Source organism: Pygocentrus nattereri, chromosome 10 (assembly GCF_015220715.1).
Source record: "Pygocentrus nattereri isolate fPygNat1 chromosome 10, fPygNat1.pri, whole genome shotgun sequence".
Lineage (NCBI taxonomy): Eukaryota > Metazoa > Chordata > Actinopteri > Characiformes > Serrasalmidae > Pygocentrus > Pygocentrus nattereri.
In genome coordinates, this window is record NC_051220.1 from 20,726,708 (window position 1) to 20,848,603 (window position 121,896).

Genomic DNA, 121,896 nt, shown 5'->3' on the forward strand with positions numbered 1-121,896 from the left:
TTGCTGGTCTTTGTTGGTTGTTCTGGTTACTGTGTGTTGTTTCAACCTGCTTATTGTTTATTGTTGGTCTGTCATGTCCCCCCCCCTTGCCAATAATAATAAATGTCGCTTATCTCCGCATATGCATCCGCCTCCTCGCTCCCCATTACACCAGTGTTTCATATTTGGGATTTGTTCTTAGGTAAGAACACAATCTTTTAGCACTCAAAAGCACAAAGGTATGAACAAATATTGGAGAATGTGGCCCATTGTTCCTTCTGGAATCAACCCACACAGCTCAAGAAATGTTACAAAAATAAGCTGTTTTCAAATTTTATGCTCAGTTGCCTTTCTCTAGTCTTAATTTCAGTTTATCTCTGAAAGAGCATTCAAATTTTCAAATTGTGCTCTCTCTTTCACTTCAGTGATCTTGGTTTTACCTTCCATGTCTGCATTGACGTCATGAGGATATCCCATCAGATTGTGTCTGTATACACCTTGGAGCGGATCCTCCATCATTAAAAAATCATCAAAAGGAATTCCCCTTTTTCATTTGGGGGAGCACATAGTGATATCAAAGAGAAATATTAACAGATGACAAAGTGCTTGTGTGTGCTTTGAACACACCACTGCAAAATGAATTTAAGATTCATGTTGGGGTTTGACAAAGGTTGTTCCTGCTTATCAGAGTAATTTGGGTTGACGTTTTCTTTGAAACTAACACAGTGTGCACTAGTGTTAGTGTTGGACATGTTAGAGGGCTGAGATGTGTAAGAATATAAATCTTTAGTCTATTAACGGTGCCCACTGGCATTAATTCAGTTTAATTTCAGAGACTGGTCACTAATTTGCATGAGTTCAGTGAAGAATGAATTAATATTCATTCACTGAAATTAATTCATTACAAAAAGTTTATAGTTTAAGTTTATCCTTTGAATGTTGCCTGTTCTTTTCTGATAAAGTCCAAAGTTACCACAAAACTTTGCCCTCTCTACCAATTCCTTAATTATGAAGGACTGAGGTGTTTTGGATTGGGCAACAAACAACTGTTAAGCAAAGAAAGCATTAGGCCATCCCCCTCCATGCATTTTCTTATACAATCCCTGCAAAGCCCACAATTCACCAGCTAGAGGCCTCCCTCACTCCCAAGAATTCAGCCAGCCTTCATACCCAGCCAAGAAACAACTTCAGGCCAACAGGTCGATGGGATCTTATTTTTCTGCTATAAGAATAAAAGGTTTAGTTAAGCATCTCAGATGGTTTTATTAAAAAAATATATTGATCAGTCATAACATTAAAATCACCTCCCTGTTTCTACATTCATTGTATGTTTTATCAGCTCCACTTACCATATAGATGCACTTTGTAGATCTATGATTACAGCTGGTCCGAATGGATCAGACACAGCAGTGCTATTAACCACTGTCTACTCACTGTCCAGTCTATTAGCCACTCCTACTTTGTTAATCCATACAGATGTATAGTCAGACACAACAGTTCATTGGTTGCTGCCACAGTTTGTGTTGGTCATCCTCTAGTCCTTCATCAGTGGTCATAGGACGCTGCCCACAGGATATTGTTCTTCTTCTTCTTTAAGTGCGCTGGCCAAGGCTATTCTTTTCTTGATGTATGCTGTGCCTCCTCCATCCTTGGTGAGATTTGCGCTTAGATAAGCGAAGATTTCTACTTCTTCCACTTCTTGTCCGCCAGCCTTCAGCTTGTCTTCACTCCTACTGTTGACTTTCATAACTTTGCATTTCTGTCCGTTCAGTTTCAGTCCCACTTTAGCTGCCTTGTCCTTTTGTCGTTTTGCTTTGTAGCTGCTTCATGGTTGAGGAGAGAAGGGCGAGATCGTCTGCGAAATCGAGGTCCTCCAGCATACTCGTGAAGTTCCATCTTATCCCAGTTCTCTCACCCTCCAACGTTTTCCGCATCACCCAGTCTATTACGAGGAGGAACAAAAATCCTGACATACAGCATCCTTGTTTCACTCCGGTGATGACTGGGAACCAGTCTGTCGTCTCGTTGTCAACGATGACGGAGCACTGAAAGTCTTCATAAAGGGCCTTGACCACCTGTATCAATTTCTGAGGGATTCCATAATGGCGCATGATGATCCATAGGCTGTCACATTGTATGGAATCGAAGGCCTTTTCGAAGTCGACAAAATGGACGTACAATGTTGCATTCCACTCATTGCTTTGCTCTAGAATATTCCTAAGGATGAATATCTGGCCTACTGTCCCTCTGCCTGCTCTAAATCCAGCCTACTGTCCCTCTGCCTGCTCTAAATCCAGCCTTTCTGAGCAAAGAATCCACTCCTGCCTGTATCCTGTTGACTATCATCTTGCTGAGAACCTTGCTGACCAAGGGTAGTAGGGTAACCCCTCACCAATTTCCACTTTCCTGAAGGTTGGCCTTTTTCGGAATCTTGCAAATGAGTCCTTTTCTCCATTGTGTTGGAATTTTCTCTTTCTCCCAGATAAGGTCAAAAATCCTTTTCATTTCTTTACTAGTCTGTTCGATGTCTGCTTTAAGCATTTCTGCTGTGATCTGGTCTGCTCCAGACGCTTTTCCATTCCTTAGGTCCTTCACTGCTCTCTTAATTTCCTGGATGGTTGGTGCTTCCACCTGTATATCCAGTTCTTCTATCTCCTCCTCTTCCTCCTGTGGTGGTTCATCCGGCGTGTCTTTGTTGAGAATTTCCTGAAAGTGCTCCTTCCATCTCCTCAATCTGGCTTCTTGGCTCTTCAGCAACTCTCTGTTCTTATCCTTAGCTGTTGGTCTGGTTCCTTGCTTTGTCAACGCCCTCACAATGTTGTGCAGTTCTTTCTGCCTTCCATTTTCTGCTGCTGCATTCTGTGCTCTCTCTGCTTTCTCTGCCATCCATCTTCTCTTATCCTCCCTCACACTCTTCTTTACTTCTCTGTCCTTCTCTCGGTACTCTTCTTTCATTCTACTTTGTATTCTCTCCGAGCGTGTACTGTTAATCCTGTTCTTGATGTTCCTCCTCTCCTCAATAAGTTTCCAGCTGTTATTGCTTATCCATGACTTGTTCTTCCCTTTTCTAAAGCCCAGTATTTCTTCTGCTGACTTAACATACGCATTCTTCTGTGGTTCCCATGCCTCCTCTATATCTTAACTCCCCGTCTTGATCTCTTCCAGCTTGCTCCTTACTGCCTCACAGTATCTCTTCCTTGTTTCTTCGTTTCGTAAACGTTCAACGTCTAATCTCGGCTTGACCTTCTTGTTGTTCCTGTGTGAGTTGAGGCACAGCCTAATACGAGTCCTCACCAGTTGGTGATCGCTGTTGGCATCAGCCCCTCTCTGTGCTCGGGAGTCTTGTACCGATGACCTCCACTGCCCACTGATCAGAAGATGGTCGATTTGGTTCTTCACTTTTCCATCTGCTGACGTCCATGTTGCTTTATGGATGTACTTGTGAGGAAATAATGTTCCTGTGATGACAAGTCCGTTCTGCTGACAGAACTCACAAAGTCTTCCTCCGTTTTCATTCTGTATTCCCAACCCATGTACACCCATTGTCCTTTCATATCCTGTGTTGTCATTTCCAACTTTTCCATTAAAATCGCCCATGATGATAATGATGTCGTTTTTGCTGCACCCATCAACTGTTTCTTGAAGTTCTTGGTAAAAACCATTCTTTCTCCTGGTCTTCCTTCTCATTGTGTGGTGCATATACTTGTATAACAGTCACCCTCCTTTGTCTTGAGTAAAATCTTGCAGTTATGATTCTCTTGTTTATGGGTGTCCATTCCATAAGAATGAAGATCACTGTTTGTCCCGAATTCATCTTCACTCTGCCTGCTCCTGTCCACCTGCACTCGCTTATATCTAGGATATCCAGATTGTATCTTTGCATCTCCTTCGTGATCTGTGCTGCTGCTCCTCCTCTATACATCGTCCTCACATTCCAATGTCCAATGGTGAGAGTAATTTTGGGGCTTGCAAAGAACTTTGTCGGACGCTGAGCTTCCCGTAGGCTTTCACCCATTGTTGGCAGTCCACGCTCCCCCCAGGGTTTGATTCAAGGTGATGTTTGTCGTTTCTGTAACTTGTTGGTTTTTATGGGAGGAGGTAGTTGGCCTCTTGCCCAACCCCCAAGCTTGGAGGGCCAGTGGTTTTCTGTCAGGGTTTTCCTTCCCTTAGATGGACTGCCCTCCCAGGCTAATGAATTCCATCTACTCGAAGCAACTGGTTTTGAGGCGCCAGTGACTCGCCTTCGCCCTTTCTCCTGTTAGTAGAAGCAGTTCCGCCACGAGCAGGCCAGGAGTTGGACATTGGTTGTCAGAAGCTTTATGAGACGCACGTCATGTGGGAGTATTTTGTATGGAGTGGGAGCTTATCCCCACTACCACCCCCGGCTGTGACAACCTTGGAACCACAGGATATTGTTGGCTGGATATTTTTGGTTGGTGGACTATTCTCAGCCCAGCAGCGACACTGAGGTGTTTAAGAACTCCAGCAGCGCTGCTGTGTTTGATTCACTCAGACTAACACAACACACACACTAATACACCACCACCACCACGCTAGTGTTGCTGCAGTGCTGAATGATCTACTAGCCAAATAGTATGTGCTCTGTGGTGGTCCTGTGTGGGTCCTGACCACTGAAAGTTAAATTGGGCTAACAAAGTATGCAGAGAAACAGATGGACTACAGTCTGTAATTGTAGAACAACAAAGTGCACCTATATAGTAAGTCAAGCTGAAAAAATGACCATGAGTAGAAATAAGGAGGTGGTTTTAATGTTATGGCTGATTGGTGTACATATACTGAATGCTCCAAAGGTTTTGATTATACCGTGATGTAAATTTTGTACCACCACAGGGGCTGGGAGGTTTCCTCCATTTTGCATACCGCATTCTTCCTCACTTAGCCTTACTGTGAGCTGCTCACCTGCATGGCCCATGCAACCAGGTTCTGAAGTCACTATTGAGTGGACAGTGGCTAGTGTATTTAGAGGCGTTCCAAATTATTTGGCATAGATATTAGAATTGCCTCTGTGGACCTACTGCTATTTGTGGTTCTCCCTGTTGATTCCCCTCGGGCCAAAGGAATTACTGACACATGACCGAGACAGATATAGATGGGGAATATTCTGACTTGAAACCGACACGTTAACTGTGGCTCTAACACCTGGATTGCTTTCAGGAATGTCTGTGGCTGCTAGACCTGGCCCACAGCTGAGGGACTGAAGCTGGCAATCCCAGATACTGATATGTGAGAGCCAGTGGTTTACTAAGGGTCTGTAGCAAAAGCCTCAATATTTGAGCTGACAGTTTAATGTGTTTTTTGTTAATTAAGAACAACTCGATTCAGCAATTTGATTCAGGCACCTCTAAGAATTGTTCTAATGAAAAAAACTGAATCAGATTCAATACTTCAGTAATGTTTATTACAACAAGTAGGATTCCAAAGGTACATGCTATAAGTAGGCTAAATTACCTGAACACAGACTATAATTGCAATGTAAACAAGGTGTGTGTGGGTGGGTGTCTATGCATGTGCAACAGATTAATCTAAATGTTAACAACCGTCAGATATATGACATGGAAATCTACTATTTTCCCCTCAAAATATCAGTTGATTGATATGATGTAGCCACACAGTGGTTTTCAATGTTGGAGTCACAAGCTAATTTGAGGAAGGAGGGCTGTTAGGGAGGTTGGAAGCTTGTGGCTGTCAATAGAAGGCTTATATTTGGATCACACATTTCTGATAAAGATTTTTCCTAAAATCCTTCCAGTCACTGTAATATGACTGTAATAGAGCCTGCTCTGCTGCTCTGGGTATAAAGGATGTTGACGTGCTGGTACTCCACCTGTTGAGGTCAGCGGAGTACCCAGTTTAGTTTGTCTGTGAGTTCACGTTCAGTATAGCAAGTGTGTGATGTATTTGTTCAAATAAAGAGCTTTGTTTGGCTGTTTGCAGCATCTCCTGATTCATTCATTAATGTCATTTCTACAATAGGATGCTTTAGAAGGGCAATGCACATTGAGATAAAGCAATAAACACCATAATTGAATAGTAGCACTTTTAGTTAACTTCATTACCTGCTATGTGATTATTAACTAACTACACTATAGAGAATTCACATATAGGCTTGTAAATTAAAACAAAATAGCTGTTGATTAGTTTCTGATTAGCAGTGCCTCAGTGGTTTGTAAATCTCTTGTGCTGCGTTTCCTCCGTGAGTCGTGCCTAAAGCTAGCTTGTAAATGCTGCTTGAGCCACTCAAGTGCTAAAAAGCTGAAGCCTGAGAAAAATATCACATGAATTTGTTTAAAAAAGTAAATTTTCTTGTATTTGTTCATAGCTTTTAATGCAAATGATTCACTTTTCAATATGTCTCTTTTACAATCGATGCAGTTGCATTGAAAGAAATCACAAATGATGCATCGATAAAATGAATAAATCGTTACACCGCTGGTCCATAGTGTCTTGATCCCAGCAGCTTTCATAGAAGAATTCACCTATAATGTACTGTCTCATACTGACCACATGTCGATTTTATGAAGACCACATTTCTCCACACTGAAAGAATTATACACATTGTTTGTGGTGTGGTGGATGGCTCTGGTATCACACTGTGGTCTAATTAAGGTTTTATGAATTCAATATTAAAAAAAAACAAAACACCGTAGTGTCTTGGGTTCTTGGGTTCTTTCTTGGATGAGCAAGATTGTTTGTGTACTTTAGTGACAAGAATAAAGGAGTTCCTCTGTTGTAACAGGCTCTCATACTGGGTCATGGAGGTCATTTCTAAGGTTTTCAGGTTCATCAAGGGGCAGCCACTAGGGTCTTGTCACTCTGGGGCATTTAACTTGTGAATGTCTGTGCAGTGGATACGTGGTCAGTCTCCCATTTATATACAGCCAGTGTGGCCCCTTCACATGTTGAACTTGGTGGTGCTACCAGATGTTCTCTCAGCTTCATTCAGGGTGAGTCTTGTTCTTTATCATTTTGTTTGAATTTGTCGTTCACTATGTTACACGACACCTCTGGCAGTCAGCTGGAACAAAACCTAACAATAGCTAGAAGAGTTCACTGCATAATGATGTTATGCAATTTCATATGTAATTATGAGCTGCTGGTGCACAAGCTAAAAAGCTTATATACAGATGAAGTAAGAAGCTGGCATCTGAACAATCACAGACTGAAATGGTCTAAAAGACTAAATCACTTCTCCATTAATACTCAGTGTTAGGCTTTGATTTGTATTTACTGAATGATTCACTGTAAAACTGAAAAAAAAGAATATGTTATTTGAATGTCTCACCTGCTTCAAATGTCTGTGTTTTTGCTAGATCTACCTTAAGTAGTATTAAAGCCAGCATGGGAAAGTGGATGTGTGGCACCAATATCGTAATGCTAACGCAACACAGGAACACTGAGGCACTGGTGGAACTTTCATTGCAGTGGAAATTTGGTGAGCAAAATCTATTTTAAGGTGAAGCTTTCTGCATAAAACACTTCTGTGTTATGAAACTTTTATTATTATCTGACAAAAATATATGAAATAACAGCATCACAGGGGTAGGTGACTGAAAGTTCTTGTGCTTCTTCAGCAGTCCACTTCTGAGTGTACTCTAGACAAACTCAAAGTCCTTACAGGAAAGTCAGGTCAGTCTGCAGCCAGCGTTGCAATGCCGCTGGGCAGTTATTTCCAGCCATACCAGACTCCTGTCTCCTATGTTTGAATGGGCAGAGACCAAAATACTCAAAACTATACTTTATTCTATTGACATGGTTGCTTTTTCTATAGAATCTACAAGGTACTATGTGTAAAACTGATTCACCTTTTATATTTGGCTGAGCTGTTTTGTGTGTATGTGCTGAATTTTAAAAACAAGAAAGACTGGTGGCGCCTAGGAGTATATAATGCTAATTCATCTAATCTGTTAACACAAGCAGACACAGGATTATACACCCACATCAGAAGCTGGGCATTGTTTTGAGTATTAGAGGAATTAGCTAACATTATGGCCTCATGAGACGGTATAGTTTGAGCTATTTTGCTTATAGAAGAAATAACATGCTGTCTTTTTAAAATTACCATTATAACAACATCACGCCTTTGTGACAGCAGTAAAAAGGGCAAAAAGCATGGGCTTAACAAGAGAACATTGAATCATAATCTGTGTCATGGAAGACATTTCCACACATAAAGGCCATAAAAGATTGTACAAACAGGGTTAAGTGAGCCAAATCCACAAGTTTTTCAGAGTTAGGCTTGGTGGTTAAGACATGGTTGAGGTCATTTACATAGCTTGCAGTCTCTGTCAACAAGTGTATGCATGACAGACTATGAAAGGATATCAATCAGAAGGTATTTTTCATGAAGTGTCTCTTTGAATAGTGAAAATGAATTCGTATAATGCTTTTAGGTGATATATATATGTGTGTATATGCATGCGTATGTGTCCATACAGCATTGCGTTCTCACAGTGTAAGGATGTACAGAAACACCTGTGTATATTTTCAGGCGTGAAGTAAGCTTGACTTTCTTCTATCTCTTAAAGATGAAAGCCTTAAGGTCAAAGCTAGTATGGACGTTTGGAGTCCCATTTTATCTGTACCTTTAACTCATTTTTTTGAACTCCAGTTTTTGAAACTCCATGTTTTGTTCATTTTTCACTTTCCTTTGTCTTTTTTCTTCCTTACGCTTTTATGATGATCTTTGTGGAAATATCTCATTTAGTCATTTTAGCTGCAAATGAGTACGGCATTTGCAAAGCAGCTGGGGTGTGTTTGAGTAGTTGCTTATGTGAATGTTAGTGTCTCTGAATAATAACATTTTTGAAGAAATAATAATAAAATAACAATAAAAGTAATTACTATGAACTTTTACAACATTCCCAAAATGTGAAAATAATAAACATATCAACTAGATTCAAGATGATTTCATTTGCCAAGACATTATTTTTACAGTGTACCATCTTAAAGCTGAGTAAGAATTTGAATCCATTGTTTTTAATGGAGGTACATACACTGACACTGACACTCCACATCAATGTGTGCTGGCGCTCCATGACTTTGAGCACTATTCAATTTCTCTTACATTAAATTAAACTCATATTGGGACCAAAGAAAGCCACAAAAGATTATTCAAAAATGTATATAGTCCTAGCCTTTTTCACTGCCTTTTACTGTCCTAGCCTTTTTCAGCTTGAATCTTTCAGTTCAAAAGCAGGCAGTTTGTGAAGAATGCTTTATTTAATTTAATTTATACAAATACAGCGTAAAAACAAACTTACACCCAACATTTATAGCAGCATTACAGCATTATGTAGCAGCGCTCTGCAACGTAACGTTGCACTGCACTGTGAGGTGCAAGGCTTTGCGCCTGGTGTACGCTGGTCATTACTGAGTCAGGAGAAAAAAAACATGCTGCAAGTCACCCTGCAAAGCCTGCAATAATAATGTAAAAGTCTGAGGTGTCAGTCAGATTTTGTGGACGTTTTTCAGACATATGGGCTTACGCATTAAAGTCACACGCACAGGCTCTAAAAGAAAGTCCAGCTCAATATTTAGGTTTCAAATGTACAACATTAGACTGTTGAAGATATGATGGCAACAGCAGATAATTCACTCACATCCACTGAAGAGTTTTTGAATACTCCTTCAACACGCTCACAATCCTCAGATTCATCTGCTCAGGGAAGGGGTCCTAAGCACAATCAACGTTACAAAATGTTCTTCTACAAAATGCATCCAATTATACATTTCCACCAGAGAGGTGGATCTTACATAGGGTAGCTTTCTTTCTTTTATTTCTTCTTATTTACTACAAAAATGTGTTCTTTCCCTCACCCTTTATTAACACAGTCATGCTTAGGCTGCAATGACACCTTGAATTTTACACGTATTCCTGTTAGTGAGACACAGAGTGTTGCATCTTTGGATAAATTAAGATTACATGCTTGAATATACTTGAATAACTTGTTTCATCACTGTCTTTGCATGCTATGCTTCTCAGATCACCAAAGCACCAAAGTCAGGTACAGTTGCAAATGACAGATGGGCTAAATATAGCAAGATTCATATTTTCATTTCCATGTTACAACAATGAACGCTTCAGTAACAAGCATCACTCACATATTCTGTCATGGTGATCACGGTATGCTGTACACAACCACGTATACATCTTTGGTTAGAGTGTAATCAAGTCTGGCTATGCTACGTAGAGTGTTACATCACGTGCACAGAGAAGCGGTAGGACATGAGGGAGACTCCCTGCTATTTTCTATGTGGGACTCCTTATTGATGGTAACTAATGAGAGCATGTGCTACTTGGCATTAAAGTGTGGGTCACTCAAAGTGGACAAACATGCTATTTATGGAAATCCATTTACCAGGGAAAAAAAAGTTCTGTAAACTTTCACTCTAATACAAGTTATTTTCAAAGAATGGATGAGGATCCACTTTCCTTTTTTGATGTCTGACGTTTTGTTTATTCCTTAGTTTTGTTACTGCAGAGAGCATGGCCCTTTTCACTATCTGGCCTTCAGCACCAGAGTCAGAGGAGGATTTAGATGTTTAGCTAAAGTTAGATTTGGCTTGTTCATTCACCTCACATGAGTGCTTATTTATTTCCATCTCAGGTCGCCAATGAAATCCCACTTGGCATTTTATAGCTATCAGACCTCTATTTCATAGCACATTCCAAGTCTCCTTTGCAAACCTTTTACCTGTAGAATTGTAAAGCCAAGGCAAAAACATTTAACTGCTTTTGAAATAAGACATTTCACTGTCTTGAAAAGCCTAATTGTTTATACAAGTGAGTTTCAGCTCAGACAAAGCAAAACGGCACCAGTGCTGGTTGGCATTAAGAGATTTGCTGCATTAAGTAATTAGATGAGGTGGCACGTATGGCTGCGGTGCTTGAAATGAGCCCATAGTTGAATTCATAATGTAATTTCACATTCTGCCACTGTGGCTGGTTGTCATAGAGAAAGTACAACAACTTGCAACAGCACTGTACATGTTCTGATGAGAAAAGGCTGAGAATCAACATCAATCTTAATATGCAAACATATCTGCACAGTGAAAAATATTTACAGAGCAATACATTAACAGAGCCACTTTAGGGTCTTAGAGATGATATGACGTTTGCTTCTGGCCTTCTTGTGATCAACAACAGAGCTCATAAGGAGAACAAGTCAAAGTATAAGAATGGGAGTGATGGTTGGGGTGGCAGAATGCAAACACTAAATGTTTGGCTAAGCAAGATGGATTCAGACGCTGTAAGTATGCTCTTTAAATGGATCTAAAAGAGCTCCTAATGATGTGGTGTGAACCTACTGTAACCAGTTAGGCATGAAAAACATTTTGCCTCATGAATATTTGTTTAGGGTTCTTTGCAGAATGAAAAACTACAATCATACCAATAGTATTTAAAGAACTTTAGAATGCACGTTCCTCACTGTAGCACTGGCGCAGTGGCTACTTACTTTGCGTCCATAAACATAACAATGAAACAATGAAGCACTGAGCATGTGAAAGGACTACGACAGGTACCCTCCCATCTCTGCTCTATCTGAAAGCAATCCTTACTACTTAGGCTGAAGTATTGAACTTCTACTGGCAGCATTGTATAAGCTGCTTCCTTTACTCTTTGCTTTGTATTTTCAAGTAAATTAAATGAAATAAGGTACTAGTCACAATGTAGTTGAGTGTTGCTATGTATGAATACTCTGGATCCAAGATCGGATTTTAACAGTGGGGAAAACCTCAGGACCTTCTAGGAGATCGCTGAAATAGACATTAAATATCTGTATTTTTTATTATTGCAGTAATACTCTTGTTTTATTGTTCAGTTCTGGTTGGAAACAAAAGGGTTTCATTCTTGAAATGGCCAAAAAAAATTGGAAAATTATCCAATTAGGATTTATTTGTTTGTGGTATCTAGGTAGAGCAAGCTCTCCCATTGTTTAGGACTTCATGAGCTGAACTGAAGGCCAACTGTGATTAGATCAGATTAACTGCTAACATTAATATGAAGTAATAGTGAAGTCACTGTTGCGTGATGGACTGGCGATCTATCCAGGGTGGGGTGTTTCCTGCCTTCCACCTAATGAGAGCTGGGATAGGCTCCAGCACCCCGTGTGATCCAGGAGGATAAGCTGCTTAGATGATCAGTGAGTAGTGAAATCAACCAATCACGTTTCGTTTTCAGTTGTTAGAAAAACAAAAACAGCGATGGCAGCTCTATTTCCAGGGCTCAGTGAAATGGATGCTTGCAAGGTAAAACACATGGTAACATATTTATGATATATAAATAAAATCTGGAATGTCTTTTATAAGCTTGACCTGTCTGCGTATTATCTGGAATGTGAATCACCCTTGGCTTAGTTGTTTACATACTACTGGACTCTTAAAGGGGTGCTAGCAGAAATGAGCATTATCATAGCAGTGTTATTTTGTTCCTTATTTTTGATGGGCTTTCAAGGCGTGAACTGAAGGCCTAGCTCTAATAGTCACTTTTTTCCCTTTGACTGTAACATGAGGTCTTAAAGCTGTCAAAGGCTACAAATGCAGCTGTTAGTATTTATTGGCATTCTACCATGCTCCCACACTGATGGGCTATGTGTAATCATTACATAAGTATTAAGCCTGATTTAAAATATGCTGAAAAGATGTTAGGCCTGTCCTTTATGTCCATATACAGTGTTTTATGTACAATTTCAGCAACATGCATGCTTCAGTCACCAGCTGACTTTTTACAACAGCTAGACTTAAGATTAAAAAATTTGAAACATGAATGTATAACACCCATTCATTATTTCTGTGACAGATCATAAATTGGAATATAAATAGAGTGGTGGTGAAATTTAATAGAAAGATTGTATTTCAGAGTTTTATGAACATAAAGGAAATAATTCAAAGAATAGATAAAAACCCTCATATATCTCCTCTATCTAGTACTGACTTGGACAAGACAGACAAACGATACACAGAATTGCTGATTCATTGTTACATAGCAACAGAGACTTGGACTGGTTCACAAACATCACTGGTTAGTTCCACAATGATGGAAGTAGCCAATTCCAGTTCCTTAATCATACAATGCCTGGTATGACAGTTTGGAGACTGGCATAAGCAAGTATTTATCACAATTACAACAACCTTCTCAAGGAACAATCAACCTCCCATTGTCATGATGTTCAGGAACAGAAGAAACAGCGCCCAAACACAGCACAACCTTCACAGGGACACAAAAGGCAAAGTAATATATTCCTAAATCTATATTATAAAAATGTATAAAAAATATATTTGCTTACAGGAGATAATCTATACCCATTTAGCGCATAGTATAGCAAACTAAACCAAACTACACTTTCTTTATTCTCCAGGTGCAGAGGTGACAGTCAGGTCTACAGGTGGTAGTCTAGAGCAATCATGAAGATAAACTCTCTGACTCAGCAGTCCTGCTTGGTGCAAAGAGGCTCCAAGGTAACGTTCCAGCACAAACAAACCCCAAAAAGGTCTGGAAAAACTGGAATCTACAGGTATGTCCATTTAAGGCCTGATGGCTCTGCTTACCCAACACTAAACATATGGTGCCAACTGAAACATGGATGAATATGCATATCTGATAAGACAAAGTTATGAAAAACTGCTGTCAAAGTTGTCAACGGTATCAGCTATAGCAAGGAGGTCAGATCGGATTAAAGCTGCGGACAGGGAACTGGCACGAGCCAAGATTAATGAGTTAATGACGAAAAGACGATCAGTGGATTTTGGGATCAGCTTCCACCTGAAGGCTCTGGCTTGGACTACACCATGCATGTTTGCTGCAAAGTTAAAATGGGTGCAGAGCTAGCATGAATGCTAACCATTTAGCTAATGTTGATATGAAGCTAGCGTGGTTTAGTGGCAGAATGGGTACTGGAGAACAGGGCATCATAATGAGGACAGGGAGACACTCAGCAGTTTGGCTGGCAGACAAAATGAAGAGGAGGAGGGAAGGGATAAAGGCCACACGTGGGGGGCTTAGTGTGGCGGTTTGTGCTGTGTCAAACTCCCCGGACACTTCAAACACTGTCCCCAATTACACCTCAAGTTACTAACTGTTACGCTCACTCGGAAGCCTGTTGAGCAGACGGTTTTATTAGCACGTTTTTCAGGATGAAACATGTATTCATATGCACTCCTAAACTACTGAACTGAAGGTTTAATGCTGGAATGTAAGTTACAAGCTCTGGTTATGGCTCTCTTTGTCACTATTTAAAACATTAGAAACAGAGCAAGCAAGATGATGCCATGACAACACCTTTAATTATCCAGCCCAGTCCTAATGTATCTAATGTGTGGCTTTATTACATGAGGGGATTTCACATTAGGAAACACTGTAGTCGGTCACAGGGAAATCTCATTTAACCACCCATAGGAGGCGACATGAACGCACAGTGTCCTGGTGTGTACTACGGAATGACATCATGTTACAGGTAAGTTATTTTGGAATTAGTGACAGTGCTTTCCTGAAGGTAAAAAGCTTGGGTAACTTGTAGCAGAATCAGAATAGGCTGTCTATAGCAAGGACCATGTACAGGAGATTTTCTTCATAAAACGCATGGAATTCTGAATAATTTAACTTACTTAATAACAGACCAAATAAATAAATAACTGTAATTGCTATAATTAGATACACTCCACATTAAAATTATTCTATACAGTACCAAAACAAGGTTCCATGACTTGCAAGTCATTAAACTAGTAGATCCCTTTTTGGGATGTATTCTTTAAAGAACCAAACACTACTTGTTTTTATCATATCACAGTAAAGAATCATTTAACCATACAAAGAACAATTTATGGATCAAATTACCTTCGAAATGAAAACTTCTTCTCCAATATTAAGACAATGTAAAGAACAGCTGATGTTTTCAAATAGTTTAAAATAAAACAGATTAAAAAAAAAGATTCATTTGTCAAAGTTTTAAGAAGAGATCAAATCTTATGGAATGCAGTCCATAAGCACATGAATAACTGCAGTATGAAGCGAAGGCTTGTATAAACACAAGCAGTCATAGATACATGAATAACTTCAGTATGAACAAAATCTTGTGACTGAAAGATGATTTGTGCCATATGCCCTGAACAAACAGCTAAGAGAAACCATTCAAGCAATGTGGAGCAGAACAAAGAAATGCAGTGAGCAACACAAAAGACGGCTAAAGCTTTATATACACATTTGCTACCTGCCATTACTTGTGCTTGTTATCTTAAGTGTGCTCACCCCTGTGGTTTATCACGTCAGACTTATTAAATCTTTTCGATTATAGAGGGCAGCTTTGAAGAACTCTATCCTGTGAAGCATCACCCCTATTATAGCACAGGTGATAAAATAGGGGAGGCAGGAAGGTTTCATTCACAACAAAGACTAATCGTATTGCTACACTCAGCAGGGTGGGGGGAACTAAAAGTGAAAAAGTGATAGAGGCGGGGCAGGAGGGGGGGCTATTGTATGCACATTTTGGTCTTTTAAAAAGTTTTTGGCATCATTTCAAAACTTCACTTGTGCTTTGCATTGTGTTAAGAGTTCATGATCAATGGCACAAAAAAATTATCCAAAATTATTTGGAAAAAAAAATATTTTTACAATGGCTTTTTTCCCCTTTTCCAGTAAAGATCTCAGTTTGGCGATCTGAGGTTTTGTTTTCCGACAGTGACAATATAGGTCTCACTTTATTTGGATAGTCCACTACAGCCCCCTATAGGTTATCTACAGATGTTCAAATTGTTAACAAGCTAGCTGTTGAAACTCAGTTGATTCTAAACAGTGGTGAGGTTAGGGTTAAAATCTGGACCAGGGTTAGGATTAGGGCCAGGGTGAGGATTGGGTTTAGCGTTTTGGGTTGAGGTAAAGGAGAGGGTTAGGATTAGAGCCAGGTTTAGAGTTACAGTCTATTTAGTAGATATTTAGTTGAACGTGGCTTGAAAGTAAATTAGGTATCTAGAGCATCTAAAGTGGACTAACCAAATAAAGTGTTACCACAACATATTTACCCTATGCCAAATTCCATAGTTATTTGGAAATTATTAGCTGGCTCACCAGGGGGAAGTCGTGGGCTGGAGGTCAGGGAGCTGGCGCTGTGACCGGAAGGTTGCCAGTCCGATCCCCAGGGCCGACAGTCCATGACTGAGGTGTCCTTGAGCAAGACACCTAAACCCCCAACTGCTCCCGTGGATAGGGCTGCCCACCGCTCCGGGCAAGTGTGCTCACTGCCCCCTAGTGTGTGTGTGTTCACTAGAGTGTATGTGGTGTTTCACTTCACGGATGGGTTAAATGCGGAGGTGGAATTTCCCCGGTTGTGGGATCAAAAAAGTATCACTTAACTTATTTATTGTAATAAGCCTCGAGTTCAACTGGAGTATAGTCAAGATTGCACACCTGTCCTATAGTTAGACATTCAACCAGTAAAGTCCAAGATTTTGTCCAGAATTTTGCCAACAATAACACACTGCACAGTATGTTAAAAACATGTACTTGTTGTTAAAATGAAAGTTATGTTTAACCTTCATTTTTGCACGGTTCGGTTGATATATTGGTCATTTAATGGTGGGAACATCACTTTGCATTAATAGCTTTAAATAATAATAATTATACACTTATGTTAAACAACACGTGTGCAGCCCTGTTACATTTTCGATGCACACACATTATTTGATATAAGTGCATAATTAATGCTATTTAAAGTAATTTAATGATGTAAATGAATGTTTTCATTATTAAAGGGGAATTCCACCAATTTTCCAAAATTTCTGTGTAATTCAAAGGTTAAATGTAAGCAAGTCATTCAGAGAGGTTTGATGTGAAAGCTCCATTCTACACAAACTTCCCACAGTGGTGGTGATAGGATTCCAGATGCCTGAGATGCTTAAAGCCTCTCTACCTCACAGAAATTGCTTTACATTTTGATCACATTTTTTAAGCTCTTCATGGTGGAGACGTACACGCAGTGCAGGGTGTTGTAAGGCAAAAAAGTCCCAAAATATTTTGGGGGGATTTGTCACTATTTTGTCATTATCAGAAACTCAGAAGACACGTGTAGGTTAACTGGCTGTTCTGGCTAGTAAATAAAGTGGCTATATTGATGCTCTCTCTTGACTTTACATCTCAACTAAGTGGTTGGTTAGTATAGTGGTTAACACCTCTGCCTTCAACACTGTAGACTAGGGTTCAATCTCCCACCTGGATAAGCACCCTACACTATACCAATAAGAGTCCTTGGGCAAGACTCCCAACACTACCTTCGCCTACTTGTGTAAAATGATCAAATTGTAAGTCGCTTTGGATAAGAGCGTCAGCCAAATGCCATAAATGTAAACTACTGAATTCTGCAGATATTTCTGAGAATTGGTGGAATTCCCCTTTAAAGGGCATTTTTAATAATCTGCTGATATATTCTGGTGGATTAAATTCAAGTGGGGCATAAAAAGTCTTTATTGGTGGAATGGCAAGTGATAAAGGACAGGAGCGATCTATTCTATGCCAAATTGATCCATCTCATCCTACAGCAAGATTCCAGTTGAATTTATAATTCATTAAGCTATATATAGACTCACTGTGTGGCACTGTTGAGCCACTTGTGTATCTTAAGAGCCGGCGTGCTGTGTTGTCCCAGCCAAAGCTACCACTCCACCACGTTTAATAATACTTGCAAAGCTTTATAATCCTGATTATCGTGAGCAAAGGCAGTGGTGGGTGCCTCTCGCCTTGAACTTTAAAGTTGAAGTAAAACAAGAGGAGGGGAGTGAAATATGAGTGATTAACGTTTTTTTCTGTACGCAAAGGGAGTGGTAAAGTTGGGCTTGAGTAAACGAAAGCAGGGTTGGAGCAGGGCCTGCACAGTGTACACTTGCTGAAGCTCAGCTGAGGAGAGACTGACTGTCTTCGTGCTGCCCTTCTCCACACAGCCATGCGGCGACTTAACCCTAATCGCGTCTAATCATATCTGCTCTTCGGGCTTTCCAGTAATTGCGCCGAAATGTGAGTGAAATACGAATCGACTGTAGGAAATGTAACATTAAAAGAGAGAGAGAGAGAGAGGGGAAAGCGAGATAAACGAGTGGTGGAGCTGCGCAGCTTCTGTTTGTGGAGGGATAATCATTCCCGCGTGAGGAGCGAGAAAAGCGAGGTGAGGAGCGACTGGAGGAGGAAAAAGATCTACTTTACCTGGAGCCTATGTGGAGAAACGGAGGAGTCCCTCTCTGCGTTATGAGACGCTGAAGGCGGAGGGGGCTACACACAACATTACAATGCGTTTCTTAAGGAGAGCTCTTATGAACGACATCCACATGGAACAATTCACATGGGACAAGTCCTTACGTCCGCGACGGGGGATAAAAAGTGAGGGAACCCATGCCGGATGAGTGGGTGGGGGTGGGAGAAAACTTCAGCAAGAGACGCGGAGAGAAAGTGAGTGAGAGAGAGAGAGAGAGAGAGAGAGAGAGAAGAGGGGGAAAAAAAGAAAAAGTGCAGCGAACGGGCTCTCATTATTTTCCACCCACTACCCACTCAACTCCATCGACAGATGACCCAGAGCCGTGTTTAAACATATAAAAGAGCGACTGCTGCCGGCATGGTGCACTAGAGCTGGGGGACAGTGCTGCAGCCCTACCTGGGAGGGCGAAGTGTGTACTAGTCTGCGCTGCGTTAGTGTTAGATTCAGTGAAGGCACCAGGGAGGCCAGGCAGGAGCCGGGACAGACGGGTGCTGAGGACGAAACCAGGTAATTTGGCTCCTTTCGCCACGATTGCGAGCCTTGCTTTGCGCTGGAGGGCTGGTGCGTAAAGTGCGCAAAGGCGCGCAGAGTTCTCGTCGGGACATTTTCGCGCTGCTGTTGCTATTGAGTCCTTGCACGGAAAAACTTCATATAGCCTATACATCGATTTGGCGTGTTTGTGAGCGTGGTGGGGCATTCTGTTGATGCGGTGTAATAAAAACAATGTAAAGCGAAATAGTAAACCAGATCACTGACAATCCTTAAAAGGGTGGGATGGTTCATATATGGCTTTCGCTGGAGGGGCTCTGTTATTGCTGGGTTAGAAGTTGTTGTTATTGGTCTACATTTATTCCGACAACATGTCACCTATACTCCACGTGGGTCATCCACGTGCAGACGCTTACTTTTTGTATTGGTAAAATGCTTCTTTCTTGTTCTTTCTACTTTATACCGGCCCCTTTTTGCATGTCACAGCTTCATGCCAGGCAGAGACTAGGAAAAAGAGCCATAGCCAGGGCGTAACTTAAATGTCTCTCATTCCTTTTGCTATATCGTGGCACTGCAAAAGAAAAAGAAAAAAAAGCCGAGCATTTGTCAGAGGTCATATAGACGTGGCTGCGCTTTAGTTGCTCTGCACTTGTGTAAGTGTCTGGCCTGGAAAACCTCCTGTTGTTTTTATTCAGGGCTAGAGGGCAGTGAGGGGGTCTCGCCTTCGCCCACCCTATCATTATGAGGGCACTGCGCTCCCCTGTCTGCGTGGGACTCCTGCTGGTCATCCTGACTGCTGGCTCGTGCAGGAAAGGCAGCAGAGAGGGCAGTAGTCTCCTGGAACTGCTGATGGACACTGGCAGAGCAACACGGCAACAGTACGCAGACCAGAGCCAGGCCAGCGGTCAGCATCCCCCCAGAAGAAACTATTCCATAGAGACGGGGGAAGTGAACGAAGTGAACAAGTCTTATCAGCATGATCAAATACTGGGTAAGTAGCCTTCCAGCATTTTATAATCGTATGGCATGTTTGTTACACTAAAAAGTGAATGTACTTGATTTCCACTGTGCAGTTCTGTCTTTCAGTTTGCTTTTGGCAGCCATTGTGCTGATGTGTTTCTGTAATGTGGAAATGGGATGTTTGAATCAAGTAAATTCAATGCAGTGCACAACTGGCTTCAGATGTTGTGGGAAGCTTCTCTGGATCTGTTGTTACTGTGGACAGTGTAGACAGAACAGATTTTCATGCTGTAGAGGACTCAGTAACTGTTTTTCTATCTTGTGTACTTCAACTACTGATTTGGCTCTGCATTTTCATACATCAAGTAATAACAATGACTAACTGCTATCAACTTTTTCATTTACGACAGAGGTCTTTCCCAGAGATCTGCGGCAAAAGGAAAAGTTTCTGAAACATTTAACAGGTGAGCATTGTGCAGTAGCTTTATGGTGTGCGGCGCTGTGCTATGTAGTGTTGTGTGCACTTGATCATGCCTTTTGGCTTCTATGTATCAACACCAGTTGGAATTTGTTTCTATTTTTCAGGGCCTCTCTATTTTAGCCCCAAATGCAGCAAACACTTTTATAGACTATATCATAATACCAGGGACTGCACGATACCGGCCTGTAAGTGCCACCGCCCTACATATCATGACACACATTTACCATGAAGGTCTGTGCAGTAGAAGTGTGTGTAATTATGTTGTTTTCATTTGAATTATTTTCAATTTTGTGTTGGGAAGTTCTATTAAATGTATTTGTTTGCTTATGCACAATCTTTCAATGTTCCAGATTATAAAAGATGTGCTCGGCTACTCACAAGGTTAGCAGGCAGTCAGCGGTGCTCCGAGGGATAGACCTTACAGGTAAATTGTTAACTCGAAGCATACAGTGTAATGATGTTATAATTGTTCTGCACTGTCTCATGCTCACGACTTATCTGCAGGCCGCTCATTAGATGCTGTGCTCTCAAAACAGTTCATAAATGTAGCTCTCCAGTCATGTGCATGTAGAAATGGAGTGTGAAGTGGAGTAAAGTGATAAAACTTAAGGGACTTAAGTTCCAGGTCAAAGTTCTGTTGGAAAATGCACACATGTAATAAAGAGAATGTGCCCTCCAGAAGTTTTAAATGGCATCATAACTATCTGTGATTGCATAGTGACCTTGAGCATAAGTGATGCCAGTTTTGCCTCTCATTGTAACACTGAAAAAAATCAGGCTTTGTGTATATTGTGCAGTTTAACTTCTTGAGTGGTTGGATTATTTTTCAATCATTAATTTATAACAGACTTATTATTCAATAACTATGGTGAAACTAAAGAAAGTTATGCAGTTAAGAGAATGAGGGACTGAAGTATGTGTCTGTTTTATTTTTTTAGGATATAAAAGTATAAGTTCTTTGAATTGCCATGCGCTTAATATACAATTTACACGTGGCACAGACATAATCATGCCTATAAAAGACGTCATGCTCCATAAAACAGCACAAAACTAAATATGCCTGTAGATTGTGTAACTAATATATTTGTGCCACACTGTGGTCATTAATGCCAGTAAGAAATACTTTGTTGTTATGTGTGAATCTAAGCTGGTGAAAGTACATCATATGAGTACGTCACAAAGTGTTTGAGACAGGTTACTGACACTCATACTGTTTTTGTACTATATAAATGAGGAAAGAGTTTCTTCTGCAGCCAAAGTTTACTACATGTCAACTGTCCTCTCCCTTTCGCAGAGTTCAACCGCCCTGAAGAAATAAAGAGAACCATGAAAAAAGTGCCTTGGAGAAGAACAGGGAAATCAGATGAACTCAGAAAATCGTATTTGTCATCATTTTTTTTTTTCTCAAACGAAATGGAATAGATTACTACATACAGTATCAGGCCAGTCTTCTTGACCGGCGAAATTAATGTTATCAATGAACTTTTTGATAACTCTTATGGTGCAAGTGAAGACGATGCTTTACAGAGAAGCAAAACAACAAATATCTTGTTGCCAAAAGACTGTGGACAACACAGTCTACTGCAAATGCTTTTATGTCGGTTGATATGCCTTCACTGGTTGTGTTTCCAGTAGTCTTGGTCATTTAGCTCGGTAATAACCATTATTTGCTGAATACAGCTTCTGGTCGGATACTCTTGACAGCCTCATTTACACTCCTCAGAACAACCCCTCAATCCAGTGAGTGAGTTACGAACTGCTTGGTGAATTCTTGCCTTTTTTTTTTCTTCAAGACATTTCTTTTGGCGGAGATTAGTGACGAACAGTGCTGGGCGCAGTTTATTCCATGAAAGACAAGAAAAATCAGCATTCTTCTGAAAATGAATGTCACATAGTATGTAATGTATTTATATATTCAAGCTATTGTTAGTTGCTGTTGTCAAACGTATAAACATCCCAGCTAGAGTGCAATATGTAAATATTGTAAATATCAGAAAATATATGACCTTTAAATAAACGTTTGTTATATAATGTAGAGTGTGTGTTGAGGTATGCTTGTGCTTATCTTAGCTGACATCTGTTACCAAAGGAGTGTGGGAAAATGTTTATTTCTTACTGATGTCATAGCCAGTTGTAATGACAGTGTTTGACTTTAATGCTTATATTTGAATTTGTGGCAAGGACAGCATTGATTTATAGTGAAGCACAGGGACTTCATTTTAACAAGAGATAGCAGTTGATCTTATCTGAAAATCTGACTTTACTATCAAAATGAGTGATTTAAGTGTGACAGATCAGTTTCAGGCTATGCTTAAGCTTATATTTTTGTTTGGATGCGTATCACTTAGACAAATTGCCTTTGAATATGACAGATATATATAATGATGTCGCCGGAGCAACCTGCTGCAATTTGAACCATTCTTTTCGGGGTGTAATTGTAGGCATGAAGTCTGCTCAAGGCTGTGAGACTGCCCCCAAGGGATTTGGAGAGCATGACTAACATAAACTCTCGTTCTCCCTGTCTGATTTTTACTGAATGCACAGTGGATCGTCAAGTATGACTCATCCAAATGAAAATGGCCAAAACCAATAGTGCACACGTGTACTCTGGGCGTTGCTAATATGGTGGCCAATCAGTGGGTCTGTTGCTGGCATTCCACAAGGCAAAAACGTTATTTACGCTTAATGCATTAGTAAATCAGGCAGTTAAAGCAACATTGCTTAACTGAGCAACAGCCACAAGGAAACCTATAGCTTGCATACTCGCCAACCTTTGCTTGCTATGTGGTTTGTGTGTGAATTAGTCTTTCTTTGTGCTACTGTAACACTTTTTCCTGTTTTCTGGTTGATGGATGGCTTACAATTGGCAAGCATTAGGGCTTTAGCCCACAGCACCCACAGATCTATCCTGTGTAATGTGCCCAGGCATGCCATGTAAGCACTCATTCTAAGAAGTTTACAGAATTTCTTCAATCAACAGACACTCATGACAAAAATCTCAAAACAAAGAACATTAAAGGTGAAATTCAAGAGTGCAATTAATTATGAGCTGTATATTCATATGGAGTCACTTCAAAGGGTTGTTGCATGTGAAGATAATAATAACGAATGAATGGCAACGTGGGGTGGGGGGGAGAAGAGGGAAGATTTCTTTGGAGGACAGAACCAGACAAGCAGCTAATGTGTTTAATCGAGGCGTGTAGGCAAAGAGAAGCTCGCTATGATGAAAGTCGTCCTCAGATTGCAGTTTTTACACTGAACGGACCCAAGTTAGGAAATTCCATCCCTTGCTATCAGATCTCTGTCTTTGAATCAGAATCCTATAAAAGTAAATAGCACAAGATAATCAACTTAATGTAACAGCTCCTCAGAGTTCTCGCCATGTCTGGAGTACCATTTATTATCTGAACATAGATGCTACAAATGAGTAGTGTCTACTTGCTAATACTTAAAGTAATGTAGTAAAAATAAATTATAATATGATCTCGTTATGCTTTGGGATATACTGATAATGTAACAATTTATTTAATTTCCAGAGCTATATAACATTGATAGTGTTCTATGTGTGGGAAGTACATGTGCTAGCCGAGGGTATCTGTCAACTGAAACAATCTCTGTCTCTCTCTCTCTATCCTTGGGGAACTCCCACTAGCTTTAGCTGCCAACACTGTGGTTTAGCTGGTCTGACTATTGATTTGGGTGGGAGCCAAATGATGGTAAGAAAGTAAAACAATAAGCACAACCTTTAATATAGGCCATAGGTGAGTGACGGATGACCATTCAAAAAGTAGAACAGAAGGTCAGATTTACATTTCATTGCTGTATGGCAGCCAATTCCTCACCTCATAGTAAAAAGCTGTTTGAAAATGGTGACTTTTATGTTGTTGGATTCATCTGACTGATGGGACCACCCTAACAAAGAATGTCACAAAATCAGGTGCAGAATGCAATAGTCTACTGAATTATATCAGAAACCACAATACCAATTGAATATTTATTTTTCCATGGTGTGCGTACTATAATCAGGTTAACTTGTTTATATTTAATAGAAGTTTACAATGAAAATGTAATGACTGGAATAACTGTTTTTCAGACTTGTTTTCTATGATCCCCCTATTGTTAGCCTGGCAGAATGTCAAAAAGCTGTAAATAAAGATGTAGACGATAGAAAACTCTACACCCCTTGTCACTGGAGACGGCCATCAGTTCTTATGGTCTTTGCCATCTTTGAACTAAATATAATGCTGACAGATCGGTTCGTCCAGCTATAGAATTCCTCAAAAACGATGGCTAAACTCCTCAAAACTGAATTAGCCATGACAAATAATGTATCACATAATTAAGTTTGTGTAGAAAACTGTTTTAAAGTTGCCAAGAGGTATCCAGCAGGATGTGCTAGTGAGCAAATGCAGCTCATAGCTTGTGGGTCTCATATACTTCTCAAAGGCTCAGTTAAAAGCAACACAATAAGCTGTTCAGATTAGATATACAGACATAAGTATATATGTCTGTTAGGGTACAATTCATTAAGCTCTATAAAAGGCAAGCAAGCTGTTTATTACAGATACATGTCTTAAAATTGCGGCGTGTTAGAGAATGGACACATTTCGCTTGAAGCTGGTTGTTGCCTGACTTTCAGTTCATTTCAAGTGAAGCGTGTTTATGGCAGGCATAAAAATGGACAGGTTTGAAAGAACTCACAGTGATGAATTTCACAACAGAAACACTGTGCACATAATCTAATAACGATAAACAAAGCTTTTTTTGGACTTAGCATTGTCATTCCTAAGACGTAAGATGTGCATGTAACGCATGGTGACAAGCAACAGACTTTTTTCTTTTCAACGGTAGAAAAGCTGAGTGAATATCGCTTTTTGCATAAGTCAGAAGTTAGTTGTGATGGAACTTACATGTAGTTATTTTCTTTATCCAACAGATAACGTGCCAGTTACTGCAATTACACAATGTGACGCCATCACGACTAGAGATAATTGGAGAGCAATAATTATAATAATGCATGGCCTTTTGTGTAATATCGATTTGATAATGAACACAATTTACAGATAAAATTAGAAGCCAGTTCACAGTGATCTAAATTTGGTAAGCTATACCTGTCAGGTCTTACTATACTCCAACACAATGACGTTAGTGACTGAGCGCCATTATGCTGGGGACAAACATAATACCAATTTCTAATTACATCCAAAACGTTAATGGGTTAATGTTTAACATTTAACATTATTTCATTTTCTTGACATTTAACATTATTTCATTATTTCATTGGCCTGCATAAACGGTTTCTGCATAAACAGCAACATTATAAAGCACAAAAATTTCATTCTCAGCTCAAGGTCTGTTGCATGGGTGCTGCATTTTCTCACACTGGTTACCAATCCTGTGGAAAACATTAATTCTTCTCAAAGTGACACGAAGCATTCAAAGAACTCCATAAGCTGATTACTGGACTAGACCTTTGAGGAGCACATGATCTGAGAATGTTCAAAGTAACGACTCTTTACAATTAACCACTGAAAACTCTTCAGCCTTCTACGCTGGATGCACCATAAAAGTTAGAAGCGCTACTCTGGTAAAATATAAATTAGTTACACTTGAAACAAACACATAAAAACCTTCTGTAACAGCATCAAGCAAAATTTGACCAAAATGATATTTTGCATCATTTTGCATTGCTAAAGAACCTAAGAAGACCCTTGAAAAACCTCTGCATCAGAGGGCTGAATGTATGAAGATGACGTTACAATGCCCTTTATAACACTTACCATTAAAGGGAATGATAAACTGTGTAGTTTAATTAGGTTAAATACCAAAAGAATTTAATTCAGACATTATATTGGCAGCGCACAGTACATGGAATCTGTCTCTCAGTCAGTCTCCTTCCTTAGCAAGGTTCAAAAATGGATCAAAGACAATAATCTGTTAAGGGGGCAAAAGTATCTGCCCCCATGCTTAGCGTGTGTGCTATAACATAGAATTTAGCTGTAATGAGTCAAAGAATGTTACAGTATGTTTGACTGAGTTCCTGAGTTGACTGCTTGCCTCTTCTTTGAAGATTGCTTTGCTCATTTGTTCATTTGATTTAACATTCCTATTCAATCATATAGAAAAGTGTCTGCACTTCCTGACTCAACAAAAAATGCAGGGTATTAATTTAGCTTTCATTGAATTTGGATCTCTGGAACAAAATAAACAGATTTTATTCATTGAAATGTACTTTGATTAAATCTTGTTTATTGTACATAAATCACCTGCTTAGAACAGCATTTATTTAATACTGAAAAAGTCTAAGCCCAGACAAAATCCTTTAAGATGCTATCACAACACCTAAAATGAGGAATTCATGCCCCAAAACCTATGTTGGTAACTCAGTTAAAGAGTTCCATACCCAGCAGTGGCATAAATATCCTTCACATCATTGGGAATGACTGATCAATACCTAAACCTCTGAACATTGTGCAGACAGTTTCAGTATAAAATAAAGTTTGATTGAGTTTTTTCCTTTTTCTCGGACATTATTTTGTGTTTTATTGTGATCCATACAGGTCATCGCAGATTTTACTAGCGCATTTTGAAATGTGATTATAAACTGACAGAACTTTGCACGTCATTGAAGTGTAATTCCAGTTTTATCTATGAAATGCATACAAAGACTCTACAGTTGTGGTGATGGGATCACCAGAGGTCACAATGTCTGCAATGCAAATATAGCTGTTATAAAACTATGAATTCAAGATTAAGCAGAATTTGAAAAAGCACAGTATTGCCAGCTCAGCAGAAACCATTTATAATTATTTGGCTATTTGAATTAACCTCACTTGCTGCAAGTGTGAATCACTAAAGACAGGAAGTAACTAAAACTCAAATACCTGTTAAGTAACTGCTTATTTTTTGAGGCAATACGTTTGCATGTTTAAGTAAAGTCAACTAGTGAACAGTACTTTCACAGTTTTGTTTGCAAACAAAGAATTCAGCTGATTTTTAAAACAGTGGAAGCTACTAAAAGCAGTACTTGAATCTTCTTGATATCCGTGGTGAGTGAGAATGAAAAGTAATGTCAAATATTTACAAGCCAGCTAAAAATAGTTGAAACAATTTATCAACTGATAAGCAATCATATACAGCAACCACATCTTAGTGGGCAACAGTTGTGGCTAAAGTAGTAGGAATCATACACATTCTGTCAAATGAGTGATTTATGAACCCCACACTGAGCGATTTATGACCCCCTATGATTGACAGGCCAATATGATTGACAATATGTCTGTGTCCCCACCACCAACCCCCAAAGGATTTGTGACAGGATGGGTTGAGGTGTCAGAAGTGGGTGTGAGGAATGTATATATGGTTTTAAGTGCTCTTCCTCTTCTTCTCACTGGTGGTTTGTATGACTAATGCTGAAAATGTCTACCACAACTGTAATCAGATGCCTCTCAGAGTTTCTACAGCAACACCTAATGCCAGTTTTTGTGGTTGTTGCCAACCAAACTTTTGCTCTGAGGAAGAAGTGATACAGTAACACGTTTAGATACAGGTCTTGTAAACACTTGAGTGGTGTTAAGGTTAACCTCTTTGATTCTCTGGCTTATGACGTTTCTGTGGAGGGTCAGGCAGAATCACCGCCTACCCCTAGTGTGTGTTAAAACGGGTCACATCCATACCCCAGCATACAACGACAAGACAGTCTTCAGCATTGAAGTCAACATGTTTGAGGATTTTCTTTCAGCAGACCATCCCGACAACCATGCGCCTCTGTGGTGTAGAAATGATCAAGTGATCGGACACGATCAACACAGTGTCAGACATCAGTTGGCTGGATCAATATGGTGGCGATCTTGGAAGTATGAGTATGACATACCTTTTGGAACCGTTGGAAGTGTTGGTGTCTAGACATCAGATGTTGCCTGCAGGTAATGAAGATGGTGAAACACTCGTCGAAGTTCCTGAATGCTAAACTATATCTGATTCATCCGATGATGTGGATAGTCAAGTATGCACAACAGCACAACACAAACTGAGGGAAACCTGCCTCAGTTGTGATGTGGACCACCCCAGTCAACTTCAACATTCATGCCTGTTCGAGTCAGATATCTTCTTTTTTGAAAAATACTATAAAGCTATAACACAGACATTGTTCACAACTGAGTTAAAACATGCTATCGCAGGGCTTCTAAAGTGGTTTGGAATGCATTTGCCTCTTCTAGAAATTCAAAGATGTGCTGAAACAGTTGTCTGTGAATTACAGTGTGAACCATACATTGTGGAAAAGCTACAGGAAACAAGAGAAAACCTGTTTGATCAAATATCCGAACAGTTTGTTGCCAATGCTGTTGACTATTGGAAAACAGGTTCAAAGACTTGCAGTACTGTTTAAGGCAAATGGGGAATGTGTGTGGACTCCAGTGTCTATCAGACCATATGTTGAAACACCGCGTGAACTACGGATTGACCAATTTGCTGTATAAAAGTAATGATGATTGTGTGGATGATTCAAGCCTCTTTAATAGCATGCATGATGTTGAAACTAAACATTTACAACATTTCAAGAATCAAACAGATATTGTTAAATCAGTGCCAGATGAATTGTGCCACTTGACACAGTTATGTGTTGATTCTAATGAACTAACCTATGTGACCATCAGTAGGTTTTTATCTCTTATAAGATAAACAATACAGTAAAAAAAAGTGCTTTGCCTATGTACATACATATTAGACATTTTTGTGGTAAAACGTTCAACAAAGAAACCAATTAATGTTTGTAAAGTGATTGAAACATTTGTTGAATATTTGGTTAAGAGAAATGTAGATGTGTGTGTGACAATTCAAGATTTCATTGATTCGTTGTGAGTTGTCAATAAAACAGTAAAATAAAACAAAACTTGTCATTATTTCCATTAATGCCATCTATCAACATGTCAGATCTTATGAGGAATGTGTATTGTATGCCAACTAACTCTGGTTGTTTATGTGGTAAAAAGCGTTTGAAACAGGCTGTTTTAGAGCATACAGGATGCATGGTGAGGATGCATACATGCTTCACAAACCCATACGGTGTAATTACAAATGAAACATTGTTATAGTATACAGTATTGACTCGCAATTCCAAGTCGATCTTGTTGATATGAATGCATATTCTAAGGAAAAGGATATACATATATGTTCACATGTATTGACGTATTTAGCGGATTTGGAAGTCACTAACGCATTTGCATCCATGCTAACCGAGGGTCAAAAGTTGCAGACTGACAGGGTAAAGAATTTTTAACAAACATTTTACAAACCTGGTTAAAAAAACTAAATTACACATTTTGCTACAGGTAGTGAACTAAAAGCTAGCATCATAGAATGCTAAAAAGTCTTATGTGGAGATATCTAACAGCTATGAATCCCTAAAGGTACACTGATGTTTTACAAGACATAATGTGCTTGTACAACAAAATATATAAAATAAAAATGAAAGCCTGTTGATGTAACCAAAGAAAATGAATCTATTGTGTTTAAAACATTGTATGGTGTGAAAAACAAACTAGACAAGGAAACTATAGTTAAGTATAAGATTGGCGATCTAAAGTCAGAGGACCATTTACAAAGGGTTATGAGGAGAACTATACATATAAACTTTTTAGCCATATCAGACCACATTCATCGACAACCGCCTGTTTATAGACTGAAAGATTATGATGGTGATATTATACAAGGTAGTTTCTATGAACAAGAGTTGCAAAAAATAAACGTGTCTAGAGATAAAACATTCAAAGTTGAAAAAAATTTAGTTAAAAGAAAGTAAAAAAAAAAAAACTGAAAACCATTAGTGAAATGGTTGGGATGGCTGTCCAAATTCAACAGCTGGGTTCCTGAAAATGATGTAGTCGACATACAAAAACCTTAAAAGACGTATGACTTTGTGAATGTATTCATTACCACAAACGTCAAACATGGGTGACAACGGTTTTTGTATTACGTTGCCATGCAATTCATCTAGGTCTGTATCAAATTTCTAATTATAGAACAAAACTGGGGAAACCAATCGAATTGAAAGGTGAATAGGAAGTGGGGTTGGTAGAGTTTTAGTACACATGGGCATGGAAAACGTTTAATGAAGCTGATGCTACATTTACAACAGTTGATATAAAATTTGGGAAAACCCAAATAACGCTAACTACTGGATATTATAACAACATACCCATGCCGATCGACGAGATTCATTTTCATCCAACATTACATTCTGTATTTCTTGGTCATGAACAAATAAGACATGACGTTTATATTAAGACAAGGCCTGGTATAAGGTTAATATTTGATATAAACTAGCCATCATTTTAGGTCTAAAACCAAGAGTGATACTAGAATCTGCCGTTAAAATGGGCGATCAAGAGGGTGTTCAAAAATCTATGGGAGTTTCTACACATTTTACATTTACACTGACATCATCGATTACCAAACAGTTGGAGACAACTTTGTGCCCCTGTTATGATGTGTACATATATCAGGGAACAACAATGATGTTGTCACTGTTAGATACAACAAGCCACTCTTTGTGTCAACAACTAAGACACACATCACCGACATTGCTATAGAAGTGAAAGCTGATCTGAATCAGAACGTTCATTTTTATGACAAAGTGGTTGCAAAACTCCATTTTAGACCTGTAAAACACCACATCAGGTTTTAATTGGATTCTTTCAACATGCACATCATGGATGTAGCTTATTACCAAAATCAAGCGGGTGGCGTCATGCCCGGCTATGGAGCTGGATTTGGAGGGATTTTTAGAAATGTATTCAGAATGGCGATACCATTGTTCAAGAGGGCGTTTAGTATAGTATATAGTAAACTACATCTAAAAGAAGCTGCTAAACACATTGTAAGCGATATAGTCAGCACTCTGCATTACTCTGCGTAATGTATGGTTGATACATAAAAACAAACAAAACATTTAAACAGTTAATTTTCCATTCTGAAGGCAGCTGCCTAACTAGTCACTGCCTTCAAAGGTGGCTCTCTTGTTGGGCAGCATTTTAACACAAAAGGAACCTTAGTAGGCATCATAACGTTCACTGAGCTCTTCGCATTTTATCTGTTTACTCGCAGTCGCTCGTTAATTTACGCTAACCTCCGACTAAAGGTGGATCATCTCAGTGTAAAAGGACGGCTCTGAATCTGCAGCAGCTGTTTTCCTGCATTGACACTGCTGTGGAAAATTGTATAATAATAATTGTATAATATAATATATGAAGAACAGGCTCCTTTAAGGAGTCAAATCTTTGATTATATACTCGACTCAGCAGCCCAGATAAATATAGATAATAGTGACTATTCGTTTATAAATCATTTCAATCATGTGCCTTCACTGACAAGGATACATGCGATGCTGCCTTCAGATTTGGTCAAAATAAGGCACCTTAGAAGGCAGCTGCCTTATGCTGCCTTCCGAATGGGACAGCACTTGTCTCGGGAGCATGCGAATGCTGCCTACTTAGACAGCTGCCTTCCGATTGGAACACACCATATGAGTCATTTATTTACAAATGTGTTACACCAGTAAACATTAGATGACAGTTTTCAATGTGAAACAAATATTTACAAAACCATGATAAAAAGAACAATATACATGTATGTACAAAAAAAAATATATATATATAACAAAATAAACAAAGCCAACATTAGAAGTCTAACCATTTACTTCTGTCTATAGTGAGAGAGATAAACATGGGGGTTTCAGCACTGCTAGTGGGTGTTTGTGAAACGCCTTTCACAGGAGTAGCATAATCATCATTTTGGTTTTTAACAAAATATTTTTTTGTCTGACATGCTTGTTTGGTATGGTAGAAAGTGGTATATTCAAAAGAGCAAAGGCCTCTAGAAACTCAGCCCACCCCAGAGGTCTACAATCGTCGCTAACCCTATGCGGTGTCCAGAATATGTGACCTGGTAATTGGTTGTTCATTTAAAACAAATTCTCCTGATTCATTCCAACAGTAAGACATTTTATCTAAAACATACCCAACATTCTTCTTGCTTTGAGAGGGTACATTTCTGAGAACATCATTGCTTACATCATATTTGTCATTGGTCTGAACCTGTGTTTCCTTATTATAAACATTATCTGTCGGTGGTAATGACAGTGTTAAAGTGTTGGGCTCCATATCACCCTGTTTAGCAATGGTTAAATATCTTTGTAAAACAGTGTCGTATAGCTTGGCCTTCTCATGGACATCAAGATAATTCCTGCTCAAAATATTTTGCATAGACACAATCAAGTCATTTTCTACAACTTGTCTGAAAGACTCCCGTGGATTATCACTAACTTATCCAACTGGTGTTGTGGTACCAAAAACACTTTTTCAGCATACTCCATGTCTTTGAATTTATTTGGCAGTTATCAAACTTGTTATAAATGGTAGCGCAACACTCAACAATGGAAGAAGAAAACCCCTCTTTTCTGATTAATAGCTTTCTTCTTTCGTGATGCACCAACCTTTTTATGTGCAAAAAAAGTTTATTTCATTCTTCTTCTTCTTTGACATGCAATATTGCATCGGTGTGAGAGGTATAGTCCCATTAAGCACATTGAAAGCTATTTCACAGAGTTTAGATGAGATCATTAGACGCCGTTTGTGAAATAACACGTCTCTGCGCAGGCTTAGCTTTAAATAGAAGTTTAAGAAGTAACAGGTTTCTATATAGTCTGTCTGACAGCTCGACCTATCTGCGTTCTTTTCTGAATGTAAACAACAGGTCTGTTTGAAAGCGGATCCGTTCTGAGACAAAATTCTTCAGGAGTCTTTGCTTTATAATTAATCATGACGTAGCCAAACGGATCTCTTACAGCATTTTGAAAACACTCCATGAAAAACTGTATTACTGTCTACCTAACACACTGACCTGATTGTTGTCTCTAGGATTTTTAAATAATATGAGGTCATTTGTGTCCTACTAGACTTTCCTTGAAAAAACTAATTTTGTATTAGGTAAATGGCACTTAAGTTTCGATGGTGTACATACTATGTACCTTTTCTACCTCATCATTATTGCTAGCATCTTTCATAACATCATCAATAATCAACAAATTATTTCTGTTAAGCGGTAGAAGTGTGCCATCATTTAGTGTTTTTGGTATCCCTTGAACAAAATGATGTTCCTTTTTTTTAGTATTTCATCATAAAGTGGCTGCCAGCAATCATAAATGTAGACTATGGTTTCAATTTTCTTTGAAATGAACTCATCAGTATGTTCAATCAACTGTTTAACAAAATAGGTTTTTCCAGGATTTGATGGACCACTTATTACACATAAAAAAGGATGCTGTAATCTAAAATTAAACCCGTCAACCTCTAGCACCCTGCAGGTGCATGGACATTTATAGTACCCATAAGAAAGTGTTGAAAAGTCGGACAACAAGACCTGCTTGTTGTATACAACTTTAAAGCGTTTCACCACTGACTTGTTTTTCAGTGTGAGGTTCTCTTTATCATTCACGATCCCATCTGCAAGAGCCAGTATGTTTCGACTACTATAGCGATTTACCACATAATGACCTACAAGATCAATCAGCGTGTCGAGTCTGACAAGTTTGGAGTTGTCAGAATTCAGGGTGATACATTTTGCTTTCATGCACATTTTACCGGTTGCTGTACAATAGCCATATGTTTTAGGCCCACTTGAGCAGAACTTTGCAATGTAATTACCACCACCAATCTCAAGTAGTGGCCAAGAGGTTCCCAGTCACCTTCACGAGAAACAAAAATATCACTGTCAGGGTTGCTATACAACAGTCTGTCGCCTAATCTATCAGATTGTACAGTTCTAAACATGTGTGAGCTGTTGTAAAAGCACCGAGAAGCACGTTAATGTCACGAGTTGGACAATAGTCACCATCAGAATAACACCACTGATTCAGCGCAGTAGTGTCTGACATAAATGAAAAGTGCTTAACATCATATCTGTCGCCAAAGATGTGTTGGGAAAACTGTTCAGGGTCTGTCAACAACTCAGACTCTGGCAAGTTTTCCCTCAAAGTCAAAAAATATGTACAAATTGCTTGGCTCCTTCAATTTGATAGGCTGTATGTAACATTCATGTGTAGTGTTTGATAATTCTTCACCGCAATGAACACAACACCCAGAAGCACATCTGTGGGGTTTGGGCTTTATTACACTAACATGATAACGCTGCCCACATTAACAATACCTTGTTAGATCGCATGAGGATCCCATCACTCCTGTAGTCAGCTGTTCTTTCTGTTTCTTATGCTGATTAGAACAGTAGTCAAATTTGCAGTAGCATGAACAGTCATCACAATATTTGACATGTCTGGGTTTCTTATGGCATAAAACATCTTGACACACATCACAGCTGTATTTGCAACCATGGTCTCTGGCACTAGTGTAACCCTTATAACAAAATTCACAAACACATGGAACACCCATGAATGCTTCCAAATTTTTTATCAGGTAATAATGGCCATCAAAGAGATACAGAAACACAGTATTAGCATGTGGTTTATCCTTGGTTTGGTATTTCTAAACTACCCGAATTATTCTTGTGGAATACATCTATTTTAACACCAAACTTGTGTTCAAAATGGACAATGTTGTTAAATCCCACTCTATAGGCGTGTGTAGCCTGCATTTGTCTGTATCTGTTCGGCTGTAGGTTCTAATGTGTTATGGGGAACATCCAGGTTGCAAAACAGAGGTTATCTGAGATGTTTGCTGGGCAGAAAAGATTCAGTCTGTTCTTTGCGATTACCTGATTGTGTGCAAGGTCGCGAACTTTACGTCAGACACCACCACAATTTTTACCCATAGCTATCAAGACAGTCAACACCAAACTAGTATCAGTCTTAATGTTCTTGTTGCTCTGTATAAACCTTTCAATAGCATCTGAAAATCTGTCAACACTGTAACCATCTCTTGACAACAAGACAACATTTACATCTGATGTTAAACTATCACCTGTTAGGGTAAGGTCCATACCACCACCATAACCAGCCAGAACCCTGGAGAACAATACAATGTCTGATAGCATATTGTGTACATAGGTTGTGTATGAGGCCATGTCTGTGGAAGGGGCTTCATGTAAATTACTGGTTTGTGAACTGCCTGGTGCAAGATAACCATTAATGTTTGTGTTGTGTTGTGTGACTGTGTCTTGCGGATCGTTTACGGTCCAGCTGCAATCAATTTTGGTGAATATTTTAACCCTAATCTTCTGTGGATTTTTAAAATCAGATCTGTTAATGCTTTTAAATGAGAAACATTTCTAGCTTGTGTCTTCTGTGCATGCTGTGATATTTGTTCCAACTGCTAACGGTTTTCCTCTAATATTTTCTGAATCTGTTCAGATGGTTTATGAACAGTATTATTTAATCTAGGATTAACAGCAGCTTGTCTAAGTTATTCTATAACGTATTTTGTGTTCTCCTGAGACTGTTGTACCACCAAATGTATAAGCTCTAAGATTTCATTAGAAAGGTAAGAACTGCTTGTTCGTGTTCCTGATTTGGTCTTAAGCCCTCCCCATCTCAGTACTTCCAATATTGTGCTTAGTTCAGTGTTATTTAGTCCAGTAACCATGGTTTCATCCACCTTTTCTGAAAAGTTGTTCTTGTTCCAAGTGTCCAAGAACTCATCAGACCATCCAGTGATGTCCAGATCAGGATCAACAACCCTCTGTACAGCTTCACCATACACCTGTCGGTGCATATCTACAAAAGTTTAAGAAAAATGTTACACACAACTGCTAATGTTGGTTTAATACTGTGAATAGACACCACTTATTTTTCTTACCTACAGAGTTGTGGTCATCATCAAACGTAAGGCAGTTTCCATGCGAAAGCGTCTTGTCATTTATACTCGGACATTACCTTGGACGTTTCCCACGTGAAGCTGGATTATTGTCGGTCACATGGTCCCGTCATGCTTCAAGGCTACTTGTTGAACTGAGCCTAAACGCTGGCGATCTAGATGTGAATTCATCTACCACACCACATGGTTCACACCCCGCAGAAGTACTGGGCACAGCACCAAATCCGGGTGGTGTTAAGAGCCCTGTCGTTTCAACCAAATGGGTTGAACCTACAAACCTACTAGAGAAAATATATGAATTAGTATAAACCCCACAACAACTAACACAAACAAAACTATAACACAACCGCTGACTTACCAAGAGGATTCTCATAATCCGACATATTTGCAGATTCTGTAACAACAGAAATGTATGCATTATTTAGATGAACATCAATAACTACAAATAATGAAAAAATAAATTAAAAATAATGACAGAAACTTACCAAGTTGAGACAATCCCTCTTTGCTTCTAATAGTAAAGATTGTTCCAAGCTCAGATGCACCTAGACCAAGAAAGTCCTTAAAGCAAAAAGTTGAAACACTGTTTGAAATATTTGCAAAACTTATTTACAAGAAATTTGGGTAAAGTCCGTAGAACACACACTTACCAAGAACGTAGGCCATGTTGCTTCCAACTGAAAGGTCGCTGGTGAAAATGTGTTACTTTTGGTTGGCTATATATGCCATTTTCTCAAGACACACCCATGCCATACAATATTGCAATCCTTTGCAATTAAACCTTTAAAATGTGTTACATTTAACATTTTGAGATCACACACTACCAACGGTTAGTCTAAAGATACAGGAAACCTACTCACATAAAACAATTTTGTAAAGCTATCAGACGTCTTTAACACATGGCTAAAGACACACTGTTACACCTTTGATTGTACACATGGCAGAGTGTGACCCCACCAAAGACAGGACACTGCCACCTCAATTCATCCCGTCACAAATCTTTTGGGGGTGGGCGGACACAGACATCTTGTCAATCATATTAGCCTGTCAATCATAGGGGGGTCATGGGTCATAAATCACTCAGTGTGGGGGCCATAAATCATTAATTTGACAGGACGTGTTATACTACTGGCTAATCATATACAGCAACCACATCTCAGTGGGCAATAGGCCCTTAAAATAAACAGTGCTACAAAAGCTAGCATTTGGGAAAACAATGACTTGCATGACCACCATGGGGTCTATTACACCATCAAACAAGTTGCACTTTTTCCCACATGGTATGTTTATGTTGCATGCAGGTGCGTTTTCCAGGCCTCAAATGCACCCTGGCAGGCAAGGAGAAAGAGACACTTGTTACATTTCTTGCATAGCTGGGTGTGGATGACTGACATCTGAGGGGGTGGCTTTATAAAACCCAGACAGGAGCAGTGAGTGCGTCTTTATTTTGGCTTCCTCGCCAGGGCAGGGAGAGCTGCTACTGCAGAGCGCACTGCAGGAACTAAAAACCTGACGAATGTGCAGCTCTACTTGGTCATTCATAAGCAATGATTCACATTTGCGTGCGTTCCTGTGTGCGTGTGCGTGCGCTCTGGCATTTTTAGCTGATTGCCACAGTACACATGACAAGCCAGTTTGGCCAAGGTTTTTTCAAGCACACGTGAGATGGCATAGGTCACAACAAAGAGTGACGAAGTTCAGAAATTCATGGGCACGCGTCAGTCTTGGATATATCTACTAAAATACTGTGAATGATGGATAATCTGTGTTAAAAATCGCTAATAATTAAACACACCAAGACATGTTTCTACAAAACACAAGCAACTTATGGTTTCTCATGTTTTGCTGGTAACAATAAATGTCATGTTATTTTCAAATGTACTAATATCTTTTGTTCCTGGGGTCTATTTGACCCCAGCAATAAAACATCCAGAACTTTAGAAATATCTAAAGTTCGAGTGGGAATACTGTTTTCCCCTCCCCCATGTGGTATGAACCATCAGTGGTTCTCACACTACAGTTACAGTACGATATGGTACGGTACAGTACGGTACGGTCAGATTAGGGCCCTTATACAGTGGGAAGTTTTTGAGGATTATGAAATTGCATGTTACAGTGAACTCAATATCATCCAAAACAAATGTGTGTAAAATGTCGATATTTCTTATGTTTTTTTACAGCTAATACAGCCTGAGGTCAAACTGAGCAGTTTTTGTACTTAACTGCAGAAAATATGTGTTTTGTTAGTGACAGTTCTTAAGGTTTCACACTGATTTTCAGACCATATGGACTAATGCATTGTGTTTTGGAAGAAAAATGTAAAATGTGGGACCCTAAAATAAAATTTTATATTTAAAAAAACAAATTTACGATAAATGTATTACTATCTTTTATCTTACTACCTTGAATATTATTTTCACAAATTTAAAAATCTAGGGGTTAGGGTTTGGGACAGCCCCCTCCCATTAGAAAGTGGTAAGTTTGCATATGCCTAACTTATTCTATCTCAATAAAAGTCTGTGGTTAAAGCAGATCATTACATAATGCTTGTGAAATGGAGTATATCTGATAGATATCAAAAGGATTTGTTTTTTTAAAGAAAGTAACTCAAATTAGTAACGGTCTCATACATTACATTTGTACTTTGGTATTTATGATTAGAGACAATTACATGAGAAATGATATGACTGGGAGTCCTTTTGTAATCTGCTATTGATTAACTATAAAAGTAAAAATCTGTAATTGCCTATAGGTTGGCAGTACTAAAAATAAAGATCATGACAACATATACAAACTCATTTAATCAAAACTAATCAAACCTAAGTAATTCAATAAAGTGTATATATATATATATATATATATATATATATGCTACAATCTTCCATCATCTAAAATCTAGTGTTGTAATTCTACATTTCATAAACTCAAAATACATGTTTAGCAAATGTGTGTATTTAAAACCACACATGCACATGTGCACAGACACATGCAGACATACTCACATGCCAGTACATTTACATAATTTTAAATTCTGTTGAACTATAATGTTACCACAGAGGCATTGGATCTAAATGCATTTGACAGGATGGCGGGCAGGAGACAGGTTTTTCCAGAGATGCCGAAACACAGAGGATTCCTGTCAGCATACTGTGCCAACTGCTGTCAAAAAAGACACAATTTCCCAAGCTTCTGTACTGACCACACTACCGTAACATCAAGTGATAAGAGACTAGACACATATACCGGCTCAATAAATATGATGCAATATCACAAGTGAACATTGTGAGTTGTAACCAAAGAAGACTTCATTAGACTGAGCAATAACCATCATGATCCACTGACAACGTGAAGCACATGATGTACATTGACAAACTCAGAGGAGGAAAAGTGTCATGCTGTAAAAAGGGAAGATTGCCAGAACATTTTTTTTTTATTTGAGGAATGTCTTATTTAGGTCATGATGTTCAAACACAAAGTCCTTTCAAATCACCAAACAATGTGCTGATTATCCTGATTATTTATACAAGACAGTGAGAGGATTTTTTGAAGGTAAAGTGAGTTTATTGCCCTCTTCATAGGTTCAAACAAGTACATAACATCAGAGGACTACTGGACATAGAAACGTATGTCATATTGAGACATTTCTCACTAATTCTTAATTTATACTGATAAATGATCACGTGAGCAATGAGTGGTGTTGTTTTTAAAACGTTCTTTTTGATTTCTTTTAAAATGAAGTGGAAAGATTTCGATTTATCACGATTTTAGGAAATGAGACTGCAACCCTGTCCCTCAAGGCCAAAAATGTGTAATGTAAAATGTAAGAGTGTATTAAAGCCTGAAAATCATGATGAACTGACACTACCGAAACATATTTTCTGTGTTTATTTAACAAGATGTTTTTTGTGTTTTACTATCGTAATTTTATGTGTGCATATACTGATGTCATGTGACTAGATTTGTTTGCCATGTTTCCTAGTCATGTATTGGCTAGTATTTTGGAGTTATGATCAAAATGACCAACTGAAACCGTCCCTATCAAAACATCATGTGATGTTTCAGAGGTGTTATTACTGTACTGGTAGTGACAACATGGAATGTTCAATTATTTATTTAAAATATATTATAAAAGGGTTCTGCTACTGTCAGGACGCCAAGCTTGTAACAATAAAATGACTTTTTCTGGTGCCATACAGAACCATACACAACACATTCTCCATCAATCTGAAGGAACACTTCATCATGCAAAGAACCATTTAGGCAATCATGGTCCTAAATATAACCATTGCTTTTACTAAGGAACCCTTTAAGCATCAGATTTTTAAGAGGGAAGCAAGAGTGCAATATTATCACAGCAGTGCTAAAAACGGTGGGAATGCATGAAAACACTTAAACGTTCGAGCAGGAAGGCTGGTGATGAAACATACACTCTCTGCGAGTGTATAATCATAGTAACCAAACAGAACATCACGAGTTATCTGGCAAAGGTTACATACAGAAACACAGCAGTCCTGCTAGAATAAGCCTGTATGCGCACATCGCTGCTCTGCGTCTCAAACACCTACAGCAACCCTGTAGTCTCACCCCAGGGGTCCTGATTGTTTTACCCGACGTCATATTCCCTCATCTGTCCAAACATCGCCTGATCCAAAATGCTACAAGTTGAACAGTGTACTCCAAACTCGATTCCAAAGAATTTAAACTTTCATCCATGACATTTTATGCAATTTGTTGTCCACATCGGGTGAGATAGGTCCTTTTCGTAGCTTAACGTGACTTGGGTCCTTTAAGACAAACGTTAACAGCAACAGGTCTGGCAGGTGTGCTGGACGTGTCGGAAGTAGATGAAGCGCGAGCTGCTTTACCTGGGCCAGGTGAGAGCAGTGAAAAACTTTCACACACTGAGGCGTCTCCAACCCTGGCAAACAGCCCGTTCTCGGTAAAAGTAAGTAGAAAATCCGCTCCTCTTTCTCCCTCTCATGAATACATTGACTGCACGGCGCGAAATCCAGCCAAGTGTTTGTTTGAGACGGTCTAATAAGACTCGGACTGCCTTCACGGGGAAATCGTAAGCCTGTTCCTCTCACTGCACCACAGGTCCAGAATGAAGCCATAAGCTTAGCAAAGCCAGCGGTTGTCTCTCCATCAAGGAAGGCACGAAGTTTTGGTGGCTGCCGAACAAACAGCACATTCATACCGACACACTGGACTGGGCTACTGTTGCGGACGTGAAATGCAAGACAGCCTAAAATGACACGTTCTGTACCCTTTTCTGATAGAGTCGGTGGTGGTGGTGGTCATAGAAATGCAGTGACGACGTGCCTTCCGAAGACACTGCTCATTTTGGGTGGAGTACGCGTTCTTATGGCGAAGTTTCGAGCAAGATATTTTTCGTATCGTTTGTTCTTCTAATAGAGTGTAATGGCCTGGGTGTTTATATATGTCGTCATGGTACAATCTGGTTAATTGTCCTCTAAGGCGGGGGTTCTCAGCCTTTTCCAACTCAAGGTTCACCTGTTTATCATTTGAAAGCATGAAGGACCACAAAAGCTTTTTTGCTCTAAAAATAATTGAGAAATATTCAACACAGCAGCGATTGGGCATCACAGTATTTGGTGTATGTATAATGGGGTATGATGTGTGTTATTGAACATCAAATACCAACAGATTAGATGAACGTAAGCCTGTTTTATACCTGAAATCAGGAGGAATGATGGCAAATTAGGTGGATGTGATTGAAATGAATTTTATTTCTCTCATTGTTAAGTCAGTGATTTCTTCACTGATTTTTATGATACAGACTCCCATCACTAGCTCTCCCCAATTACTAGCCAGAGTACCACAAGAGGGTGCTTTGCAGCCCACTGGTGGTCCATTAAGGGAAGCTGGGCAAACTCTTCTTTAAAATAAAAAAAAAAAAACTGTTTAATTTGCTTGCTATTACTTAGACCATGCTGCCAATCATGTGACCTGCCTGAAGCCACTAATGAACAACTCTGATTAAGTTTATTAAAACAAATAAACAAGCAAAACAGAGAAAGCGACCTTAAGGGTGTAAAGCAGAGTTTATTGTAAGGATGCACTGCTGCAAGATTTATGGGCTGTTCACTGTGTCCTAGCTCAGCTTTTACACACTGAGAGCACACAGTGCTTTTGTCTCATATAATTTATGTGACATTAGATTCATGATGATTGCACCTAAATCCACAGTGGCATTTTGAAATTCCCTGGATCTCCAGTTTTTTCCATGTGTGAAAAGTATAAAATGCAGCCATGTTACTGTGTGTTGGAGACATGGAACAGGTGAAAACATATTGACCGATAGGAAACAGTGACTGAATCCATGTTAAATCAACCTTGAAGCACCAGGGATAACTACTCTGGATCTACATTCAAATCTGATGTTGATTCCTACTCACTTTCCCATCCTGAATTAATATGGCAATACCACTGAAAGGTTAACAAAAGGTCAGCATAACAGAAATGCAACTTCAATCATTTTTCATCCCGTCACCCTGCTTTATTTACAGCATGGATCATTCCATAAAATAAAATAAAAACAGGCCTAACAACAAAACTTCACACCAGTTTATTTATTCAGATTGAAGAACAATAAACAGGCTTTAAAAAGAACTTTTCAGTATACTCTCAGTAATTTATACTCAGCTGGCACTTTATTAGGTACACCTTGCTAGTAAAAGGTTGGACCCTCTTTTGCCTTCAGAACTGCCTTAATTCTTCGTTTCATACTTTCAACAAGGTGTTGGAAACATTCCTCAGAGATTTTGGTTGGTTATTTGAGTTACTGTTGCCTTTCTATCGTCTCGAACCAGTCTGCCCATTCTCCTCTGACCTCTCACATCAACAAGGCATTTTCGTCCACACAACTGCAGCTCTCTGGATATTTTCTCTTTTTCGGCCCATTCTCTGTAAACCCTAGAGATGGTTGTGTGTGAAAATCCCAGTAGATCAGCAGTTTCTGAAATACTCAGACCAGCCCGTGTGGCACCAACAACCATGCCATGTTCAAAGTCGCTTAAATCACCTTTCTTCTCCATTCTGGTGCTCGGTCTGCACTTCAGCAAGTTGTCTTGACCACCTCTACATGCCTAAATGCATTGAGTTGCACCCATTTGATTGGCTGTTTAGCTATTTGCGTTAACAAGCAACAGTAGTAAGCTGTGAGGAGGGCCTGAAGCGCCAGGAGCGCGAGAGAAATATGATCTCGCGTCTAATATATTCAGTGTCTATTCAGCGTCATTATGGCCAACGTTAGAAACTGGCAGTTTAGTTGACAGCTTAACGGTGATCCAACACAGTACTGACATTGAAATTCCAACCTCGACCAAAGCATGATTTAATAAAAATATCAGTAATGGATCAGTGTCATCCTGCTACCTGGGTTATCAGTGAGATGCGCATGACAGTCCTGTTATGGAGCTGCATATGCAGTAGTCACCGTTTTTAAGCTTCGTCCTCTACGTTAACAATTGCAGGTCCCAACAGACAAAGCCGTTCTGTATGTTTACACTAAAGAAGAATCAGAGCTTACAACCACTTCGCCGTTTTGTCTCGTTTTGATGGATGTGTCAAAGGTGCGGCCGCTCCAGATTAATGTACGCACCTGCTGAAGACGTTAGAAGACTTTTGTATTTTATTTCAATTTTTTTTTTTTTTTTTTTGATAGAACAAGCTTGAACCGTTTCAGCTGCCGTAGTTGCAACGCTTGTGTAGCACAAGTGTTCAACGCACCATTTCTGTTTAAATAAACGTTTTGCTATGTTTTGTCGGCTGAATGCAGCCCTGGCTAGCTAGCTAAGCTAGCTAAATTGGCTAAATATTACTTTGCGAGTATAAACCGTTAACCACCGTTAACTTATCACGTTACTTAAATTCTACGTTACTTTATTTTGCTTGCTACTGCCCTGTCCCAAACACCCAAGCGAAATAAGAACTATTACCAGTTTAACTTGCCTTATTATGGAGATCCAGTAGCGACTTGGGGAGCCTGGCTGACTAAATTCACAAGGAACGAGAAGACGGTACGTTAGGTAGCTAATGCTGCTCGGTTGCTATAAATTAATAGCTAAAGTTGTTTATCGATGTGAATTGCTTACTAACTTACTAAGCGCCATTATTAGAAGTCTAGTGATACATTTTTAGTGTTGTAATTGCGAATATCAGCTGGAAAAAGCTAGAAGTTTTTCTCCGCTGTAGCAGCCGCTAACCGTCATTTGGGTCTCGAGCTGAATTCCGTTGAATTTGAAATGAGTGATTGTGCGTGCGGCGCTCATACCGAATGAACCTCCATATCCCGTCATTAGCTTAAAGCTGGTAAACTCTGCTGAGGAAATCCTTTTAAATGCAGCTTAATATGAGGCATTAGCGTTAGTCACAGTCCTCACCAGCATAAATAATGCCTGTGAATGCGACACTGACCCAGCTGACCAAGCAACTCTGCTGCTCTTGAACATTCGCAGCATGTAGAGCAGTGGTCACCAACCCTCCTCCTGGATATCTGCCTTCCAGCAGATTTCCCTTTCAGCCCAGATCTAACACACTTTCCTCAGCTAATCAAGGATTTGCCAAGAACTCCAGGAGCAGGGTTGGTGACCACTGACTTGCATGCCTGAAAAAGATGGTTCTTCACGGCTCTTCATTAAAAAAAAAACAAAAAAAACATTGGTTCTGTTTAGAAGCATGAGTTCTATATAGAACCATTTCATGCTTAAGTGGCTCTTTGCATGGCGGAGTTGTTCTTTATATTAAGAATGTGTTGTATGTGCGTTCTATACATCACCTTTTTGAAAATGTTTCTATATAGCACCAGGAAGTTTTCTTATATTGTTACAAGCTTAACGTCTTAACAACAGGACCCTTTTAGGTGCTATAAAACCATTTTCAGAAAGGTTCAGTTTAGGACCTATACATCACATTCTCCATCAATCTGAAGAACCATTTCACCATAAAGGAACCATTTGACATTGATTATATATATTTATTTACTTTTTAAATTAATTATTTTTTTACAGAACTCATGGTTCTAAATAGAACCATTGCCTTTACTAAAAAACCCCTGAAGAACCATTTTTTACATGTATAGAGCACTTAAGCTGGCAGATAAACTTAAAATCAATTTCCAACTTAGCACAGTCCAGAACAAGATCAGGAATCAACATTGGGTTTTTAAAAAATATCAGTCTTTTGTAAATTAAGTGGTACATTATCAATGACATGTTAAGCCTTTGTTTGACACCAGAGGTTTCAAAGCAGGTATTTTCTAAACCTCTAGCCAGCTATAATTTTGCATTAAGGCCAACATAAAAATTGACCCGTTTTTACCTTGTTAGTTCAAGTCCCTGCATGGTTCATCAGTTCATATAATTTAAAAGTCAAAATTGTTCATTTTCCGTGATGATCAAGGTATACTGACTTTTGCAGGCCTCTAAAACAACATCTGATTTTTGGTCCGTTGGTGTGTATGAATGGGCAGGGAAAACAGTATTTACAAGTAATCAGTGGTGGGCAGTAACTAAGTAAATATAATTCATTACTGTACTTAAGTAGTTTTTTCGTGTATCTGTACTTTACTTAAATATTTCCATTTTGGGTGACTTTTTAACTTTCACTCCACTACATTTCAAAGTCAAATATCTGACTTTTTCCTCCACTACATTTTGAGAAATCTGTCGTTCCTTTTGGTTTCTGTGTGTATAAAAATGTAACATGTCAAAACAAAAGAAGTGCAAAGCAAGAGCACCAATCAGGGCACAGCGGTCACTTTGTTCTGAGCTTGTTTTGACCTGTTGGTCATACTGACCCAGTGCGAGCACACGGTTCAAGGTCAGTGCCGCAGAGCACTGGGGTTTGGGAGCACATATGTCCACCTAAATGATGGAACTAACCTAACTTTGTGTAAATAGATCACAGTATAGAAATATGTACATGCAGCTGTGACTGGCATGTTTCTTTTTTTCTGAATTCATACAAACACTTTCATTTTATAATAAATTAATTTGTTAGTTTATGTGTATGAACAGTCCTACAGATCAGTATAGTAAAGGAAAACTTATTTGTGATCCTGAGTTTAAAGCCAGTTTTTATTAAACTTATAAAGTAATCTTAAACTGAAACTTTGCTTGTTTGTAAAAGTGATTTCAGAGCCACTCAGTTCTACCTGATGGAAACTGTTTGCCTTCAGTGTTCTGTGCTTAGGATCAATTTAATAGACGTCAGCATCACTAATTAATGACGTTCTATTAAAAGACTGGTTTACCAAGAGAGACGGTGGAGGATTTTCACCTAAAATGAGTTCATGAAGCGAGTCTTGTTACAAAAATGATAACATCAGAGCCATTTGAAGGCAAATACTTTTGTACTTTTACTCAAGTTGAGGTCTAGAGTAAGGACTTCTACTTTTACTGCAGTAATATTTTACCGTGGGTATCTCTACTTTAACCCAAGTACATGATTTGTGCACTTCGTCCACCTCTGCCAGTAATGTCATGTTTCCTACCCGTTTCCTACCCCCTTCCCACCACCCCTCAAAGCTGTCCATTTCAGTGGCCCTCTCTAACCATCTTTGACTCAAATATGTCATGGTAAGGAAGGAAATGTTATGTTTCACATTGACTTTAACGCTATTGAGAGCTTGCAGTTTTGTTGACATGCTGCTAGAAAAGTAATGCTCTCAGTAAAAAATATACCTGAGATACCTGAGAAGGCAGCATATTTGAGGTATCTAAAAATTAAGACAGCCTTCTTGTCAGGAGCATGCATAATATGTTGTAGCATGCTGTCTGTAGAGAGCTCATTAATTTTTGAGACACATCCATTGTTATTGCATTGCTGAGAAAGTAAATTTGTTTGGTCCAAAGACAAGCGAAGTTTGAGTTGTTAATGTAAGTGAACTCTTTTAGAATTTTAAAGCTCAATTAAAGAGTATATGCATGTCGGTGGCTGGTCAGTGATCATTTCTTTTTTACTTTAAGTGGCAAATCGTTTTAAATTTACTTTTGGGGCAGTCATGGGCTGGAGGTTAGGGAACCAGCCATGTGACTGGAAGGTCGCCGGTTCCATCCACAGAGCCGACAGTACATGACTGAGGTGTCCTTGAGCAAGACACCTAACCCCCAACTGCTCCCCGGGTGCTGCAGATTGGGCTGCCCACTGCTCCGGGCAAGTGTGCTCACTGCCACCTAGTGTGTGTGTGTGTGTGTGTGTGTGTGTGTGTGTGTGTGTGATCACTAGAGTGTATGTGGTGTTTCACTTCACAGATGGGTTAAATGTGGAGGTGAAATTTCCCTGTTGTGGGACTAATAAGGGTCACTTAATCTTAATCTTTAAGTAGTGATTACGTTGACTTGATCGACAAAAACAATTAAATTGGCCCCTGTGGGGACAGTAAATGTGTTATCACTCTATGTTGAGGCAGACTTTGTTTTGGCAACTTCTCATGGTTGTCTGGGGCTTACTCTCTACATTCCATCAGTCATGTTTGTGCAAAAGTTGGAAAAAAAATGCGAGGTTAGTTATTTTCCTTAAGTGCTCAGTTAGGGTATGACAGCTTCTCTGAACGAAGCCTTAATGTATATGAATCCAGGTCTTTTGGAAGATGTCTAGTATTTCTGCAAGGAGCAGTCACTTTATAATTCTACAGTAACATCTCAGATGTTGAAGCTGTTTGTCTTGTGTTAAGTAGCCCCCACTGTAGTAACCGCACAGAATTCACCCTCTCAAATTAATCCTGTGTCAAAATTTAAATTGGCCCTTATCATAGCAGATGTTTGTGCTTTCACTCTTCGGATGGAAGCTGCATTTGTAATGTGTCATTATCTCTGGTAAATGTGAATTAAGACATAATTACATTGTCGCAAGCATTTGCATTATACATGCTTGATTTTTTTCATTTTGCTTTGTGACTCACTTATTGACTAATTGCAGACTAATATATCGTGTAGATCTGCGTAAGCAGCAATTATTTGTACAGTAGTAATGACAAAAATTGTATTCTCATTGTTATTCCTTATATGACACCTGCATTCATTAGTCCACCCCTTTGGGCAGGTAGCCCAGTCTGGTGGCAGAGGTTTCTCAGGCTTTTGTGTCAGGGGAAATGGACATATGCATAACACGGCCATTTCCTCTTCAAATGTATCATTTCCAGGTACCGGCTGGCCTAGCTAAAGACCCTTTTCCTTGATGTAATCCAAGGCTCTATTGTGATTAAGGCACTAAGACTAAGGTTTTGCAGTCAGTGTAAGTGGTATTGTTCATCTTAAGAACCAGTGAAATTTTGTCAATATTAAGTGTCATACAGTGGCAAAAAAACACAAACCATTTGACCTTGGCAAAGTTATTAAGGCAGACATTTGTGATTTGATTATTTGCTGAACTAACTCTTTCATTAAAAGCAGTTTTTGAACAACTGCGAGTTGGAATTATGTCTGTCTAGTGTGTGCTTTGCTATTCCTTATTTTTTAATGTCCAGTAGTTATTACACACCTTGACTGTTCGGTATCATCTATATGAAAAGTAGAGAAGAGCTCATTGTTTCCTCAAAAAATGTTTTCCTCTAGTGCTGCCACTGCAGAACAAATATAGTGGAAGTGCTGAGGCCAGTCTGATTGGGTGTATGCACCACCAATTTATATATAATACTATATTAAGATTTACATTTACACAAAGATTTTTAGATGTTTTGTTTAAAATTTTATGAGCATGTTAATGAAAGGTAAATAATACACTAATTATCTGGTTACCATTTTTCATAAAGTTATCTGCCTTGAAATTTTATCTCCACATTTGAAGTACAAATCCTGTGTTTAATTTTATTGCAAATGAATACTTGAGGCACACTGACCATGAATTTCCAACCAAATTGGCAGATTTCTGTCTACTTTCCTGTAGTTTATCTCCGACCTCCACCTTACTTGCTGTCATCCCTCTACCTAACACTATTACATCTGATTCAATCAATCAAGAACTTCTGGGGAAGGTAATTAGCTGGAGCGTCTGTGGCAGATGGACACTGGAACCAGATTCCACACTGTGTAGATCTCCAGACTCAGAGAAATACACGTTTTATTTCAAAGCAAAATAGTTGCAAAAAAAGTGGTCTTAGAAAACATGTACAATGGACAAAAATATTATCGTACTTCTATTTTTCAGTGTAACAAATTACATTAACTATAGAAAATGCTTTTACATTTTAAAGTACATTTCCCTTTAGATCATGTTTCCTTTCTCAGTATTATGCCTTTTGTAGCATACATGTGAATGTCTAAGACTGAGTTTTGATTTTTAAATTCGTGTTATGAATGCAGTGTTCCTTTTTTAATACATGATGCACATAATACAACAAGCTTAAGCCTCTAGGCCCTGAGTAGAGAAAACAAGAGTTTGTTGTAATAAGTGAATTTTTTTTTATTTTATTTTTTTTTTAAATAAAAGCCTATGGTGTACCCTGTTCAGTGTAAACTGATAGCAGGGTAGGAATTAAGGACGGCTTTGTTGACTACTTTTAAAATGTTGAGATGGTTGCTGAGATGGTTACCTAGATGGTTGAACAAACAAAGACCTAAACAAAGTTTACTGCTGGCTTTAACAGGCCCTGAGCGAGAGCAAATTGCATTTCTTTGTACACACAACTACATCTGACTTTGAAGTCAGCATGTATTTAAGTTCAAGTCATGCTATGATGTCATAGTTCTGACACACATTCTTTTACGCAAGATAGTCTGGCACATGAAATAAAGATAAGAGCGAGATGCTATCAGTGGCTATCTTTGGGAAATTTCCCATATTAAAAATAATAAAAGTATATATGGACTGGAATGAGTTACAGGGTCACACCTTTATGAGTGGAACTTATGACTGTGACTATTTACCTTTTGAAAACCTAGAAAGAAGGACAACTGGTTGTTAGTCAGGTGTGACCGTGTGTGGTATGAGGTGAACAGTATTATAGCCTCATGTCCAAGCAGAACACATTAGCACTCCAGGATGACAACTGTAGGGTGTCTTATTTGGGAATTTTTGCTCTTCAGCTCACCCCACAGATTTTCATTGGGGTTTAGATCAGAAATGATTACTGTCAGAAGCTCAATACTGCAGTTATTGAACCATTTTTGTGTGGACTTGGGTGTACGTTTTGGATCCCTGTCCTGCTAGAAGGCCCAGCTACAGCCCAGATTTAACTTTTTGGAAGAGGCAGCCAGATTTCCATTTCAAATCTCCTGGTACTTCATGTAGTCCATGAAGTCCATGATGTCATGTGTCTTAGCAAGGTTTCCAGGGCCTTTAGAGGAAAAACCACACAAATCTTTAACATCGGGGATTTCTGTATAACCATGCTACTTTTGCATCATAAAGGTTTCCTCTAAGCCTAGAGCCTGGTTCTACTCAAAGTTTCAGTGGAGTCTAGTGAATGCCAGATGCTTACGCTTGTAGCATGTCCTGCAAATCTCCAGCTGTGATCTTTGGAGAAAATGTCTCTTAAACCATCCTACATAGCTTTGGTTGTTTTAGTTGTTTTGAGCCGATTTATTAATTATTGATAATTATTGCCATAACAGTGGACATGGGCACTAAGGCATTGCCAGATTTATTAAAGTCAATGCACATTTGTCTCATTTAATTTGCATAATCATTTTCCCCATTTTGAAGAAAGACTAAGACTGCATCCAAAGCTGCTTGATACCATGTATACTACACTCATGAATGGCATTTGTGGTTTTTGATGTACTATTTAGTTTGGTAGTATGTAGTTTTGGAAGCAGCACAAGTACATTTGGCCTCTGTCTCACCCCATATTAATGCTCCAGTGAAACCGGAAGGCATAGACTGCTTAAGAGTTCCTGAGTACTTGTGAAATATAAATGGGAACATGCTCGGAAAACGTTTTGTTGTTGAGAATTTTTAGGGATTGTCTTAACGTCTCTGTACTTTCCTTCCATTGCATGGATTTGTTGAATAAGATCACCAGCACACCTAAATTCATTTAAAGAAAGATTAATTAGCCGAAGGGGGTATTGGATGTGTGTATATGTAGACTATGGTGCCAAAAGTCTGAGACCACCACAACCACAGTTGAATGCTTTTATTTTCCATTCCTTCCTAATTTAATGTAGTTTTTTTTTTAAATTACAAATATTATCAGCATAACAATTTAAGTGAAGAGTAAAATCTTTAAATGTTTACGTGAATTTGAGAATTTCTGTTTTCATCCTTTTTTCTTTAATGATTGTGTTTGGTCAAGTGTGTGCAAAAGCCTCTTATCAGTAAATCGGACAACTGTCGGGTAGATTTGAACATGCGTTTCAATGGAAGGAATAAGACTGAAAAAAAAGATCTGACCAATTTCACAAATTTGCTTTAATTTGAATAGAGAGCTAGAAATGTATCTTCTATATTTTGTCATTGTTTTTTTTTTGTTTGCTTTTTCAAGATACTGAAACTAGTTTATTTTCTGGTTTAATTGGGACCAGACCTTCAATGTGATCTGAGACATTTGATCTCTTGCTCTCGCTTGCTCTTGATCTGTGTGTGTGTGTGTGTGTGTGACAGAAAGCACTTTGGAAGGTGTTTTCGCATAGATTTGGATCATACATGTGTACTTCCACGGTGATTGTAGTCAATGGTCACATGCTGAGAGCACGCCTAAACTTATAAATCAGGTCAGGAAAAAGGAAAACAAATTTTAGGATCTGCTGTTTAAACTTAGCTAGCAGGATACTCTAGAGCTGGCACAAACATTCCTGTACGTAGGAGTAAAAAAGACTGCTCCACAATTTTGCCTTTGTATGCATTTTCTGGAGCAGCAGTGAATGAATTCATTGTAAGTCATTTGCTTGTTCATGTGATAGAACCACATGAACAACAATAAAACAGGATCAGATTGAGGGAAACAGAACTGTGAGCTTTCCTAAGGACTCAGGGTGACATTTTGAAAGCATAACATCACAATCAGTTGGAATTTGAGCTCAAACTTGGCGCAGCCATGCTGCAAAGCAGTTTTATATTTTTTGGGAGGAATTGCACCTTGTCTACTGGCAGAAACCTGGCAAATACTAAATTTCAAGATTGCTGAAGGCAGGGCATACTTGATTTTACTTTTCATTTGAAAATAATATTTATATGACTTCAGCCAGTGATGTTCAACAATATTTGTAGAAACTTTGTTTGAAACAATTTATTGAGAAATATTTGGCAAATACAGTACTAATCTAATCCATTTACTGAGCATTTTATAAACTTACAAACTTGTTTGTTCTAAAGTTATTACAGCAGGGGTCTCAGATTACTGCCCCAACAGCTTTATACAGCCTGAGAAACTGGAATGTGTGTTTGTTCTTGTGTACGTCTATAAAAAAAAAATAACTTGGTTTTGTAGCCTTTACAGAAAAAGCTGTTGAAGTAGTGCTGACTGTTTCTTAAGCCTTCAATGGACAAAAAAATGTGTCTGCCGTGCTGATATATGTAGTTGTTAGCATTTTTTTTTTTTTTTTGTTCTGCAGAAACGTAAATGGTGCTTCTGTAATTTTGCATTTTGCTATTTCTTTAAAGAGGGTTAGTTAGTTTCTGTTTACACATCCCAAAAAAGTCTGCACTTGTGTTGCGTTGAGCCAGAGACGCATTATTATAATAGTAGTTTCGTCATCTTGATATCGGATAGCTTCATCGAACAGTACATTTTATGTCAGTATTGTGAAACCCTAACTTCCCAACTGCCAATTAACTAAGTTAATATTGACAAATGATTGTGTAATGGAAAGCCATGTTTTCCCATCTGGTTTATCTATAAACAAGTTAAATATTATTTAAAATATGCCTATTTAGAATCACTTTAAAGTCAACATGAATTCCAAACTGTGACACATTTCCAAGGGAAACACGATGTTTGGGTCTCTGAGAGAGCTGAATGTTTTCACTTGATGGTGCAGGTGAGTGGAAGGAGGGGAAAACACTTTTATTTATTCATTTTCTGTAAATCTTTCCCCGCCTGCTGGCACACGGTAACACAATCAAAAATAAGACCACATTTTAGAGTTAGAGATGTTGATTTCAGGCTGACTTTAAGATCACCTGGCATTTAAATATTTATCTCTTTTGCTCCAGTGAATGATCTGGATATAAAGCTCAATTACTTCATGATTGATTCATTGGTATTTGTTATAATAGAGCGATGGCCTTGCTATCTCAAGAATTAGAAGGACGATGGTTCTTTTCATCCAACTCATCTGTCTTGTAATTGGCTGAATGAATTTTTGCCATTACTTTGCTCTTCTGTGTAAATGAAGGGCAGCATTGTTCTTTGTCACTGCTTGAACCTAATCTCCTCATAAGCTGGCTAAGCATTGAAAAGGCCCAGGATGCAGGCTGGCACCTTGAATCAGAACACCCTAATTGGTGGCAGCCTTGTGATTACAATTTTGGTATTGAAACGGGTGTCTCCCAGGTGCAATGGAGAATTTTCCTGTTGACATGACTGGTTTAGCGGGAATTCCTAAACTGGAAAAGCTGCATTGAAAGTGACGTTTTGCAAGCACCTCCCTGTGTAAACCACGAACAGGGAACAATTGCCAAAAATAACTTTTGTCTGTGCCATTTGGCTGTTTGATCTTCAAGTTTAAATCTAATGATTCACCCTGAACATTTTAATGAGTCATTGCAAAGTGAAATAAAGATGTAGCTGAAACAAAGAATTGGCCATATTTTGTAGAAGTGAGTGTAAACTTTGTAAAACTTGAAGCGTTTTAGCATTGCTGATTGTAGGGTGATTAAGTAAGTAATGTGGGACAGACAGACAGTTCTATTTTCTTTATTTTGCTTTTGCTACCAGTCAACCTGAAATCTAAGCAGACCTTCATGTACTGGACATATTAAGCATGTACTGAAACATTTTGAAGGACAAAATTCTTGTTTTCCCTCAAATCTTTGGTAGAAATGTAGTCACGTTGGCTCACATCTAAATTGACACCTAGGTTTTGATTACATTGCTGTGCATTAACTTTAAACAGCTTTGGCTGATGGTTATACTGAAGCCTAGATAAATTCTTGTTTTTCCAACTGCTTGATAATTGTAAAAATCGTGGATTATGCCATACTCTATACTACAAATACTTCTCTATTATAATATTTTTCTAAAGGAAAAGAAGCCTTGAAACAACTGTGCCAATTAGCGTGTGTTAGCTTTGGTAACTAGTATGTTGTGACTACATAATGGCAAAACACAAGAGTGAATACGTGCAAATATGCCTTGTTTGCCAGATGTTCAGAGTGCTCAAGAACAGATCTTTGAATTTGAATGCCTCCATGTCATTGTAATATGCACCCTGTAGCTGGCAAATGAACAACTTGACTGAGACTGAGGTATAGTGTTCAGTAGTTATGTTGTGAGTTATGTTTGGTGACGACTGATTTACAGATTTTTTTTTTTAATTTACTTTTTAAAATGACCTTTCCAGTGCTCTCAGAATTGTTTAATACTTTGTGGACAGAACTTCTGGCATTACTAAATGTCTTCAAATGTAAGGATGTAATGATACATAACACCACATCATACCATATCGAGTTTTTCAATGCCACCTTACAAACCATGTGGACCTGAATGTGTGCCTTGTGCTTATGTGTTTAATGTTAAAACCTTGCTTACATGAATAAGCACTAGAGGCATTGTGATACATGTAGGCTATATCGGAATTGAGCTTGACAGATATTCTGCAGTCTGAGTGGCAAAAAAGCTGCATGAAACTTGAATTTTTTCCAGTCGGATTCAAACCACATTTGTGGGTAGTTTTCAGTTTAACTACTAGATCTGTAGATATGTGACTCAGTGTGACCTGTCATATTGGATTTCGTGTAACTTTTGTTGTTTTGAGGTGTGGTGGTTTATGACGTCAGAACGTGCGACAAGAAAGTCAGTGGTGCATGAATCATATATTACAGCTTAAATGTAAAAAACAAACTTTTGTTTTTATAGATAGAAAATTTTTTTTTTATGTTGTAGTTTATGGTGACAGCTTCATTAAAGGGTTAAAGCCTGTCTCTGAATATTACTATTTAATATTCCTGTTGAATATTTCTACTATAGCTTGCTAACAGTCTGTTGACCAGGTCAGACTACACTATTGTCAAGTTCTCTTCATGCTGAAGTTAATAAAAAGTGAAACGCTGTTGTAAAACATAACGTGATCGTTCTGTTAGCTAGATATCGTCATGTAGTTTTGCTAAATTTTCTTAGTATGGCAACCGATGTGGGTATGCGAGCAAATGTGACTACTGTCTGACCACGCTAGTCAGATTAAATTGTAACTTGAACTAAACAGTCTTCAAAGTAAGATGCAATAAACAGATCTGATTTGTCGTGTAGTGTGAAGAAAGCCAAAACCCCTCCAAAAAAAAAAAGAATAAAATCACAATCCGCCAAAAAAAACAAAGTTTATAGTTGATATAAAAAGCCCAGTCATTTTAATGTGTGAGTGTATGCATCACAAGCCCTTTCCTGGCTGCACTTAGATGCCTAGTGTTTTTATTGTTGACCATGAAATATGATAAATGAGATCCCCTTGAAAGAGACAAAGTCGCATATTCACAAATGTTTTCATTTCAATTAAACACACTTTTCAAGTGAAGTTTTTTTAATTAATGCAGTTAGATTAAATGATTTGATAAATTTTTTTTTTTTTTTTTTTTTTTTTTTTCTGGACCTGTTCTAGTATAACCTATAAGTAAATGTTTTACTATTCTTTTCAGATACATGGCTGCATAATTGTAATCTCTACCTGAATTTTTTAATTTTTAAGCTAGCTTATGTCAGAATACTGAAAGAGTTAGGTGTATTTAAAATATTATTCATGACTTATGATGCTTACCCCTCTTATAAAAGGTTAAGTTGGCAGAGAAAGTTGTTCACCTGCTATATGTGAATCCATAGTTGAAATGCACTGTATTGTGAATTATCAACAAGCTACTTTAACATTTCAGGTGTAATTTTTTTTGTTTTGAAATGCAGAGAGATTACTCTGTGTAATACTGTTTTCATTGAGAAAGGGTTATGGTTTTATTTCTTGCTCTGTGGTCAGTTAATTTCTTATGAACACCAGAAATCAGGAGAATATAAATCAATAAAGTTCTTTGCTGAAAGAATTTCAACAAAATATTTCCTGGTCTGCGATAGAAAGCTGCAACCGTGCATCATTGCTGACAAAGAAGAGGGTGGGGGAAGCCTTCAGACGTACGTCCGTGGCATCAGACATAACAGGAGTGATATTTGACTGGAGGCTATTAAAAGAGGGGTACTCCCAAAACAGAACACTTGCATTTTGACTCCACACCCATTATTATTTACTTATTTGTTTTCTTTTTAGTGATCAAAAAGTAATTAGGATAATTAGACATTCCTAAGGATAGCTACTGTCACACCAACCGTGTTTTTCTTCGCTTTTTCTAGTGTATCCAGTAGAGCCTGTAACGCAGATTCACGAATGTAACACCTGTTCAGCAGTTTTGCTTTGCATGTTCCAAGTAGTTAAAGTCTGTCTGTTGGCAAGGAAAGTTAAGTCAAAAAATGATTCCGGACAGTAATGTCATTTGACTTTGCTGCTTATGGATTGTTTTTATCAAGGGATCTCCAAACCTGCCAGTTGAACAAATATTTTTAGGTTAAGTTATCAGTTTATAGCTTTTAGACGTACTTTCTGATGTCATCCTGCCTGTTTCTCAGTCATTAAGAGTGTGAGTGTTTTTTTTTTTCTTCTTTTGTTTACCCTAAGTGTTGCAATTTTGTCCAGTTTCTTTTGCTAGCATAATGCTAATTTTAATTTGAGGAAAATATCTAAATATCTCTTTACTGATGAACGTTGTGACTGATTTAAGTTGCTTTTATTTGTTCTATAAATTAAGGTACAGACCTGTTTTTTTGCCAAGAAGACAAGCTTATCCACTTTTTCTAGCTTGAGGCGTGAACACTGTATGTAGTGTGCCAGACTGCCAGTTGTGGTTGTGTTGTCTTGTACTTGGCACATGCGTGTTTTGTTCTTGATCTCATCTACAGGCAGTTTAAGGCCTCATGAGTTAAATTTCCTGACTTAAAACGTAATGCAGTGTTGTTGATTGTAAAGGCTTTAATTAGAATTGTATTGCTTGCAATTTGAAAATCACACTTTCAAATTGTAACTTTGATTTAAAAACATGTAACCTTTCAGCCCTAGCTATCACCCCTTTCTGAGTACTAATATAGGATTATCTTATCTTTGGGCTATCTTTGGCACAAATTCACTTTTTATTGGATTAGTTCCAAGCTCTGGCTTAAAAGAATACTTTGTCAAAAATCTACTTTTTCACAATTTTCCCCCAGATCAACCAAGGCATGTTTTGTGGCCAAATTTAGCTTCTTTAGTTTTGCATTGCAGCTACAAGGCTAACCTTGCTAACAAACACTAGAAGTCAATAGTCTTTAAATCTTTTCTGGTAATAACTTCTCAACTTCTTTTGACCCACTCAAACCTCACATGGAACGTCACATAGATGTAGTTTAGAGCATGCTATGGCTTCCTGTAAACTATAAAAATGAACACAAATTCAATGCATAGCTGAACATTGTGGGCAACCATTTTAGACAGCAGGTGTTGGACTCAATTCTGGCTCCCCTTCAAGTGAATGCAAGTCATAGGTTTCTTTCTGCTATTAGCTGTCAAAGTTAAAATTTCAAACTGAAGAGAGCGGACTCATTTCACGTATTTATGGAAGAGATTTGGGTGACTGTTGGCTAGGGGTGCAACAATTATTCGACTTGGTCAAAAATTGACGACCAAATTAGTTGGTAACTAATTTAGTAGTCAGTTGGTGACATCATTACACATCTTTCTTGCGCTCTCTAACCCTTTTAAGATTACTGGAAAGTGAACGACAGCATGATGACTGCCTTAAGGCCAAATCAAATGTGTGGAACTAAACTTGTAGTTGTGCTGCTTGTAAAGCTGACCTTAGCTGGGACGGAAGCACATCGTCCCTGCTGGAGCATCTGAAGAGGAAACTCTGTTCACTGGATGAAGAAGATTAACTTCGGTAAGATACCCAGTGTCCCAAACCGCATACTAGCACACTAAGTAGTGTGTAAAAACAGTGCATATAGGTACCATTAGAGGTGCACTCATTAATGTTGTGTGTGTGTGTGTGTGTGTGTGTGTGTGTGTGTGTGTGTGTGTGTGTGAGAAGTGCAGATGTGTATGGTTTGGGACATAGTTGTGCTAACAAGTTCACTAATGTTAATGTTAAACTCCGTCATACTCAGGGTTTGGATAGCTACTGAAAAATTAGTAGTTAATTTTGTAGCTACTTTCCCGAAATGTGTAGCTAGCTTCAATTTAGCTACTGTTCCAGAAAGAGTAGTGGCTACTATTTAGCTACTTTTAGAAAAGTAGTGTGCTACTTTTTTGCTGCTTTCAAAGTGCGATTGTCAGAACATTTGTGAATCTCCACCTGATACACCAAACAGGACCAACTGATTGTGTGAACAAGACACTGCATTTAATCCTGTGCCAGAAAGAAACGTATTGAAAAGCAGAAAATATCCAAAAAAGCTAAGTGTAACCAACAATCAGACTTACCCACCCAAAGGCATGACATCCAACAAAAATTAAGACGAAATGCAAGGTCATTCCAGGCTTTTCCTAAAAAAAATCAACAAAATAACCGAATACAAACCAGAGAACATTGTCAACTGTTGAACTGCTCCAATGTAAACATTTCAGCAAGATTCACTGATCAGGTGTAACATTATGACCACCTCCTTGTTTCTACACTCATTGTCCATTTTATCAGCTCCACTTACTGTATAGGTGCACTTTGTAGTTCTACAACTACAGACTGTAGTCCATCTGATTCTCTGCATACTATGTTAGCCCCCTTTTACCCTGATGTGGTGGTGTGTTAGTGTGTGTTGCATGGTCCGAGTGGATCAGATACAGCAGTGCTGCTCGAGTTTTTAAACACCTCAGTGTCACTGCTGGATTTTGAATAGTCCACCAACCAAAAATATCTAGCCAACAGCGTCCTGTGACCACTGATGAGCTAGAGAATGATCAGCTCATACTGTACAGCAGGAGATGTCGTCTCTGGCTTTACATCTACAGGGTAAACCGACGATGATTCTAATAGAGTGGACAGTAAGTGGACACAGTGTTTTAAAAACTCCAGCACCACTGCTGTGTCTGATCCACTCATACCAGCACAATACACACTAACACACCACCACCACATCAGTGTTACTGCAGTGCTGAGAATGGTTTGCCACCCAAATAGTACCTGCTCTGTGAGGGTCCATGGGGGTCATGACCACTGAAGAACAGGGTAAAAGAGGGCTAACATAGTGTGTAGAGAAACAGATGTTTCTCTATAGTTAGAGTTATGGTTTCTATTATAGTCTGTAATTGTAGAACTACAAAGTGCAACTATACAGTAAATAGAGCTGATAAAATGGACAATGAGTGTAGAAACAAGGAGGTGGTTATAATGTTATGACTGATCAGTGTCTGTACAGACTTGACATTCACAGTCAAAACTTCAGCAACACTTCAGCTTCAAAATCCTCATCGTTGATTTACCTAGATTTCTAGGTAAAATAACAAAATAACTGAAAAATCGTTATAACAGACGGTTCTAATACAGTTTTCACAATAAATTGTCAAACGCTGGTGTTTATGTAGTACTGCTAATTCACCCTTTAACGCTGAAGACTGACGCGCAGGCTGGTGGACACGAAGCAGCGCAGATAATGAAATGGCAAAGAGAAAGAAAACAAACGGCAATTTGGACTTATTTACATTTATAAATCACTGGTTTTCTGAAACACTTAATCTGCAGCAACTCACGAAACTGAAGTCAGTTTCTCTTTCTCCTGTTTCTCGTTCGAATTCTTCCACCTTAAATGGTGCAGCAGGACAATCTGGCACCTCAGGCACCATTTAAGGTGGAACAGGCCAGTTCGAACGAGATGCTGGAGAGTGAGCTGAGCTGAAGATTAAAGCACAGTAAAGTAAGTCTGCGTTTTATATTTTCAGCCTGTGCTACAAGCAAGCAACTATTATTCCCAGCGACCCTGCTCACTGTCCAGATAATGCTTACAGATTTAAACACTGCATCGTCGTCTTGAAGTCGAGGCCACCAGTGTGTTCAAATTCGGCGGACACGCAAGAGTGTTTCCAAACAGGTTTCTGTTCTAAACAAAAGTTTGGCTCCACTTGCTAACAGTTTGAGGTAGTTCTCCACAAACACACAAGGCAGCTGGACGAAGGGTTACCGTTCACTTCAAGCTAAATTTAAAAGCTAATAGCTGCATAAAAGTTATTTAGTAAAGTAGTGATTCATAATCTGAATAATCGATTGTTCGTTTCAGTAATACATCGACTATCAGATTAGTCTTTTGTTGCAGCCCTACTATTGGCTAGTATTTATTAGCAACGGCACTATGGACTACAAATAGAGGTGGGCGATATGGCCAAAGATGTTATCACAATAAACAAAATATCATTCGATATGGATACACATCGCAGTAAATGTCAAATCACTATTTCTTTCAAGTTTGAAGGCTGATATTTGCTGTTTTAAACTAAGCTTTATGGCAAGAACATGACAAACACTCGGCCAGTAATTGAATTTCACAAATCTGTCATGGGAGAGTGGGGAAAAGTGTCTGAGCTGTTTTTATCAGCTGGAAAAGCACGGCTGCAGTTTTTATAATTTTTTTTTTGTTACACCGTGTTACTGCTATCACTCCTACCACATCCATGTTGGAGCATATCACAGTATTCATACACCAGCCACAACACGACTGGGTTTCTCTCTTCTGTTGTAGCATTTTGAGGGGTGAACCGCAACATATCTAACACCAGACAAACTGAATCCTCCTTTTAGATATGTTTAAACTGAAAGTGGTACTTTTTTGTCTTATTTGATCTACACTATCATCAATTTACTGTGTTGTGTGAGGGATGGAGCACTGCTTCAAGTTAACCAGCTGCTAAAGACAGCTAGCCTGGATAGATAATGCTCTCCCCGCTTTCTAATGCCTCACAGCTTCTTCAGTTTACTTTTGTTTAAATCGGGGCTGTAAGTTGCATGAATCCACTTTTTCTTTCACTTTTGCTGTTTGGGAATGTACTAATACTAAAATATGACTGTTTGAGTGCTGTAACACTGCTTTAGTTGAGAGCAGCAGGCATGATTTAAAGCTTGTTAGGATGTACAGAAAGCGGTCACTCACACTTGGTCACTCAAACAGGGAATGTATAATTCCATGCTCCAGCCATGTTTGCCCCTTCCCTCTCTAATCATGTTAAACACAGAAGTGCCCCCTCTCCTGGTGACAGCAGAGCAGTGTTTATTAAAACTCACACGGTAAGCCTTGTATTATTGGAGGAGCCTGTTAGCTGTCATAACCTACTCCAAAGAATATACTCCAAAGAATATACTATAGAGAGCCTGTTAACAACGTCCAAAAATGTCATCTTATTTAAAAAAAAAAAAAGCTCTTGTGGGAAATGAGTGAGTGTAAAAAGTTGCTTATGTTTTACTGACAGGCAATTGAGAACATGAGTGGGTATGTTACCATTTAATGATGATGGAATTGGGAGTAGTCCTTTGTGAGAAAAAGAATGGGAGAGGGTGAGGGAGGATGAGAAAAATGGAAGGTCAAATAAAAGATATACATAGAATACATTTATGTAGTTAGCTATTTTTATGCCATATATCACTCATACAATGTTCTAATGTTCTGTATTAGATGTTGTTTCTGGATTTAGTGTCTCTTTTTTTGTAATTGTCCATACATGAGTTGTAAAAGCCTATTGTCCTTTGGCAATTTGCAACTCATTTGTGTCTGTGTTAGATAAAGGCCCGTTAAGAAAACTGTAGTGAGCTTAACCAGTGATGCTTTTGGTGCAGTACTATGGACAATCCAAGAATAGGCCCAGACATTTGTAATTCACATGATCACCTGGGGGCATGAAGCTGAAGTACTGGCATTAATTTGAAGACTATTTTAGATGAAAACTGGTTCTTGTCCTGCCCCTGCTGCAGGCATGAGAGGTGTATTTCTGCGTGTGATACAGTCATCTTTAATAAGCAGTTACATCATTCTGTAATTGAAGGGTTTTGTTCCAAAATGCATTATAGATCACTTTCAAGAATTTATGTATTTTTTTTTTTTGTTTTGGGGGCCTTTACACATTCAAGAAACAGTCAGTGCTATATTTTTATAATACTACATTTACTAGAAAAATAAACATCTATTTTCTGGTGCGCATCATCTGTTGTTCTTTTAAAAAAAACTTTTTATTTCAAAATGGATGCAGCCTGTTGGAATAATACTCCTCAATTATTGAGCATGAATGTGGAAAGTGCCCACCCTCCATGATGTGGACTGTTTCACCAAATTAGTTCCAAATTCAGTCCCACAAAAAAAAAATTGAGGATTATGTGAAACCCAGTACATTAATTGAGATTATAATAAGCAAAACTTATACAAAATCATTATTTATAGGGTACTTTCTATTGGGAGGTGGCTGTCCCAAACCTCGATCCCTCAATTTCAACTTGTGAAAATCTTTTGTATTTGTTTTCCTTTGTTAAAAGTGAAGTATACTGTGCTGGAGAACAGTTATTGATATTTTGATATTTGAACTCAACAGTAACCCCCCCCACCCATTCACAAACATTGTATGGAGAAATACCATGATATAACAACGTTAGCTAGATTGTTAGTTAGCAAACTGTCGCTACAGTTGCTGCTGTGAAGATAACCAGTTGCTATCACAAACATTGAATGGTACAGAACAATACTATTGGTTCTTAGAAACAGCAAAAAATAAGTAAATGTAATGCACCTATCAATAACGAGCAACCTCCTCATCCATTTTCATACCTCTCAACTCTCAATGTCAGCTTCTTTTTTTGTCAGCTTCTTTTTTTGTCAGCTTCTTTTTTTTGTCAGCTTCTTTTTTTTTTTTTTTTTCCACCTTAAATGTTGCAGCAGTTAATAAATTGAAGTAATAAATGGGGTCACAGAAAGACAGTAGTGCGTCCTGCTATGATGTATGGTTTGGAGACTGTGGCTCTGTCTAAAAGACAGGAGGCTGAGCTGGAGGTGGCGGAGATGAAGATGCTGAGATTTTCATTGGGAGTGATGAGGCTGGACAAGATTAGAAATGAGCAGATCAGAGGGAAAGTGAAGGTGGTGCAGTTTGGAGATAAAGCCAGAGAGGCCAAGTTGAGATGGTTTGGACATGTGTTGAGGATGAATAGTGGATATATTGGTCAAAGAATGTTGGAGATGGAGCTGCCGGGTAGAAGGAGAAGAGGTAGAGAAGGTTTATGGATGTAGTGAAGGTGGACATGGAGATGGTTGGTGTAAAAGTAGAGGAGGCAGTGGATAGGGCAAGATGGAGGCAGATGATCCGCTGTGGCGACCCCTAAAGGGAGCAGCCGAAAGAAGATGATGATATGGGGTCACAGAAAGTAAAAGAATTTTAGTGTGATTTTTAGTCTAAAGTCCAAAATCTGTTATTAACCCTGACATTGCATCAGTTTGGTAACATTGGAATTGTGGAACCCTGAAGTTTTTTTGGAAAACTGAGAAAACCACAGGAGAACTGTTAAGTGTGTGTGTGTGTGTGTGTAAGTTAGTTTCTGTGAGTTTGATAAAGATTTTGAACAAATTGGCATAGTCCAGTGCCTCTTATTTTGATAATGGTTTGAAAAATAACTGCGATAAAAGATGAAACTGTTCGTTTTATTTGTAATCTTCTGATGGTCCCTTAAACTGAAGCAGATACAGGAGAAAGCAGTGATGGAATAAGAGCTAAGTCTTAATCTTTGTCAAATTAAAGAATGTGATACAAGTGCAGTTCAGTAAAGGTTGTGGTTGTATTGTCATCCAGTTTGGCCACAGAACTGTGATTTAAGGTAACAAGAAAGAATGGAGTTGAGACAGTTACATGAATTTTACCATCTAGGAGTTTGTGGCTGCTTAGCTTAGCCCTTTGCCTTCTTCTCTGAAGCCTTTTAGCCTGAGCACGGAATCTGTGGCAAAACTACTGTCTTGCTATGGTTTGTACAAAAAAAAAAAAATCGGTGAACAAAACTTTTTTTTTTTGTAAACTGGCAGAAAAGGACTTTCTACTGTCGCAGGATATGTGTAGAGAATGTGTGGTGAGGAGGATTCCCACTGAGTATTGCCTTCTGCATTTGTCTGACGCTAGATGGTGCTTCTAAGCAAGCCCAAAATGAGTGGAGTCCTAAGCAGCTAATGCAGCTGGATATTGTAAAATCATTCATTTTATATAGTGCACTAATTTTCTGAACACTGAACATTGTACAGTATCTCAATACTGCTGTCATTTTTAAACACTTTTGAACACTTGTTGGACTTTTCTAACAGTGCCTCGTGCATTTGATATCAGTGAGTGCTAACCACTGTACTCAGCCAATGAGTTGATCAGCTTGCTCCCAATGCTAGCATCCTACTACCCAAAACCTCTTTGATTTAAAAGCTTTTTTTTTAAACTGGAATACATCTTTCTACTTTCTACTAAAATTGAAAGAAATGGCCCTCATAGATGGTTAGAAACAAGTTGTCGTTTTTAGCCGTTTAGCTCCATTCACCCTTTTCACTCAGGACTCGCTCATGGGCTCCCTCTAGTGTTTTGCAGTCATGTTTTTGATGTAATGGGAGAAATAGAAAGTTGTCAGGCTCCCCTTAAACTGGCGGTGGCACAGGCTTACATTGGTACTAATTTTAAGCCTTTTATAATTATACATGGAGATTATGTATTTACGTCGGACACTAATTGGTTTATATTCTGAAATTTACAGTGAACAATCCAATTCCATCAAACTTGAAGTCTGAGGCGAAGAAGGCGGCTAAAATCCTCAGGGAATTCACAGAGATTTCAAACAGACAAGGTCCTGACAAGCTTATTCCAGGTAAATGTCCTACGTTTCTATTTGTGTGACTGAGTTAATTTGTAAGAAAATCCACATTCACATGTAGGAACTAAAAATAATATAACGGCTTGCAGCTTCTGAGACAGTATTACCTATACTAACACTATAAAATGCTAACATCAAAACATGGTCTGCTCATGACTGTACTGTGCTCATCAAAATTTGCTCTAGTTTAACCTCACATTTTACTAGAACAATAACAAATTTGTATATACTCCAAAAACTGTGTGTAACATCTAAGATGGTTCTTATGATTACTCTAGTTTCAGTATTTCTGAAGTAATTTATTCATGTTCATGTCTTTACTGTCACTTTCTAATATCTGTTACATATGAGCCCTCTGTGGTGATGGAATTTACTGGCCTACGTGCCTAAATTGCAACCATACCTGGCATAGAAACTCCATTGCTTTGTATTAGGGAAACATTTCTGTTTATTGATGTCAACTGTGTACCTGACTTGTGCCAAGTATTTCTTCATGTTTGTCTTACGTGACTGGGCTCTTGTAGTGTCTTGACTGTAATATAACTATTATGAAACCAAACCTCCGGCTTTTTGTGAGAACACCTAGCACACTCTGTATTCATAAGTAACCAAAATGTGAGGAGAATAAAGCCTGTTTATTTGGGTTTTCACACTTAAATCCCTGATGCATGTTTGTTACTGACATTGTTAGCACTAGTGCAGGTGCTAATGGACAGTTGTAGTTTTGTGTGCCATGTAGACCACTGATGGGAAGCGAAGTGGCTAGGAATTGAACATTGTTCTTGTTGAACAGTGACTAATATGACTGATCTGCTTGGAATCCAGTCATGAATGTTCATCTCTGATTTTGATTTCTTTACAGCCAAATTGGCCAGTGGCTGATATTTGTTTTTGTACAATGGACTGAAAACATTTACAATACTTTATCAGCCATAGGTGCAATATAAATAACCTCACAGCAAGGACGGCCTGGGTTTGGTTCCCCGGCTGGGTAACCAGGGTGCTTTCCCTGTAGTATTTGTATGTTCTCCCTGTTCCAGGTACTCTGATTTCCTCCCACAGGCCAAAGACAGGCACTCAGGCTGATTGGACGTGCTAAATTGTCCTAGGTGTGTGTGTGTGATCTGTATATGTCTGTGTGTTTGCCCAAGATGTGTTCCGCCATCCTCCCAGTGATGACTATAATAGGCTCTGGCACCACCTCAGTGACCAAGAGAGGATAAGAGGTTTAGAAATTGTGTGTGTATGTGTTTGTGCTCTATAATGGGCCAAAAGGGTCAATTTTTTAAAAATCTGAAATAAAACAAATCAGTTGCCTGTTGATATTACGTAAATCAAGTGCTTTATCAAAAGTAAGAGGCAACAGGCTATTTAGTACAATGAGTCATGCATAATTGTGCTTGGTATATTACGTGCATAATACATGTATTACATAGGTGTAGCAACAGAGTTCAAGTAATGCGAGTGCACTTACCCGACCTGTTGTTTAGGTACCTCAAATAATTATTGCAACACGGATTGGCCGCAGTCAAAATAAATTGAGAGTTTGGAATAAAAATCATCTGATTTCAGTTTTGGTCATTTCAGGTTGTGCATTCCTGTGAAATACTAACAGAACACATCTAACTAGCCCTCAGCACCAGGTTCACTTCTGAAAATAAAGGTTTACATAATGGTTCTTTGTTTGAATGTATGGTTCCAAGGGTCACTCCCTCCACTCCCTCCACTCCCTCACTCCCTCCCTCACTCACTCACTCACTCACTCACTCACTCACTCACTCACTCACTCACTCACTCACTCACTCACTCACTCACTCACTCACTCACTCACTCACTCACTCACTCACTCACTCACTCCTTCAAGTTCTTTTGTTAAAAGAAAAACACCATTTGACATTTCCTTTAGGAAACCAAAAGTGGTTCTTCTGTGTCACCACTCCAATGCACCATTTTTAAGGCTGTTGGTTTCATAGTGTTCATTGATACACTCTCATCACTGACCTTCCACAGTTTGATGCTACAGTCTGTAGGCTAGTGGTCATCAACTCTCCTCATATGGATCCAAAATAAACTCCAAATCAAGGAGTAGTGTATGGTAATAATGGTAATAATAATAGTGCCCAAGAAGATAGTTAATGACCATCTGATGTCTAGTCTGGTGTACCACCTATGCCAAATAGTTGTTTTATTTGAAGACAAAGGGAATTCCACAGATATCTTAGTTCTGTGTAATTCAATAGTTGAGATGTAAACAATCATTCAGAGTGGTTTAATGTAAAATGTTCCATTGCAGAGAAACCTGGGGTCATGATATCTACAATGAAACTGTAGTTATTTTATGTAGTATCCAAAATGATTAGTAAACCTAAATGCATCCTCTGAGTCTTCAAATGTAATGTTGATAACAATAAATCAGTGGTAAATCTAAAAACTCTTTTCTTTGGATATGACTTTTGAGTAAGAATGCCCTACATGTACCTCTCTGCCATGGATGGTTTAAAAACTGTTTTAGGCTAAAATCTTACCCCAAAACTGTCATAAAACAATGCATCAAGCATCACGCACCATGTTTGTAACTATTTCATGTACAACCTTTTTGTGACACAGCTTTTAGATGCATTAAATGCTATGGACATCTGGTTCCTGTCACTACCTCTGTAAACAATCCTGACTCCATTAGGCATTCTCAATGATTGGTTTTAAATCCAAACTCAAGCATTTCTCTTAATTGGCTTTGAGTAACTGTTGAGTGGTTTATGCAGGTTGAGAAACCGGTGTGGTACTGTTCATGTTTTTCTGTGCACATAAGCCTACTGTAAGTGGAGAACTGCTAGTGGTAGATTTATACTTTAATTGTAAAGCACATATGTTATATAAACTTACTTACTAAATTCAGCTTGTAAAGAGATTGTCCATTTTCTGCTTCTCTTTCAAAAGCCCATGTGATTGCCAAAGCCCAGGGACTGGCCATCTTGTCCGTCATAAAGGCTGGGTTCATGGTCACTGCTCGGGGGGGCAGTGGGATAGTGATTGCCCGTCTTGCAGATGGAAGTAAGTTGATTTTATTTGAACATTCTATATTCTCTTGAATGTTACGCACATATTTTTCTAAAATCTACCTCGCCGTACTTGAGACATTTTTAAAAAATCATCACTATTTCACTAATTGCTAATTATTTGTAAATACAGCTTGAAACGAGTGTTTTTGTCTTATTTCTATATCATTTAGTGGAAAAGGTAGAGGGTTTTTTTTTTTTTTTTTTTTTTTTTTTTTTTTTTTTTTTTTTAAACAATTGTCAGAATTGCTCCTCCTTTACAAATCTTAAACTGAGTATAGTGACCAGATTCAAAAGTAACAATGTATTGTATTAAAGTAATCACACTGTCACTCTCTTCCAGTGCATTAATACTGAAATATCATTGCCAGCGTATAATGTTCACATTTTGTCAAAGATGGACTTTACATGTTTTCTGCTTTGGAATGAGCATTCATTTCTCTTGGTGACAGTCATAAATGGCTGGGGAGAAAACCCGCTGTACTGTCTCTCTCACAGGAAAAAAACCCCAAAAAACATTAACTTCAAAAATGTTTAAACATTGATTGCTTGTCAGACAAACACGAAACATGGTTTCTTTCCAAAATGTTGGATCTGTCCTTTAAAGGATGGCATGGTCTTACTGTAGCAGACCATTTGATATGTCTGTTGTCTGCACTGAATGTACTTTGGAATATAGCCATTTTGGCACTGAACAGCAAATTCTTCCATGCTTTAAACATATGATCAGGATTGCTCCCTCTGGCAAATTGTAAATATGTTAAAATAGATGTGACATCAATGAGTCAAAGCTTTAGGCCAGCTAGGCGATTATATTTAACATGGGGTTTTTCATACAATGACATTTTGCCCTGTACATACTGTTGTAGGATATGTAGTTTCCCTGGTGTGAGATCAGACCCGTGCATTCTTCTTTTTTTTTTTTTTTTTTCCAAACTGAAGGTTTGAAAAGGGTGAAATGAAGGCCTGTACCCTTTAGAGCCTTAGGTGGGAACTAGCTTTTCAAGAGACATAATGGTAGCGAAAGGCAATAGAACTGTAAAGCAGCATCATACAAACTTTTTCTTGTTTTATAATGCAGGATGGTCTGCTCCCACAGCCATCGGTGTTGCTGGTCTTGGTGGAGGTTTTGAAATTGGTCTGGAGGTAGGTTCTCATTACTTTGGATTTCTTTTACTAGTCATAACATTGGAGTGTTTTTTTTTTTTTTTTTTTTTTTTTTTTTTTTTTTTTTTTTTTTTTTTTAAAACTCTGTTAAAAAAACAGAAATTTATTTGAAATGTTTTAAGGTTTGAGCTTATTAACTGTTGCTTTTGGTTTTCAGACTATTTTGTTTTGGATTTTTTTAATTCAAAGTATTTGTTTGAGTATAATAACACCAGTTAAACTGCTTTTTACTGCTTGTTGCCAGTTGTTGGTGTTTGTGTTCATTCCGAAAATGTAATCAGGAAATGCGCACACACACATACGCACACCGTCATGTATGGAGTGTAAGAAGTATTAGTTGATTTTTAAGACTTGTACTTAATGGCAATTTTTATTTATAAGATTTATTTTTTAATCTCAGGATGAAAAAGCATAAGACATTTTTCCAGTTTTTGCTTTTATCACAGCTTCAATTCCCTCATTTTGAGATTTTCCCATATTTCCCAGTTTCCCATATTTTCCCAGTTCAGTCTCAAGTTGCTTACATTTTCTGGTTCTCATGATCTGATTGTGATGGTAAGAGTTTTGGTGGTCTACCAGAGTCTTGCATGGTTGTTAGGATTCCTGTTTTCTCTGTATCTGTTAAACATTTCTTGAGCTCCAGTTTTGGAACCTGCTGTGTTTTACTCGTTTCCTTTTGGCTTTTCCCCTTCCCAAGTGAATTAATTCTAAAGATAATCTTAGAAATAGTGCATGAAAAATGCATGACTTGTAGTTTATGGGTATAACGGAAAATTAAATAAGTGAAGTGATATCAGACATTTGCCAAGTATTACTGTAAATCCTGATGCCAGTGCAGATGCACACGTTTACATGTGTTGAATCTTGTTGAATGTTAAAACTTGGATCTACTGGATTAATACTACAGCAAAATATAACAAATTGGGTTGCAAATGCAGGCATAAATATAGCCGCAAGTGACAATGAGCGTGGTTCAAGAACGCAACGGCAGTATGGGCCCTTATACAGGTTTAGCCCATTAGGCCTAAAAAGGCCTCAAGCTGTTTGCTTGTTGTTTATGGCAACTGAAGGCCTTTTGATGAACTGCGTTACTTTCAGTTCTATTCACTCTGCCTGTGAATAAAACGCAGAGTTTTTTAAACATAATGTAGGTTTACATTCCTTTATACTGATATACACTGGTTTGTAGAACATCCAAGAGATTGTCTATTGTCAAAAGTACATGACTAATGGTAGCATTTCTCACATAGAAGCACTTGCACAGTGGATTGGTTCTTTATTTATCTCTTTGATTTGATGTAGGCCATAGTGAGGCATAATGCACTCAAAAGGGGCACTTTTGATGTAGAGGAGCTTAGTGAAAGTGGGCCAGTATTAGTCAAAAGGCCTCACTATGATATAGACCTTGTAATAACATTGTAATAGCATTTTAATAGATTTTTAAGCGTTTTTGACTGCTGAAGTGCCACCTAAACATTAGGGTAATGACTGTTGAGTTATAGCAAATTAAGCTAGCAATACAATGGCCACAGTAATTCATTGATTTACACACAAGATTGAGTAGAAAACTCAAAATGTTTTTGATAATTATTTACCTAGAGAAGCCACAGAGTTATTCTAGACCAATTTCAAAAAGTTTGAATCAAAATCCAGAGACTAGTTCGAAAAGGATAGTTTTCAAACAGTTAATGATTACAAAAAACTGCAGTTTTATAATAAACATGCATTTGCAAAATTGTTTGGCACAATGTAATACAATTGGTACATATGGGTTTTGTTAAAATTGTAATAGTATAGTAATGACATGTAATAAGAGTTGTTTTAATGAATGTTGCCCCCGAGTGGTCACATCTTTTGAAACTTGACTGGTTGTTAGATAGTGGCTACATATAGACACCACTCAAGTTTCATGATGATTGGTCAATGTTAAGCCTGTCTGTCGAAAGGCCTTCTAAATGTTTATTGGTCGATGGTGAGCACAAATTTCAGTGTATCAAATTGTCCTTATAGGATCACTTATAATATGGACAATAGATGCTGCATGCAAAGTTTCAGCTTGATTGTATATACGGATGCTGAGAAACAGCCATGTAGCGTTGACTCTGCCCCCTAATTACATATGCACATAACATCGAATGGCCACCTCAGAATCTTCTGCTGAACATGTTTGTCAAGTTAGAAATTTTTTGACTGAAGGATTGTTGAGTTACAGAATTTTAAATTAATTCTGAATTATTTTGAATTTATCCACAAGGGTTCATTCTGCCTATGGTAGCCATGTTGTTTGTAAAACTTTAAATGTTTTTGACAATTCTTGAGGTTTAGGCTTTTCTGAATTTTTTTTTAAACCAAATACATGAAGATCGGGCAAGCATTGTAGGAGTAGTTCACAAAAGTAGGTTTCGTATATTTTGCGATATAGCAAAAAATGAGTGGGCGGAGCTAAATGGTCCAAATGGCAAAGTTGTTTTGTTTTGCACCCCAGGAACCAGGAAAAAATGTGCCTTGTCTGGCAAAAATCTGGTTTAGGAGTTATAGGCCCAAACACATTGACCTACGCAGTAGCACCTTCTTATGGCCGATTTGGCCCGAGTTCATGCTCCTGAGTAGCGGGAGGAACTACTACCTATTGACCAAGTTTCATGTCTCTAGGACTTACCGTTTGGTCTGTGCGTTCCATTTCAGGGTGGAAAAATAAGACAAATCTTGACCATTCCAATACGGTTCAATGCACTGCATGCTTGATAATTATTATTTAAAAAAAATAAAATAAAAGGCAGACGTTCTAAAAATTCTAAATATAATGCTGCTCCCAAAAACAAATTGAATGTGATTGAAAAAGAATAGTGTAAACATTGTCCCAAGGGAGGCGTCCAGGAGGCATCCTAACAAGATGCCCGAACCACCTCAACTGGCTCCTCTCGACGTGAAGAAGCAGCGGCTCTACTCCGAGTCCCTCCCGGATGACCGAACTTCTCACCCTATCTCTAAGGGAGAGTCCAGCCACCCTGCGGAGGAAACTCATTTTGGCCGCTTGTATTCACGATCTCGTTCTTTCGGTCATTACCCAAAGCTCATGACCATAGGTGAGGGTGGGAACGTAGATCGACCGGTAAATCGAGAGCCTTGCCTTATTGCTCAGCTCTTTCTTTACCACAACAGACCGGTAAAGAGCCCGCATCACTGCTGACCCAGCACCAATCTGCCTGTCAATCTCCCGCTCCCTTGTACCATCACTCGTGAACAAGACCCCGAGATACTTAAACTCCTCCACTTGAGGCAAGAGCGCATCCCCGACCCAGAGAGGGCTCTCCACCCTTTCCCGCGTGAGAACCATGGCCTCGGATTTGGAGGTACTGATCCTCATCCCGGCCGCTTCACACTCGGCTGCAAACCGATCCAGTGAAAGCTGAAGTCCCCAATAGGACCACATCATCTGCAAACAGCAGCGATGTGACCCTGAGGTCACCAAACCGGACACCCTCCATCCCCTGACTGCGCCTAGAAATTCTATCCATAAAAATTATGAATAGAATCAGTGACAAAGGGCAGCCCTGACGGAGTCCAACTCTCACTGGGAAAAGGTCTGACTTACTGCCGGCCATGCGAACCAAACTCCTGCTTTGTTTGTACAGAGCCTGAATGGCTCGTAGCAAAGAGACATGTACCCCGTACTCCCGAAGCACCTCCCACAGAATACCCTGGGGAACACAGTCGAATGCCTCCTCCAAATCCACAAAGCACATGTGGACTGGTTGGGCAAACTCCCATGAACCCTCCAGAATCCTGGAGAGGGTAAAGAGTTGGTCCAGTGTTCCACGACCAGGGCGGAACCCGCACTGCTCCTCCTGAATCTGAGGTTCGACTATAAGCCGGACTCTCTTCTCAAGTACCCCTGCATAGACCTTACCAGGGAGGCTGAGGAGTGTGATTCCCCTGTAGTTGCAACACACCTTCCGGTCCCCCTTTTTAAAAAGAGGCACCACCACCCCAGTCTGCCAATCCACTGGCACCACCCCCGACGTCCACGCAATGTTGAAAAGGCGTGTCAGCCAAGACAGCCCCACAACATCCAGAGCCTTGAGGAACTCGGGACGGATCTCATCCACCCCTGCAGCCCTGCCGCCAAGGAGCTTTTTAACTACCTTAGCGACTTCGGCCTCAGTAATGGACATGCCTATTCCCGTGTCCCCAGACTCTGCCTCCTCACTGGAGAACGTGTTGGTGGGATTGAGAAGGTCCTCAAGGTATTTCTTCCACCGCCCAATGACGTCTTCAGTCGAAGTCAGCAGCACACCATCTCCACTATATACAGTGCTGGTGGCACACTGCTTTCCCCTTCTGAGTCGCCTGACGGTTTGCCAGAATCTTTTCGGAGCCGACTTAGTCACTTTCCAAGGCCTCACCGAACTCTTCCCACACCCGGGTTTTTGCCTTGGCAACGACTGAAGCCGCAGTTCTCTTGGCCTATCGATACCTGCCAGCTGCCTCTGGTGTCCTACAGGCCAACCATGTCCGGTTGACTTCAGCTTGACGGCATCTCTCACCTGGGGTGTCCACCACCGGGTTCGAGGATTACCACCCCGACAGGCACCAACTACCTTGCGACCACAGCTACAGTCAGCCGCTTCAACAATGGAGGAGCGGAACATGGCCCATTCTGAGTCAATGTCCCCCACCTCCCCCGATATCTGGTCAAAGTTCTGACGGAGGTGTGAGTTGATCAATCGGACAGGTTCTTCTGCCAGACGTTCCCAGCAAACCCTCACTATACGTTTGGGTTTGCCTGGTCTGACTGGCATCTTCCCCCACCCCCTGATCCAACTAACCACCAGGTGGTGATCAGTTGACAGCTCAGCTCCTCTCTTTACCCGAGTGTCCAGTACACATGGCCGCAAGTCCGCTGACACGACTACAAAGTCAATCATTGAACTGCGGCCTAGGGTGTCCTGGTGCCATGTGCACTTATGGACATCCTTGTGTTCAAACATGGGAGGAATGGCCTCTCTGATCTGAACCATAATTATATCAGATGTTTTAAATATCTGCCTATAATGTTATTACTACACCATTTGTGCGTTCCTAACTTTTACTGTTCCACACAATCTGTACAGTGTAAACAAATATTTAATTAAAAATCTACAGTCTCACTGGCTTGAACCATGTTTGAAGCTGTGTAAAACGCTTGATATACACATATCAAAAGAATTCTGTATTTATGTACCAGCACATATTTTAAAATGTGCTGTTCATGAAATTATCTTTTGAAAGTTATGCTGTTTGACCCAATTATTTATTGTGCTACATGTTGTGCCCAATTGCATCTCTGTCCATGGTAAAACAACTGTGATGCTTATTTTTGATTGCCTTATTGTTCTATGTGAGCACATTCTTCTGATATTTCGTATAGGAAGTGCTACAGTATGTTATGTGGGAACAGTATCATAAAGTATCAGTGCTTATCTGAGTGGATCTAAAGATACCTGAAGGAAATTTCCTAAACAAGCCGTGTGAAAAAACAGTCTCATAAGTCCTCCGCCTGCCCTTTGTTTTGACCGCTGATGTTCTGTTGAAGGATTACACACCCAAAGACTGGTTCCCTTTACACAAGTGCTATTTGCAGCCCAAGCACTGGCTTCATCATTTTTCAGCACGCTGAGTGGACGCTCCTATCTCTGGCCCAGGAAGTCACGAGCATGTGCCCCTGCTGTGGTCATTTGTCAGCACCAGGAGGAGAAAGTTGCTCTCGGTTTCATGACCTGCAGTTGCCTCTTTGGATGACTCATTGTGTGCAGAGTGCTTGTGCGACTTGACGCTCTTGATTACTTTCTTGCAGTGTCCTCATGGCTCCGAGTTGCCAGTAGTTAAGTGTGGTACAACAAGAGACGCCCTGCAAAGACACTAAAACCAGACTGAGCTTGTGTCTCATTCAGATCACTAACCAGTACTCAGTATTAAGGACACCCAATCATCTCTCGTTTGGATATTTTTATTTCTTAAATGTTGTGCTGATGATGGATGCACAATAGATGTCAGGGTGGTTGTCAGAGTGATATGAGTAGATTGCCCATAAGGACTGTGTAGTTAATGAGACTTTTTTAAATGGAACCTGAAAAAAACAAATGTTCTGTTTCTCCTTTCGTGGTGGTTTACCTTTTAAAATAATGAGTCGCAAAATACGTTTAAAAGTATTCAAGTAATTGACATTTTTTCCCTATAAATTCTGTTTTCCTCAAATGTCATGAAAGTGACTGCATGAAAATCCCAGTAGATCAGCAGTTTCTGAAATACTCAGACCAGCCCATCTGGCACCAACAACAATGCCACGCTCAAAGTCACTTAAATCACCTTTCTTCCCCCATTCTGATGCTCGGTCTGCACTTCAGCAAGTTTTCTTGACCACCTCTACATGCCTAAATGCATTGAGTTGTGGCCATGTGATTGGCTGATTTAGCTATTTGTGTTAACAAGCAATTGAACAGGTGTAGTGTGTGTGTGTGTGTGTGTGTGTGTGTGTGTGTGTAAAAAAAAAAAAAAAAAAAAAAAAGAATTAAGATAAACATATATAAATTATCCTCCACAAATGTGAACAATAAAAACAAAAAATATTTACACTGTACTGCAGTACCAGTCAGTTTAGATAAACTCTGGCTTGGTGTTTCCTTATTTTTAGCCTAATATTTTACTCATAAAGGTCAATAAAAGAGGCCATCAAACTATGGAATAATATAAATAGACATTTTATGTTTCATTTATTTAAATTAAGCTGTTTTTGCCTCAATCTGTATTTGTTTAGGTAACAACTTTTCAAGCATACATGTGCTTGACTAAACCTTTGATTGCTTGTGTATGTATTGATACATTCAACACTTGGTTATTGAAAAATCCTGTAAATCCTAGATTTCTTATGGAGGTGCAGCATTATTATTTAATTCTGATATACAAAAGCTTCACTCAACTAATCCCAACTTCCTGTCTATATCTGCTGAATGCAGTTTAATCATAAAGCACAATCTTGCACACGCACTAACAGTCTCTAATTTGCTTTTCTTCCTCAGGCATCCGATTTTGTTATCATCTTGAATCAGCGCAGAGCTGTGGAAGCCTTCAGCAAAGGAGGAAATCTCACATTTGGAGGAAATTGCACTGTGGCCGTTGGGCCTCTTGGCAGGTAGGAGCCATGACATCACCGTCTGTTCCAGAGGTCTTCCTCCTGGTGCCAGCGAGCAGGAGGGATGCCATAGAATAGGTTGTTGAGATGTATCACAGGCATTTAGAGTGAATGTTAAGCTTTTAAGTTGCATGTCACTGTTAATGTCTGTATTCATGTGAATGCATTCAATCCAGGACGCTTATCTTTTGAAACTGATAGCTATGCCCTGAGGCTGCAGACAAAGCTGTTGATTCGCTGTCGAGAGCTTGTGTATTTATTTTGATTGTAGCTTAATGTGTGAGAAAGTGTGGAAGGAATGGAGGAGGAATAGACACTAGGCTTTGAGTAGTACTTGATTTGGCTTTCCACTGAGAATCAGCCAGAATAATTTGTATTTAGCAAATGCAGAGACTTTTCTTTGTGTTTTAAATATGTAATATAAGTCTCTCTTTTTTGGTTTTGGGGACATCCATTAGCTTGTTGCAGTCTGAACAGTGTGCATGAATAATATTTCAAATAAGAGCTCTTCCTCTCTCTGATAGAAATAAATCTAGCCGTCTTTTACATTGTGTTGATTTTAATTTCATGAGACCTATTACCCTTGATGAAAGGTGATTTATACAGCGATCAGATCCGGTAGTGCTGCCAGCACCAGCTCTAACTGGCAGGCCAATTATCCATCATTCAACAAGCAGGAGCACGTACAGAAGTCTCCTTCAGAATTACATATAATGACAGGAACCTTTGCTAAGCACTATTCTTTGTCGAGAACGGTTGGTTTGATATATAGCTTTGTTGTTACAGTCATCTACTTTTCAAAAGATGATTGTGCACTTTATTGACTGATCCATCCAGTTTTTTTTATTTAAAAAAATAATAATAATAATAACGCTCCACATAGTAGCTACCATCATAGATAAACATACACTTTATGTAAAACATACACTTTATGTAAAATTATTGCTGCTATTTATTCTGATTTTTTTTTTTTTTGGGGGGGGGGGGCTGTGCAGAGACATAATCTAACAATAAGGCCTGTTACACTTATTACATAATCACCTAATCACAGCTATTTGATGATTGCAGTTATTCAAGCTGACTGCAGTCATTTTCCACTGTTGTTATAAGTTATATTGTGCTGAAACAACAAATAGAATGTGAATTGGGTGCACTGGGCTAAGTCAAATAAATGTAAATAAAAGAAAGCAGTAAATCATTTGTTGAGGCTTAAAACAAAGTTCTAACTTCTAGTTTAGGTCTTTAACGTGTTTACAGGGCAGTACTGAGTAATGTTTATTTGTTTATTTATTAGATATTCTGGCAGAATTAGTGTTTTTTTTTTTTTTTTTTTTTTTTGCTTACATTTCCTCTCTCCTGAAAACATGTAGCTTTACTTACTTCTACACATTATTCTGTCCAACTTTAGACATTTGCATGAAAGAAGTCATTTGACAGTAATCGGTGTTGGTTACCAAGTAAACCAGTTAGCAACGTGGCTCATCAGCTAGTTTGGCCACTTAGGCTTGCACTTTAATAGTTACATACGGTGAACAAGAAAAGACGAAATGTTAATCACAATTATTTAGATGAGAATTAGTCAGCTAAAATTTCATGATTGCGACATTCAGAATGTGTGTCTATTCAGAATTTGTGTGTAGCTGTGTGTGTGTGTGTGTGTGTAGCTGTGTGTGTGTGTGTATAGAAAAGCAATGGGCATGCTAACAGATATTGCCATTATTGTAGGGGAAAATAAATAAGTGCTAGTTATAAAGGCGGCACGGTGGTGCGGTGTGTAGCGCTGTCGCCTCACAGCGAGGAGGGCCTGGGTTCAATTCCCCTCTCCTCTCTGTGTGGAGTTTGCATGTTCTCCCCATGTCCGCGTGGGTTTCCTCCGGGTTCTCCGGTTTCCTCCCACAGTCCAAAGACGTGCAGTCAGGCCGATTGGACATGCTAAATTGCCCCTAGGTGTGTGTGTGAGTGTCTGCCCTGCGATGGACTGGCGACCTGTCCAGGGTGTATCCTGCCTTCCACCCGATGACTGCTGGGATAGGCTCCAGCAGCCCCCCCCACGACCCTGACGGAGAAGCGGCTTAGAAAATGGATGGATGGATAGCTATAAAGGCTTGCACATTAAGCCCTGTCATATCATATGCACAGTTCATGAGTATGACAAAAAATTTGAGAGGTTAAAGAAATAGCTGCTATATTCCAGCTGTAGCTATATTCCATGCTTTACTGTATGCTGGAACTCTCAAAGGGTTGCAGTGCTCCAACGTATTGGTTTAAGTTATAACTGCAGTAACTACAGTGAGCATCAGCATTTTTGCGTTTTTTTAAGTCATTTTTTGTACATATTGTGTAAATGTAATAATCGACACTGTACTGTTGTGTAAAGACATTCAAAGCATTGTTTAGCTTTAAGTATGTAGTTTTTTTTATGCCGTATTGTAAAAACATTGTAAACTGATAAGTTAGGTAATTATTGTAATATATAATTCTGTATTTGGACATGGCTATTTAAATTTGATGCATTTTTATGTTGATCTTATTACAGCATAATTCTTAATGTCCTACAGCTTTCTCAATTCTATTGTATTCATCATTTTGGAAAATTATTTGTAACCTATGAAGTTGTACAGCACTAGCATTGTATTAGTAAAATATAGATGCAGGAAATATGATCTGAGGTTTTATTGAAAATGGTAACAAATTAATTGTAGGGGTGCCAACAATCGTGGTGTGCCCTGGTTTGAGAAGTTATGATATTTGGATTTTTTTTTTTCCCCCCCTCAATCATCGTACTTCAAATAAAGGTTAGGTTTCTGTTAATAATTTGACTGAACAATTCATTCCAATTAATTGTTAATAAATGAACAGTAGTGGAACAGTCCAGAACTCTGAGCTATACATTGAAGCCAGTTCTGTGGGTGTGAATGGCCTAGCGTAATCCTTCCATGCGTTGCTGTTTTTGAGTATGTATTGTGCAGCACTCTGCTTACATGCACACAAACAAACCCATCTGACTAAGCAATTATGACAGGAATTTGGAGGCTGATGTGGCATTACGCAGTACAGCAGCTGTCTATTCTTACTGCAAATCCCGTGGTCTCTATGCCGGAGTGTCACTTGTTGGCTCCTGCATCATCGAACGCAAAGAAACCAACAGAAAGTAAGTTGTAAATCTTTTGCCATTAGGTCCTGTAGATGCTTATATATTACATAGTATCATTATTATCTGGATTTTTGTTTTTTGAACTGAAGCAATCTTTGCAGTTCATCTTGATGCTGGTCTTGCTTTTCTCTCTGGAAGGTTCTATTCCCAAGACATTCGTGCATCTTCCATTCTCAATGGAGATGTGGAACCTCCCCCTGAAGCCCATGACCTTTATGCCATTTTGGAGGATTATACAGAGAAGTACACCAGTGAGTGGCAGAGCAAACATCTACGGTCATCCAGCAGGGTCAGTGTTCCTCCAACCAAGCTCACATTCTGACCTCTGATTCCTTGAGGCATGTTTACACACTTATCATTTTTACAATGCCTAATAGACTTCAAATGTGAGGTTAAGCAAACAACTGTGAATGTTATCAGCTGGGTCTGTAGTACGGTTAAGTGAGGTAACAGCGGTTATGCACTTCTACTTTATATTACTGCTGTAAACTGCTCATTTTTAATGGGACGCCTGTTTGTGGCACAATGTTAAGGCTATATAAACGAAAGTTCACAAGACTTTAGTTCACCAGGGGCTTAAATCTCTGAGCTTAAAGATTCTATAGAAAACGATTCAGTATATCATGAAGTTTTTCCCTGCTCATTGATTTTTTTTTTTATTTTTTTTTTTTTTATTCTTTTTGTTTTTGTACAATTGAGAATAATTAAAAAAAATACAATGAATCTACAATGTCACTAGAGAAACTGTTTACAGTTGTAAGCTGTTTTTGGAGCGCTTGAAAACAGCCATTGAAAATAAAAATTATTATCCCCATTGACACATTGTGAGGACAATCTAGGAATCAATTTAGTACATGTCATGTGTAATAAGGCTGAGGCAGCTCAATAAATGGTTTATCTGTACTTAATTCAAAATATAGTGAGTGGTTTTAATGGGGAATTTCAGATTTTCAAAACATTTGACATATAAAACCAAGTCCTTCAAAGTGATTTTCTGTCAAGTGGTTCATTTTAGATGTGTAAAGCTGTACTCTATTTATTTTTGTTAAATTTGAAAGAAGTAGCATTGCTTAATCAGGAGAGGAAAAACATGCCAAAATATGGTATGCGTGTGCTACTGTAAGTTGCCCTGTAAAGTCTGAAATAATAATTTTAAAATCAGAGGCATGGAGTTGGATTTTACAGGAATTTTTTGAACGACAAAACACATCATTCACCAAGTTTGACAGAGTTCTCCTTGAGTGTTCATCAGATTCAATCATCAGAACAATCATCAGATTCATCCCCTTAGGGAAGGGGTCTGAAGTGTGAGCAATGTTCCAATACAGTTTTTGCACCTGATGTGTGCAATTTACAGATTTCCCCTGGAGAGGTCTTCAAAACCCTAATCTTACATTGTGTAATTTTAATTATTCTGATTTCTTGATTTCTTCTTACTCAATCCAAGTCACTAATCAGCTGTCATGTCTGTCACTTAGCAGCTGACCATATGCGCACAGCTGAAATGTAAACACAGTCAAACAAAACTTAAGTGCGATTAACTGCTTTTTACCAGAGCGATGCTCTGAGATATATATATATATATATATATATATATATATATATATATATATATATATATATATATATATATATATATATATATATATATATATATATATATAAAAATAAAAATGTATGTGTGTAATTTGCCAGCCATATAAAACCAGAGTTTTAGTATATAATGTTGATAATGCTAAAAGTGGTAGTAAAGCTGTTTGGTTCTTATCACCACCACTGTGAACAATTCTGACTGAATTTTGCATGGGGCTGCTCTGAATGACTATTCAGAGTATTCAGTGGAAAATCAGTGGGTTTTTTTTCATCTCTGTGAACTTAATGATTGAATTATTCTGAAATGTTGGTGGAAAAATATATCTGTGGAGTTTCCATTAAGTCCTGTTGCCTGTGGTCTAGTTTATAGTATTAATCAAGTACTGCTTACTGAGGTGTCTTTTTTTTTTTTTTAATTTATTTATACAGATGAGTGCAACCCCTAGAAGACCAAAGCCCCCAATGCAGAAGGCTGCTTCCTCCTTCACTCCAAGAGCAGAGGGTAAGACATTAATAGAATGATGAAACTAAACTCCTGTGTAATCTGGAATAGAATTGCTGACTCTTGAGTTCATGATTGGCTCATGATGCTGTGAGTCATTTGTTCCCCACTCAGTCAGAAGTGGTGGTGTTCTAGCCATTTTGAAATGGATAACCTTTTGATATAGTGCGTAGAATTTTGAATTTTTTAGTGAACATCTATGAATAAATACAGCTTCTGATAATAACAGTCATAAATTCAACAGCTTATTTTGCAGAAACAAAACCAACAGTGTATCCCAGCCTCTCCAGCTGGCCATCTGAAAGCTCAGGTGAGTGAATCCTACAGGTGTCTTACGTTAAATAAATGTGACATTCCCACAGGTTCTTCTTTGATGGAACTGAATGGAGTTAGGAATAAAAATAGCTATAATTGTGGATGATACAATCCCACTTTTTCCTTTTCCAATTCTTATGCCATTAATGAAACATTGTTTAGGGGAGAGGCACAGTTTTCACTAACCTAACCCTAACCTTATCTCTCAGGCATGTCATACAATATGATAACCCAAATAGCAAATTAAAGCTGAATCTTGGCTTAAAAAAACAACAAACAAACAAACAAACATTTTCTGAATAGAGTGCATTCATGATTTCATCCATATTGGGGATGGTTGGCACAGTGTTAGAAAATGCCATAGAATAAACAAATCGAAACCACACCGCAAATATAAACATTCAGTGACAACCAAATAATATACAAATGTTTTGTTTATTATCGTTAGCTTCTATTGGACAGTGGCTTTGATTTAGAAAGGGTTTGGCTTCTCAATATAACCCTCACACACACAAGTTAGTATTTATTTATTTATTTATTTATTTTATTAAGCATGCAGTTTTGGTCATTTATATGCTACATGTGCTCAGCTGACTCCAGCCAGAGTGAAAAATCTTTAATGGTCTTAATTACTACGATGGACAGCTCATTGGCAAAATAAAGTGGCGCAGGGTTGTATATAGGCGATGTAAACCTGTGAAGAGCCAAGTTCCTGCCCTAATTAAGTGTCCATTGCTAAATAATGCTTGAGGACATTTTTTGGGCTGTTGTAAGATAACACTTAGCAAATTACACTATTAAACTAAACAAGCAGCAAATTTTTCCTAGTGATGTTACATTGGTTTGCAGAGTTTCATTGCAGTGTTCTTTGTTTTGTTTCCTAAAACATCCATCACTGTCTTCCCATTGTTTTTTTAACTGACTTGGACCATAGATTCCTTGAACTGGGGACATGTAAAAAGAAAAGGGCTTTATGGTCTGCTGTCCAAGAACCGATTTGGTCCAAGAGGCCTGGCAAATGGACTGCAGTGCCTCTAAATCCCTTGACAAACAGATTTTATTAGAGCTTAAAATAATAGCTCAGAGTTCATTGCATCTGGAATATTTCCTTTATTTATTTCCCCAAAAGGTTCAATGACCTGTGAGAAAATGTATTCAGCTGATATATTGAAGTAAAGAACAGTCACAAAATTATAAATGAAAAGTCTTATCCTGGGCTATGGATCATTTAGTAGTATCAGTGTGATTTGATGGTAGTTTTTATATATTATTTCTATTATTTTCTTATTTATCATTTCCTTATTATTTATTTATAATTTTGAATTGGATCCATGTCCTATGGTAGAGGTAGTATGTAAGAACAAGCTTGGAAAGACTCTTATCCATCACTCCATAACCGTGGAACTTTTAAATTGAAGAGTCAGCGGTAACGAAATGGATACACATGCCAGTCATGAAAAGCAATGCTAATCTAATAAGAATAGGCAGTAATTAGTGTTGGGCAATTAAAACTGTAAAAATGTTGAAACCTTCATGATTGCTGAAAAGCTCTCATTCATCCAGGCCTGCGTGTGGTGAATGATTTGTGTTCTTTTCAGTTAGAAAGCCACATTTATTTTTATTAGGCTCCCAGAGGCCTGTGTTTACAGTTGAATTGTAGGGATTAAATAAGAAATCACGCACTGAACACAGCCCCGTCTGGCCTTGTTTCTGAGGGAAGCCACTTGGCTTGGCTGGGAAGCTTTAAACAGACGCCATGAGCAAGAGTCTGGCCTTTTTCCCATCTCTTCTCCTCATAAGAAAGGCCTTCATGCTCTTTGCCATGTCAGGAGTCAGCTGCGCAGCTATTGCATTCTTTCCCACAGAGAGATGACAGTAACATCAGTAAGAGGGAGGATTACACAGGGTGCAGGCCAATATCTGATGTGTATGTGATGGGATGGTGTGCACCCCACATTGACCCGAATATCAGCATATTCAGCTGCCGCCATTTCCTCTAAATTGGGAGCTAAAACAGACCAGAAAGTTCGATCAAGTGCAAATCTATAAAAATAGATTTTTCTTAACTGCCACAAAGTTCTTTTGACCTTTTAGTTGCAAATAAATCTGGCCAGCCATTCGTTACAGACATATACTCAAGAATACTTAAACACTGGAACTTCCTCCATACAGTTCATCTAGTTGTTTGAACCTCCTTAAACCCTTTTAATTTTTTAAAAACTATTTTTAATGCAGATATTATTTCACTGGAGAGCAGGAACATTTATTAATAACAGGCTGTAAAAGGGATCAAAATGTCTTTCTTTAAAACATTACTAAATTTGTTCCTGAGCTAAGAGGTATAGACATTTTCTGAAAATTGAACTAAAACCACAGAAAAGCACCTAAAAGCTAATGCCATTTTGTTGAGGCTATGCATCATTCACTTCAGAACAGAATAGAACAACTATACACGATTTCTGTATTAAAGTAGGTTTTCGAGATATAAACTGTAATGCTGTTCTGTTTGGACTTTTACTCGCAGATATTCCGGCCTATTTTTCCCCCCCTCATCATGCGCTATATGGTCAAAAGTATTGGGACACCTACACATTACACCTACAGGATCTTTGACATCCCATTCTAAATTCATAAGCATTTTTGTGGAATTTGTCCCCCATTTGCAGCTATAACAGCTTCCACTCTTCTGAGAAGATTTCTACAAGATTTTGGAGTGTGTGGGAATTCATCCAGAAGAGCATTTGTGAGGTCAGACACTGATGGACGAGAAGGCCTGGTTCACAGTCTTTGTTCTAGTTCATCCCTAAGGGGTTTCGACTGGGTTGAGGTCAGGACTCTGTGTGGGCCAGTCAGGTACTTCCAAACTCACCCAACCATGCCTTTATGGATCTTGCTTTGTGCACTGGTGCACAGTCATGTTGGAACAGAGAAGAGCCTTCCTTTAACTGTTCCCACAAAGTTGGAAGCATACAATTGTCCAAAATGTCTTGGTCTGCTGAAGTATTAAGATTTCCCTTCACTGGAACTAAGGGGCCTAGGCCAGCCCTTGAAAAACAACCCCATGGCATTATTCCTCCTCCACCAAACTTTTGTTGGCACAGTGCAGTCAGCCTGGCAACATTCTCCTGGCATTCCAGACTCGTCCATCAGACTGCCAGATAGAGAAACGTGATTCCAGTGTTGACATACTTTACATCACTTCATCTGCCATTTGCCATTGTGCTTTGTGATATAAGGCTTGCACACAGCTGCTTGGCCATTGAAAACTATGCTGTGAAGCTCCTGGCGCACAGTTAGTGCTGATGTTAATGCCCGAGGAGGATTGGAACTCCGTGGTTACGGAGTCAGAGCGTTGGCGAGTTTTATACACTATGCATTTCAGCACCCAGCAACCCTGCTCTGTAACTTTACATGGTCTACCACTTGGTGGCTGAGAAGCTGTGGTTTCTGAACGCTTCCACTTTTCAATAATACCATTCACAGTTGATTTGTGGAATAAATCTTTCAAACTGAGTGGTTACTACAGTGGCATCCTATTACAGTACCATGCTCATTCAATGCACTTTAAAGAATTTCTTTCACAAATGTTTGTAAAAGCAGACTGCATAGCTAGCTGCTTGTTTTAATACACCTGTGGCAATGGGACAGAATGAAATGCCTGAATTCAATGACTAAAAGGTCTGTCCCAATACTTTTGTCCATATAATGTATATTATTGAACAAAATCTGTCATGACGCTTATAACAGCATGCAACGTTGGCCATCATATGGTTAGGTCAATGTTGTGGAGCGGGGTTCAAGTAAAGTGTTTTTTCTTTGCCTGGGTTAAGGCTTGTACATATGTGTAAGCTCTTCAGGAAATGAAGAACAGAGTTTTTATTTTTACTTTTTGAAATAGCTATTCCTTATCAAATTTGCTTTATATATCTTTGTCCTTTCCTGGCCTTCTCTGTGAGGTTCAGAAGTTACGGACCAGAAGGACCAGTTATTTCAGTTTTCATGTTGGGGGTGGGAGTGGGTGGAAACCCCATTAAAAAATGGAGACACTTTCTCATCTACTTTTCATTCAGAGACTTGTGTGCCTCCTTAAGTATATCCAACCTAATAGAAAGCCCACAAGATCAGATGACTAGCCCTACATTAATATGTGCATTTTTAGCAAGCTCCCTCCCTCCCTTGATCAAACACAAGCCATGATCTTTTATTATTAGAACAATTTCCTGGTATCATTAATTTCCCCTCTTTACTTTTTTAATTGGTTTAGATATCATTGTGGTGCATTTCTGTTGTTATTTTTGTCTCTGATTCAGACGCATTAGTTAGGCTCATTGAGTGATGCACGTGGTGGATCCGTTAATGCCTCAGCTCTTTTACATAAACCAGAAGTCCTTTTCTGGACTGAAATAGGGGTGATTACCTGAAAAAAAGACTGAAAAAAGTGATTATCACAACAGTATTTGCTTAAATGTCTGTAGATTGTAAGTTGACTGCCAGTGGCCCCTTAACAGCATCACCGCAGCCTACAGGTTGAAAATCACTGGTCTGGCCAATCACTCATGGTAGCAGAAACTTTGAACCAATTCAACCAGTGGCTGTGCATAATGATTCACTGTTCCCAAGATCTGCTGTAGTTCATGTTAAAAGATGGATGCCTCCTCGAAAGTGTAATGTTTATGCATCGCACCATGAAGCTAGGAACAATATCTCTGCTGAATGTGATGTTTACAACCTGTGTCTTGGTTGTCAGGCTGATCAGTCCCTCCACTATCATTATATCATAGTTGGTGAAGGAGGAGACCACCAAAACTCTCACTCATCAGTGTTTCATTAACATTCCTTCCATACAATGCAGGTCATTAGAGCAAGAAGTACTGTAATTATGTTCTCCTGGTGAAAAGTTGAAGAGACAGTCATTTTTGAAGACACCTCCGCTTCTCAGTCTATAAATGGAAACCATTGTGCAAGTATGGTTTATCTGAGGGCAGTGACTTTGGGCAGTATGAGTACTTTGTGTTGTTTTTTTGGTGCTTTCCCAAGATATGAAGAGCAGGCAGTGTTGTGGCTTTTGCTGGCCTAATCCAGCTCTGTTTTTCACAAAAGAATGCAACAAGATCAGCTGGCTGGAAATGATTGACCTTCAGTAATCTCTTCTCTCTCGCCGCCTTCTCAGATACCAGATACCACCAAATGTTTTGAGATTGACATTTGTATCAAGAAAAAAAAAAAAGCCGTCATCAGGCGTCTGACGATACGTGTGATGGGACCAGACTTTGGTTAGCTTTAATCATACAGTGCACATAGGTGTAGACATGAGAGATGACTGAATAACGCACCCCCTCCCCCTTTTCATGATCTGTCACTTTTTGGATGTTGCGTGTGCGAGCAGAAAACCACATAGCTCAAATGTCACCACTCTGCCAAAACACACGAACCTGACAGATCTGAAGAAACTCTGGATTGTGTTCCTGTCAAACTCCCCTCGGCTTGTTGTGTCTTGCAGCTTGTGGTAGCCGGGGAACGAACGTTACGTTGACGGGATGCAGTTATTTTAGGATTCGAGTCAAAAAGTGTTTAGCGTGAAAAACGGCCCGACTGCAGCTCTTGGCACCGCCTGAGGTTTTTTTTTTTTTTTTTTTTTTTTTTTTTCCCCCCTGAAATTTCAGCACAGGTGCCAGTAGTAAGAAAACCGCATTCCGCCTCTGTCTGAATCTTATGTTTCTCTCTCATATACGTCTCCTGTATTACTCCTACCACCTGTTTTCCTTCATTCTCCAACAGCCTTCTTTTGTCAGTAGTGCTCATTTCACACGTTTTAGCCTGGTATGAATTTAATGCCACTAATTTGAATAGCCCATTCGTTATACATTAAATGGCCTATATGCACCTTTCCTTGTATTTTATTTACACTATATGGCCAAAAATACATGGACACCTGACAATCACAACTTCATATGAGCTTGTTGGACATCCTAATTCGAAACCATGGGCATCAATATGAGTTGCCCCTTCCAACCCTATAACAGCCTCCACTCTTTCCCCATTCAGTCAAAAAAGCATTTGTGAGCTCAGGCACTGATGTTGGATGAGAAGATCTGGCTTGCCAGCAACATTTCAGTTCATCCCAAAGGTGTTGTTCAGTGGGGTTGAGTTCAGGCTATGTGTGTCTTTGTCTGTTGTGTTAATGTTACCCTTCACTGGAACCAAGGGGTTAAACCCAAACTCTCAAAAACAGCTCCAGGCCATTATCCCTCTTCCACCAAACTGTTGGCACAAGGCATTCTGGTAGGTAGAGTTCTCTAGGTGTCGGCCAAACCCAGATCATCCATCAGATGGCCAGATAGTGAAGCATGATTTAACACTCCAGTGGAAATGTTACTATTGCTCCAGAGTAAAGGGCTGATCCCTTTACTCTGGAGCAGTTTCTGCGGGACCCGTGGTACCTGCCACAATGTTTTGCAGTGCGGGACAGGTGGGGAAACCAATCCATTGCAGGCAGGAGCGGGCTGAAGCACACAGGAACAGAAATGCTGCAAATTAATAAATAGCCTACATAATGTAGAATGAATGCTAACTTCTAAATATAAACAATATAAGATAACAGTAAAACAGTTCAAATGAATTAAGTTGTTCTAAAAATTCTTGTAGCTTACAGAGACGGTGGAGCCTTCGGTCTGATAGCCACAGCTGCCAAGCCCAGCGTAACACCAAAAATGACTGTTTTGTGCTTTAATTCGTGCATTGTGTTTTCTTGGAACGAGTGGTGTTTAGTTATTTCATGGTGAGTCTGATGACGACGAGTGCCGTGTTCTTTCAGCAGAGAATAACATATTTGTGAATAGACGGTCAGATATTGGATATCAGTTCACCTTGATGGAACTGCGTGGGCGGGAGCGGGACAAATAATTCCAATTTTATGAGGGAGCGGGCGGAAGTGGGATAATCTTGGAGACGTCTACTTCAGAGTGCAGTGGCAGCATACACTCCTGCTGACACTTGACATTAAACATAATGATAATTTAGTCTTGTGGAGCCAGACTAATCTTGTACTGAGAATACACATTTGGTGCTGGATTATAGGGAAATCCGTCTCAAACAAGGGTAATCCACCTCTAAAACTCACCCCTGAATTCTTCAAGTGGATGCTCTTTAAATGTCCAGAGTACAATTAAAACAGTCAAAGCAAGCTAGCTGACAAAATGCTATTGCTACCTCATGTTCATTTAAAAATCAGTGTTTCAGAAAAGCCCTTTTGTTTTGTTAGAGGTGTGCTTGACATACAAAATCTATTCTGTGAAACCACTTCAAATACTTTGAAGACATTTCACTCAAGGGGAAAGGTTTGGCTTGTTTGCCAACAGGATGTGGTAAAAATTGAGTTTACCAATCCTGGCCAGCTGTGTGAAACAGAAATATTAAAAACGCAATTTGATGGTCCTGGTTATTTGTCCATTACTGTCTGTAATAGAGGAGCAAGTTCAGTTTTAAAGGCAAAGTGAATTTCAACTGCATACGCAGGTCGCAGCACAGAAGTGGAAAACAAAGTAGCTTCAGGCGACTTCACACTTATTCCATCAGCAGCTTGTTGGAATATCTATAGATGAAGTTCATGCTATTGCTCAGTGGTGAGTACATGTATGTATTATTAACGTTATTGTTGTGTGCTGTGGATAACCAGTGTCCTTTTCGCACACTTTTTAGTGGGTGTGATGGTACATCGTTTGTGCGTGAATACAAGTGTGAGAGCTGGTCTGTTCTCAAACATCATTGCCATTTGTTTTCTGTTCTTTTCTCTTGATGTATTGTCGTAACTGTGAATGACACAGTTGCTGCTGTATCAATTTTTTTTTCCTGTTTGCCCAATGATTAGTGTTATCTTGTAAATCTAATTTTAATCTTGTGAATTTAACTGAACTTTTTTAAACTGCAGAAAGTCATGTTTCATTTTTACCATATGTAATGTTCATTGGACATTTACATACATAGAATCGTTATGGTGGTAATGTTATTTATTAGTTTTTCAAAGGAAGTTGATGCCATATAAATTGCTTTTAAATTCTGATTTTCTCAAAGTCAGGGCTGTTTACATACTTTGCCTGTTTTGTTTTTAAACAAAAGTTTATAAAAGTTCCTTTTTGCACAATATGAGCCTTTTACCCTGATAAGGACTAGTCTAGCTACTATCAGCACTGAGGCTGCAGGAACCTGCCTAGAGACACTGCAGAATACATGCATGATGTGCTTAACTAATGTACCAAATCTGACTTTATCTTCCCACACATCTCCTCACAGTGGCTGATGCATTGTGGATATGAATTAAAATGACCTGACTGTCTCTTAAAGGAGGAAAAAGCAATGTTGTGCAATGTGAAGACATTCATACCTCATTCTTGTATAGTCAAGTATTTCATCACAAAGTGTTACTGGAACTGTTCTGTAGTTACTGTACTGTAATTACACAATTTGGTGTAGATATATTTTAGATTAGTTTGCCAGGGGGTTTACTTTGTGCCTATTCATATCTTAATATGTAAAAAATGAAGAAATGATCTTGCCGGGAGGCCTCAGTGTGTTTACTCATATTAATTAATGTCGCTCTAGTATCTGTTAGTGAGTTTTATTCTTCTTAATGTATTTTGTTATTCATGCAGGGAAAACCCAGCTGACACAGTTGTTCCTATCAGCCCCCCCCCCCCCCCCCCCCCCCCCTGCAACTGATAACAGAAGTATAATAAAATTAATAGCTTAAACCAAAAAGCAGACCATTGAACCGTGTATAATAACCTGTATTTTATGTCACTGATCTCTGATCTTGGTTTCTGCGCAAGTCTCTTGCAAAGCTTCCAGAGAGTGGAGTAGGCTGCCCCCTAGTGTACTAAAGTTGGTAATCTTACTTTTTCCTAATTCCTGTATTTGACAAGCAGGGCTTTGTAGGACAAGCACGTAAGGCATGTTCTGATAGACATAAGCATATTTTTGCTTGCGGAACAAAACCCTGTGTCTCTATATGTTAATATTATGAGATTCTGTTTGAAGTAAATATGAACTCTTTCTACAGGTCTCTTCATTGTGACCTTATTATAAACTATGTAAAGGGCAACTAGCATTTTCAAATACTATAAATTAAAAAAAAAAATTATAGTTTTGTTAGCCAGATCAAGCTTTAGAGCTGATAAATTCCACAGGTGTATGTCTATCCTTCCAGCTCAGCATTATGGGTCTGGAAGGATGTACAGCTGTTAAGAAGCTGAGTAACATTTTTTTATTTGGATAAACTTGGCAACTGTGTGTGTGTGTGTGTGTGTGTGTGTGTGTGTGTGTGTGTGTGTGTGTGTGTGTGTGTGTGTGTGTATAAACTTTGTAGTTACTCAGTCTCTCTTTAACTAACATTTAAACTAAATATCAATGAAATGGAGTTGAATTTGAAGTTGAGTCTGAAAGACTATATTAAATCTAACCCTAAACCTAAACATAATGTTGTTTAGACTCCACTGAGTGTCAGCAGAAGGTTTGTTAATGATGTAAGTATCTGTAGATCATCCATGGGGGACCAAAATTTGCAAGTCAAAGAAAGAAGCCACTGGTGTTCCCAGAACAATGGACTGACCACCACAGAGTCCAAACATTATCAGGAACTTGGACAGTAATACATTAAAGGAATAGTGCAGCATTCCAGCCTAATACACTCACTAGGGTGGTGAGCTTAAGGGTATGTCTTAAGTACCTTTAGTTAGGGAACATTATTGTACCAAATTCCATTGCAGTTTTATTTTGTAGTTGTGTTAATTTCATGCACCATGCCTGACTCCAGTCCTTCTTTAAACTTAAAGTTCAGTTTTAAAAAGGTAACTTTTTTTTTAAAACAAACTACAAAAGAAGAAACAAAGAAAAAACAAACAAAATAAGGTAACAAAACAAATGCTAAGGTTTAGCATAATGCATTAGCATTCCGTCAGCTACCTGTTGCTATGCAGTTTGTAATTGTTGCTTTTTTACAGGCTCTTTTTTGTTATATCTAAATCTTTTTATTTTATGATGCATGCAGTTGTTCAATGTTCTAGATTCACTCCTGATGCTATGCTTAGAAAACCACACTGTAATCAGGTCTGGGGACAGAACATGAGAGGGGTATCTGAAAACTACAGTGCATCCATGTGGTACTAAAGACACTAAAGAGCATCAAATCTGCAGAAGATCTGTATGACACTAGGCTAACTTTTCAGGCAGGAGCTCTTTACCGAAGATTTACATATTTAGGCAATATGTCTGCTAATTAATTTTCCCAAAGAATGCAGCACATTTGTAAAATGCAGCCATTATTTAATGTAGCATGCAAAACCCTTTTATGTTAATCTCTGTAGCCTTTCACTTTTTTGCTGTTTGCCACTATTGAAGTATGTTACAAATAGTGGGTTCAGTGGGGGTGGTGTGTATGACCCTGACCTGATTGCAGCACAGTAAATGTAATGTATCATCTCACTGCCCACACTGTATAGGGGTCCTGCAGAACTGATCAAGAACTACTGCAATAGCGCATAGCCCTGGACTGGGATGTGGCACATTTTCACACCCAAAAATATATGAAACAGGCCACTGTTGAGGGTGTAAAGTAGATTCTCGGGCACAGCTCTTGACAACAGCCATCACATATAAACAACTGAAGGCCAAGTGTGCCTTAACCTGATTGTCTTCCATCTCACCAGTTTTACCATCTCCTGTCTTAACTCTGCTGTAGGCCAAGCGTCTGGTGGAGCTCTGGTGGTCACAGCCATGCACCCCTTCAGTGGCCAGCAGCCAGGTGACCTGAGTTTTGCCGCTGGAGACCAAATCACTGTCCTCACCAAGACAGACTCACAGTATGATTGGTGGGAGGGAGAGCTGAGGGGGCAGGTGGGCATTTTCCCTGCCAACTTTGTGTCCTACTGAGAGCACTAATGCAAACGCACTTAGACGCATTTTAAGGAGTTATGGTTCAGGCTCCAAAGTGAAGGTTTTTTCCCCCGTTTTCTACAACAAGCTGGCGCTGGTGTTCGCTCAAATGTCAACTTTTAATGAACAAGGTTTTCAGTGTTAACCTGGTGGTAGAAGTATATTACTTCCTTTTTTGAACTTTCCTACTGAAGTTTTTATTATTACTTATTATCTAACTAATACAAGCATATGACTTTTTGAAAAGTATATTTTAAGGTTGGTTTAGAGGTTTATTAGGAGTTTGGTTCTGATTTTGTTCATGTTGCACTGGAGTTTGGTTACAGTTTTGTGCTTTTTTTTTTTTTTAAACTGTTTTTGTTCTTACTGATTTGCACGCTTTAATTCAATCATGGATTTAGCAGTCATGGGGAAAGGAGCAGAAAATAAACAGACACCTGAAATGATAACTGCAAGTGATTTTTAAAAAAATGCAGTGATGAAGTGAATAGATTTTTTTTTTTTTTTTTTATGCAAGTAGAGCGATAGTAGCTGATTCTGAAAGCATGTCATCCATCATTTAGTTTATTCATCATTGATTATGTCGTCTTGTCATTGTTGACTTTTCTTGCCTAGCGTACCGTTAGTGATATTTATGACAAGACTGGATTTGCTGAGTTTTGCTGAAGTTTTGCTGAGGATGCATCAAGAGATTGTTCCACTACCAGGATCATCATCTATCTTCATGCACCTGTTAGTTTGAATGTACTTTAATGAAAAATGACATCATTTTTATCACAAGTTGCATTAATTATTTCTTTCTCTTTACTGGCAGAGATGTTGAGCAGCACATGAAAAAAACAAGCATAATACATGCACACCTTTCAGATAAGCATCTAATGTGCCACATTCCTCTTGATTTGCTGTGGGCTGTATTACTTATTTTAGCAAATGAGAAATATTACACTGGGTGTTCATCAAATGGAAAATATATTTATCATGTTGAGTGAATCTAATAAACATAATGAATGATACTTGAATCATTTTTGAAGTTTTATCATTTGCAATGTTTGTAAAGTGCTTGCTTCACCTTCCCACTCCCAAACCTTGAAAATCAAGCTTTTGCCATTCATCCAGTAATAGAACTGTTAACATGACTTTCCCACAAGAGGGCAGACAAAGCACAGTGTGACATAGATGGCAGAGGACCAAGTCAGTAATGCTTCATTTGCAGTCCAAATGGTCACAATACTGCAAAGCTTCACGTTTCCTTTTTATAAAAGCTTTCATAATAGCTAACTAAAGATGTCTCTATATACATATATTACTGCTCAATGTTTTATGTGCTAAAATGTCTTGATTTTTCAAAGCCAGGTGTTAGATATGTCCTTGTCCAAAAACGTGATCGTGTAAAACGGTGCTGCTGAGCTGTAAATAATATGAAAAGCTATAGAATTTGTTTTACAGAGAAAAAATCTTTTGATCAATTGATGAGTCCATAGCATAGTTGCTAGAGCAAGGAAACCACTAGAATAATGCTGTGCTTTCGTTCTGTTTCTCCTACAAATCAGCAAACAGGCCCAGAATGTTTTCTTTCAGTTAGACTGAGAATGCACATCATTAAATTATTCTGTGAGATGTTGCGCAGCAAGGGGTCATACTCTCACTCCTATAACAGATGCAGTTAACAGATAAATGAACACAGCCAATAGAAACTCTTGCTCTTTCAGTTTATTACACATGGATATTGAAGGAATGGTTTGTTGAAAAATCCAATTAATGCAATTTTCCACTTGCCCCCCTTGTACTCATTTGGTTGAGACATCTTTGGGATCCAAATTTTGCTTCTTTAGTTTAGAACTAGAACAGCATGGCTGCATTTGCTAACAAACACTAGAACTCAAGTCACCCAAACAGCCCAAATAAATTCTTTAAAAATACATCACCAAAACTTCCACCTGCTCAAACTATATCCTGGCCTTTATTAAGACTCTGCATACTCATACATATGGTTTGGAGGCCAGTGTGACTTGTTGTGGGTTCTAAAAATGTTCCTCTTAAAAATTGTATCGATATATGTCAGTTCACTTGGATGCTTTTGGTTAGAGTTCTAAAAGGGAAAGAGATTCCAGAATTTTCTCTCTCTGTATTTCCTTTTTGTTTGGTGCACCAGCCTTGTGTCTGTAATCACTGGCCATTTCATCAGATACACTTGTTGCTACACAATTTATCACACCCACTCTACCTTGTCTATGAGTGGAATAAAACCATCGACTCACTTCAAAATGCAAAATGTCATATCAAACCAACTCTGGCTGCAGTGCTTCATTAGTTTTTTTGAGTAGACTATATAAAATCATGACTATCAAACCTCCTGGATGTCTCCAACCCAAATCCTTCACACCTTATTCATCTGATCAACAACTGATGAATGTAGCGATTATCTGGATTAAGGTCGGAGCCAAACTCCACCTGAAGGTAGATCTCCAGGAGCAGGGTTGTTGACCCCTGCCATAGAACATTGGGCAAAGAGGCAAATACAGGGAAAAACTGTTTAACCTCTTGGACCCCCTGAATTTGTCAAAATCAAAATTGTGGGGGTGGTGCCTGTAAACCGCAAATAGGGAACTGAGAGTTAAAATTTTCTTAACTAACAACGTGGGACCCATCGAACACCAGGGAGTACTCTGCACTGATTGTATTGTATTATAATGTAAATTCACCAGCACTGAAGCTGGGAACTCCTGGATTAGGCTATGTGAGATGCACATTTGAATATTTGTAAATAATAGAAAAGCAAATTTCTACATATGCTCTGAAAACCTCAGTATCAGCTCTTAAAAAGGGTTGTGAATAAATTTCATATTTCTTATTAATTAGACTTAGGAAATCCAGATGTCCATAAAAACTCATAAAAATTCTAGAAAGTCAGACAAAATGCATGCTCATTACAAAAGAGCTGAAAAAAGCATATAAATGACTATTAAATATAAATGTGCTCTGCCTTACTAAAGCTAAGGATTCAAAGTCTTTGAGCTTTTCATGACAACTGACATCATACAGTTTCATAAAGGCTTATTCCAACAAAGGTCAGTTTTCATATAAGCTGATTTTGTCCATTGTGGTGCCATTTCACCTCGTGTTATGACCAATGGACACATTGAAATAAGACATTATGAATGGCTATATAATTTTGTTATTAAAGGTACATGTTGTCCAGCCTAAAAAACGCTGTCCCTCAGTAGTCTTACTCAAAAGTGTGTTTTTTCTAAGACCTTCTGTGGCACTTATTTTATAAGACATTTTATTAGACATTTATTGGCACTTGCGGTTTCAAACAACTTGAAGAAAAGGCCTTTATAGTGATTCCAGCATTATCCTCAGGCATGCAGCACATGTATCTGGGTTCACCAAGAGTTCTCACCGGGGGACAAGTTTTTCCAGGACATTCTTCATCTCCAGGGTAAATTCATTCTGTCTTTAAGCACTGAAGTGCTTAACATTGTCTGAAACATCATGTGAAGAACATTTGTTCTGCTGGATATCAGAGGCACAAAAATCTGAGGTCTAAAAAATAGTCTGTCCTGCAGTTCAAAGTACAACTACTTTAACTGGTTTGCACTTTTCAGGGCCTTTACATTTTTAGAAACATCTCACAAGGGACGATTATGAAGGGCATACAGGAGTTTCTAATCAAAGTAACTCCCGCTCCTGGAAGGAGTAGGCCTGTTATGCAGAGGACGCCTCATAAAATGAATGGGATTTGACTATAAAGAAATGGGACTGGATTCCAGTTGGCTCTCCAAGTCTTTTGCATTAGTGAAGGCGTGTTCCGTTTTTGGTTTGTGATTTGTTGACCACCTATCAGAAGAAACAAAACAATAATCATTTAACAGACGGCATAAATAAAGATACAGTGCAGGCTAGTATGGAGAAGTCTGCACAGTTCATTTAAAAACTGGAGCAGAACTTGTTTTCTGAATTCATATTACACTATGAGGACTGCAGGCAGACTACTGACAAGTCAGGTTTTCAAAGAACATAAGTCTGGTAGGCAACCACTGAGTGACCTTAAAGAGAAATGTTTAATCAGAGACAGTGTAATTTATTTGCAGTCAAGCTTACCAAAAATACACCACTATGCTGCTTTGAAGCACATTCAGCTAGGGTAGGTAGTGTGAAAATACTACTCAAGGGAACCAATGTTGGCAGGATACTCTAGTGTAAGTAAGGCTGCTAACTTACTTGCACACCACACAGTGGTGCTGATGCTTCAGTAGCAAAATGTTTGGTTTAACAATTCTTCTTTTGGAGGTTTCTTGTTAGGTACTGTGGTCTTACATATTGACATCTTACACATCTCTTTTGTCTTCGGTTAGAGAAATGACTAACCATTCACTTTTTCCACCAAACTCTTGGCAAACTGGGGAAGTTGTCATATTTACAAATACACTATATTGCCAAAAGTATTCGGTCGTCTGCCTTCACATGCATAACTTGAGTGACATCCCATTATTAATCCATAGGGTTTAATATGATGTCTGACCATTCTTTGTTGCTGTAACAGCTACAACTCTTCTTGGAAAACTTTCCGCAAGGTTTAGGAGTGTGTTTATGGGAATTTTTGACCATTCTTCCAGAAGAGCATTAGTGAGGTCAGACACTGATGTTGGACGAGAAGGCCTGGATCGCAGTCTCCACTCTAATTCATCCCAAAGGTGTTCTATCGGGTTGAGGTCAGGACTCTGTGCAGGCCAGTCAAGTTTTTCCACACCAAGCTCGCTCATCCATGTCTTTATGGATCTTGATTTGTGCACTGGTGTGCAGTCATGTTGGAACAGGAAGGGGCCATCTCCAAACTGTTCCCACAAAGTTGGGAGCATGAAATTGTCCAAAATCTCTTGGTGCTGAAGCTTTAAGAGTTACTTTCACTGGAACTAAGGGGCCGAGCCCAACTCCTGTAAAGACAATCCCACTCTAAAAAATAATCCCACTCCACCAAACTTTACGCTTGGCGCAATGCAGTCAGACAAGTACCGTTCTCCTGGCAAACACCAAACCCAGACTCGTCCATTGGATTGCCAGATGGAGAAGCATGATTAGTCACTCCAGAGAACACATCTCCACTGCTCTAGAGTCCAGTGGCAGCGCTTCATACTACTGCATTCGAAGTTTTGCATTGTGGTTGGTGATGTAAGGCTTTAATGCAGCTGCTTGGCCATGGAATCCCATTCCATGAAGCTCTCTACGCTGTTCTTGAGCTAATCTGAAGGACACATGGAGTTTGGAGGTCTGTAGCGTCTGACTCTGCAGAAAGTTGCAGACCTCTGGGCACTATGTGTCTCAACATCCACTGACCCCGCTCTGTCATTTTACATGGCCTACCACTTCGTGGCTGAGTTGCTGTCATTCCCAGTCACTTCCACTTTGTTATAATACCACTGACAGTTGACTGGAATATTTAGTAGGGAGGAAATTTGCTGACTGGCTTGTTGAACATGTGGCATCCTATCATGGTACCATGCTGGAATTCACTGAGCTCCTGAGAGCGACCCATTCTTTCAGTAATATTTGCAGAAGCAGTCTGCAGGCCTAGGTGCTTGGTTTTATACACCTGTGGCCATGGAAGTGTTTGGAACACTTGAATTCAATGATTTGGATGGGTGAGTGAACACTTTTGGAAATATAGTGTACGTTATGGCATATTGTAAAGTTTTTCTGAGGTATCCTGGGCATATTTACAATTGCCAGGCTATGAAAGACCAATTGGGTGAAACAATTTGCAACAGCTCCACCCTGAGGCAGACAGTTGCTGCATCTCTAGTTAGAATACTGAAGTCAGAAGTGCATTGTTTCGTGGGTGAAGCAGTTAGACAATGAGCTTTCCCAGAAATTGAATTTAAGCAAGTGTTTTGCTAAATAAAATACATTTATTCTTAATTATTCAGGGGTCTAAGCAGTTAATTAGGAGGTCCTGGATGCCAAAGGGCCCACTGTATTTCAAACATTGCTTGTATGGTACTTTTGCTCACATCACTAACTCTTAGTTAAAATAATAAACTTAAGGGTTTACTTGCAGGAAATACAATACTTATTATATTTCCCCTAATGCTTTAACCTGGCTTGCTATTTGTGGTGTCATCTGTCTTGTGACCTCCGCAGGGATCTTTGGTAAAATATTGAGAGGTTTCATGGTTGTTCTATGTTTGAATGTTTTGTATTCTGCCTCTGCCCACTTGGAAAATGCATTGCTAGACTCTCTCAGATGAATAGTCAACTGCAGTGTCTTTTTCTGTACTCCTGATTGGACAGACTCTTCCTGTTTTTGAGTTTGGGAATGGGCTAGTCAGTGGTTGTGGACAGATTGTTTCTGTTTTGAGGGGAATAGGTTAATAAGTAGTTGCTGACAAACCATTTCTGTTTGTGAGCTTGAAGGGGCTGGGGTAGTAGATGGGAGTTTACAATCATACATATCCTCTACTGTGATTCCTGGGAGTGCTGTCTCTGTTTGAAACATTCCCAGAAATGTCACTGGTACATTTTTTTTTCTTTGCTTTGTTCTCTGAAATAGCTTTCAAAAAAACATGTTTTCAAACCTTGAACTTGAGGCTTCTTCATGCAACACACATAGCCTTAAGGGTAAACTTAAGAGAAAATCCATCTTAAGGAGTTTTATGCAACCAGCCACTGAACAATAAGAGTGGGTATTGTGATGCCTCCCCTCTGGCAAGTCTCCATATGGCCCCGTCTGGAAAGGCTGAATTTAGCTCCAGCTCCACCCATTCATAACCACACACTTGTAGCTTATTTCTTCATCCAGTTGCTCACACAGATATATTCTTCTTTGTATGAGTCGGCAGGCTGAAGTTTCTGGATTAATAACTTAGTTATGAGCCATGTTACTTAAATCTGTTCTTTATTCTTGGTGCTGATTCTTGCTTTGTTCCTGGATTTGACTATTGTTTGATTATATTTATCTTAACTGTTGCTGCCTGCCTGTTTACTGACCCCTATCTAAATGGATAGACCCATATATATAAAGATACTGTAAGCTCGCATCCTGCCGCAGTTTAGCATTTGTTACAGAGTTTTGTGGAGACAATAAGATGCTAGATTACAGATGTTATGGTTTAGTGTCTGTGACACCACTGTATGCTTTAGAAACTCCCCTAAAATGGTTTTAACTTATTTGCTACTTGACTGCTGCTATAAAACTATCTGCCGAGTGTAATCTCCCTCAGGGTGTCTGCTTTGGATCGATTTTATATCTTTATAATCTTTATAATATAATTTTATATATAAATTTGTGTGTGTGTGTATGTGTGTGTGTGTGTATATATATATATATATATATATATATATATATATGGCTTCCAGTGATTCCATCTCATACAACTCTGACTGTGACCTTTTGGATAGAGAGTTCCTAGTAGCTTTAGAAGTGACTAAAAATAAGGATTGGGTGAGCTAAAACAGATCTGGTACAGATCTCAATATAGAGTACAGATTGCTCAATATGCAGCAGCTCATCTAACCGTTAGCAGCAGAAAATGAGACTCTTTCTAGACCAACAGGCCTGCAAGTCTGCAAGTCAAACAAGCCATACTCAAGGCTCATAATAGATTAACTTTGACTGTTCATCTTCACTTTTAATGATATTTATGCACCAACTCCATTAAAACTAACATTCATATTTTTGTACATACTATTATATAAGTGCAGATATTACCAGGTGGTTGGTAATATCTGCCTTCTACGCTGTAGACTGGGGTTCAGTCCCCTGCCTGGGTAAGCACCCTGCACTATACCAATAAGGGTCCTTGGGCAAGACTCCTAACACTACCTTCGCCTACCTGTGTAAAACAATCAAACTGTAAGTTGCTCTGGATAAAAGCATCAGCCAAATGCCATAAATGTAAATGTACCAGTGATAGCTTCCAAAATAGTGAAATAGCTGAAGTTCAGAAGTCCTGAAACTGCTGCTTGTCCTACCTAATTATCTGTATATTCTCAACTGTATATTCTCAACCTTTTATTTTTGCACCTCATCACCTCTCCACTGTCTTCCAGTTCTTCCTGTCATCTAGATTTAAACAGGCAATACACCAGTTTTTCTAAATTTCAAATTTACAACACATTTTTACTTTTTTTTTTTTTTTACTTTTTTACATGTAATGTTGATTATTGATTCATTAAAATACATTTTAAGGCAAAACTTTATCACAAACCATAAAACAATATATCAAACATTTATTTAATGTAAACTTTCTGTGAGGGAGCTTTTAAAGACGTCTGGTTCCCATCAACCCCACTGTGAACAATTCTGACTTGGCAAGTTTCTCTAAAACAAAGCATTTCACACTACCATGAATGGCTTTGTTTACATCTCAACAAATTACTTACACTGGTGGAGTTACCCTTTAAGGCACAGCTGTGTATTCTGTGTGTTTTTAAAAAGTAAATCTTAATTGTTTCAAGTAATTAAATTAATTAAATGAAATGTGGTGAAATTTGAGATCTCATGAAACACTGAATTTTTGTCTAAAAAATCATGATCAAAATGAAATCATGGGGAGGTCCACAGTGATTTAGTATTGAATAAAACAGTGTCTCACTGAGCACAGCAGGATCCCAGCTCCAACTTCAGCCTGGGTTGTTTCTCGCAGTCCTGGACTGTGTCTGGTAAAGGAATGCCACTGGTTTCTGGGAGCAACAAGCACAGCCCTGCTCCCAGGATGGGTCCACTGCTGTAACAGATCATGGCTCCCAGAGAGACTCCACCCTTAGGAGCCACCACTGCATTTACAATGCAGCCCACCCGGTAACATAGACTCACCAGTCCCACACACTTCTGCCTGCAAGACAGAGATTTTTAGCATGTATGTACAAGCTGATGATCAAGGGATTTTGAGAACATAAAGTTTAGTTTACAGTTCAAAAGAAAAATCTTTCCCCCCACAAATGTCTATTTGCAAAATTATTCAACCCCCAAAGTCAGTATTTTGTGGTGCACCCTTTATATTTTATATCCTTCAGTAAATGTTTTTGGTACATGCTCACAAGCTTCTGACATTTCTCTATTGGAATATCTGCCCATTCCTCATGTGCAAAAGCTTCCAGCTCATTAATGTTACTTGGTTTCCATGCCACCACAGCTTTCTTTAAATCCCACCAAAGACTTAAGTGGGATTTAAGTCCAGGGACTGAGATGACCACTAAAGGACATTCCAGGATAGATCACAGAATCAAGGTTTGGTTGACTTCGATGTATGTTTGGGATCATTGTCTTGCTGGAAAGTCCAGTGGGCACCAAGCTTCAATTAACACACTGAAGGCTTCACGTTCTTCTCCAAAATGGCCTGGTACTTCAAAAACACAACCCAACAAGCGAGCCAGAAGGCTTCCGCGCAAGTGTTGCCGCAACATTATCTGCAAAAAAAGCTATTATACATGAGATAAAGCATCGGCCACAACATTGTCTGATCCTTTCTTATGCTTAATCTCCAAGTTGCACTCCTGGACTATGAGAGACCATCTCATCAAACGTTGATTCTGGTTATACATTCTAGATAAAAATACCAGAGGTTTATGGTCATTATATGCAGTCAAGGTAGGTTACAGTAGCTTGAGCAAACTCACACTTTACTAAGTTAAGAGTCAGCGAAGCTTTTTCCAACCATTCAAAAACAGTACTCAGGATTTTAACATGAGTGGGCCAGTCTGACGTGTAAACCACAAGATTGTCTAGATAAGCAGAAAAATTTGGTACATCCGATAATACAATATTAACTAGTCTTTGAATGTAGCTGGAGTATTTCTAAGTCCGAATGGCATAACTGTGTACTACATAAAAGCATCTGGAGTCACAAAAGCAGAGATATCTGATGCACAGGAAGTCAAAGGAACTTGCCAGTACCACTTCAACAAGTCTAATTTACTAACAAATTGCGCTGATCCCACATTATCAATACAGTCATCAATCCTAGGCAAAGGATAAGAGTCAGAGACTGTGACAGAATTAACACGTCTATAATCAGTGCAAATACGAACTGAACCATCAGGTTTGGGAACAAGCAGGCAGGGCAAACTCCAAGGACTACAACTAGGCTTTGCTAAACCATGTTCCAACAAGTAATCTACTTTCTTTCTCATGGCTTCTCTTTTAATAGAGTTAAGGCAATAGGCATGCTGCTTATGTGGTGTTGCTGTAGTTACCTGTATATCTTCAAAACATTTGTCTGAGAATGTATATCATTAAAAATAGAAGGAAAACTTTATATTACGCTTTCAATGTCTGTTCTTTGTTGATCTGGCAAGTGACTCAAAAGACTAGACAGACCTTGTAACATCTCAGAATTCAGAAGTCTACAAGAAGCTTGCGGAAATGATCGTAATTTTCATCCATCCACATCAGTGCCACTAGGACTAGTAGTCACTATACCAATCGAGGACAACACTTTACCCTTGGGTTGTTCATCTGGTAATGCATTTTCTGCTTTACGAGTATAAGTCTTCAGCATGTTGATAGGACAAACACGTTTCTTATGTTTATGATTGGGAGTGCATATGATGTGATCTGTGTCACTGAGCTCTTATTCAACAGTATATGGACCAGTAAACTTGGCTGAAAGTGATGGACCAGGAACAGGGAGTAAAACCATTACGTTATCACCTGGCTGAAACTGTCTGGCAGCTGCACGCTTGTCAAAAGACCGTTTCGTATGTTCTTGAGAGACATTCAAAGTCTCATGAGCTAAAGAACAAGCATTATGCAAACACTCACGAAAGGTATTAACATAATCCAGAATGTTCTGCGGTTTACATTTGTCATTTAAAAACGTCTCTTTAAGGACTTTCAATGGGCCACATACAGAATGTGCAAAAACTAATTGAGCAGGGCTGAATCCTAAGGATTCCTGAACAGACTCACGCACAGCAAAGAGCACAAGGGGCACTCCCTCATCCCAATCTTTCCCAGTATCTAAGCAATATTTGTGAAGCATAGATTTTAAAGCCTCGTGAAATCGTTCTAACGCACCCTGTGACTCATGATGATCTGGACTTGAGAATCGATGAGTGATATGTAGAGTGACCCTAACCTGCGAGAACAGCTTGGATAAAAAAATGTGTACCCTGATCAGTCTGTACAATTTTTGGCAGGCCAAAAGTAGTAAAGATTTGATCAGAGCTCTAATTACAACTGCGGTTATAAACTTTCAGAATGTTTGTTCAGAAAAGGGTAACAACCCAGCTAAAACAAACAACTGAGTTGTACCAGTATCACACAAAATTGTCACAGGACACTGAAGCTGCTCACTACCTTCAAGAGAAATAGTGCCCTGCGTAATAAAAGGCTGGTAGCTTGGGTGAGGAGTACCAGTTAAAGCTGTAGTGTTAACTGAGAGACACCTGTCTAACAAAGCAACACTCTTATTTGGGCCGGTGTTTTGCTTTTCCTGCTCACGTGTAACATGTGGGAGCGATGATGAGGTGTTAGCATATACTCGTCAGCCAAAACTGCTGCTTCAGAAAGAGATGAAACCTTACGCTCATTAAGATAAATGACTACACACTCAGGCAAGCAATTTTTGAACTCTTCTAAGAAAATTAGTTCACACAGTGAAGCAAAGTCAGAGACTACCCGCAGCGCACCATTTATCCAGTAGGGTCTCTTTCTCTCTGGTAAACTCAACAAAGTCTGAGACAAAGCTTTTCTTATGCGATCTAAATTTTTGTCTGTATGCCTCCGGAACTAACTCATATGCACACAGTATGGCAGCTTTAACTAAGTCATATTGCAAACTGTCATGCAACGGCAATGACAAACAAACCTCTTGAGCCTTACCTACTAATTTACATTGCAGCAAGAGCGACCAGACCTCCCTAGGCCAGTTTAAAGCAGTAGCAATACGCTCGAACACACCAAAGTATGTATCTACCTCAGCCTCTTTAAAAGGTGGTATGAGTGAGATATGTTTACTCACATCAAACACAGGTGGATAAATAGATGAAGGAGCAGGAGCGGATGCCACCAGAGTAGCTGCTGGAGAAGACCGTGGGGAAGAAGGAGGAGGCAGTGCAATGTCTGGCTGGGCAGCTGGATAAGGAACAATCTTCATTGCTCGTATCTCCAATTCCCGTAGTTGGACCTCCCAATCAACATCAAGCTCCATCTTCCGAATGGCCAATTTTAAGTCCAGCTCTGCCTGTCGTGCATGTGCTTTTTCCTGAGCCTCCGACTGGAGACGTGTGATGCGCACCTTAGCACGAGCTTCATGAAGTGATCCTGACAATGCAGGAGAAAAAGGGTCGAAACAAGGCAATGTTGCCCTGAAATCAACTTCAGGCTTAGCTTGCTCCGTAGCTACATCAACAGGAGTCACTACCTTTTCAACATCACTCTCCACCACAGAAGTAGTAACAACAGGCTGGGGAAACTCTAAAACACCCATTTCCCTCAACTTGTCAATGACCTTAATTCTAACGTCTTAACTGTCTGTCTAGCTACTTGTGCTCCATCATATGCTGTTATCTCCCATAAGTCATCCTTACGACACTTCTTAATTGCTTCCAAGCTAGGTGAAGCAATAAAAAAATGCAAGTCAAAGGTTTCCATACTGTATGCATACATAAAGGTATAACACCAGTGCTAGGCCACCCACAAACACCATGGGACAGTTCATTAATTTGATGATCTATGAATAATTTATCAATGATCTATCCCGGACCAGTCAAATGTTACGTTCCCACAAAAGGCTATGGTCCAGGGGAGAGTGTGGGGACAGTAACATGTGCGGTGTGAGTAGGTGGAGATGGCCAACCAGTGAGAAACTGGAGAATACAGAAAACAGATTTATTTGAAAGACATCCCCGTTGATACACAATAGTATACAAAGGACACAAATTAATTACAAAACACCTCAAGACAACAAACACTAGGATGCTGAAGAACTGGACCAGCCTGGGAGAGAACACCGACTGCACCAAATAACAAAGGAACTACACTAGCTTGTATATTAGTATCTTATCTAACTAGCAGAAATAAAAGAGCTGACTGCTACTCTAAGCTAAACTAGACAAAAAGTACAGGGGCTGGAACCCACCTCTAAACTAGTGTGTCTGGACACTCAGACTACCTATGTGTGGCAGTGTAAGTGCATGCACGTTCTAAACTGTTCTTCCTCAAACACAGTGGGGGAAGGGGAGACAGTAACAACGATCAATAACAAATGGTTAACAATGACAACAGCAGTACAAGTCATACATATAAAGATAACTGCATATACATATAACGACAAAGAGCTAAACTGAGACACAAACTAAGTCACAAAACAGCGTTTTCTAATCGAGCAGCAGAGCGTCAACACAACCCAACAAGCGAGCCAGAAGGCTTCCGCACAAGTGCTGCCGCGCAGATTTTGAACTCAAAGTCCCGCCCCTCTTTTGGTCCGAATGTGCCCTCTGATTGGCCAGAAAGAGACGAGAAATGTAGAATGAAGAATGACACCTTGATCCACCTATAAGGTGAAAGATAGACTGACTGGAGCAGAAAAGAGGAGAGAAAAGAGAGCTGAGAGAGAGAGAGAGAGAGAGAGAGAGAGAGAAACGCACAAGGCGCTCACACGTAACACCAGTCATACGGTCAAGATTTCCAGTTCCTGCAACAGCAGAAGAACCCCTCAACAGGACTGACCCACCTCCATGCTTGACCATGGGGATGGTGTTCTTTTTTTTGTTATAATTTTTGATTTTCTCATGCCAGACATACCACTGATCCACAGGCCCAAACAGATCTAATTTAGTTCCATCACTCCATAAAACTGTCTCCCAGAACTCCACAGGCCTATCAAAATTTCTTATTGAATATGCAGCTAAACTTTTTATGTGCTTTTTGGTCGAGAGTGGAGTGTAATGAGGCTGTCCAGGCATGCTTGTGTAGTGTTTTTCTTATTGGGTTCATCAATATGTTCCTGTTTTCATCATACTGCAGGCCTTTGGCAGTAATATGAGGGTTTTTCTCACTTGTTCTGTCAAATGTCTGATTCCTCTTGGTGAAATTTTGCTCTTTCTTCCACATTCTTACTTATAAACTTATATATTATACTTCCAACTGTGTCTATTTTAAATTTTATTCTTGTAGCCATTGCCATTTTTAATCAGTGAAATAATTTCTTCTCTTAGATTTTGTGAAAGTTTTTTGTCTTTATCATGTTTGCTGCTGACACACATGCATGGTGGGATCCACAGCTGTATCACAGCTGAAGCAAAAAGTTGTCAGTATAGAGTTCCCAAAGGGTTGAATAATTATGACAAGGATCTATTAAGAAAAAACCCTTTTACTCAGAAATATGACTGTATAATGGGGATATTAGGATAGGAATTTGGCCTCAGCAAGGCCAGGCTTTGTGGACTAAACTTTTACCACATCCTTTTGGCAAACAGGCCAAGAAAACTCTCTTCTCCTGAGTTAATGTATATGTAATGTATAATGGTACATCACATCTCCACCAGAGGAACACTGCTGCGAGACGCTCTCTTATCCTTCTCCACTTTCCTGGACTGCTGATTGTTGACTCTGCCTGGGCCCGATCAAGGTTGTCTCCATGGCAATTTTGCTGTGTTATCGCCATACCACCCTGCGAACTGAGATACCTGGACTGGGATGCCGAGCAGGGCGCCTTCTTCAGGCCCGTATAATTTCGCTGGTTACTTTGGTGACTATGTGACAATAAAGACTTTATATATATATATATATATATATATATATATATATATATATTCATATATTCAAAAGTGGTTCCATTGAATTGTGCATCAGGAATATCTCAGTAAATCGAAATGCATTTTGAAGAATGAACATGATGTAACAACTGCATTTTCCTAGCTAGCTCATTTCACTTGTGTTATTGATTTACCTCTGGATATTAACAGAGCAATGACTACAACGATCTGGAGGTGTGTACCTTTACTTTGAGGTTCAGAGTAGATTTACTGACAGTCTTCTCTACATGAAACCGAGCACTTACCTTATAATAGTAGGGAACAGCTCAATGCCGTAGAGGAGAGAAACACAGGTAGTCGCCTGTACACACAGCTTCCCCAGCAGAGCGAGGGCCATCACCAGAGCAGGTATGTCTGAGGAGACAGCATGAACAGTGGTGAATGGAAGCTTCAGTTTTTTTAGCTGACCTATATAAAAAAGGGAAACAAAGGTGGTTCTTTAGTAAAGACAATGGTTCTATATAGAACCATGAACACTCAAAGAACGCTTTGCATGATTAAAGTGTTCTTTGTATCATGAAAGGTTTCTTCAGATTGATGGAGAATGTGCTGTAGATGGTTCTATATATCACCCAAAGGGGTTATTTTATTGTTATGATGTCAAACTTGTAACTGTAGAAGAACCCTTTTCAAAAAAGTACTAAAAGAAACATCTACAACTCATTCATGCACATCCTTCACCAATCTGAAGAACCTTTTGATGATACAAAGAACCCTTTAATCATGCAAAGGGTTTTTTGAGCGTTTGTGGTTCTATAGAGAACATTTTTCTTTACTAAAGAACCTGTGAAGAACCATCTTTTTAAGAGTCTAGTTAGTTTGGCAAAAAATCAAATGTACACAGTTTTGCCCTTTAAGGCTGGCTTTATATGGTGAAACTTTCATGCCACTCTAGTTGCTTGAAACCAACATGAAATGAAAGAAAACAAATAAAAATGAAATAAATCTGAGGATTGACTTTATGCAAGGCTGGTAGTTTCATTTCTGTTACTTGAGCCATAACAACAAATGAGTTTCTTCATGCAAGCATTTCTGTAAAAAACGGCGCAATGAAAAATAGGAGCGCAGATAACAAGAAATGGAACTAATTAGCTGTTGTTAACTGTTAACTAATTAATTAGTTGTTGTTAAGTAAAGGAAAAACTGCAAACAGGATTGTTCACCAAACTACCACTTTAAATGGAATGTGCCTCATCCATGGGACATCCCCTACCACAGAACTTGGAGACGAGGAGCGAGAGCAAGCAGCCGATTCCACTGAGCAGCAGACTAGCCATGCTGAAGGATCTACGACCCCATCGTGCCAACAGAAGTGGCAGGAAGAGTGAAGGAGACTCTGACAGCCCCGAAAAGAACTGAGCCAAATAGATATCCACACCAAACCCCCCCACGCTGAAGCAGATTCCATAGTAGGTGAGGGCAGATGCCACCCTGAGAACAATGAGAACATGAACTAATTCATACAGTGCCTATAAAAAACAGTTTTTATTCCAAACTAGCATGATTTCAATTTTCGTTTAGACTAACCTCACATATTAAAGACTAAACAGGTTTATTAACAGGAAATCAGTACCACATGTTCACATACTTGTACCAGTATTTGTGACAACAGTACTCTAGTAATAATGCCACAACCAACACATTTTATGACCTTGTGCTGATCTCATCAGCACTCAAACCTTTCAAGTATGTGAACCACCTTTGGACCAAAACATTTTTAACATGTACATTTAACTGTTTTTTTGGTTGTAAACTAACTGACATGTTGTGGTATGTGTGGTCACCATTTTGATGGTGCTGTGGTCAATGAGTGGTCTGGAGGCTCACCATTCAATGATCTCGGGCAACAGGACTAAATTTAACAGTTCTCTTAAGTTTTATTTTAGTTCTACACACCAAAGTATTTACACTAACGAGGAAAAAAAGGGGCAAAAAAAAGAAAAGAAAAACAAAGCTATAACCAAATGACCCAACTGATTCCGCAATCAGCATCCAGCAGCCATTTGTCAGCTACAGAACTAAAAACAATTCTGTGACATAGGGCCTGAGGCCGCAAAGCCACACAGACCTTTCTAAAAACATCCTTCTCTCCTTCTCCATTGTCCCCCTTCCCTTTTAACCTGGTAGCCCCTCCCACCTTAATTCTGGGTCATACCATTAGCCAGTCTGGGGTGACAATGGAACAAACAATCCACACATTAAATTGCTTACAGAAATACAATGGCCATTTATACACATGCATGTTTTATTGTTAAGCTAGCTGTATTTAACCTTACGTTTTTCTCTTTTTACAGGTACCAACGACCTGGCTCCCACTTCGCCTGGAACCCCCTGGACTTCAGGTAAGTAGAAGTTTAAATGAATGATATTAAGTGTCTATCATATTAAAAGTCACCAGAGTATTTATTGAGGAAGGGTGAATTGCAGTCTCGGTGATGTATTAGGGTGACCTAACATCATCACACATGTATTTTGGAGGTGATAATTCTATTTTGGAAAAGAACCATGGATAAAGAGTTCTTTTGCTTGTTGAACAGTAAAATGTAACATGTTTACTTAAAGGCAAACAGTCCCTTCTTATCCAAATCCCTCTTATCCTTTATATCACCTGTAAACATTAACAAGTTGTTGAAGATGACGTAACCAGAATCTGTGTTTATCCTTCCCTTAACTTTTTCTTGTGTGCTGCTCTCTGTGTACCTGTTTATTTTCACTGGTCTGGCTCATATTGATTGAACATTGCTTAAGGACAGTCTTTTGCTGACTGCTAGTCTAGGCCTACTATGGAACTGTTCAGTACCTAGCGTACCTGTGTTGTTATTTATTTAAGTATTTTGTTTTATGTATGTTTGCTTGTTTACTCATCACACTTTCATTTGCCATATTATATCATTATAAATATATATTTGTAATGTTAAAAAAATCTAATAAAAAACAATAATATGGAAAATAAAAATGGTCAAATAATTAGGCAAAACCTACTTTTTTCATATCAAGGAAGACACTTTAATGAACACAAAGCTGAATTTTGAATAAATGGCTGTTGTGTGTGTATATACTGTATTTAGTAGTTTTCCTAGTACTGAGTACTAGTACTAGTGTTTTGAACAATTTTTTTTAGGTTCCATACCTCTACCAGAAGTGGACTAGATCTGTTTTAAGATGTGGGTCAAATAAGCATATTTAAGTTTGCCAGTGCTAACAGTGGGCCAGAGTGCCAAAAGTGGCCCACATTCCCATGCTATCTTACACAGTAACAAATAAATAGCATAACTGCCTATTGCACTTGTTGCTCTCAGCCAATACCTCAGTCAAGCTTTAGCTGAATACCATCACAAAAGACCCAGATAGAGCAGACTGTGTTGTTTTCTACCCATTTCCAGAACTTAAAACACATTTAAAAAATGAAAACAAGACGTTACTATCATGTGGTTTGTGAATTTGGGACTTAATGCACTGTTACTAAAATCGCTAGATTATGTCAAAGCTAAAGCCTGCTGTGGTGAAGTCAACAAAAGTAAGATAAAGGTCTTTAAATATTTTTCATGCCCATTGTGACAATATGCTTAGCCTAGCATTATTTACATATTATTATTATTATTATTATTATTATTATGATGATGATTAATTTAGCTTTTAAAACTCTGTGTGTCAACTGTCCCCTTTCAACTCTTATATCTTGATTTGGCAGCAGGGGCCGAATGCTTTATATGAAAGGGTGCTGTTGTTTGGGTTTAAGTTAGCCTGCGTCTTGTTACTGTATGGAGTGTCGAGTGGCTTGTTGTTAATGTTAAGTTCCAAAAAAATCTGAAAGCAGAGTGTTTGGTTATTTTTTTGCCATATAGTGACATATTATGCCTGTTTGAGTAAATTTAGCAGAGCTCAATCTGTTGTAATGCTATAACTGCTCTCTCTCTCTCTCTCTCTCTCTCTCTCTATATATATATATATATATATATATATCTGAGGAAAGTTGATGTGATGGTGCATTCATCAGTTAATTTACATTCAATGTGGTAGGCTAATGAAAAGGGTTGTTGGACAATTATTTATTATTTACTTACAATCATTATTACTTGATTATTATGATATATCATTTGCAGTGGATGATCATAATGTGTTTCTGGTGGGGGTGATTCTAGTGTGGGCAGGGGGGGTTAAGGAGGCCTTGCGGTATCAATTCTCATGGTCTTAATCTGGCCTTGGGGAAAACCCTTTAGTCCTTTAAGTACTTTATTTATAGCTAATCACAGTAAACATCACGTAAAAGACGTCACTATCCCTGCTTTTGAAGAAGACACAGCCAGTTATCCTGCATAAAAATGATCAGTGGCTGATGCTGTCTGAAATCCTATAAACCAGCCAGCAGAAATAATTTAAAAATGCTAGAGCTCTTCCTGAATGAAAACCGAGGCTGGCATCACTGGATGATGTTGGCGCTCGCTTTTCTGTGGTACAGGACTCTTTATCCATCAGTTTCATATTAGCGTGATTTGGCTTATGGTTTGTTGAGTTTATGGCACTTCTCACGATCCCTCTGTGCAGCTCACATTCACAAAGTCAGGCAGTGAGCAGACAAAGCTGGCACACATGCATTATATGTAAGGACATGTATAGATAAGCTAAATAAAGAAAATGTGTGTTATAAATGCATCATATATAATTATTTTGCTTTGTTAGAAACATATGAGCAATGCAAAAAACAACTGTAATGTGTTACTTTACTTTGTCACAGAACAAAATATTCACATTACTGTAACGCATTACCCGCAACATTGTCTGTACACTATGGTCTACAGTGGCTTCAACTGAGTACCCAACAAGGTAAACAGTTATGTCTCTCTGGGTCAGTTATCTACTGAGAAACATTTTTTGTTTTGTAAGCTTTGTACTAACAACGCAAGCAAGACATTCTTTACTGCAGAAGGTAATTTCCTCTAGGAAACTAAAATTCCTCAGAAACTATTTCAGAAATCTTGAAAGCATAATAGTACTTCAATGACTTTGAATGACTATATTTCAATATAAAGCACTGAGTCACTTTGATCATAAAAGAACAGCTGGGGAAAGTATTTTTCAATAAACGCAATATAAACACTGAACAAACTTACCTACCCAATGAAACTCATGATGAACAGACGCAGAACTAATGTCGCTGATTTGAAGTGGGTGAAATCAGAACATTTCTTATTATCCGTTTCCTCGTTGTTTGCCTTCTGGCAGTCATTACCCACTGAGTCCAATAGCTGTTGATAAAAAAACAATGGTGTTTTGCTATTATGATCAAATGTCTATATACATGCAAATCAAACATACAAATTAACTGTAATGTTACAGAAGGTTTTAGCAGATTTGACTATTAAGAAGATATACAGTCATATACAAAATGTTTAAATGCTCCTACTCAAATTAAATGTTTTGTTAACTGAAGTGGAAATAAGTTATTTTTTACATGCCAGTTTTTGAGCACTATTTCTTTCTATTTGCAGAGTTTCACATACTGGATAAAATTTAGAAATATAAAATGAGCCATAATCATTGCACATTTTATGTCATTTTTTCAGAAATGTTAAAGTAGTAAATGAACAGTAACAGTGCATTAAAATGTGCAGAAGTATGTTCTCTGTAGAGGATGTGGTAACATATTTTCACTTAGAAAATCAACAAATCGTATAAGCAAGTTCACTGGGGGTGCCCACATTTTTTCATGTGTATTTCTATAACAATATCATTAGAACGTTATAATCTTTTCCTACCAAATCAAGATAGTGCCTATCCTCTGGACTCCTGCTGCGGTAGTCCTCTAAAACGTGAGTCCTCTTATTTAGAAAGAGCCATCTCGGAGATTCTGGAATTGAGCTAAAAGTAAAGAGAAAAAATATGCCTTTGTAAGTCATAAGAGCAGATATGCATTCAATGGTACACGTACTAAAAACTACAGCACATATACTAACAAATAGAGGGGTAGACAGAGTATCTGTGGAAGTGCTAGAGCCAGATGAAACTGCATCCAGCCATTGGTGAAGTAAGCCACAGCAGCCAGCGCCATCATGCCCAAGCTGAAGAAGAAGGAGAGAAGAGTGGTCGGCCAGATGCGATACTTTGGTAAACTCCATTCCACTCCTGTAAAAATAGATCATCACATAATTTATTCCATCTTACCTATGATATCTCAATACTTTAGAAAGTAGGTCTATGTATACAGGATTTACTCAGTTCTGTCCAGAGGTGGACGAAGTACACAAATCATGTACTTGAGTTAAAGTAGAGATACCCACAGTAAAATATTACTCCAGTAAAAGTAGAAGTCCTTACTCTAGACCTCAACTTGAGTAAAAGTACAAAAGTATTTGCCTTCAAATGTACTTAATTATCGAAAGTAAAAGTACTAAACGATTAATTATGCCTCTAATGTCCTGATATCATTGTTGTAACAAGACTCGCTTCATGAACTCATTTTAGGTGAAAATACTCCAGTGTCCCATCTATCCATCCATCCATTTTCTAAGCCGCTTCTCCGTCAGGGTCGCGGGGGGATGCTGGAGCCTATCCCAGCAGTCTTCGGGCGAAAGGCAAGATACACCCTGGACAGGTCGCCAGTCCATCGCAGTGCAGACAGACACAGACAGTCACACACTCACACCTAGGGGCAATTTAGCATGTCCAATTGGCCTGACTGCATGTCTTTGGACTGTGGGAGGAAACCGGAGGAAACCCACGCAGACACGGGGAGAACATGCAAACTCCACACAGAGAGGACCCTGGCCGCCCGGCCGGGGAATCGAACCCAGGCCCTCCTCGCTGTGAGGCGACAGCGCTACCCACCACGCCACCGTCTCTCTTGGTAAACCAGTCTTTTAATAGAACGTCATTAGTCTGGCACTATTAAAATGATGTGATTGCGAGTCACAAAACACAGAAGGCAAACAGTTTTCATCAGGTAGAACCGAGTGGCTCTAAAGCCTTTTTACAAGCAAGCAAAGTTTCAGTTTAAGATTTATTTGTAACTTAGTTTCAAATTGAATAAAAACTTGCTTTCAACACAGGTTCATAAATAAGTTTTTCTTTACTATATTGCAGCTGTAGGTCTCTGTTCATAAACATAGACTAGCTGAAACTAATTTAGTATAGAATGAAAATGTTTGTATAAATTCAGAAAAAAAGACACAACAGTCACGACTGCATATGTGATATGTGTACATATTTCTATATTGTGGTCTATTTACACAAAGTTAGGTTAGTTCCCTCATTTAGGTAGACGTACGTGCTCCCAAAGTTTTATGCTGCTGCTCTGATATTGAACTGTGTGCTTGCACTGGATTGGTATGACCAACAGGTCAAAAGCGCTGTGTCCCGATTGGTGTTCTTGCTTCACGCTTCTTTCACTTTAACATGTTATGTTTTATGCACACATAAACCAAAAGGAACGAAAGAGTTCTCAGAACTCAGTAAAAAGTCAGATATTTGACTTTGAAATGTAGTGGAGTGAAAGTAAAAAGCTGCCCAAATTGGAAATACTTAAGTAAAGTACAGATACATGCAAAAACTACTTAAGTACAGAAACTAATTACATTTACTTAACTACTGTGTCCACTACTGGTTCTGTCTTAAGAAATGTTATGAAGGATTATTCATGTTTTAATGGAAGCTGAATTTGAGTATATTGAAGTAATAATAATATAATAATAGTACTTACACCCAAGTATATTTGCGAGGAAAGAAATCTACATTCTCTACAGTCACATGAGTCATTCACATTTAGTTCACTTTTCTTCTGTTCTAGTGGTAATCGCACCTCTCATTTTTAAGAGCAAAGGTAATCTTATGTAAATGATTTATAGCAATACTACAAGAAATACAAAAGTAAATTCCAAGAGTATTAAAAGAAGTATTATAGAATTATATATATATATATATATATATATATATATATATATGTGTGCTACCAAAAATGGATAAACCAAAAAGCTTTGTACAAATTAATCTATCAAAGTTCATATATAAATAATGTCATTCAAAGTTGTTTTGGTGTAAAATGCTCCATTCTAGAGAAACGTGCAGAGTCAGAATTGTTCACAGTGGTGTTGATAGGAACCAGATCTGAAGAGCTTAATGCTGTGGTTACACCACAGGAAACCATTAGAGAAACGGTAAAGAATATATTGCCAGATGCCTGAGACATTGTTTTACGATAATTTTGAGATTATTGAGGTTTTGGCCAAAAACCTAAATTTATTTTTAAATCCATTTATGGTGAAGAGGTACATGCAGGGTGTTGTTAGGCAAATTGGCTCTCAAAGAACCCTTATTTTTCAGATTTACCACTCTTTTACTATTATCAGTATTACACTTAAAAACTCAGAAGACACATGTTGGTTCACCAGTTGTCATATTTGTGTTCTAGACATTGTTCCTGTCACCATCACTGTAAAGAATCAGTAAGCGTCTGTAAGAATCTCAACAATGCACCATTTGACATCAAACCACTCTGAATGACTTTGTTTACATCTCAATGACTGAACTATACAGAAAATTTGAAAAATTTCTCTTTTAATACATCTTTCACCAAATAAGTTTGAGCCCTGGAGTTGCTACTGCCATCTGTGGCTGGGAGTCCAAGACAGTACAATTGGCCTTGCTGTCTTTGGTTGTGTAGCATGGCCCTCCCTCTCCCCCATCATCCAGTGCGATGCTAGCAGGCATCTGTTAGCTGACTTAACAGAACTTGTGGTTGGCACATTCCTCAGGGTGTGTTCAGCTGTTCAATGACACTGCGTTAGTGGCAGTTTGATGTTTTCACAGGTTTTGAAGCCTGTGCTAACCTTCAACAACCTATTGCTGGTGATATCGTATGAGAGGGGGAGTCCTAACTAGCGGGTAAAACTAGATACGTCTAAATTGGGGAGAAAATTGTGGGAGGGAAAGGCTAGGGTTCCCCCTTAGGACAGCACTTTCCAGATACCAGGAGGATAGCGATGGCCCACTGGCTTTTTGCTCAGCATTTCCCAGGCAGCCCCAAAAAGCCACTTTTCATCTCTTTACTCCAATTTTTCCTTCAATTATTTCTTATGTTATCCTTTGTAAATTATTTTAGCATTTTCTTTAATGCAGCACAGTGTCAGCAATAACATTTTCAACAAAATTTTAAATAATTTTGTATTACGCCTAGTCCTTCATTTTTTCTCCCTCTGTTGTTTGTAACATTTCTCTTAGGGTATTTTCCAAAAGGAAAACAAGGGGGGGTTCCAGTTTGCTCCCCAATTTAGTTGCATCCAATTCCACCTACTATTTAGGTTGTATTAATTTCCACCCACTATCGCCCAATACCACCAGCGCTAGGAGTGGCAAAGACAAACACACTTCCTCCGAGTCACGTGAAGCCAGCCACTTCATCTTTTTGAACAGCCTCTGCTGCAATGCCATTTGCAATGTCAATGTCAGCTGAACACACTTGGAAGAGAACTGTAACTGACATCTCTGCTACATAGCATCATGCTGAGTGACAGGGGGAGAGGTAGAGCCATCCTATCCACACAGAGAGAGTGAGGCCGATCGTGCTCTCTTGGACCCTGTTTACACCTTGTCACTTCAAGAATCTTGAGAATAAGGATAATAACTGGATAAAGCCAAGGCACATAAGACTGGAGCCACATATTATAGCAGAGTAAATGCATCCATTTCTCCAAGACACATTCAATAACCCCTACCAGCACAACTAAAGCTCCTCCCCATGCGGCACATCACTTGGCATGTGATCTGTGTCTATGAGGAAGATAATCATGGAGGACGTACATGGCTGGGAACTGGATGAAACTAAATGTTAAACAGCAATATGAACATACACCACTGTGCAAAACAAACTACAGACAAAAAGGCTGAACAGATAAACAATTAACTGGTTGCCACGTAATGACTGGATCTGTATATTCCATCCCACTCAGCAATCAGATTTAACTAAAGACGCATGTGACTACCAAGTGTAACACTTCATGTTACTGTATCAAGATTGTATCCTGATAAAGTTTTAGCCACATGCATTTACACTTGATAGTGAAATGCATCTACAGTGAGTCCGGCTGAGAACAGGTGCTGTACGGGATAGAATGTGCAAATCTGGCTGTTACCAATCGTTTATTAGTAGACTGCAGTTTGGTTTGAACGATAGTCTCTGTCCATACCGTCCAAGGGGAGGAGTTTTGGTTGTACTGAGAGGGGTTTTGTTTGTCCAGTGTGTCTTGGAGAGATAGATGAGTTTGCACTTTTAAAACATGTGGGTCAAATGTGCCTCAGACCACCTTTTGAAGTGGCTTGAGGGAGCAGATTTTTTACCTGTTTTAAATATGTCTTAGGTGCATTTACACTTGCATTTTTATTTGGGTTGAACTTCTCCAGATATAATCCTGATACTCAAGACGTATGAAGTGACCAGGTGTAAACAGGGTCTAAATGTATGTGGCTAAAATCTCATCAGGACACAATCTAGATACTAGTCCTATGAAAAGGGGGTCCAGGGATCGAACTCATGATCTCCTGATGAGAGGGCCAACAAAGTCTATGTGCATTTAAAATCTGACTTGTATGCAAGACACAAAGGTGGTCCCAGAGTGGTCTAGCAGTGGCATAAATTCCTTGAGTTTTGTTTGGCGTGCGCACAAGAAGCCAGCAGACTGATGCATGCTTGCTCTACGGATTTGTGTCATTGTAAATCATGAAAATGAATGTGAAATGAATAATTACCAACCCAGGCTGTAGGTGCAGATGTGAATGGCACAGCAGGCGATTCCCGCCATGCAGCGCGCGCTCAGATAGAAAAGCGCGTGGGGGAGAAACGCAGTGAGGAGCGCGACCACCGAGTGAAGAACAGAGCTGCCCACCAGCAAGACCTTCTTTCCATACCTGTATATGAGACACGTCCGCATAAATACACATGCTGGTCACTCATCAGCTCTTCACATGCGTTATAACGGGAGTGAAAACGAGAATACGGACTTATCAGATAACGCGCCTCCGAATATGGAGCCAAAGAGGAGTCCCGTCATGTAGGTCGCTTGTCCGTAGGCAAAAGAGCCCTCCACCGTACACACGGACCCCTACAGACAAACACAGCCGACACAGTCACATCAGAGCACCAGCTGGGAAAAGGGAATTAAAACTCTTCTGCTCGTCTTGCTTGAAAACACATCCAAATGTAGCCCTGCACTGAATCCAGTGTGCTACGACTGTTCACTATCACGGACTACTCACGTTTATGTGACGACTGGCGTTGCTCTGATGTGAAATGTTGCCCCCGTCGGATCCCGTGTCGGAGCTGAAGTTGAAGGTCTGACCCCCCGTGTCCACATGGCAGGATTTGGTTTCGATAAACACGTCGACGAAAAAGAGGAAAGCCGTGAAAAAGATGGGTAAGCTGAGCCTCAGGAACACGTCTCGCTGAAGAGGACCCATACACTCCGCGCGCAGTTAGCCGTTATCTTGAACTGGGCGAAAGTGCAGCGCCTCAGACCGTGACCTGAAGGACTGCTGAGGGAAGGCGTGATGTTAGCGTTTAACCTGAGCTCATGTGGTTATCATTCTTCAAGTCTAACCCGCCTGTCAAGTGGAGCGTCAGCAGCTCTGCTCGAGGGCAGAAAGCTAGACATGACTACAAGCTTTAGCTGTTTGAACGTGTTTATTTGCACTTGTAGGCTATAAAGGTGGGGGGTCTTCCTCAGAAATAAGCCTGAGTTAATCACTTGATAACAACTTGAACGTGTTCAAAGTTAGTGGGGAGAAAAATTACAAAGGTATTTGGAGACGAAAACAACACTTTACTTCTGGTAACTTGCCAGTAAGTTGTTTTGGCTAGGGCTTAAAGAACCACAACAGATTTAACAGGTTTTCAGAAGAACCTCCAGGAAAAACTCTGGGGCTTTCATTTCCTTTCTGGGTAGTCTTTTAAGATCGTGCTCTTGTTGACAGTGAGTAACGAGCTATAGTATTACTTCTAGATTAAAGTCCTCAGAATTTGGGCATTTCACCTGGGTTTTAGCTTTTTCAGCACAAGACCACCGCTTGAACTCATGGTTGATGACTAATGGCTGGTTTGTTTTAGATGTCAGAGGACAAGGAGAAACATGCTGAGATGTTAGTCTCATAGATCACGGTTTCTCAACCACTGGGCCGAGGACCGCGAGTGGGCTGTGAAGCATCCCTTGGCGGTCCTTGGACCTATACTGAGGAGGGCCGGTGGTCTGTAGTGGGCCTGTGATGGCGCTTTGTCATAAAAAATGAGTGAAAAAAGAAGTGACTTAACAATAAATGAAGTATAATTTTTCTTCAGGCAGTTAACAACATTAATACATTAATACAAGCCCCATAATAACAGTGCACAAAGGCAGCTTCCTCTTTTTTGCCCTTTGCCTCTAGAAACACTTGACCTTTCAGTTGTCCACTCACACCAATGTTATGCTGATATTTTGTGTTCACTGATACACATCACATGCTGCAAGAGTAGGCCCCCACAAATCACCGCGCTGAAAACTTCCCCAAATAGAACATTTTTAAGCAAAATGGTTGAGTTTTGATTTCTTGTGGGACATCCTGCTTTCTAGTGATAAAGTGGTGGGCCTTGAGGTGGAAAAGGTTGAGAACCCCTGGTATAGATCACTGTTTTCCAATCCTGCACCTGGAGCCATTGTTTTTCCCTGCTCTACATCTACTTCAGCTCTGTAAGGAGATATTAATGAGCTGAAAGTATGTGGTGAGCAAGAGAAGCACTATAAAGTATAGGACAGTGTGCCTTCAGGACCGGGGATGATACTCTCACTGGGGTACAGGCTTGATGAGGGTTGCAGATGTAAAAAAACTTGGTCTTATTTTAGATTTATATAAGAACTGCTAGCAGTCTTCAGCCCTTATATTTACTCTCTCTCTCTATTTATATCTTTCCAGAGTGGTGTGTTCTCTGTCTCATACTTATCTCATGTGTTGGTCCACAAAGCAGCAAACGCCTCATTACACTTGCTTTATTACACTCTTAAGAAGGAATGGTTTCAGTTACACAGGATCCTTTAAATCTACACATGGCCTATTAGAATGAGGTTAGCTTACTTATCCCTTAGTGCAGTGGCTTCATGATTGGTTATGGTGTTATGGTGTTACACATGTCAGTTGCCAGATTTGGAAAGCAGAGAATGTTATATATACATATAAGGAATGAATGGCCTGTCAAAAGCAAATACTTTAATTATTTATTATGTAGTTTTGGATACTAGTGTGCTGAACTATTTTACGCAGCTTGTAAAACATCAATATTCTTTACATTTGAGCAGTTTGGTGTTATCTACTTTGAGCTGTAATAAGATATGTTTAGGACTGCGTAAGCCTGATGTCTGGAAAAAACAGCACAACAAGCTGTTTATGTTGGAACATAGTGAGTTTTATGACCCACAGTAAAGTATTAAGCTAATACCTGAGCAAATGATAGTATTTCAAGTATTTCTCTATTAGTTGGTGATCTATATTATTGAATATATTGACCTCTTCCTGTGGAAAGTGTAAGAGCTTTATTTCTTCACACAACAGCAAAAGGTGAGCCCTTTGTCCTGCAGGGAGGTGTCCGAAGATGCTAAATAATAATTAAACTGGACTCTGCACTTTTACTCAACTGCGAAACAATATGAGACATCATAAAACACCCAAAAATGTGACCTGTCATTTGAACTTTGAGGCAATAAATGATTGGCTTACTATTTCTGGAAACATGTATTTGATTTACTGACTGCTTTTCAAGACATTCTCTTGCAGCTGTTAAAGAATACAATAAAACTCAACTTGGTAAATAAAGATAACATTTATACAGGCTGTTGGTATCATCTTTAATATAACAAATCACAAACGCAAAATATGCAACTGCTTTTATTTACAATGACAAAAATGTTACAAATCAGTACAGTTCAGATTTTTTCCTTTAATCATTACTGACACCTAGTGTTGTATCTATATTAGTTGTTGCTATATTAGTCTCAATGGTAGCTTATTGTAGGATCCTTACAGGGATCCTCAGGCCAGACTAGGCCCCTCCTTCAAGGACCTATTTTGAAGTTGTGAGGAACTTTTGTAAACTGCAACTGCTTTTAAGGTGGATTTATGGGGGCATGCTATTTGAAATGGGTTTCATAGCTTCTGCATTTAGCAGAACAAAAAAACCTCAAAAACTACATTGTACACACACAAAAGGCAGTGTGAGTGTATGCATGTGCACTTGGCCTTCCAGCACTCTCTGTACAGCTCCTAAC

General features: G+C 39.0%; 3 protein-coding genes across 9 annotated transcripts; 2 read left to right on the top strand and 1 right to left on the bottom strand.

The window, feature by feature from the left end:
* Positions 1–17,728: 17,728 nt before the first annotated feature.
* Positions 17,729–22,198, top strand: alkal2b (ALK and LTK ligand 2b). Of its 3 annotated transcripts, none has more exons than XM_017694415.2 (6): positions 17,729–18,740; positions 19,418–19,713; positions 20,093–20,146; positions 20,268–20,348; positions 20,514–20,587; positions 21,458–22,198. In XM_017694415.2, exons 2-5 carry the CDS (start codon positions 19,464–19,466, stop codon positions 20,576–20,578), a joined length of 450 nt encoding a protein of 149 aa, XP_017549904.1. In that variant the 5' UTR covers positions 17,729–18,740; positions 19,418–19,463; the 3' UTR covers positions 20,579–20,587; positions 21,458–22,198. The 3 variants fall into 3 exon arrangements, with proteins under 3 accessions (XP_017549904.1, XP_017549905.1, XP_017549906.1); XM_017694416.2 differs by having other exon boundaries at positions 17,729–18,427; XM_017694417.2 differs by having other exon boundaries at positions 17,729–17,998.
* An 18,372-nt stretch (positions 22,199–40,570) lies between these two features.
* Positions 40,571–93,873, top strand: sh3yl1 (SH3 and SYLF domain containing 1). 2 transcript variants are annotated; one of them, XM_017694425.2, is made up of 10 exons: positions 40,571–40,932; positions 64,860–64,970; positions 67,914–68,027; positions 69,114–69,178; positions 76,258–76,370; positions 79,393–79,521; positions 79,663–79,813; positions 81,547–81,619; positions 81,864–81,929; positions 92,667–93,873. In XM_017694425.2, coding segments are annotated over exons 1-10 (1,014 nt in total). In that variant the 5' UTR covers positions 40,571–40,931; the 3' UTR covers positions 92,858–93,873. The 2 variants fall into 2 exon arrangements, with proteins under 2 accessions (XP_017549914.1, XP_037397866.1); XM_037541969.1 differs by lacking the exon at positions 64,860–64,970 and having other exon boundaries at positions 40,574–40,932.
* LOC108425627 (solute carrier family 22 member 13) lies at positions 87,651–119,294 on the bottom strand. Of its 4 annotated transcripts, XM_017694418.2 has the most exons (10): positions 118,865–119,217; positions 118,610–118,710; positions 118,362–118,516; positions 113,575–113,743; positions 113,377–113,479; positions 112,736–112,866; positions 108,834–109,051; positions 107,866–107,974; positions 101,455–101,694; positions 94,553–96,700 (listed from the first exon to the last, which is right to left on the bottom strand). In XM_017694418.2, the coding sequence occupies exons 1-10, from the start codon at positions 119,063–119,065 to the stop codon at positions 96,607–96,609; spliced, it is 1,521 nt and encodes a 506-aa protein (XP_017549907.1). In that variant the 5' UTR covers positions 119,066–119,217; the 3' UTR covers positions 94,553–96,606. The 4 variants fall into 4 exon arrangements, with proteins under 4 accessions (XP_017549910.1, XP_017549907.1, XP_017549908.1 ...); XM_017694421.2 differs by lacking the exons at positions 94,553–96,700; positions 101,455–101,694 and adding an exon at positions 87,651–88,437 and having other exon boundaries at positions 118,865–119,291; XM_017694419.2 differs by lacking the exons at positions 94,553–96,700; positions 101,455–101,694 and adding an exon at positions 106,078–106,409 and having other exon boundaries at positions 118,865–119,294.
* Positions 119,295–121,896: the final 2,602 nt, after the last annotated feature.

Bases quoted from the DNA above. Each gene is read 5' to 3' on its own strand.
- alkal2b (XM_017694415.2), top strand. From the start codon at position 19,464: ATGAGGGCACTGCGCTCCCCTGTCTGCGTGGGACTCCTGCTGGTCATC. The intron at 20,147-20,267 runs GTGAGCATTGTG...TCTATTTTTCAG, and splicing joins GTTTCTGAAACATTTAACAG to GGCCTCTCTATTTTAGCCCC. The intron at 20,349-20,513 runs GTAAGTGCCACC...TCAATGTTCCAG, and splicing joins GGACTGCACGATACCGGCCT to ATTATAAAAGATGTGCTCGG.
- sh3yl1 (XM_017694425.2), top strand. The intron at 79,522-79,662 runs GTAAGTTGTAAA...TCTCTCTGGAAG, and splicing joins CGCAAAGAAACCAACAGAAA to GTTCTATTCCCAAGACATTC. The intron at 81,930-92,666 runs GTGAGTGAATCC...ACTCTGCTGTAG, and splicing joins CTGGCCATCTGAAAGCTCAG to GCCAAGCGTCTGGTGGAGCT.
- LOC108425627 (XM_017694418.2), bottom strand. From the start codon at position 119,065: ATGGGTCCTCTTCAGCGAGACGTGTTCCTGAGGCTCAGCTTACCCATC. The intron at 112,867-113,376 runs GTAGGAAAAGAT...TTTTATCAACAG, and splicing joins ATAGGCACTATCTTGATTTG to CTATTGGACTCAGTGGGTAA. The intron at 107,975-108,833 runs GTAGGGGATGTC...CTGTCTCCTCAG, and splicing joins CCTCGTCTCCAAGTTCTGTG to ACATACCTGCTCTGGTGATG.